The sequence below is a fragment of the Salmo salar genome, chromosome 15 (genome assembly GCF_965601325.2).
Source record: "Salmo salar chromosome 15, fSalSal1, whole genome shotgun sequence".
Lineage (NCBI taxonomy): Eukaryota > Metazoa > Chordata > Actinopteri > Salmoniformes > Salmonidae > Salmo > Salmo salar.
Window position 1 is genome coordinate 93,730,308 of NC_138305.1, and position 144,179 is coordinate 93,874,486.

General features: G+C 43.9%; 2 protein-coding genes and 1 pseudogene across 2 annotated transcripts in view; all 3 read left to right on the forward strand.

Annotated features, from left to right (window-relative positions):
• plxna2 (plexin A2) overlaps positions 1-11,691 on the forward strand; it is a 455,628-nt gene extending 443,937 nt beyond the window's left edge. Inside the window, 3 exon segments of the mRNA XM_082962164.1 lie at positions 1-104; positions 2,175-2,325; positions 7,011-11,691. The exon segment at positions 1-104 is cut by the window's left edge and continues 109 nt beyond it. Of these exon segments, the coding sequence (XP_082818290.1) occupies positions 1-104; positions 2,175-2,325; positions 7,011-7,106 (351 nt within the window). The 3' untranslated portion in view covers positions 7,107-11,691.
• Positions 11,692-55,008: 43,317 nt separating this feature from the next.
• Positions 55,009-97,513, forward strand: LOC106572541 (uncharacterized). Its single transcript, XM_014146792.3, has 9 exons — positions 55,009-55,275; positions 75,107-75,226; positions 80,679-80,798; positions 81,631-81,851; positions 83,191-83,271; positions 85,482-85,590; positions 85,738-85,790; positions 94,789-94,941; positions 95,447-97,513. The coding sequence occupies exons 1-9, from the start codon at positions 55,194-55,196 to the stop codon at positions 95,627-95,629; spliced, it is 1,122 nt and encodes a 373-aa protein (XP_014002267.2). The 5' UTR covers positions 55,009-55,193; the 3' UTR covers positions 95,630-97,513.
• Positions 91,721-93,629, forward strand: LOC106572542 (RAB7A-interacting MON1-CCZ1 complex subunit 1 pseudogene; annotated as a pseudogene).
• Positions 97,514-144,179: the final 46,666 nt, after the last annotated feature.

Here is a 144,179-nt window from a genome sequence, read left to right on the forward strand (position 1 = left end):
ATGGACTCCTGCTCCACCTCAGAGCACCGCCTGGGCAAGGACTCACCCTCCAACAAGCTGCTGTATGCTAAAGACATCCCCAACTACAAGAGCTGGGTAGAAAGGTAAGAGTGAGACACAATATACACATGGTCATTTCCATGTAAAATAACCCATGAGCACCAGCATGTGGAGTTTATAGGAGCATATTCAATTGGGTGTCAAATGAAAGCTGAAAGTCTTTGTTTTCCATCCTAAAAATGTGGAATTAGCAAAGGCTTTGATTTCTGGTCAGACTGACGGAAAAGGGGTCTTAGAAAACATCTACCAGAAAAAGTTTTAAAACGTGTTAGAAATACATTCACGGTATCAAAGGCAGCAGATAGGTCTAGAAGGATGAGAGCAGAGGAGAGAGAGTTAGCTTTAGCAGTGCGGAGAGCCTCCGTGACACAGAGAAGAGCAGTCTCAGTTGAATGCCCAGTCTTGAAACCTGACTGATTAGGATCAAGAAGGTCATTCTGAGAGAGATAGCAAGAGAGCTGGCCAAGCACGGCGCGTTCAAGAGTTTTGGAGAGAAAGGAAAGAAGGGATACTGGCCTGTAGTTGTTGACATCGGAGGGATCGAGTGTAGGTTTTTTCAGAAGGGGTGCAACTCTCGCTCTCTTGAAGACGGAAGGGACGTAGCCAGCGGTCAAGGATGCGTTGATGAGCGAGGTGAGGTAGGGGAGAAGGTCTCCGGAAATGGTCTGGAGAAGAGAGGAGGGGATAGGGTCAAGTGGGCAGGTTGTTGGGCGGCCGGCCGTCACAAGACGCGAGATTTCATCTGGAGAGAGAGGGGAGAAAGAGGTCAAAGCACAGGGTAGGGCAGTGTGAGCAGGACCAGCAGTGTCGTTTGACTTAGCAAACGAGGATCGGATGTCGTCAACCTTCTTTTCAAAATGGTTGACGAAGTCATCCGCAGAGAGGGAGGAGGGGGGGGGGAGGGGGAGGAGGATTCAGGAGGGAGGAGAAGGTAGCAAAGAGCTTCCTAGGGTTAGAGGCAGATGCTTGGAGTTTAGAGTGGTAGAAAGTGGCTTTAGCAGCAGAGACAGAAGAGGAAAATGTAGAGAGGAGGGAGTGAAAGGATGCCAGGTCCGCAGGGAGGCGAGTTTTCCTCCATTTCCCGCTCGGCTGCCCGGAGCCCTGTTCTGTGAGCTCGCAGTGAGTCGTCGAGCCACGGAGCAGGAGGGGAGGACCGAGCCGGCCTGGAGGATAGGGGACAGAGGAAATCAAAGGATGCAGAGAGGGAGGAGAGGAGGGTTGAGGAGGCAGAATCAGGAGATAGGTTGGAGAAGGTTTGAGCAGAGGGAAGAGATGATAGGATGGAAGAGGAGAGAGTAGCGGGAGAGAGAGAGCGAAGGTTGGGACGGCGCAATACCATCCGAGTAGGGGGAGAGTGGGGTCTTGTTTGGGGGCAGAGCTCATTAAAATAATAGCAAGTGTGTAGAATAATACCCAAATATGCAAAGGAGGATATTACATATCTATCCATACCTTTGTGTACCTACAGTATTTAGGATACATCACCATGAATAAAATCCATAATTATACATTTCTGTGTACAGATCAGATCAAGTTGAAATTCCTTTACCACAATTATGTTACCGAGTGTAAATCCACTTCAATAACCAAAATAGATGTTTTCAAAGTCAGCGAGTCATGTCATAGATGACACCCCATTCTTTCTGCAGACATCGTGAATCATTATTCGGAGCAGATATTTAACAGAGTTTTTCGAAAACGTGGACGCAGAAAGCTGAAGGAGATTTTGTTTCTGTTACTAAACTTTGCACCTGCACAGTTCTTACAGTAAATGTGTTTTTGTAAAAGTCTAAATTGTTAAAATTAGTCCTTGTGCATAGAGTTTTGTATTTGTTGAACTTTGAAATAAAAGGTTTTTGTTTGGCATACATTTTAAGTCTGAGCACGATTCTGTTACCGTGGAATTGCCCACATACAATTCTATATCCTTGTTTTATTACCGCTCACACAAACTGTTTTGGTCCTGGATACACTTGCATTATATTAAGTATTATATATGTACTAGTAAAATGTGACTAATATGTAGAAAATGAGGCTCAACTTTCCAGGAAAGCATTGTGGTATAGAATATGTGCATGTTGATAGTGAGTGTCGCCCCCTGTGTGTGCCTCCAGGTACTACGCCGACATTCACCGTCTGCCAGCCATCAGTGACCAGGACATGAATGCATACCTGGCAGAGCAGGCCAGGCTCCACTCCACAGAGTTTAACATGCTCAGTGCTCTCAACGAGATCTACTCCTACGTCTCCAAATACAGTGAGGAGGTGAGTCCTGACACGCACATATAGACACACACACTGCAGTGATGGCCATTCTAATAGGCTAGGCTACAATCCTATTAACCCTCCTCTTCACTCAAGGCTAGTTAAAGGTCATTCCTAACTCATTTAGAGTGTCTAGAACTTTCAGAAAGGCCAGGTTTCTCTGATCCGATGCTATTCTTAAAAATAACCATACTTCCCCACATCACATAACCCATCCTAAGTGCCATATGTCCCGGGCCAGTGAGAGCTGTAGCAGACCTGGCTGTGGGTGTATGATATGTGGAGGAGCGACAGGAACAGAAACTGTACAAGCAGCTCAGCATGCCGCCCCATCCCCTGAGTGGTGTGAAGGAACACAGCCCTGTTCTCTCCCTCTCTCTGTGGCTCTCTGGAGCAGAATCAAGATGTGACAGACCATTTGTCTCAGATCACAGGAAGAGTGAAGAGGGGGGTTGAGGGGAAGAGAGGGGAGAGATGGAGAGACAGACAGAGAATGAGGGAGGGCAAAGTGAAAAAGAAAGGGAGGAGAGAGAGAGAAAGAGAAAGATTGAGGAGGAGAGAGAGAGAGAATGATTAGGGGAGGAGGAGAGAGAGAGAAAGAGAGAAGGATGGAAAAGTGCGACAAAGAAGAGACGGAGAGAGGCGAAACAATGTGGAGAAAGAGAAGGAGAGAGAAGACAGAAAGACAGAGGGGAGAGAGAGAAGGAGAGAGAGGGGGAGAAAGAGGAGAGAGAAAGAGAAAGGTTTCTGTAATGGAGACGTTCTGGCTTTAATGTCAGCAGCTCCTCTGGGAGCCATTAGTCTGACCTTTATATTAGACCACATTCACAAGAATTAGGAGCCCACTCTCTCTTCTCTTTCACTTTCTTTTATTTTTATCTCTCTCTCTTCCACTCTCTCTGTATCTTTCTCTTCTATCTCCTCTTTCCTTCCTGCCCTAAGAGCTTGAAGCTGCTGTAGCTAGAACTAGGGCTCACTTTAACTCTCTCTCTTTAAACCTCTCATAGACCACCTCTTTAACTCTCTCTCTTTAAACCTCTCATAGACCACCTCTTTAACTCTCTCTCTTTAAACCTCTCATAGACTACCTCTTTAACTCTCTCTCTTTAAACCTCTCATAGACCACCTCTTTAACTCTCTCTCTTTAAACCTCTCATAGACTACCTCTTTAACTCTCTCTCTTTAAACCTCTCATAGACCACCTCTTTAACTCTCTCTCTTTAAACCTCTCATAGACCACCTCTTTAACTCTCTCTCTTTAAACCTCTCATAGACCACCTCTTTAACTCTCTCTCTTTAAACCTCTCATAGACCACCTCTTTAACTCTCTCTCTTTAAACCTCTCATAGACCACCTCTTTAGCGCTCTCTCTTTAAACCTCTCATAGACCACCTCTTTAACTCTCTATTTTAACCTCTCATAGACCACCTCTTTTATTGCCACTCTCTATCCTGCACTTTCTTCTCGCTTTGTCTCTTCTTTTACCTCATGCTCCTTCCCCACTCTAACTTTCTTTCTCACACACACACACACACACACACACACACACACACACACACACACACACACACACACACACACACACACACACACACACACACACACACACACACACACACACACACACACACACACACACACACACACACACACACACTTATCCCCTCTCTCTGTGTCTCCTTTCCCTGTCTCCTGAGTGCTTATGCCCTTATCTGTAGCTGTCGGGGTTGTTTGTTCCTTGCCTGACTCCTTGTGCGGCCCCTCTATGAACGGGCTAGAGCAATACTAAATGGATTAGGGAGATGGTAGACAGAGGGAGGGAGCTGCACCTGCATACAGCACAGCAGATTAATAACAGAGTGGTATGAGGAGGAGGAGAGGCTCCGCTGGGCTCTGCTCTGCTTGCCTCGAAGAGCACTTAGGCAGATGAGAGTGAGACAACAGTCAGGGAGTCTACTATGGGACAGATTGCTGGAGCTATGTACAGACTGCCAACAGACCCTAAGAGAAACTAGTCTTCGTTAATGTCCCCACAGTGTGTTTAGCACAATGCCTACAATGCTTAGTTATGGCAACACTGTTTATTCCTGGGAGGCATATCAAGCTTTTTCAGCCCTTATTCTTGTTCAATGAACCACTGTTCACATAGAATACATTTCTGTCATATAGAAAAAGGAGAGATTTGTTGCATTAGCATTGATCCATACCTTTGATCGATGTCACTGTGTGGCATGTGGCCCACACCTGTGATCTTATTGGGTATTATTTCTCCTGTTTGATACAAGCACATGAAAAAGCCCCCCCAGCCACCGCGATGCCACGCTGATATACATACAGCATGACGTGACTGTGTGACACTGCAGACAGCAGAGAGGAGACCCTGTCGGATTCCCCTTTGAACAAGACTTGACAAATGCCACGTTTACGGAGAGAGAAAAACATAAGATGAAACCGAGAAAGGGCATTATACAAGTTGGATTCCTCGGTTTTGTGTTACCATCTCCAACAGAGACAATGTTATATTCATTAAATAAAAAGCACACATGATCCCACCCATCCAACAGACAGTGAAGTCTGGACCTTTTGCGTGCTGACTGGCAAAGACCAGAGTCATAAACTCAGCAAAAAAATGAAATGTCCCCTTTTCAGGACCCTGTCTTTCAAATATAATTCGTAAAAATCCAAATAACTTCACAGATCTTCATTGTAAAGGTTTTAAACACTATTTCCCATGCTTGTTAAACAATTAATGAACATGCACCTTTGGAACGGTCGTTAAAACTCTAACAGCTTACAGACGGTAGACAATTAAGGTCAGAGTTATGAAAACTTAGGACACTAAAGGAGGCCTTTCTACTGACTCTGAAAAACACCAAAAAAAAGATGCCCAGGGTCCCTGCTCATCTGCGTGAACGTTCCTTAGGCATGCTGCAAGGAGGCATGAGGATTGCAGATGTGGCCAAGGCAATAAATTGCAATGTCCGTACTGTGAGATGCCTAAGACAGTGCTACAGGGAGACAGGACGGACAACTGATCATCATAGCAGTTTAAGACCATATGTAACACCTGCACAGGATCGGTTCATCCGAACATCACACCTGTGGGACAACAACTGCCCGAGATACACCAGGAGCGCACAATCCCTCCATCAGTGCTCAGACTGTCCGCAATAGGCTGAGAGAGGCTGGACTGAGGGCTTGTAGGCCTGTTGTAAGGCAGGTCCTCACCAGACATCACCGGCAACAACATCGCCTATGGGCACAAACCCACCGTCACTGGACCAGACAGGACTGGCAAAAAGTGCTCTTCACTGACGAGTCGTGGTTTTGTCTCACCAGGGGTGATGGTTGGATTCGCGTTTATCGTCGAAGGAATGAGCGTTACACCAAGGCCTGTACTCTGGAGCGGGATCGATCGAGATGGAGGTGGAGGGTCTTTCGTGGTCTGGGGCGGTGTGTCACAGCATCATCGGACTGAGCTTGTTGTCATTGCAGGCGATCTCAACGCTGTGCGTTACAGGGAAGACATCCTCCTCCCTCATGTGGTACTGTAACGGCTGTCGGGAGAGAGAGTAGACCAGGATGCAGCAGAGGATGTGTTCATCATTTGAATTTTAATAGAACAACGTGAACACTATACAAAAAAACAAGAAAACTGACAGCCAAAACAGTCCTGTCAGGTGCAAACACTAACAGAAACAATTACCCACAAAACCCAAAGGAAAAACATGCTCCTTATGTGTGACTCCCAATCAGCAACAATGAGCTTCAGCTGTGCCTGATTGGGAGCCACACACGGCCCAAAACAAAGAAATACAAAAACATAGAAAAAGGAACATAGAACGCCCACCCAATGTAACACCCTGGCCTAACCAAAATAAAGAACAAAAACCCCTCTCTATGGCCAGGGCGTTACAGGTACCCTTCCTGCAGGCTCATCCTGACATGACCCTCCAGCATGACAATGCCACCAGCCATACTGCTTGTTCTGTGCGTGATGTCCTGCAAGACAGGAATGTCAGTGTTCTGTCATGGCCAACAAAGAGCCCGGATCTCAATCCCATTGAGCATGTCTGGGACCTGTTGGATCGGAGGGTGAGGGCTAGGGCCATTCCCCCCAGAAATGTCCGGGAACTTGCAGGTGCCTTGGTGGAAGAGTGGGGTAACATCTCACAGCAAGAACTGGCAAATCTGGTCCAGTCCATGAGGAGGAGATGCACTGCAGTACTTAATGCAGCTGGTGGCCATACCAGATACTGACTTACTTTTGACCCCCCCTTTGTTCAGGGACACATTATTCATTATCTATTAGTCACATGTCTGTGGAACTTGTTCAGTTTATGTCTCAGTTGTTTAATCTTGTTATGTTCATACAAATATTTACACATGCTAAGTTTGCTGAAAATAAACGCAGTTGACAGTGAGAGGACATAAACATTTTTGCTGAGTGAATACTTTAATGTCATTCCTTAACATTCAGTCAACATTGTCTATGTTGTACAGATGTAATTGAGCATTACATGAGCATACTCTAAGCCACCAGCAATTGTCTATACGTTCTATTTGAAATAGTCTTGCAAACTATTTGCATATGAAGGGTCTTTGCAATTGATGGAGTCCCTGCATGTGGCTTCCGGGTTAGAGTGACACTAAATCATGTTGTTGTCCTGTCTCTAACCCCCCAGATCACCATGGCCCTGGAGCAGGACGAGCAGGCTAAGAAACAGCGTCTGGCCTACAAGGTGGAGCAGCTCATCTCAGCCATGTCCCTGGAGAGCTGAGACAGACCACGGGATTAGACGACTGGACCGGCCCGGGATGTCCATCAGCCACCCAACAAACAGTCCCGATACTCACCGTGTGATGGACAACTAACCACCACGGACCTGGGACATTTTTAAATCCACAAACAAAGAGTTTTGTTTTTATCTTATTTTCCTCTCATGCCATATTGCCACCACCTGGCTAAAAGACGCCATCGTCTCTGGAAACATGGATGGTGATGATGAAGATGTAAGGTGGGACGACCACACCACAGACCTCCATAAAGGCTACATGGCATATTTCTTTCCAAAGGATATTATTTTTGTGTTGTGTGTGTATAGCCCTGAAGGAGAGATTTGTTGAGAGACAGAACAAACCGAGGGGAGATCTTATAGTCAGATACACTCTCTGTCTGCTCAACTCACATCAGAGACACTGAAAGAAGACGGAGAAGAGAGATGGAGGATAAAGACTTCTCATGTTTGATTCCAGAGATATTGTTCCTGAGTTTTGCTTCCAAATGTTTATTTTTGTATGTGTACATTTTGATTTTATTGGTTGCAGTTGAGCCATCTTCCTCTTGATACATACATGGACATTGTTGTACTGTACAAAGTCAAAGGTTGTGTTATAACACATGTTATAGGGTGGTGTAGCCATCAGAAAGACATGGTTCTATGTCATGTCTTGTCCTGCTCTCTGTTCTCCTCAGACAGTATTACCGTTCATTATCAACATGATACTCGAGACCAAGTGGACAGAACCCAGCTCTGACTGTAACCCATCAGCCCTGTACAGAAACCAACCAAATGCATCCTCATCATACGAGAGCGAACGGAACTCATAACAAACTTCCTCTGGAGGGGTCAAAGTTCAACCAGCATGCTTATCAACCCCAAACCCCTTTACCCTGTGTGATAAGAGAAAATACACAGGTCCACAGAGTGTGTTGGGTATAAGGACAAAACAACAACCAGCACCATACTGGTTTGTATAAGACCCTCCTCAGCAGTAACTTCATCTGTATGTACTGTAGGTTCTGTTTCATACATGTCAATGTATGTGAATGTACAAAAGCAGATGTGGATTTTTCTTTCTCGTTTGGGTTTGTTTTCTAAACAAAATGGAGTTAGTTGAACAGAACACTATAATGTCTAAATAGATGGCCAACTGAACATGTACTGAAAATTCATCCGTCCTAGTCCTTTGCCCCCTCACAATGTTTTACCTGTTACCAAATCTCTATCTTTATCATAGGAGGGTGTGTACTATGCCGTCTGTATTTTAGGCATCTTTGCCGTGGCTACGCTGCCCTTAACATACAAATACCATAATATACTGGAGACTAGATTCTAGAGGCCTGCCAAGATGGGGACTGAGGCCGTCCGGCCGGTGGCAGCAATAGTGAAAATACTCCCTAATATAACCATCGTTTGTATCGCTTTTGGGGATCGGATCAAGTGTGTGTGTAAAACTTGCATGCATCATATCACATGTCAGAAGAAGTGTTTTCAAGGTCTATCTTTGTTTTTTAAGTGCCAATGGATCAGGCTAGCTGGAGATGGCCAGCAGCTAAATGTTAGCAGACGTTAGTTTTCTACCCAACTACTGCACCAACAACAATGTCTTTCTAAAAGATAGTAAGAAGAAGCCTGTGTGGGTCTAGTTTGAGTAAGTGCCAAAAGATCCTGTCGTTTTAAATGATTCACTGATGTGTCCAAATCGATGAATGCTTTACAGAGGGAGCCAGCCGGGCCCTCAGACTGAAGTAGAGAGGTGGTCATGTAACTGGAAGCTTGTGAACAGGCAGCAGGTACGGAGGAAGGTACTGTAGTAGGGTCAGGAGAGACACAACGCCGTATAATAGTTACTTGCCCTTTTTTGTTTTTGGCAAGAAGAAAATATCTCAACTGCAAGCATGGACAAAAGAGGATATAAACATCAGACATAATGCATGTTACATTACCAGGTAGATCTTTGGTAAGATTGGATTGTCCTGTACCAAACTTAACCCATTCATGAAAGGATATATAGACTGGCTTCCAGTGAGGAATAAGAGGGAACCTTACATGTACTCGTCATAGCTGGATGACCATATACTGTAGATTCACTCTGCTGGATTAGTGACCACCACCATTCTGTTTTCTCCAGACTTTGATGTTTGCTCATTGTTTACATCAAGTACTTGAAACTAGGTAGTATTAAAGGTGTACAGTATAATTACATTATTTATGGATGGAGAAAATATAACACCAATGTTGATGGATGAAAGGTGCTTATTATTTTCTCTGCTGCCTTAAAACTCCAAATGAACCAACCATAAAACCCCTGAGTTCTCCTGATTCTTCTTCACCACTTCAACATTAATCTACAGCCTCTGGTGGCTCCATTTTGTTGAATTTGACACTGTACTTTTGACAAGGTACCTGGGCTGCCACGCTGTGTAAAGAAGTGAAGAGGGTATGACCTGGTTCTGTACAGCAAGGTGGGCGGTGATTCAGTCATCTCGCCAGAGCTGTTTGAAGAGTAGAGCTCAGTCAGAAATGAGAAAGAGAAACACCTTTATTTTCTTTCTACTTTTTCTCCCCAATTGGTAGTTACAGTCTTGCCCGATCGCTGCAACTCCCGTACGGACTCAGGAGAGTCACCGGTCGAGAGCCATGCATCCTCCGAAACACAATCCTGCCAAGCCGCACTGCTTCTTGACACACTGCTCACTTAACCTGGAAGCCAACTGCACCAATGTGTCGGAGGAAACACCATACAACTGGCGACCGTGTCAGCGTGCACTGCACCCGGTCTGCCACAGGAGTGGCTAGTGAGCGATAGGACAAGGACATCCCAGCCGGCCAAACCGTCCCCTAACCCGGATGACGCTGGGCCATTTGTGCGCCGCCTCATGGGTCTCCCGGACATGGCCGGCTGCGACACAGCCCGGGATCGAACCCGGATCTGTAGTGACGCCTCAAGCACTACCGATGCAGTGCCTTAGACCGCTGCGCCACTCGGGAGGCCCTGAGAAACCCCTTTAGCTCTGGTTTCCTGCTATGAAGCAGTGATCGGAAGTGTAGTTGTGTGATCAGGAGATAGATGAAAAAACACATCAAAACTGGTAAAGAGAAATGCAGGGAGACCACATGATTGGCATGGTATTAATATCTCCAGCCAAGGGGGGTGGATGGGTATAGGGAGAGAGGGGGGGATGTCTGTTGGCCCCCTGGTAAGCAGTAACTACTCCTGCTCAACACAAATACTGTGTCTATAGGTGCACTCTAAATATAGACACAGACACTCATGCTCAAATGTACCTTGTATATTGTTACGCTATATTCTCCATAGTAGTAACAGATTAAAGGCCCAAGGCAGACGTTTTTATCTCAATATCAAATCATTTCTGGGTAACAATTAAGTACCTTACTTTCAATCAAAATGGTCAAAAACAAAACAAAATAGCTTCTCAGCAAGAGCAATTTCTCAAGCAAAATTCCATCCCACCAAAACAGGCTGAAATTTCAGGTTGTCTTTTCAAACAGCTCTTACACTAAAAGGGTATTATCATATTTTTCACGATTTAACAGTATTATTCCACCTCATGTTTTTGACTGCACTGGGCCTTTAAAAGAAAAAGTGGGATTTGACTTGAACAAAGTTTGCTTTTCTCTTGAGGGATCTTTATTTAATGTTCTGTTTTTGCTTCACTGTTCTTAAAATGATAAATCCAACCTTGTCTTTTGGTCGGCATGCCATAACACCAATAGAAAATACATTTCTCACATTGTATTATTCCTTAATTAAGTCTTAACTCACATCTGTCTGCGTCTGACGTTTTGTGAAAGAGATTTTTATAGTTTTTTTTCATACTATACACTTTTGTATTTCTTAGGAGATGATTACATTCAATAAGAAATTAAAAGGTACATTTTTTATAATTATGTTTGTTTGACATTCTGCAGCGCAGAATTTAATTTCACAGCCAGTTAATGGTCTCTGAGGCATGTTGCAGTTGATACACGTTGGCGATAGAATATTATTAAACGGCGACTTAATTTCCACTACAGAAGACATGAGACCTAATTGAAGAAGATTGTGCACTTTTCTGCTCTTGGCGCTGTAGGTGATGTAGTGATGGGTTTACTGGTATGTTTCATTACTCACAGAAAAACAAGAATTATTCACCTTTTTTCTTTTCTCACGATGTCAGTCGGAGGAATTGAACATCAGATTAGTAATATTCTCTTCATGTCGAAAATATCACGGAATATGAAATGAATATCCTTCTTCCATTCGAAACACAACACAATGTACACAACCCTTTGTAGACACTGGAGTTCTGTAATATAATCAATACAAATGATGATGATGATAATAATAATGGCTGTCCTTTTTGTTTTATAAAAGTGTTGTGAAAATTGTAAGAAAGTTAAAAGTATTTAAAGAAATTGTTCTTGTGTTTTTTAATTTGCTTTGGTTTTGTTATCATAATATATTATTGTGTACCTATTGTAAATATGAAGCACACCTATTTTGCAAGCCAAGGATTCACTTTGTACTGTTGTTATATATAAATAAACTTTGCTGGTTAAAAAACACATAGAGCTGAAATACACTGCCTTGTCTGATTGACACGAGAAGAAACAAACTGCATCTGAGAATCAGATGCTACAGTACGACAGATACAGGCAGTCAGAAGTGGGAGATATTAGGGCTGGGAATTGCCAGGGACCTCACAATACGATATTATCATGATATGTAGGTGCCGATACGATATGTATTGTGATTCCCATGATTCTATATGTATTGGCCCTGTACATCACTGGGACAAGCGTCCTGCCATTTAGGACCTATATACTAGGCGGTGTCAGAGGAAGGCCCAAAAAATTGTCAAAGACTCTAGCCACCCTAGTCATAGACTGTTCTCTCTGCTACCGCACGGCAAACGGTACCGAAACACCAAGTCTAGGTCCAAAAGGCTCTATACCAGCTTCTACCCCCAAGCCATAAGACTGCTGAACAATGAATAAAATGGCCACCCGGACTATTTACATTGACACCCCCCCCCTCTTTGTTTTTACACTGCTGCTACTCGCTGTCTATTATATATGCATAGTCACTTTACTTCTACCTACATGTACAAATTACCTCAACTAACCTATACTCCCGCACATTGACTCGGTACCGGTACCCCCTATATATAGCCTCGTTATTTATTTTTTTACTATAGTTCATTTAGTAAATATTTTGTTAACTCTATTTCTTGAACTGCATTGCTGGTTAAGGGCTTGTAAGTAAGAATTTCACGGTAAGGTTGTTGTATTCGGCGCATGTGACAAATAATATTTGATTTGATTGCAATTCGATACTGTGATTTTATTGCGATATGATGTTTCAATATTTTATGTTGCTAACTATTTTTCTGCTGGAGAGAGACAAGAGAGAGAGCATGAGAAAATTAGTTTTGATCAGTCATGGAAATAAAAGTACTGAAAACATGTTGGCCACTATTTACAAAGAAGATGGAGAACAAGCTATAGGATAAAAAATACTGGAGTTCTTGCAGACAACCGACTAGTGATAGGTAATACAGTAGCTAAAAAAATCCACATCACAAGGTGACATCATGAATATTATATTTTTGATCTCAGGGTTTATTCTGGATCAAAAAGGGGCTTAGGTGGTGGGCGTGGCAGGGGGCCTAGCTGTGGAGCGCAGTCTGCCTGTTGGCTTGGCTGAATTTCAGAGAGCATAGAGATTTTTGCATTTCTAAGACAATTTCCTGCTATGCTACACACTTCTCCATGGAGCTGAGAGAAATATTTGCAGTTTTAAAGTTAATTTCCTGCAATTCTATATATTTTGCCATGCAGCTGAGTGAAAATTATGCAGTTTTAAAACCTGTTGGGGATCTTATCCCGATATCGGGATTCATTGTCAAGAGACCATGGCGGGAAATTCAAAAACTGCAAGAATCTAATAATTTCAATTTCTCAAACAATCAACTATTTCTCACAATTTGAAAGATAAACATCTCCTAAATCCAACCACATTGTCCGATTTCAAAGAGGCTTTACGGCGAAAGCATAAAGTTAGGTTATGTTAGGAGAGTACATTGAAAATAGCTGTGTGTAATGTTTTGTCAATTCAAAGACAGGCGTCATCATAAGCGGATAACCAGCTAGAATTATGCACCAACCTTTGACAATCTTCCTCAGATGACACTCCTAAGACATTATGTTACACAATACATGCATTTTTTGTTCCATCAAGTTCATATTTATATCCAAAAACAGCATTTTACCGAAGCGGTGAAAATCAGATTTTTTTTTTCTCTCAAATGCTTCCGGTGAACAACGTTACAAATCACAAAATTACTATTCGATAACATTGGTAAATTATATTATTGTCATTCAAATATTCATAGTTTAACATTTCGTAAATGCTACTGCAATGCCAGATTTCAAAATAACTTTACTGGGAAATCACAATTTGCAATAAACCGGGTGCTGTGCTAAGAACAATAGGCTAGGCTATACAGGTTAGCACCATCTTGTAACCATGTAATATCAAAATTACTATTGTCAATATTCCCTTACCTTTGATTATCTTCATCCATTGGCACTTCCAGAAATCCCAGGTCCACTACAAATGTGGTTTCTTTTGACAAAGTTCATAATTGATGTCCAAATAACTCCAAGTTGTTCCATGTTGTTAGCGCTTCGGTAGGCTACTAAAAAGTAGCGCGGGGGGGAGTCACGGCGAAAAGTTAAAAAAATAATCTATTTACATTGTTCAAACATGTCAAACGTTGTCATTTTTAACGTGAAACATCAGTAATGTTTCAACCCGACCTCTCCTGTGTCTTGAAAAACGTCTTTGAAAAATGTATCGCATCACATGATTGCGCAGGTGCAGCCAATAATGAAGTGACGACATCCCAGGGAGGTCAACTTCTCTTCCTTGCCATCCGGTCTCTGTTCATCATAGACGCTTCAAACAACTTTATAAAGATCGTTGACATCTAGTGGAAGCCGTAGGAGTTGCGAAATGAATCCTTTCTCACTATGGTATCTATAAAACAATGACACTAAATAGTACAGTCACAAAATGCAAAATTTTTTTGATCTATTTTTCACAGGTTTTTGCCTGCAATATGAGTTTTGTTATACTTACAGACACCATTCAAACTGTTTTAGAAAATTCAGAGTGTTTTCTATCCGAATGTGTTAATAATATGCATATCCTAGCTTCTGAGTTGGTGTAGGAGGCAGTTAAAAATGGGCACATATTTTTTTCAAAATTTCGCAATACTGCCCCCGAGCCCCAACAGGTTTTAAAGCAAATTTCCTACGATTCTACATACAGTGCCTTCAGAAAATATTCATACTTTTTGACTTATTCCACATTTTGTTGTGTTAAAGCCTGAATTCAAAATGGATTAAAAACAATTTTTCTTACCCATTTACATACAATACCCTATAACAACAAAGTGAAAACATGTTTTTAGAAATGTTTGTAAATTTATTGAAAATGAAATACAGAAGTATCTCCTTTACATAAGTATTCACACCTCTGCGTCACCTTTGGCAGCGATTACAGCTGTGAGTCTTTCTGGGTGAGTCTTTGCACACTTGCATTGTACAACATTTGCACATTATTCTTTTTAAAATTCTTCAAGCGGTCAAGTTGGTTGTTGATCATTGCTAGACAGCCATTTTCAAGTCTTGCCATCGATTTTCAAGCTGATTTAAGTAAAATCTGTAACTAGGCCACTCAGGAACATTCAATGTTGTCTTGGTAAGCAACTCCTGTCTATATTTGGCCGTGTATTTTAGGTTATTGTCCTGCTGAAAGGTTAATTTATCCCCCTGTGTCAGTTGGAAAGCAGCCTGAACCAGGTTTTCCTCTAGGATTTTGCCCGTGCTTAGCACTATTCCATTGCTTTTTATTTTAAAAACTCTGTAGTCCTTGCCGATGACAAGCATACCCATAATAACATGATGCAGCCACCACCATGCTTGAAAATATGAAGAGTGGTACTCAGTGATGTGGTGTTTGGATTTTCCCCAAACATGACGCTTTCTATTCAGGAGATAATTTGGTCCCACATGTTTTCTGAGGCAAAAATTTGAATGCAAATTTATATTTTTATTTTGTGTTATAATTTTCAATGTTGGACATGAAAGACTAAAAATACCACGGTAAAAACAACAGGGAATCAGCTCCAAGTGATTTTGATTTAAAACAATATTTTCCAAAGTATTCGTACGTAATCTAGCCGCAATATTAAATCTGATCTACCCCCTCATTAAAACTCCTTTTTCAACCACTCCACAGATTTCTTGTTAATTAACTATAGTTTTGGCAAGTCGGTTAGGACTTCTACTTTGTGCATGACACAAGTAATTCAAGTGGGTCAGAAGTTTCCATACACTAAGTTGACTGTGCCTTTAAACAGTTTGGAAAATTCCAGAAAATGATGTCATGGCTTTAGAAGCTTCTGATAGGCTAATTGACATCATTTGAGTCAATTGGAGGTGTACCTGAGGATGTATTTCAAGGCCTACCTTCAAACTCAGTGCCTCTTTGCTTGACATCATGGTTAAATGAAAATAAATCAGCCAAGACCTCAGAAAATATTTATAGACCTCCACAAGTCTGGTTCATCCTTGGGAGCAATTTCCAAACGTCTGAAGGTACCACGTTCATCTGTGCAAACAATAGTACGCAAGTATTACCACCATGGGACCATGCGGCTGTCATATCACTCAGGAAGGAGACGCTCTCACCTAGAGATGAATGTACTTTGGTGCGAAAAGTGCAAATCAATCCCAGAACAACAGCAAAGGACCTTGTGAAGATGCTGGAGGAAACAGGTACACAAGTATCAATATCCACAGTAAAACGAGTCCTATATCGACATAACCTGAAAGGCCGCTCAGCAAGGAAGAAGCCACTGCTACAAAACCACCATAAAAAAGCCAGACTACGGTTTGCAACTGCACATGGGGACAAAGAGCGTACTTTTTGAAGAAATGTCCTCTTGTCTGATGAACAAAAATAGAACTGTTTGGCCGTAATGACCATCATTATGTTTGGAGGTAAAAGAGGGAGGCTTGCAAGCCGAAGAACACCATCCCAAACGTGAAGCACGGGGGTGGAAGCATCATGTTGTGGGGGTGCTTTGCTGCAGGAGGGACTGGTGCAGTTCACAAAATAGATGGCATCATGAGGTAGGAAAATTATGTGGATATATTGAAGCAACATCTCAAGACATCTGTCAGGAAGTTAAAGCTTGGTCGCAAATGGGTCTTCCAAATGGACAATGACCCCAAGCATACTTCCAATGTTGTGGCAAAATGGCTTAAGGACAACAAAGTTAAGGTATTGGAGTGGCCATCACATAGCCGTGACCGCAATCCTATAGAAAATTTGTGGGCAGAACTGAAAAAGCATGTGCGAGCAAGGAGGCCTACAAACCTGACTCTGTTACACCAGCTCTGTCAGGAGGAATGGGCCAAAATTCACCCAACTTATTGTGGGAAGCTTGTGGAAGGCTATCCAAAATGTTTGACCCAAGTTAAACAATTTAACCTGTTAGGGCTAGGGGGCAGTATTGACACGGCTGGATAAAAAACGTACCCGATTTAATCTGGTTACTACTCCTGCCCAGTAACTAGAATATGCATAGAATTATTGGCTTTGGATAGAAAACACTCCAAAGTTTCTAAAACTGTTTGAATGGTGTCTGTGAGTATAACAGAACTCATATGGCAGGTCAAAACCTGAGAGATTCCTTTACAGGAAGTGGCCTGTCTGACCATTTATTGTCTTTCTTTGACATCTCATTCCATTACAAAGGATCTCTGCGGTAACGTGACACTTCCCACGGCTCCAATAGGCTCTCAGAGCCCGGGAAAAACCTGAATGTCGTCATTCCAGCCCCAGGCTGAAACACATTATCGCCTTTCTCACGTGGCCGATCAAGGGACTGTGGGCTTAGGCGCGTGCACTGGCCGCCCCCGTCTTTGTGTTTTTTCCTCTGTTTACCGAAAAGGAGATTCCCGGTCGGAATATTATCGCTTTTTTTACGAGATAAATTGCATAAAAATTTATTTTAAACAGCGGTTGACATGCTTTGAAGTATGGTAATGGAATATTTAGACATTTTTTGTCACGAATTGCGCCATGCGCACGACCCTGATTTACCATTTCGGATAGTTTCTGGAACGCACGAACAAAACGCCGCTATTTGGATATAACGATGGATTATTTGGGACCAAACCAACATTTGTTATTGAAGTAGAAGTCCTGGGAGTGCATTCTGACGAAGACAACAAAGGTAATAACATTTTTGTTATAGTAAATCTGATTTTGGTGAAGGCTAAACTTGCCGGGTGTCTAAATAGCTAGCCCGTGATGGCTGGGCTATGTACTTAGAATATTGCAAAATGTGCTTTCACCAAAAAGCTATTTTAAAATCGGACATATCGAGTGCATAGAGGAGGTCTGTATCTATAATTCTTAAAATAATTGTTATGCTTTTTGTGAACGTTTATCGTGAGTAATTTAGTAAATTGTTAGTAAATTCCCCGGAAGTTTGCGGGGGTATGCTAGTTCTGAACGTCACATGCTAATGTAAAAAGCTGTTTTTTGATATAAATATGAACTTGATTGAACAAAACATGCATGTATTGTATAACATAATGTCCTAGGGTTGTCATCTGATGAAGATCATCAAAGGTTAGTGCTGCATTTAGCTGTCTTCTGGGTTTTTGTGACATTATATGCTAGCTTGAAAAATGGGTGTCTGATTATTTCTGGCTGGGTACTCTGCTGACATAATCTAATGTTTTGCTTTCGTTGTAAAGCCTTTTTGAAATCGGACAGTGTGGTTAGATTAATGAGAGTCTTGTCTTTAAATAGCTGTAAAATAGTAATATGTTTGAGAAATTGAAGTAATAGGATTTTTAAGGTATTTGAAAATTGCGCCACTGGATTACACTGGCTGTTACGTAGGTGGGACGATTACGTCCCGCCTAGCCCATAAAGGCAATGCTACAAACTACTAAATTGAGTGTATGTAAACTTCTGACCCACTGGGAATGTGATGAATGAAATAAAAGCTGAAATAAATCATTCTCTCAACTATTATTCTGACATTTCACATTCTTAAAATAAAGTGGTGATCCTAAATGACCTAAGACAGGGAATTTTTACTAGGATTAAATGTCAGGAAGTGTGAAAAACTGAGTTTAAATGTATTTGGTTAAGGTGTATGTAAACCTCCGACTTCAACTGTATATATATATATATATATATATATATATAAACTCAGAAAAAAAAGAAACGTCCTCTCACTGTCAACTGCTTTTATTTTCAGCAAACATAACATGTGTAAAAAATTGTATGAACATAACAAGATTCAACAACTGAGACATAAACTGAACAAGTTCCACAGACGTGACTAACAGAAATGTAATAATGTGCCCCCGAACAAAGGGGGGTCAAAAATGGTCAAAATCAAAAGTAACAGTCAGTATCTGGTGTGGCCACCAGCTGCATTATGTACTGCAGTGCATCTCCTCCTCATGGACTGCACCAGATTTGCCAGTTCTTGCTGTGAGATGTTACCCCACTCTTCCACCAAGGCACCTGCAAGTTCCCGGACATTTCTGGGGGGAATGGCCCTAACCCTCACCCTCTGATCCAACAGGTCCCAGACGTGCTCAGTGGGTTTTGAGATCCGGGCTCTTCGCTGGCCATGGAAGATCACTGACATTCCTGTCTTGCAGGAAATCACACACAGAACCATCAATATGGCTGATGGCATTGTCATGCTGGAGGGTCATGTCAGGATGAGCCTGCAGGAAGGGTACCACATGAGGGAGGTCGTCTTCCCTGTAACGCACAGCGTTGAGATTGCCTGCAATGACAACAAGCTCAGTCCGATGATGCTGTGACACACCACCCCAGACCATGATGGACCCTTCACCTCCATCGATCCCGCTCCAGAGTACAGGCCTTGGTGTAACGCTCATTCCTTCAATGATAAACGCGAATCTGACCATCACCCCTGGTGAGACAAAACCACCACTCGTCAGTGAAGAGCACTTTTTGCCAGTCCTGTCTAATCCAGCGACGGTGGGTTTGTGCCCATAGGTGACGTTGTTGTCGGTGATGTCTGGTGAGGACCTGCCTTTCAACAGGCCTACAAGCCCTCAGTCCAGCCTCGCTCAGCCTATTGTGGACAGTCTGAGCACTGATGGAGGGATTGTGCATTCCTGGTGTAACTCGGGCAGTTGTTGTTGCCGTCCTGTACATGTCCCGCAGGTGTGATGTTCGGATGTACCGATCCTGTGCAGGTGTTGTTACATGTGGTCTGAAACTTGCTATGTCGATCAGTTGTCCGTCCTGTCTCCCTGTAGCGCTGTCTTAGGCGTCTCACAGTACGGACATTGCCATTTATTGTCCTGGCCACATCTGCAGCATGCTTAAGGCACGTTCACACAGATGAGCAGGGACCCTGACCATCTTTCTTTAGGTGTTTTTCAGAGTCAGTAGAAAGGCCTCTTTAGTGTCCTACGTTTTCATAACTCTGACCTCAATTGCCTACCGTCTGTAAGCTGTTAGTGTCTTAACAACCATTCTACAGGTGCAAGTTCATTAATTGTTTATGGTTCATTGAACAAGCATTGGAAATAGTGTTTAAACCCATTACAATGAAGATCTGTTATTTGGATTTTTACAAATTATCTTTTAAAGACAGGGTCCTGAAAAATGGACATTTCTTTTTTTGCTGAGTTTATATATATGTTTGGATTTAGGAGACACAAAAAAAAATGCTTAGGTGGCCCGTCTAGGGATTTCAACAGCAGAAATATCCTTGATAATGATGCCAAACATTGGTGAAATTCTTGGCTGGACAGTTGAAGTAGCTACTGTGGTAGATTTCTATAGTAGCCACTCCACTATGAGCCCTTGGCCCAAGCTAGCTGACCCTGCATCAGCCATTAGCCATCAGTCACAGGGACCAAAGAGCTGCTATCTCATTCATCCCTTTTAGCTCAGGTTAATCCGTGGATGCAATCTAAACCCTGCCCACAATGGACACTCACACTGTGGCTAGCCACTTAGCTGCTAACAAGATAACCCATCAATGAACACTTACATCGTGGTTAGACTCTAACAAGATAACCCATGCCTCTATTATGTGGAAGTGCAACCATTTGTCTTCTTCAGGCAGCAACATTATCTCAGGCTGCACAATCCTCCACACCATCGAGGCGGGAAGAATCACATTAGAATGGTAATAGATGCCCCCCCCGGGGACACCCGTTGAGGGCTAGTCTAAGGCTGAGGTTGACTACGCTGCTCCAGTTTAACCCATCACCAATACTAGTGAATAAATCCCTCCAACCCACATGGTTGGAGGTTAGTGTGTCTAATGTATGATTAACAGGCTAGGCAGATGGTCAGAATAACCCAGTACATGTGTGTCTAATGTATGATTAACAGGCTAGGCAGATGGTCATAATAACCCAGTACATGTGTGTCTAATGTATGATTAACAGGCTAGGCAGATGGTCATAATAACCCAGTACATGTGTGTCTAATGTATGATTAACAGGCTGGGCAGATGGTCATAATAACCCAGTACATGAAGTCCACAAGATCCTGATGATCCTTCATCAATATTCAGCCAGATGGTAACTGGACAGATAGGCTCGTCAGCTGGTGATGGCTGGATATTCATATTTAAAAGCAGGATTTCTTACACTTTCTATAGGTATTTCACTCATTTTGCACATTTCATTTTCTGATTGCAAAAGATTAGAAACAATGCATCTCAATCACATTAGATGAAATCTTCCCCCAGATGCAATCCTGTGGTTTGGTCCCTAACAGTTAGAGATATGGATCCAGGTAATAGGCTCTGATCTGGCTCTGTGTGACTGAGAGCATTGGCTGAAGGTGAGGTGTCAGTGTCGGAAGCTCTTGGCTGATCCTCAGACACACTTTATCTCTCATACCCCATCACAATATCCACCAGATCCAAGCCACCCAGCCCTAAACTTATCCCCATTCCCCAGAGCATGGGCTATTCCTGTATTTTCTTCAGGGGAGGGACCTAGACATACTGTATCCCCCATACCCCAGCCAAAACCCCAACCTCTGTCCTCCATCACCACGGCGGCCACCCTTGCCCCAGTCTTATTCCCCATCCCCAGTTCCCTATCCCCCAGCCCCTGGGCCACCCCTATTCCTGCCTCCAGTATTTACTTCAGGGGAGGGATAATCCCTGCTGTGCTGTAATCCTGTACTGCTGAGACCAATTCAAACCCATATGGGACTTAATGCCCTGTAATGCCTTTACAAGGATGATGCATAAAGCTGACATTCCATTCGTTCTGGGTGGGATTCCCTGCTAGGCAAATTCTGAAATAATTAATGTAAGTTGGTAGAAGAGGTAGGTTAGGTTATTTCAACCCGATTTTTGATGCATGGGATATTAACTTCAATATGAAACAAAACCAGCCCCTTCTACTCTCTGTACTTTTTTTAGCTATTGTCATACAACTTTGGATTTTTATTGTTCCTTTTGTTGGGGTTACAATGCCTTGGCATCCAAATTCAGGGTTGCCTTGGAGCATTGTGGCATGGTGTACCTATCACCTGTCACCTGCCTGCCACCTATCCTTTCAAAACCAGAGGGCACAGTGCCCGTACACGATGTGTTGTTGATAATTGTATATTCCACTGACACTCAGAATTACTGCTGAAAGTTTGGTGCATGACAGAAAACCGAACAGCTAAGATGAAGTTTCCTGTGTGTATTCCATGGCTCTCAGTTAAAAGCACTCAGATCAATGAGGGCTTTTTGAAAGTGGATCTGGCCTGTTTCACTTTGCATAAGACTCCTCCTGCTGCAATGTCGATGGCAATCAACTCTCACTATCAGTCAGAATGGAGGATAGGTCCCTGGGACCTTTAGGAAGAATTTGTTAGAGAAGAAAAGAAGGCTCTTCCTCATGAAGCTCCTCTCTCACCTGTCACAGGGATGGAGGAGGAGAGAATGGGAAAAGTGGAGTGACAGACTTGGAGAGAAAAGGACAAATTGAGAGGAGAGGAAAGAGGGAGGCAAAGATGGAGTGAGTGGAGTGAAAGGAAAAAAAATGTCATGGAGATGAAGAGATAATGATTTGGAAAGTCAGAGGAAGTGCCGGAAGAGAGAAAAAAGGCAGCAAGGAGGAAGAGAGAGTGAGGGAGAGAGAGAGAGTGTGAAGGAGAGAGATAATCCAGGTGTCATCAATTGTTGGCACAGGGTCACAGGGAGGGATAATCCATGGTTTTCTTCTGAGCTGTCTTGTATTGTTCACGACCGTAATCTAGCCTGGGCTAAAGCAAGGAAATCGTGTTCTGAGGCTGATTGGCTTGTTTTTAGGCAGTTACAAAACAAGTGTTCTTTTCTTCTTAGAAAGGCCAAGTCTAAATATTTTATGTCTGTTACCACTGATAACCTGAATGACCCTAGAAAGTTTTGGAAGGCTATTAAGTCTATGTCTGGTAACAGTAACGTTACTGAATTACCGTCATGTGTTTTGAAGGTCTCTGTTGCTGTATATGACAAAACCGAAATGCTGAATTGTTTCAATGAGAATTTTTGTATCATCTGGTAGGCTGTTTGATTCAGTGTCCTCTGTCTCTGTACAACCTTGTGTGGATGAACCAGTGAGAGCTGGTCAAACTTTTAGCTTTTTGCCATTCTCAGTGCAGGTGGTACATAAAGCCCTGAAATCCTTAGATCAGAGAAAGCCTGCAGGTCCTGATCTTTTGGATCCCTGCTTTTTAAATCTGGCAGCGGATTTCATAGCTGAACCACTTACATATCTGTTCAATCTAACCCTGGAATGTAATGAAATTCCTAAGATCTGGAAATCAGCATTTGTCCTGCCACTTTTAAAAGGGGGAGATCCAACTATTTTAAATAATTATAGGCCAATCTCAAAGCTGTCTCCCCTGGTGAAAATACTTGAAACCCTTGTGAGTGAACAGCTAAAATTGTTTTTATTTACTAACTCTATTTTATCAATGTACCAATCAGGTTTCAGGAAGAAGCATAGCACAATTACAGCAGCCATGAAGGTTTTAAATTATATCACTGAAGCTCTTGACAAAAAACAGCATTATCTCTCTAAGGCTTTTGATACAGTTGATCATGCTATACTAAGGCAGAGATTGTCGAGTGTAGGTCTTTCAGAGCATGCAGTTGCATGGTTTGTTAACTATCTGTCTGATAGAACTCAGTGCACTAAATTTGATGGGCTTATGTCTGTTAAATTGTCTGTCTTTAATGGTGTGCCCCAAGTCTCTGTACTTGGTCCTCTCTTATTCACTATTTATATAAATAATTTAGACAAAAATGTCCAAAATGCACAACTTCATTTTTATGCTGATGATACTGTTATTTACTGTTGTGCCTCGTCTCTTACAAAAACTTTCCAGAACTTGCAAACTGCTTTTTATACTGTTCAACATACCTTGTGTCAATTGAAGCTTATCCTCAATACTGACAAAACTAAACTAATGGTGTTTTCTAAAGCAAGAAATAGACCTCTGAACCTTTCACCTATTACTACCTGTCAGGGCAAGGAGATTGAGGTTGTAACCTCATATAAATATCTTGGAATTTTGATTGATGATGGCCTCTCTTTTAAAATGCATATTCAACAACTTACAAAAAAATTGAAGCTGAAATTGGGATTTTATTTTAGGAATAAGGCCTGTTTTTCTTTTGAAGCCAGAAGGAGGCTAGTATCAGCTACATTTATGCCTTTACTAGACTATGGGGACATTTGATATATGAATGCTTCCGCTCAGTATTTGAGATCAATTGACCCCCTTTACCATGGCACTTTGAGATTTATTTTAAACTGCAAAACCCTTACGCACCACTGCACTTTGTATACCAGGGTTGGCTGGCCTTCTCTAGTCACTTGTAGGCTCAGTCACTGGTATACCGTAATTTCCGGACTATTAAGCGCACCTGAATATAAGCCGCACCCACTGAATAAAAAAAAAAAAAGTTATTCCGAACATAAATAAGCCGCACATGTCTATAAGCTGCAGGTGCATACCGGTACATTGAAACAAATGAACTTTACACAGGCTTTAACAAAACACGGCTTGTAACAAAAATAAATAGGCTTTAACGAAACACGGCTTGTAACAAAATTAAATAGGTTTTAACGAAACACGGCTTGTAACAAAAAATAAAAAATTAGCAGTAAGCTTTAGTTGTCTTTTTGCACTGAGTCAATTCCTCACACTGCTGTTTCCAACGTCTTATCATCGACTCATTAAGACCAAGCTCCCGTGCAGCAGCTCTATTTCCTTTTCCAACAGCCAGATCAATCGCCTTCAACTTGAAAGCTGCGTCATATGCATTTCTCCGTGTCTTTGCCATGATGAGGGTGACAAAATGACCACCGTAATCAGAATGATGGGAAATTTGAGAGCGCTCGATTTAATCTAAACAGTAAACAAAAAAGTTGTTTGACCTTAACCCGTTCGGCAATTTCATTGGTCTAATGAAAGCTTCATGCTGCCAAAAAACTGAGCACGTCACAGAATGTGTTTTTTTGGATAAAAAAAAAATTGAAAGCGGGAAAAATCCATATATTAGCCGCGTCATTGTTTAAGCCGCGATGTTCAAAGCGTGGGAAAAAAGTTGCGGCTTATAGTCCGGAATTTACGGTACTTTTATTTACAAAGCCATTTTGGGTTTACTACCTTTTTTTATTTTGTCATTTTTATTGTTCAGAAATGTGGTGGGTACTCTCTTCGTTTGCTGGACTTTATCCTGCTAACTGTTCCAAATGTCCGAACTGAATTTGGTAAAAGGGCTTTTATGTACTCTGCGCCATCGTCTTGGAATGCCTTACAAAATACTTTTAAACTGGAAGAACTTGTCCCAATTGGTATTTTTAAATCACTGATGAATGATCTTGAGACTGATTCCCTGACCTGTCAATGTTTTTAATTTGCTGTTTTTGATTTTGTTATATTCTTTGTTAATTCTATGGTTTTTACTAGATTACTTGTAGTTTTTCATGTTGTTTGTCTGTAATTTCTGTAATGACTTGGTGCTGCCTATCTTTGCCAGGACACTCTTGAAAAAGATTTTAAATCTCAAATGAGCCCTTCCTGGTTAAATAAAGATTAAATAAAAAAATACAATATTTATAGTATTGTGTCTAGTTGATGTCTACCACTCTCAGTGTGCTCTCCAGCCCTCTCGCCTCCCTCTCATAATTTCTACGGTTACTCTCCTGGCTGGTAATAAAGATAATCACCTTAGATTTCCTTCATGCCTCATTTCTCCCGCTGACCTGTCGCTACAATACAGAAAGGTTCTAGTCTAGCCTGTCTCTCTCTGATTCTGATTCTCCACAGCCAGGCCTTATCAGTATACTGCATGGCAGGCCAGGTGAGGGCCACGCCATATACAAACACCAGAAGAGACCGTTTAGTCAGAGTCTCAGCGAGACGGTACGCGATTGGCCTCGGATTAGCCTGGATCGTTTGATGTGGTCATGATGATATTATGTGGGTGAGACACAGGCCAGATGAGATCTGGTACTATGATGGGCAAGCAGCTGGTGTGTAGTTAGTCCCCAGGCTGGGGGAATATAGGGACACTGGAGGAGGTTTGAGGTTATTTAAACTTTAAATGGTTGCCAGTTGGAACACTAAACCTCCCATAAAGAAGAACGCAACAGGGCCTGCTGAAGGCTCTCCAACAGTTCTGTCAAAGGACTTTTGACTCATTTGACATTTTGAGTTGCTCTCACAGAGCTAGGCCTGGTGATTTTAAGTGTCACTAAAAGCCCTTGTTTTGCCCAGAAACCCTTTGTGTTGTCTTCTTGCCTATTCATGGTCCTGGTGTCTCCGTGGTCAACCCCAGGTTATACAACAATGCAGGTAAGTGTTCTAGAGCTATGGACAGGTTTTCTATCTTGTCCACACTCACAATTCCTCTCCGTCCCTATATGAGCCCTACATGTCCTATGCCCATAGATGTAGCTCTTTTTCACTCCTTCCTTCACCATTTGCTTTCAAGCCTTTATTTCAATCATTATCACTATTTGCTAAAGACAGTCTGTTGCCCCCCCCCCCCATATACTGTTCAAAGCAAGCCATCTGTTACATAAAATGTGAAGAATACATCTAAACTCACCCCTCTTTTTCTCTTTATCGCCCTCATTCTCTCTCTCTCTCTCTCTCTCTTCCTCTTCCCTCACTCTTTATTTTCCTTGTTCCCTCTATCCTTTCTCACTGTGCTCCCTTGGATCCATTGTCCAGAGAGAGAGAGAGTGAACGTGCCTGGGGTAGCAAGGGCTCGCTTTCGGCACACTTCTTTGAGAATTATTAAAGGCTGAGGAGTTTCTGTAAAATGAATATTTTATGTAGAGGAACGGAGTGGAGCACTCTTAACTCTCCTTTCCCCCAAGCCCAGAACAATTCTTCAGAGGGGTTGAGGTGAGACGTCACACCCCCTTACCTCCACCCTCACCACCACTACAAAACTACAAACACCCATCCATACCTTTTTAGTCAAGGGTAGAATTACATTCTCCACACATACGAAGAGATGTGCTTCTATGAATGTATACTGTACATTACACATTGATACATACATGTACTGATCCAGTTCTTCTAGTTCAACTGCTTTGAGAGCAGGTTTAGGTTGTAACTTTCTTTTCTCTCACACATACACTTTCTCTTCTTCCCTCTCCAGTTCTTTGTTCACTACCACCATGAGTACATTATATGTTGTCTGTGTCAAGAATATTGATGTGTTTCTAACTCTAAGCCATGATGCTCTGATTCTAGGATATAATACTTATAAATATAAATATATCATCTAAAACTGCCTGATGTTCTATGTTTGTGTTGAGTGACTGGTTGGAGAGAGCATGGAAGAGCTTCGGACAGGACTTTTGATTCATAGAATGGCCACAAGAGTACAGTATTGAGCAGGTCAGAAATGTCTCTGCTTTCTATCAACTGCAGTTTACTTTCAGAAACCTAGTCTTACAGTGTCATCTTGTGGCTAACTCAATAATAGCCCCTATTTGTAGTCAAATTCACTAATGTATCACATAATATGTTCTGGGTGGCAAAGCCTGAATGCAATGAAACCAAACCACACAGTAAAACAAAGTATGCTCATGTCACGGTTGTATTGAATGGTTGTCACGGTCAACCTCAGCCTCATGTCATAGTTTTATAGCTCATTAGAACATAGCACATAAGGAGTCTGCAGTGCAGATCATCTAAAGTTAATCCAACATGGGACTGCTTAGACGGCTGACTGACTATACAGTATGACTTACTTCATTGTAGAGAAAGGGCTCTAAAGATGTATCCATCCAGCAGTATGATATAATCAGAGCCATCTGGGTTCTGCTTAATGAATTTATCCCACAAGCCTGATCTGAGCTAAGAACGTGAGAGGAACCAACATGTTCCTCAACGAGGACTTCTCTGAAGCTGTGTGCCAGAGGCGGAAAGAACTTATCCCAGCTATGAAAGCTGCCAGAGAGCATGGGAACATTGCTTACATCAGCTGAGACAGGGTGATTGTCCACCCTCCCTCCCAAAAGCCTGAGAGGAATGAGAGAGCCAAGCCTAAGGGTCAGTAGCTTCAGTACAATATCACTCACACACAAAATGTTTTACACACACATTTATTGATCTCCGATAAAATAAGGAAAGGCCTAAGAATAGCCCATATTAATATGTAGCCTTAGAAACAAGGTTCATGAAATCAATAAGTTGCTAACATCGGATTAAATTCATATACTGGCCATCTCTGAAACACACTTAGATAATTCCTTTGATGCAGCAGTAGCAATGCAGGGATATAACATCTACAGAAAAGACAAGAATGCCTATGGGGGAGGTGTTGCTGTATATGTTCAGAGCCATATTCCTGTAAAACTAAGAGAGGATCTCATGTCAAATGTTGTTGAAGTGTTGTGGTCGCAAGTTCACCAGCCTCTTCCAAATCCTCTTCTTTTGGGGTGGTGCTATAGACCACCAAGTGCTATTGTAACACAGTATTTTGATAATATGTGTGCAATGCTTGATAATATGTGTGACATTAACAGAGGTCTATTTTCTGGGTGACCTGAACATTGATTGGTCAGCAACTACTGTAGCTGTCCTCTCAAGAGGGCGCTTCTAACTGTAATATCACCCAGCTTATCACTCAACCAACTATAGTGCATATCAATAGTGTTGGATCTGTGACATCCACTCTTCACTAAGGCTGCAGAGCTTTGCTCGAAAGCAATATCAGTTTCCATTGGCTGTAGTGACCTTAACATTGTGTCAATAATAAGGAAAACCAAAGTGCCAACATTTGGCCCTAGTGTAATTTCTAAGAGATCATACAAAATATTTTCTCAGGACTTTTGTTGAAGATGTAAAAAAATGTAGGTTGGTCTGATGTGTATGAGGAAGTGAATCTAGATGCAGCACTGGAAGAATTTATAAAACTATTCATGCCAATTGTTGACAAGCATGCACCTGTTTAAGAAACTAAACTGTGAGAACTGTTAGAGCCCTCTGGATTAATGCTGTTTTACATCATGTGCCCTCGCATGGTTGGAGAGGTATTTATCCAATAGAATAGAAAGTGTTCTTCAATTGAAACTTCTCTAACATCAGAAATATACAGTGCGGTGTACCTCAGGGCAGTTGCATTGGGCTGTTACTCTCTATTTTTACAAATGATTTGCCACTGGTCTTACACAAAGCTAGAATGACTATGTATGCAGATGATTCCTCACTCTACATAAGGAGTTGCAGTCAGTACCAGAATGGGTGATTAATAATAACCTGATTTTAAGTACATCTTAAACTAAAAGCATTGTATTTGGTTCAAAACATTCTCTATGACCTAAACCTCCACTGGCTTTCCAGAGGGTGGTGTGGTCAGCCCAGTGCATCACTAGGGGCACACTGCCTGCCCTCCATGACATCTACAGCACCCGGTGTCACAGGAAGGCCAAGAAGATCATCAAGGACCTCAGCCACCTGAGCCAAGACTGTTCACCCTGCTACCATCTAGAAGCCAGAGACAGTACACATGCATCAAAGCTGGGATTGAGAACTGAAAAACATCATCTCTCTCCAGGCCATCAGACTGTTAAATAGTTACCACTAGCCGGCCTCCGCCCAGTACCCTGCCCTGCACCTTGAACAAAAATATAAACGCACACTGAACAAAAATATAAACGCGACATTCGTTATATATTTTTGTTCAATATATATTTATCTATTTGATTTAGAATTTTAAGACCCCTTGAAGTCTCCCCCCAAAATATATAAAAATAAAAATAAAAAAATTGGCCTTACTGCTATTAGCTCATACAAATGCATTGAATAACAGATTCACTACATGGAACAACAGATAGTCCCAAAAACAATCTAAAGGAAGTTTGTTCTGAAGTGTCTGTATTATATCCAAGAGTTATAAGAAAGATCAGGAAACATATATTTTTTTTGACATGTATTTAACCACTTAATTTTGGCACTTAACAGTCTCCATATATACTTCAATACATTTTTTCAACTGATACCGGGGGACCTTCAGACAAATCTTATGAGGCCTGTAGGCCTGATGTCCTAGAGCAAAACAGCAGATGTACTTGTTCGTGAGAGTCTCACCATTCCACAGAGGGTTCATTTAAAAGTGTGTACACAAACTGTTTCGACGCTACAGACAGAAGTTGGCAAAAATCGGCTGTACCGAGTCCCAAGACGCTTGTGGGGGTTGTAGAGCAAAAAGGAGAAGTCTCATAATCGTTTGTAGGACAAAATGTTGGGACACTACAGACGATTTTGTGAGAAGACCGATTTTCGGGATGTCTCATGGTCTGACAAACATCGCTCTGTCACCTTTCACCGCAGATGAGGATGTGCGTCATTGACGGATGCGGTGGATTGACACACATCCAATGTAAAAATGTTTTAAAAACTTAGCTTAAACAAACATTTTTTATGTGGATGTTATTATGCTAATTAACTTTCCACGGGGGTCCGATCATCGACATGCATCATGTTTGCAACAAGACACTAAAGTAATACTGCAAAACACTTGGCAAAGAAATGAACTTGCTGTCCTGAATATAAAGTGTTACGTTTGGGGCAAATCCAATACAACATTACTGAATACCACTTTCCATATTTTCAAGCATAGTGGTGGCTGCATCATGTTATGGGTATGCTTGTAATCGTTAAGGACTGGGGAGTTTTTCAGGATAAAAAATAAATAGAATGGAGCTAAGCACAGGCAAAATCCTAGAGGAGAACCTGGTTAAGTATGCTTTATACTAGACACTGGGAGATGAAATCACTTTTTTAGCAGGACAATAACCTAAAACACAAGGCCAAATCTACACTGGAGTTGCTTACCAAGCAGACGGTCAATGCTCCTGAGTGGCTGAGTTACAGTTTTGACTTAAATCTACTTGAAAAGTGATGGCAAAACCTGAAAATGTTTGTCTTGCAAGGATCAACAACCAATTTGACAAAGCTTGAAGAAATCGGAAAATATTTATGGGCAAATGTTGCACAATAAATTAGTAAACATTTCTAAAGACATGTTTTCACTTTGTCATTATAGGGTATTGTGTGTAGATGGGTCATGGATAAAAAAAAAAAAAATATTGAATCCATTTAGATTTCCGGCTGTAAAACAACAAAATGTGGAATAAGTCAAGGGGTATGACTACTTTCTGAAGGCTCTATACAGTGCAATCGGAAAGTATTCAGACACCTTGACTTTTTCCACATTTTCTGACGTTACAGCCTTATTCTAAAATTGATTAAAGAAAAAAATATTAATCTACACACAATACCCCATAATGACAAAGCCGTGTTTTTTAAACAATTTTGCAAACATAAAATAAATAAATGAAAAGTATTCAGACCCTTAGCTATGAGACTAGATATTGAGCTCAGGTGCATCATGTTTCCATTGATGATCCTTGAGATGTTTCTACAACTTGATTGGAGTCCACCTGTGGTAAATTCAATTGAATGGACATGATTTGGAAAGGACACGTCTGTCTATATAAGGTCCCACAGTTGACAGTGCATGTAACAGCAAAAACCAAGCCATGAGTTCACCTCATGTTTCAGCATCATTAGCACTACCCCATGTCGCAAGGATCTGTACAGAATTCCTGGAAGCTGAAAATGTCCCAGTTCTTCCATGGCCTGCATACTCACCAGACATGCCACCCATTGAGCATGTTTGGGACGCTCTGGATTGACGTGTACGACAGCGTGTCCCAGTTCCCGCCAATATCCTGCAACTTCGCACAGCCATTGAAAAGGAGTGGGACAATATTCCACAGGCCACAATCAACAGCCCAATAAACTCTATGCAAAGGAGATGTGTTGTGCTGCATGAGGCAAATGGTGGTCACAGCAGATACTGACTGGTTTTCTGATCCACGCCCCTACCTTTTTAAGGTATCTGTGACCAACAGATTTATATCTGAATTCCCAGTCATGCGAGCCTAATTAATTAATTTAGATTGACTGACTGATTTTCTTATATGAACTGTAACTCAGATAAAATCTTTGAAATTGTTGCATGTTACGTTATATTTTTGTTCAGTATAGTTTGGATGTAGTGAACTACTTTTTCAAAGTAACTATATTTTTGTTAAAGCGGGCGGCAATCAGCATTTGAAATAATAAAGCATTTTCCCAGCCCGTTTCGGTAAAGAGCTGCGGGATGGTGCTGTGAAATGTAACCACTCTGAAATTCATAGACAGCGCTATGGATGCAATGACTGACCATCCATGATATTAAAATGATAGTTTTAACCATGTTTTGAGGGTATATAGTGTTTGTTTACATTTACTTTGTTTACAAAACTTTGTCGTAAAACAAGCCTATATTTTGAGTTATGTACGGGGTACAACCGTTGAACTAAGCTCATGAGGCATTTACAAGTTATATTCTTAAATAATCAAAAGGTACATATGATTAATTTAAAAGTCCCAAAATGTATGTAACAACTGCAGATGGCCCCTTTTTAAGGGTAGCTTTAGTATAGATTAACTTCTTCCCGTGTTAAGTAATTGGTAGCTTGTTAAACTATATTTTCAGTGGCTTCCCCAACACTGGTGAGCACATACACATGTTCAGATCACATACGCATCTGTTCATGTCTCTATCTTTCTCTTGTTCTCTGCTTCCTGTTCTCCTTAGTCTATAGACTACTGTGAAACCCAGAGCCTCTCCAACCCTACACATAAATCACTGCCAATTAGTGGTTGTTATGGACCTCTCCCTTCCTCTTTCTCTCTCCCCTGGCTCTGGACTACCGGGGGAGGGAGAGAGGGAACGAGGGAAATCAAATAACATTTTATTTGTCACATGCGCCGAATACACTTTTTTGGTTACTACATGATTCCATGTGTGTTATTTCATAGTTTTGATGTCTTCACTATTATTAATAAGTGTGCCCAAACTTTTGACTGGTACTATATATATATACTATATATGGTACTATATATATATAGTACCAGTCAAAAGTTTGTGTATATATATACTGCTCAAAAAAATAAAGGGAACACTTAAACAACACAATGTAACTCCAAGTCAATCACACTTCTGTGAAATCAAACTGTCCACTTAGGAAGCAACACTGATTGACAATACATTTCACATGCTGTTGTGCAAATGGAATAGACAACAGGTGGAAATTATAGGCAATTAGCAAGACACCCCCAATAAAGGAGTGGTTCTGCAGGTGGTAACCACAGACCACTTCTCAGTTCCTATGCTTCCTGGCTGATGTTTTGGTCACTTCTGAATGCTGGCGGTGCTCTCACTCTTGTGGTAGCATGAGACGGAGTCTACAACCCACACAAGTGGCTCAGGTAGTGCAGCTCATCCTTGATGGCACATCAATGCGAGCTGTGGCAGAAAGGTTTGCTGTGTCTGTCAGCGTAGTGTCCAGAGCATGGAGGCGCTACCAGGAGACAGGCCAGTACATCAGGAGACGTGGAGGAGGCCGTAGGAGGGCAACAACCCAGCAGCAGGACCGCTACCTCCGCCTTTGTGCAAGGAGGAGCAGGAGGAGCACTGCCAGAGCCCTGCAAAATGACCTCCAGCAGGCCACAAATGTGCATGTGTCTGCTCAAACGGTCAGAAACAGACTCCATGAGGGTGGTATGAGGGCCCGACGTCCACAGGTGGGGGTTGTGCTTACAGCCCAACACCGTGCAGGACGTTTGGCATTTGCCAGAGAACACCAAGATTGGCAAATTCGCCACTGGCGCCCTGTGCTCTTCACAGATGAAAGCAGGTTCACACTGAGCATGTGACAGACGTGACAGAGTCTGGAGACGCCATGGAGAACGTTCTGCTGCCTGCAACATCCTCCAGAATGACCGGTTTGGCGGTGGGTCAGTCATGGTGTGGGGTGGCATTTCTTTGGGGGGTCGCACAGCCCTCCATGTGCTCGCCAGAGGTAGCCTGACTGCCATTAGGTACCGAGATGAGATCCTCAGACCCCTTGTGAGACCATATGCTGGTGCAGTTGGCCCTGGGTTCCTCCTAATGCAAGACAATGCTAGACCTCATGTGGCTGGAGTGTGTCAGCAGTTCCTGCAAGAGGAAGGCATTGATGCTATGGACTGGCCCGCCCGTTCCCCAGACCTGAATCCAATTGAGCACATCTGGGACATCATGTCTCGCTCCATCCACCAACACCACGTTGCACCACAGACTGTCCAGGAGTTGGCGGATGCTTTAGTCCAGGTCTGGGAGGAGATCCCTCAGGAGACCATCTGCCACCTCGTCAGGAGCATGCCCAGGCGTTGTAGGGAGGTCATACAGGCACGTGGAGGCCACACACACTACTGAGCCTCATTTTGACTTGTTTTAAGGACATTACATCAAAGTTGGATCAGCCTGTAGTGTGGTTTTCCACTTTCATTTTGAGTGTGACTCCAAATCCAGGCCTCCATGGGTTGATAAATTGGATTTCCATTGATTATTTTTGTGTGATTTTGTTGTCAGCACATTCAACTATGTAAAGAAAAAAGTATTTAATAAGATGATTTAATTCATTCAGATCTAGGATGTGTTATTTTAGTGTTCCCTTTATTTTTTTGAGCAGTGTATATTGCCTTTAAACAGTTTGGAAAATTCCAGAAAATTATGTCATGGCTTTAGAAGCTTCTGATAGGCTAATTGACATCATTTCAGTCAATTGGAGGTGTACCTGAGGATGTATTTCAAAGCCTACCTTCACACCCAGTGCCTCTTTGCTTGACATCATGGGAAAATCAAAAGAAATCAGCCAAGACCTCAGAAAAGATTTATAGACCTCCACAAGTCAGGTTCATCCTTGGGAGCAATTTCCAAATGTCTGAAGGTACCACGTTCATCTGTACAAACAATAGTACGCAAGTATTAACACCACGGGACCACGCAGCTGTAATATCATATAGGAAGGAGACGCTCTCACCTAGTGATGAATGTACTTTGGTTTGAAAAGTGCAAATCAATCCCAGAACAACAGCAAAGAACCTTGTGAAGATGCTGGAGGAAACAGGTAAAAATGTATCTATATCCACAGTAAAACGAGTCCTATATCGACATAACCTGAAAGGCCGCTCAGCAAGGAAGAAGCCACTGCTCCAAAACCACCATAAAAAAGCCAGACTACGGTTTGCAACTGCACATGGGGACAAAGAGCGTACTTTTTGGAGAAATGTCCTCTTGTCTGATGAAACAAAAATAGAACTGTTTGTCCATAATGACCGTCGTTATGTTTGGAGGAAAAAGGGGGAGGTTTTCAAGCCGAAGAACACCATCCCAAACGTGAAGCACGGGGTGGCAACATCATGTTGTGGGGGTGCTTTGCTGCAGGAGGGACTGGTGCAATTCACAAAATAGATGGCATCATGAGGAAGGAATATTATGTGGTGTGGCAAGCCTCTTCAAGGTTAGGAGCGTTTGTAACAAATTAAGTGGGAAACTGTCACCAAAATCACTCCAGAATGAGAGTTCTTTCAAACAGGACAGTACCTGTGTGTTTGTTTCTCCGTCCTGGTCCACCCAGGCCGCAGGCAAGGTCAAGGAGAGCAGGGTTCGGTACACAAATCGGGTTCTCGGTAGGTCCAGGTCCAAACGCTAACAGGTAAGTCCAAAACAGTCCAGCTCATACACAGTAAATCCAGCCAATATTGATTGTCTCTTTCTCTATGGTTCACAGATCTTTCCAGCCCTCTCTCTCTCTTCCTGGTTTGTCTGGACCCTTTATCTGTGGGTCGGCTCCACCTTCTGAGGGTTCCCCTTGCTCCTGGGAATTGTCGTTTTGGCAGTCGGCCATTTTGTGATCTGTAGTTCTGATCGGGGTGGCCATTTTAGTGATCGGGCAGAGCCCGTTTATTAGTTCTGCTCTCACATAGCTACCATTTATCACTCAACCCCCTTCTTTGTCACAGTGGATATATTGAAGCAACATCTCAAGACATCAGTCAGGAAGTTAAAGCTTGGTCGCAAATGGGTCTTCCAAATGAACAATGACCCCAGGCACACTTCCAAAATTGTGGTAAAATGGCTTAAGGACAAGAAAGTCAAGCTATTGGAGTGGCCATCACAAAGCCCTGACCTGAATCCTATAGAAAATGTGTGGGCAGAACTGAAAAAACGTGTGGGAGCAAGGAGGCCTACCCACCTGACTCAGTTACACCAGCTCTGTCAGGAGGAATGGGCCAAAATTCACCCAACTTATTGTGGGAAGCTTGTGGAAGGCTACCTGAAATGTTTGACCGAAGTTAAACAATTAAAGGCAACACTGCCAAAAACTATTTGAGTGTATGTAAACTTCTGACCTACTGGGAATGTGATGAAAGAAATAAAGCTGAAATAAATCATTCTCTCTACTATTATTCAGACATTTCACATTCTTAAAATAAAGTGGTGATCCTAACTGACCTAAGACACGGAATTTTGACTAGGATTAAATGTCAGGAATTGTGAAGAACTGAGTTTAAATGTATTTGGCTAAGGTGTATGTAAACTTCCGACTTCAACTGTATCTGTATAAAGTAAGAATTGTTGTGGACTAGACTGACCCCAGGCATGACGTAAACTTCCGACTTCAACTGAATATAACTCAGCAAGAAAATAAACGTCCTCTCCCTGTCAACTGCATTTATTTTCAGCGAACTTAGGGCGGCAGGTAGCCTAGTGGTTAGAGCATTGGGCCATTAACCGAAAGGTTGCTAGAGAAAATCCTTGAGCTGAACAAGGCAGTTAACCCATTGTTCCTAGGCCGTCATTGTAAATAAGAATTTGTTCTTAACTGACTTGCCTAGTTAAATAAAGGTTATAACAAAAATTCTAAAATGGATTAAATTGTGTTTTTTTTCTCGTCAATGTAATGACAAAGCAAAAACAAGTTTAGAAATTCTTACAAATGTATTAAAAAAACTGAAATCTCACATTTATTCAGACCCTTTACTCAGTAAAAGCCCCTTTGGCAGCGATTACAGCCTCGAGTCTTCTTGGGTATGACGCTACAAGCTTGGCACACCTGTATTCGGGGAGTTTCTCCCATTCTTCTCTGCAGATCCTCTCAAGCTCTGTCAGGTTGGATGGGGAGCGTCGCTGCACAGCTATTTTCAGGTCTCTCCAGAGATGTTTGATCGGGTTCAAGTCCGGGCTCTGTGTCACGTTCCTCGTATTCTCCCTCATCGGAAGATATGTCGAAATCACTCGATGACCAATACGCAGCAGGTTGACTGTTCCACATCATATTTATTTTCGATGGAAACGACAAAACAAAATAAACACTCAGAGGAGAAAGGTGACAGTTTCACAGGTGAAACGAAACACAGTGCAAAATTACAATTACCCACAAAAATCAAACAAACACACCCCACTATATGGGACTCTCAATCAAAGGCAGATAGACAACACCTGCCTTCAACTGAGAGTCCCAACCCCAATTAACCAAACAAACATACACTCACTAAACTCCACATAGAAATACCTAACCTAGAACCTACCCCAACACTCACAACCCCACTATACCATAACCAAACATAACTGCCACGTCCTGACCAAATATAATACAAAAAAACCTAAGTATATGGTCAGGACGTGACATTACCCCCCCCTAAAGGTGCATACACTGAATGCACAAAACCAACAGAAAAAAAAAAAAAAAAAAAAAAAAAAAAAAACAACACACAATTAACCTCCTAACTAAAGGGAGGGAAGGGAGGGTGGCTGCCGTCAACGACGGCACAGTGCTACACCCCCCCTCCCCAACCCACCTCTATTGGAGGTGGCTCCGGTTCTGGCCTACTGTCCAACAGACCGTAGACAGACCTGTTGGGCTTAGGACAGTAGGCAGACTTCTTTGGTTCTGGTTCGTGGGCCGACTCCGTCGGTCCCAGGCTGTAAGCAGACTCCTTCGGTTCTGGGTTGTAGGCAGAATCATCACAGTCATAGTTAATCAACTTTATTTTAGAATTGTGACCAGACTCACCCGGTTCTGGGTCACAGGCAGCTCCCCTCAGTCCCGGGTCGCAAGAGGTTGTCGGATACTCTGGTCCGCACCCCGGTGTCGGATCCTCTGGGCCGCACCCCGGTGTCGGATCCTCCGACGGCCCTGACCCAGGATTCACCAGGCTGGGGAGACATGATGGATGCCTGGCCCTGGGCACAGGCACAGGACTCACCAGGCTGGGGAGACCCACTGAAGGCCTGGTCCTGGGAGGTGGCACAGGATGAACCAGGATGGGGAGACCCACTGGAGGCCTGGTCCGAGGAGGTGGCACAGGACGGACCAGGATGGGGAGACCCACTGGAGGCCTGGTCCTGGGAGGTGGCACAGGATGAACCAGGATGGGGAGACCCACTGAAGGCCTGGTCCTGGGAGGTGGCACAGGACTCACCAGGCTGGGGAGACCCACTGAAGGCCTGGTCCTGGGAGGTGGCACAGGATGAACCAGGATGGGGAGACCCACTGGAGGCCTGGTCCGAGGAGGTGGCACAGGACGGACCAGGATGGGGAGACCCACTGGAGGCCTGGTCCTGGGAGGTGGCACAGGATGAACCAGGATGGGGAGACCCACTGAAGGCCTGGTCCTGGGAGGTGGCACAGGATGAACCAGGATGGGGAGACCCACTGGAGGCCTGGTCCGAGGAGGAGGCACAGGATAAACCGGGCTGTGGGGGAGCACTGGAGTTCTGGTACGGACACTCTTTACCCACACTCCAGGCTGAATGCCCACTTTGGCCCGGCACGGGCGGAGAGCAGGCATTGGGCGAACTGGACCCTCCCAGCGCTCTGGAGACACAGTGCGCAACGCCGGCGCAGGATAACCTGGACCGAGGAGGCGCACTGGAGACCAGACGCGCTGAGCTGGCACCATCCGCCCTGGCTCGATGCCTGCACTCGCATGGCACTTGCGGGGGGCTGGTATGTAGCGCACCGGGCTTTGAACGTGCACTGGGGACACCGTGCGCTCCACAGCATAACACGGTGTCTTACCAGTACCACGCTGCTTCCGGTAAGCACGGGGAGTTGGCTTAGGTCTACCACCTGACTCCGCCAATCTCCCCGTGTGCCCCCCCCAAAAAAAATTGTGGGGCTGCCTCCCGTGTCCGTTGCGCTCCCTCTCCTCATACCAGCGCCTCTCAGCTCTCGCCGCCTCGATCTCCCACTGTGGGCGGCGATAATCCCCAGCTTGAGTCCATGGTCCTTTCCCGTCCAGGATTTCCTCCCAAGTCCATGACTCCAGATAGCCTTTCTCCTGGTGCCTCTCCTTGTGCTGCTCCTTCCTCTGCTGCTTGGTCCGTTGTCGGTGGGTAATTCTGTCACGTTCCTCGTATTCTCCCTCATCGGAAGATATGTCGAAATCACTCGATGACCAATACGCAGCAGGTTGACTGTTCCACATCATATTTATTTTCGATGGAAACGACAAAACAAAATAAACACTCAGAGGAGAAAGGTGACAGTTTCACAGGTGAAACGAAACACAGTGCAAAATTACAATTACCCACAAAAATCAAACAAACACACCCCACTATATGGGACTCTCAATCAAAGGCAGATAGACAACACCTGCCTTCAACTGAGAGTCCCAACCCCAATTAACCAAACAAACATACACTCACTAAACTCCACATAGAAATACCTAACCTAGAACCTACCCCAACACTCACAACCCCACTATACCATAACCAAACATAACTGCCACGTCCTGACCAAATATAATACAAAAAAACCTAAGTATATGGTCAGGACGTGACACTCTGGCTGGGCCACTCAAGGACATTCAGAGACTTGTCCCAAAGCGACTACTGCGTTGTCTTGGCTGTGTGCTTAGGGTCGTTGTCCTGTTGGAAGGTGAACCTACGCCCCAGTCTGAGGTCTTGAGCGCTCTGGAGCAGGTTTTTGTCAAGGATCTCTCTGTACTTTGCCACTCTACCATAAAGGCCATATTGGTGGAGTGCTGCAGAGATGGTTGTCTTTCTGGAAGGTTTTCCCATCTCCATAGAGGAACTCTGGAGCTCTGTCAGGCACTTCTCACCCTGATTGCTCAGTTTGCCAGGTGGCCAGCTCTAGGAAGAGTCTTGGTGGTTCCAGACTTCTTCCATTTAAGAATGATGGAGTCCACTTTGTTCTTGGGAACCTTTAATGCTGCAGAAATGTTTTGGTACCCTTCCCCAGATCTGTGCCTCTACAAAATCCTGTCTCGGAGCTCAACGGACAATTCCTTCGACCTCATGGCTTGGTTTTTGCTGTGACATGCACTGTCAACTGTGGGACCTTATATAGACCGACATGTGCCTTTCCAAATCATGTCCAATCAATTGAATTTACCACAGGTGGACTCCAATCAAGTTGTAGAAACATCTCAAGGATGATCAATGGAAACAAGATGCTCCTGAGCTCAATATCGAGTCTCATAGCAAAAGGTCTGAATACTTATGTAAATAAGGTATCTGTTTTTATTTATTTTTTCAATTTGCATTTGAAAAATTGACTAAAAACCTGTTTTTGCTTTGTGATTATGGGTATTGTGTGTAGATTAATGAGGAGGGAAAAACTATTTAATCCATTTTAGAATATGGCTGTTATGTAACAAAATGTGGAAAAAGGGAAAGGGTCTGAATGCTTTCCGAATGCACTATATACATATTGATATATAATGAGTGGAGGTGAGGGTGAGGTCAAAAACAATGATGCAGTCAAACTCACACTGAGGCTACAATCTGCCAACTTTCTATTGTAGAAGCAATTGAGCGCACTCAGAGTTCCTAGTAGTAGCAATGTTTGCATGTTATCTAAGTTGTTGTGCTTGCTTTTCCAATTTTAAGATGGCTTGTTTTTTTTGTGTTGTGCTTCATCAAATTAAGCTGGTTATGGGTGTAACACTGTGTGTGTGTGTGTGTGTGTGTGTGTGTGTGTGTGTGTGTGTGTGTGTGTGTGTGTGTGTGTGTGTGTGTGTGTGTGTGTGTGTGTGTGTGTGTGTGCAGGTTATGGGTGTAACACTGTGTGTGTGTGTGTGTGTGTGTGTGTGTGGTGCAGGTTATGGGTGTAACACTGTGTGTGTGTGTGTGTGTGTGTGTGTGTGTGCAGGTTATGGGTGTAACACTGTGTGTGTGTGTGTGTGTGTGTGTGTGTGTGTGTGTGGTGCAGGTTATGGGTGTAACACTGTGTGTGTGTGTGTGTGTGTGTGTGTGTGTGTGTGTGTGTGTGTGTGTGTGTGTGTGTGTGTGTGTGTGTGTGTGTGTGTGTGTGTGTGTGTGTGTGTGTGTGCAGGTTATGGGTGTAACACTGTGTGTGTGTGTGTGTGTGTGTGTGTGTGTGTGTGTGTGTGTGTGTGTGTGTGTGTGGTGCAGGTTATGGGTGTAACACTGTGTGTTTGGTGTTGGCGGGGTTCTCTGGGTTGGTTTTATGAACAATAGGAGGATGCTCTCTCCTGAGAGCAGTTTTTTTTAAAGAGGAACAGCTGTAAGGAGTGAAGTGGATAAGGCTTAGAGAGGGAGAGAGAAGCTCACCTCTTGTAATCGAAAATGTTATCTACGTAATCCTCCAAAGTAATTATTTATCATGAGGGCCATAAACAATAACTAGTCATGCTGCATGCTCAAAGAAAGGTTAACATCTCACCTTCCTGGTAAAAATAGTTATACATATCTGAGGTGTAGTCACTTTTGAGGACACAAGCCAAGTACACAGTACAAATATGATAAAAATATGAAAATGTGAAATATTTTATGATGAATTTCCTATTCAACAAAGCTGCATGAGTAAGGCTTGAAATGACTAACAAAAATGTCACCTTAACTGTAAAATACGTATTTGTATATTTAGTGTTAGAGTAATTGTGCATAATTTCTAAAGGTCTCTCTTGATCAAAACATCTGCCCCCATCGCTGTGAACATCTCACAGAGCTCTAGCTTGGCTTCCAGAACTTATGAACTCTCCTTTCATCTCATATTAATCTTGTCCACCTATGACAAACAGAAAAATCTATTCATTATTTTAGATTACTGGTTATAAATCGATCTCTGAATATGCTAAAGGAATGAAACCACTCTCTCCTGCTGTGTTATGGTGTAAGGATGCTTGGCATTGTTAGTGGATGTGACATACGGTTCAGCCAGGAGTTAATGGACAGTCGGCAGAGTGAATTAAATGGTAGGAGGGACATCCCAGCTTCAAGTGGTGTCAGATTTAACATCCTGCTTCACACAAGCAGAGGAGACATACTCCTGTGTCCGTGAAGAATCAGGTCTACTGCTCAATGCATGCCATTTCGACCTATGGTTTACAGATATCGATTTATAAGCGAAAATGTTGTTCGGTACCGGTACAAAAACCATGCTTCACATCTAAGAGGTGGAGGGAGGAGGATAAAGAATGAAGTCAAATTGGCTCTAGTCCTTCATGTTTTGGAAAGTCCATTACAGACGACTCCAAATCAATAAAACATGCTGGTCATGCATGTCAGAACGGAATGGATGCAGATTGAGGGAAAAAATTACTTGGACTATATTGCAACTTATTGACGGGCTCCATGTCAAGTGGCCAACACTGTATGTTTGGACTACCATAATAATAAAGGTAACCTGCTTGTTAAGAATACATTTAGATGTTTACATTAAAAGGCAGTGCTGCCCTCCAAGAACATGATGCAATACCATGGTTGTTGCGTTGGTGAGGGCTACATTGTGTTTCCTTCCTTCCTGTTTGCCTCCGTCTTGCCTGACAGTCTGTTTCCCTCTGGTGTTGTCCGTAGTCTTCCCTCTGTGCCAGGAGTAGCATCAGGCCTGGGCAGGACCAGGGTTCCCTCATGCCTCCTCACCAGGCTCACTAGGGACAGGGCTGATTCAGGACTCTCCATTGGCCATCTGGATTGAATGGAGCCTCTCCACTGGCCAGTTTTTTTGCATGGGTCGTCTCAATCTACCGCATCCTCCTATGTCGGCCTTCCGCATCTGCGGTCTTCTCATAAAAACTTATGTAGCGTCCAAATGGTTTGACATACTAAGAAAGGGGAGACTCTCTTTCGATTTTCGATGATGTTCTCCGTTTTGCTCTACGACACCTACAAGCCCCAATCTGTACATATTTTTGGGGGATACCTACAGAGGTCCTAAGAATAGCAGGAAACAGGAAGGATGGGAGGTCAGCAGGATGATTGCGGGAGAGAAATACGAGAGAAGGAGAGAGAGGAGGAACGGGGGTTTATCTGGAGGTCTCTCTAGTGTTTCCTCCTCTGGCAGCATGCCTGAGTACCCACTGATGATCCTGCCTTGGAAAACAGTCCCCTCGCTCTCTGTCACATCCTGCTACTCTCTCAAGCTGCTCGTTTCTCAGGCCAGGTCACACCCTGACTCTATTCCCGGTCTCTCCTCACCATTTCCCACTTCCAGGAATTCTGAGTCGGAATTCCATTCTAACAATCCTGGAAGCTGGAAAGTTGCCCTTCCTTTTTGGAGGTCTCCTGATTGCTCAAGGGGAAATGAATTACAAATTAGTGTTGCTGTTGAATTCCACTTAATATCGAGAGGTGTGATACCTTATTTTTTCATCTTCACAATCTGTAATTTAGACATCTGGAAATAAAATGTTCTTATTTTCTTCAGCCACAGCAGCAAGATACAGTATTTAGAGGAAGAACAAGGAAACCCCCATGGTTTTTCATTATGACTTGGGTGTCACGACTTCTGACGAAGTCGATGCCCCTCCTTGTTCGGGTGGTGCTCGGCGGTCAACGTCACCGGTCTTCTAGCCATCATTGATCCATTTTTCATTTTCCATTGGTTTTGTCTTGTCTTCCTACACACCTGGTTCCAATCCCATTCATTACATGTTGTGTATTTAACCCTCTGTTTCCCCTCATGTCCTTGTCAGAGATTGTTTGTTGTTATGTGCTCGTGTATTTTGTATTGGTGCTCAACGGGTTATTTTACCCATGTTATTTTTATGTACGTTGGTTTTTGGAGTTTGTTTTATCTTTATTAAAATACTCCAGTTACACCAAGTTGGTTTCTCCTGCGCCTGACTTCCCTGCCACCTACACACACAACAATGACAGAATCTCTGACTAAAATTATGAAGTCAGCAGGAGAAGATACCCCGGACATGGAGGTGGAGGAGCGCGTCCAGGAGCATGCGAAGAAGCTTCACCATCTGTGCGCCGCCATGGATCGCGTTGTCCAGAATATGGACCGGTGGGAGAGACAGGGAGTTCTTTCAGCACCTCCACCAGCCCAACCGGGGTCTATACTGAGCACCCCTTTTCAACCTGAACCCGGTGGAATCCGTCTATCCATGCCTCATGGGTACGACTGAAGTACTGCCAGTTGCCAGGGTTTCCTCCTCCAATTAGACCTTTATCTGGCCACGGTCCACTCAGTTCCATCAGACCGTGAGAAGAGTTTTGCCCTCGTCTCGTGCCTCACCGGGAGAGCCCTGGAATGGGCCAGCGCTGTGTGTGGAGGAGGAGAAGCGCGCGGTTGGACCTTTATGAGGAGTTCACCTGCCGTTTTTGGGCAGCCTTCGACCACCCACCCGAGGGCAGAGCGGTGGGTGAGCGCCTCTACCATCTGAGGCAGGAGATGAGGAGCGTCCAGGATTTTGCCCTGGAGTTCAGGACCCTGGCAGCCGGTGCGTGATGGAATCACAGGGCCCTGATCGACCATTACCGCTGCAGTCTGCGTGAGGACGTCCGTCGGGAGCTGGCCTGCAGAGACACCACCCTCACCTTCGACCAGCTGGTGGATCTGTCCATCCAGCTGGACAACTTGCTGGCTGCTCGCGGACGTCCAGATCGGGGTCTGGTGGTTCCATCCTCCCGCACCCCCTCTCCTATACCCATGGAGCTGGGAGAGAGGGTGCACAGGGAGACCAAAGGGGGTTCCCGCTCGTGCACCATCTGTGACCGCAGAGGTCACACTGCTGGTCGGTGCCGGGTAGGTTCTTCTGGGAATCGAGGTAGCAGGCAGGGTGCTCTGGAGCCATCCCAGGTGAGTAGGCACCATTCTCATCCAGAGCCCTCTGTTGCCCATATATTTGTGTCTGTCACTTTTCCTGATTTTTTTCCCCCGTGTTCCCAGCATAAGGCGCTAGTAGATTCAGGCGCGTCTGGGAATTTTATTCATCAAGCATTTGCTCATAGCTTAGGGATCCCCATTGTACCCGTGGATGTGCCTTTCCCCGTTCACACCTTAGATAGTCGACCATTAGGGTCAGGGTTAATCAGGGAGGCCATAGCTCCTTTGAGTATGGTGACGCAAGGGGGTAGCAAGGAAAAAAAATGTATTTTCCTTATTGACACTCCTGCGTATCCCGTGGTGCTGGGTCTATCTTGGTTAACTTGTCATAACCCCACTTTTTCTTGGCCACAGAGGGCTCTCACGGGGTGTTCGCGAGAGTGCTCAGGTAGTTGTGTAGGGGTTTCCGTTGGTGCTACTACGGTGGAAAGTCCAGACCAGGTCTCCACCGTGCGCATTCCCCCCGAATATGCCGATTTGGCTCTCGCCTTCTGTAAAAAGAAGGCGACTCAATTACCACCCCATCAACAAGGGGATTGTGCGATAAATCTCATGGTAGACGCTGCACTTCCCAGGAGTCACGTGTATCCCCTGTCGCAAGTGGAGACGGTGGCTATGGAGACATATGTCTCCAAATCCCTGCGTCAGGGGTACATTCGGTCCTCCATTTCACCCGTCTCCTCGAGTTTCTTTTTTGTGAAGAAGAGGGATGGAGGTCTGCGCCCGTGCATTGATTATCGAGGTCTCAATAAAATCACTGTGGGGTACAGTTACCCGCTACCTCTGATCACCACGGCGATTGAGTTAATGCACGGGGCGCGCTTCTTCACCAAACTGGATCTCAGGAGTGCGTACAACCTGGTGCGTATCTGAGAGGGAGACGAGTGGAAGACAGCATTTAGTACCACCTCAGGGCATTATGAGTACCTCGTCATGCCATACAGGTTGAAGAATGCTCCATCAGTCTTCCAATCCTTTGTAGACGAGATTTTCAGGGACCTGCACGGGCAGGGTGTAGTGGTGTATATCGATGACATTCTGATATACTCCGCTACACGTGCCGAGCATGTGTCCCTGGTGCGCAGAGTGCTTGGTCGCTTGTTGGAGCATGACTTGTATGTCAAGGCTGAGAAATGCCTGTTCTTTCAACAGTCCGTCTCCTTCTTAGGGTATCGCCTATCCACGTCAGGAGTGGAGATGGAAAGTGACTGCATTGCAGCCATGCGTAGTTGACAAACTCCCACCATGGTGAAGGAAGTGCAGCGATTTTTAGGGTTTGCCAATTACTACTGGAGGTTTATCCGGGGTTTTGGTCAGGTAGCTGCTCCCATTACCTCACTGCTGAAGGGGGGACCGGTGCGCTTGCAGTGGTCGGCTGGGGCGGACAGGGCTTTTAGGCAACTGAAGGCTCTGTTTACCTCAGTTCCTGTTTTGGCTAATCAGGATCCCTCTTTGGTGTTCATAGTGGAGGTGGACGCGTCTGAGGCTGGGATAGGAGCTGTGCTCTCTCAGCGCTCGGGTACGCCACCTAAGCTCTGCCCCTGTGCCTTCTTCTCTATGAAGCTCAGCCCGGTGGAGCGAAACTATGACGTGGGGGACCGGGAGCTGTTGGCTGTCGTCAAGGCTTTGAAGGCCTGGCGACATTGGCTTGAGGGGGCGTCACGTGCAGAGCCCGTTCCACCTCAGTGTCCAGCTGGGCGTCTGTACGTTATGTCTGCTGTCCACGACCGATTGATCTACTGGGCTCACACATCACCCTCCTCTGGTCATCCTGGGATCGGTCGGACGATGCGCTGTCTTAGTGGGAAGTACTGGTGGCCCAGTTTAGCTAAGGACGTGAGGGTTTATGTTTCCTCCTGCTCAGTGTGCGCCCAGTGCAAGGCTCCTAGACACCTACCCAGAGGTAAGTTACAAGCCTTACCCGTTCCACAACGGCCGTGGTCGCACTTGTCGGTGGATTTCCTAACCGATCTTCCACCTTCACAAGGTAACACCACGATCCTGGTCGTTGTGGATCGTTTTTCTAAGTCCTGTCGTCTCCTCCCTTTGCCCGGTCTCCCTACGGCCCTACAGACTGCGAAGGTTCTGTTTACACATGTCTTCTGGCACTACGGGGTGCCTGAGGATATAGTGTCTGATCGGGGCCCCCAGTTTTCGTCAAGGGTCTGGAAGGCGTTCATGGAACGTCTGGGGGTCACGGTCAGCCTTACCTCAGGTTTTCACCCTGAGAGTAACGGGCAGGTGGAGAGAGTTAACCAGGATGTGGGTAGGTTTCTGAGGTCTTATTGCCAGGACCGGCCGGGGGAGTGGGCAGCGTTCGTGCCCTGGGCAGAGATGGCCCAGAACTCGCTCCGCCACTCCGCCACTCCTCCACTAACCTCTCTCCCTTTCGGTCTGTGTTGGGGTATCAGCCGGTTCTGGCCCCTTGGCATCAGAGTCAGACCGAGGCTCCTGCGGTGGACGACTGGTTCCGGCGCGCGGAGGAAACCTGGGACACCGCTCACGTCCACCTTCAGCGCATCATACGGCTCCAGAAAGTTGGCGCAGACCGTCACCGCAGTGAGGCCCTGGGTCTGGCTCTCAACCCGAAACCTGCCCCTCTGCCTGCCCTGCCGGAAGCTGGGTCCGCGGTTTGTGGGGTTGTTTAAAGTCCTGAGGAGAGTGAACGAGGTATGTTATAGGTTAAAGCTTCCCCCCCATTACCGCATTAACCCCTCGTTCCATGTGTCCCTCCTCAGGCCGGTGGTAGCTGGCCCGCTCCAGGAGGCAGAGGTGCGGGAGTTTCCTCCGCCCCCACTGGACATTGAGGGGGCCCCGGCGTACTCCGTTCGATCCATCCTGGATTCGAGACGTCGGGTGAGGGGCCTTCAGTACCTCGTGGACTGGGAGGGGTACGGTCCGGAGGAGAGATGCTGGGTTCTGGTGGAGGATGTGTTAGATCCTTCCCTGCTACGAGAGTTCCATCATCTCCATCCGGATCGCCCTGCACCTCGTCCTTCGGGTCGTCCCCCAAGGACGGTGTCGATGCGCAGCTGGAGCCACACGTCGGAGGGGGGGGGGGGGGGGGGGGGGGTACTGTCACGACTTCTGCCGAAGTCGATGCCCCTCCTTGTTCGGGTGGTGCTCGGCAGTCGACGTCACCGGTCTTCTAGCCATCATTGATCCATTTTTCATTTTCCACTGGTTTTGTCTTGTCTTCCTACACACCTGGTTCCAATCCCATTCATTACATGTTGTGTATTTAACCCTCTGTTTCCCCTCATGTCCCTGTCAGAGATTGTTTGTTGTTATGTGCTCGTGTATTTTGTATTGGTGCGCAACGGGTTATTTTACCCATGTTATTTTTTATGTACGTTGGTTTTTGGAGTTTGTTTTATCTTTATTAAAATACTCCAGTTACACCAAGTTGGTTTCTCCTGCGCCTGACTTCCCTGCCACCTACACACACGACAATGACATTGGGACTGCAGTCCAACAGTGCAATGTGGTGGTCATTGGTCAGTGAACGAGAAACCCAGCCACAGTATTCTGCCAGAGATAGTCCTACTGCAGTTCAACATGGCTGCCTGCTCCTTCAGACAGGAGGTTAAAACACTGTCCAACCACAGGGAAAAAAACACCAAAGGGTAAATACGGCCTTAACCAGGACTATTACACGAACCAGCAGGCCTACTACACAGATCAGCAGGACTATTACACGGACCAGCATGGCTATTACACGGACCAGCAGGGCTATTACACGGACCAGCAGGGCTATTACACGGACCAGCAGGGCTATTACACGGACCAGCAGGCCTACTACACGGACCAGCAGGGCTATTACACGGACCAGCAGGCCTACTACACGGACCAGCAGGGCTATTACACGGACCAGCAGGGCTATTACACGGACCAGCAGGGCTATTACACGGACCAGCAGGGCTATTACACGGACTAGCAGGACTATTACACGGACCAGCAGGACTATTACATGGACCAGCAGGGCTATTATAAGGACTCAAATCAATCAAATCAAAGTTTGTCACGTGCGCCGAATACAACAGGTGTAGACCTTACAGTGATATGCTTACTTACAGCCTCTAACCATAAACCGGCTCCACGCTTCAGTTCACCAGTGCGTGTTCTCAGTCCTGTCTGGCCCGTTCCTGTTCCCCGCACCAAGCCCACGGTGCGTGTCCACAGTCCTGCCCGGCCCGTCCCTGCTCCCCGCACCAAGCCATGTGAAGCGGAGTTGCGCGCTGTGTCGCCAGTGCGCCCGCACAGCCCGGTGCATCCGGTGGACATGCCCAGCACATGCCGTGCTAGGATGGGCATCCAGCCAGGACGAGTGGCTAAACCGGCTCCACGCTTCAGTTCACCAGTGCGTGTTCACAGTCCTGTCTGGCCCGTCCCTGCTCCCCGCACCAAGCCCACGGTGCGTGTCCCCAGTCCGGCCCGGCCCGTTCCTGCTCCCCGCACCAAGCCAGTGGTGCGTGTTCCCAGTCCGGCCCGGCTGTCCCTGCTCCCCGCACCAGGACAGTGGTGCGTGTCCCCAGTCCGGCTCGGCCCGTTCCTGCTCCCCGCACCAAGCCAGTGGTGCGTGTTCCCAGTCCGGCCCGGCCCGTCCCTGCTCCCCGCACCAAGTCAGTGGTGCGTGTCCCCAGTCCGGCCCGGCCCGTTCCTGCTCCCCGCACCAAGCCAGTGGTGCGTGTCCCCAGTCCGGCCCGGCCCGTTCCTGCTCCCCGCACCAAGCCAGTGGTGCGTGTTCCCAGTCCGGCCCGGCCCGTCCCTGCTCCCCGCACCAAGTCAGTGGTGTGTGTCCCCAGTCCGGCCCGTTCCTGCTCCCCGCACCAAGCCAGTGGTGCGTGTCCCCAGTCCGGCCCGGCCCGTTCCTGCTCCCCGCACCAAGCCAGTGGTGCGTGTTCCCAGTCCGGCCCGGCCCGTCCCTGCTCCCCGCACCAAGTCAGCGGTGCGTGTCCCCAGTCCGGCCCGGCCCGTTCCTGCTCCCCGCACCAAGCCAGTTGTGCGTGTTCCCAGTCCGGCCCGGCCCGTCCCTGCTCCTCGCACCAAGTCAGTGGTGCGTGTCCCCAGTCCGGCCCGGCCCGTTCCTGCTCCCCGCACCAAGCCAGTGGTGCGTGTTCCCAGTCCGGCCCGGCCCGTCCCTGCTCCCCCATCCCTGTCCTGTCCGGCCCATCCCTGTTCCCCGCACCAAGCCCACGGTGCGTGTCCCCAGTCCGGCCCGGCCCGTTCCTGCTCCCCGCACCAAGCCAGTGGTGCGTGTTCCCAGTCCGGCCCGGCCCGTTCCTGCTGCCCGCACCAAGCCAGTGGTGCGTGTTCCCAGTCCGGCACGGCCCGTGTCCGGTCCACCGGTGCCCAATCGTTTTGGTCCGCTTCCTTGTCACCTGACGACGATCGTTACAAGCACCCGATGTCACAGGAAGGCCGAAAAGATAATCGAGGGCAACAACCACCCGAGCCACTGCCTGTTCACCCCGCTACCATCCAGAAGGCGAGGTCAGTACAGATGCATCAAAGCTGGGACCGAGAGACTGAAAAATAGCTTCTATCTCAAGGCCATCAGACTGTTAAAACAGCCATCACTAACACAGAGAGGCTGCTGCCTACATACAGACTTGAAATCATTGGCCACTTTAATAAATGGATCACTAGTCACTTTAATAATGCAACTTTAATAATGTTTACATATCTTGCATTACTCATCTCATATGTATATGCTGTATTTCATACCATCTATATCAAGATACAACTCCATGTCTCTTTTTAAACAGAGTAGTTCAGTGTTTGGAAATTGGAAACCATAACAGAACATACTTACAAAACTACATAGACAAGTCACCCTGCCAAGAGAGGAACACAGAGATGTCATTATCTAATCTACACAGAAATTGGAAGCAGTTATCTGGAAATCTGGTGGGATACTGAGTGTAGAAGATCTGCTAAACAGATTATCCATTGAAGTCTCTGATCAAGTCTAGTATCCAAGGTAGGATGTCTAGTATCCAGTCCTATCAGTAGTCCTCCACCTCACTAGGGCAGTAGCCTAGTACAGATAAATCCCCATAACCCTTTGCCCCTCTCAGCAGCCGCACTTAAACTAGCCACAAGTTCAGTGATGAGTGCTCCTGGCTGGGGGAAGGGTCGTGTGTGTATTATGTGTGTGTGTGCCTGCTCGGGTGTGTTTGTGTGTGCTCGGGAGTGTGTTCGTTTACACGTGTGGGATCTTAATATGATCAGCATTGTCGGAACAAAATAATCCTGCAGCAACAGGATTTTAACATTTTAGTCCATAATGTTGCTTGATCGGTGGTTAGGCTATTGGCTGGACAAAGTAGGCTACATGAAACGCGCAATACTGTTAAAATAACCGTGTGTTAGTGCAGGTTTTCATTTGAATTTATGTAAATCATGAAGCTCATCGGCATTTCTTGCAGCGTAGGAATATTCTTGGCAGCAAAAAAGTGATTAAATGAAGATCCAACATCTGTATGTGTGCTCGGGAGTGAGCTTGTGTGCGACTCAGTCTGGTCAGCATTAGAAAGTTAAGGATGCACAACCCTCCCCACCCCTACCATGCATTGCCATTTCCAGATAATGAGAGAGGGTCCGTGGAGGGGTGGGGTGGGGTTCAGGGGGACTTGAAGAGGGGGTTCGTAAAGGGATCAGATTACCAAATCCCAGTCAGTCCCAAAAGAAAGGGAACATGCACAGGGACTTGATTCAGCCCCATCTGGTCCGATTGTTTGACAAGCAATTTTGCAGGCAATCCCCAAGAAAACACCAGTGTGGCTGCACTGCTTCCAGATGTGTCCTGCCTTTCTCTCTGCTAGGCTGGTGCACATCTATGTGTGAACACCCAGCAACAACAGCACATTTACAAAAAGAGAGAGAGAGAGAAAACACAGCACAACTGCTGGATCCCAATCGTTGCTGGGATCGAGTGTGAGATTGCAAAACAGCATGCATGTGTGAATAGGGTGATTTCAGTGAGTGTATGGCATGTGTGTGTATAGGGATTTATTTGGGATTATAATGATGACAGAACTATGCGAGTTTGTATTTTGAATTTTGTGGTCGCACATTCAGATTTGTGGTTGCAAGTACGATTCGCAAATGTGTCATTTAATTTCACAAGCTTGTATCATGATGTGTGATAGATTTAACAACGGTCGCAAACTTGTAACTTGACATTTGAATACATTCAATACGATTTGCAAGCATGAGTTCTTTTCAGAATTATTGCAAGTCCATTTACAACTATGTACAGGGATTCCTTAACTAAAAGCTTTGTGATTATGCTGCGGGATTTAGAGGTAATTTGTGGTTCGGTATGGTACCCTGCGTCACCAGTTTATTGCTCCAGACCAGTGCAAGGGGGAGTTTGAGCACTGATTAAGCTTTTGGGTCCCAAGGCGCTACTGTGTCTCTAACTGACAATGAATGGGTGACATAAACCAAACAGAAACTGATAATTGTGCACGACTTCAGTATTACTTACTAAAACTGTTGTGACACTAAGGTTTTTATTCTAAGAGAAACTTAGACTACAGTTAGGGTGTGGAAATGTTAGGATTATTTTGTACTGTAGTACTGTAGCCTACTCTCAACCGGTCACGTTGTACAATGCCATGAGGTGACTGTGGGCTTTTGGTTGTTCTCCCTCTAAAAACAGAAATAAATCATTCTAAATAACAAACTGGATTTATTTACAAATTAGTAACAATGTCTCACCCCATGTTCAAGAAAGGCCTTTTATTATTATTATTATATAATTCATTTAGAATTATATAAAAGCCCCTTAGATATTCTCACAGATATATTATTAACCCTGTTTTTCACAAGCATAGCAGGCTGTGAATTCTGCAAACAACGTCATGGCTCCCGAGTGGCGCAGTGGTCTAAGCCACTGCATCTCAATACAAGAGGCATCCCTACAGTCTCTGTTTCAAATCCAGGCTGTATTACATTTGACCGTAATTGGGAGTCCCATAGAGTGGTGCACAATTGGCCCAGCGTCATCTGGGTTAGGGGAGGGTTTGGCTGGCTGGGATGTACTTGTCCAAAAAATAGGCATGGTGGGCTAATGGTTTCCCTCCCTCTAAAAACAGAAATACATATTTTGGCCTTTATAAATATTATTTTGGCCTTGATTCAGATTACAATCGCTGACTTCTTTTGTTTTTTTACAACATAATCTCCAAAATATCGTTATACAGTATATGGCCTACCCGCTGTGGTCAACTATTTCAGCACCGTTTCACACTGTGCTGAGACAAGCAGGGAGAAACGAAAATGTTCAATTATATTCCATGATATTCTTAAGATATATGTGTTGACTGAATATAAGCAAGTGATGTCTGCTAAATAATCAAGTTGATGGCACTGTCATATAGCCTCGTCACCTACATAAAGCTGAGTGACTCACTCATTCATGGCTTTGGGTCAAAATAAGTACCAACATTCTTTCTGATAGTCTTTAAAAGGATAGGTGTCCCACTAGAGGGACATCTTCCGGTGAAACTGGAGGGCGCACAATTCAAATAAACAATCATAAATATTATTCATTTTTAACATTTATGTACATATGTCTTATCTCGGCTGAAAGCTTAAATTCTTGTTAATCTAACAGCACTGTCCGATTTACAGTAGCTATTACAGCGAAAACATGCCATGCGATTGTTTGAGGATGGCGCCCCATATCAAAATATTTTTCCACCGGCACAGGTTTCATACATTCACATATAACGATTAAATATTCACTTATTTTTTTTAAATCTTCCTCTGATTTTTCATCCAACGGGTCCCAGCTATAACATGTAGTGTTGTTTTGTTAGATAAAATAGTTGAGTTGGCGCCATCGATTTGAGTAATCCACTTGTTCAACTTGCAGAGAAAGGAATCCGAAAATCTACCCCTAAACTTTGTTTCAACAAGTCAAAATATGTTTCTATTTACTCCTCAGATACCCTAAAATGTAATCAAACTATAATATTTATTTTGGAAAGAAGTATGTTCAATAGGAAACCGATTTTAGCAGGTGCGTAATGTCTTCATGGTATTTCTGATATTTCTTATTCGTTTTGAAGTTACAATCCTGAAACCTTGAACATAGACTGCTGACACACTGTGGAAGCCATAGGAATTACATCCAGGGAGCTAATTTTCAATATGACCTTTCTCTTGCATTTCTAAGAGGATGGTCTCTCTCAAAAAACATTTCAGGTTGCTTTTTCTTTGTATTTTCTCCTACCATATCTATTATGTTATATTCTCCTACATTATTTTAACATTTCTACAAACTTCAAAGTGTTTTCTTTCCAATTGTAAGATCAGTGCAACAAAAAAACACACAGAATAGTATAATTGGTCAGTAGTCCGTAAAATGGCAGCTATACATCCCAGTGGCATCAAGTGTGAGCAGCTGTGTGTGTCTGTGCGTGTGAGCAGAATACCTGGTATGTGTGTGTGTGTGTGTGTGTGTGTGTGTGTGTGTGTGTGTGTGTGTGTGTGTGTGTGTGTGTGTGTGTGTGTGTGTGTGTGTGTGTGTGTGTGTGTGTGTGTGTGTGTGTGTGTGTGTGTGTGTGTGTGTGTGTGAGGGGGGGTCCAGTGGATGACTCATCCCAGTATAATTCTGACTCACCAGTCCAGGGACACACTAAAGCCCAGGCACAGCACAGCACAGCAATGTGCGTGACGCCATGCACTTTTACAGGCCTCTCAGCTGTGCAGCACAATATGAAGCAGGTAGGCAGATGAGAGCAGGGGGAGCACTTCTTGTTTACCAGGGGCATCTTCAAAGCAGAACCTCTCTCAGCCTATCAGACGAGCCAGAGCCAGCAGGCTGCCTGGGACTGGTATGTCTCAATTAGGTACTCAGGGGGACAGCGAGTCATGGTTGGGGTCAACTCCAAATATACAGCTGTGGTGCTAGTTCACTTGTGGTATCGTAAAGCCTGATGTGAATTTACTTCGTTTTCAACAAATGTGTACTAATGATGTATGCCTCAGACAGACAGATGGCTTGATATGCAAGTCACACCAGCATTATATTACCATTGCACTCACACAAACTTACTACAGTATGCCCTGCTCCCTCACTGACTCGGGTTCTTACACGCGCTCTTTCTTACGCACACAAACGAGGAGGACCAAAGAGGGGTTAAATCCAACCAGTGAGAAAAGGGGTGTGGAGAAAGAAGGAAGGAGTGGGAGAGAGAGGGTGCGAGAGAGGGGAAGAGAGAGGGCGAGAGAGAGGGGGGGGGGGGGGAGGGCAAAGGAGAGGGGCCATATAAAACCAGCGGAACACAAGCCACGCTTTATCCTGCCAGTCTGTCACGCTCTGCGAGCATTCACAGGAAACACACACAGACTCCCCCAGCGCTCAAACACTCACTTACTTAGCTCTCTCTTTCTCTCTCACACACTCCTACAGGGAAACACACTCAGACACCGGCTGCACTCACAAAGGACTGGAGGATGGCTGTGTCCATGAGAAGAATGAATGGGTCCTGGCGAGGGTTGACTCTAGCCCTGGTTCTCTGTGCTCTGTTCCTACACAGTGAGTAGTACATCTCTTTACACCTCTCTACCTCATGGCTCAGAAGTTATCTGTGTCTTATGTGCTCAATCTTCAACTATGGATAACTCTAGTAAGCTAACTCTAAGCATGGTACCTCAATAAACCTAAGCCTGATTGACCCAGGTATAGATGACCCAGGTATAGCAAGCCCTGGGAGTATGAGCATGTGCAACATGCTGTGCAACATGAATTCCTAACTTCAACTTTCCCCCGAGAGGTGAACATGCCAATAAAATGTTCCATAATGTAGTTTCAATTATCTTAAATTACATATGGCTTTTTCACATGTGAGTTTTGTTATACTTTTGTTATTATGGTGTGACATGAGGCAACTATGAGCTTTTAGGAGTTTAGGGCTGGTAAAAAGTTGTGGATGTGGCTAGCCGACACAAAGGGGAAAGTTGCCATTAAAAATAATGATGGACTACATCCTGAGAAGAGTGTGTGTGTGTGTGTAAGCATACACTTTGCAGGGATGGAGAGCCCACTCCTTCTAAAACATGCTCTGCTCATTTCAGATGTAGGTCCATCAGGCAGCTTTTACTCAGATTAAATCTTTTTAAATTGGGGAAATATACTTCTGGAAGTTCAATTTGATCTTCGCAGTGTGTTTGGGGGCTTTTCATCTGTGTTTCTAGAAGTTTAATAGGAGAAGGAAGTTCATCCTGTGTTTGTTTCCTGCTTCTCCTGTGGAGCTGCATCCTGTTTATACTATAGCCAGCAGGATGGGTGGGAAGAAGGAATGGATGTGCATGACAGAGAGATATGGGAAAGTGACTCAGCAGGGAGTAAAATGACATTCACAAGATGACGCCCCTTAGGTGGTGGAAACTGTCATGCTGTGTGTGTGGTGGTATTTCTGTTTATACGTGTACCTCTCTTTTCCTCATGTTGGGAAGGTGTGAGTGGAAGCTTCAGCAGTCAGATCCAAACCTCACTCTTAAGTCTGTTAATATAGATAATTGCCTGGTGATGTTATGGTTTGAAAATGAGACTGGTGGGACTGGTGTTGGTTCGGTCTGCGTGATGACTTCTCCAGAACTCCATAGTGGCTCATCTGGGCACTGGGACAGTAAAACATAAGCTCTTTGGCACAGTGTAAACTGGGGGAACACTATGCCAGACTAACCAGAAGGATGGAAATAAACAGTGAAGTTACTCTAAAGTAACTTGGGTGAAAGTGCATTCCTATTATTTGGGGGAATACAATCCTTGTCTCTCCTCACACCACATCCTTTACATGTCCGAGAATTTTAAAGAAATAAGTTAAATAACAGGTACAACAACAACAAAAAAAGACACAGCACAGTCATTAATGGTGGTGTGAACCATAAAGTCTCAATGAATATGGACACACAGCTCGGCACAGTGAAGACCAACACAAAGAGGCAAGATAGCTCCATCATGTGTTAGTTGATTGGACATCTGAATACCAGTAGTGGGAGTGAGATGGGTTCTGTGCGAATGGACATCAGACTGTGTTCAGTTCAAGGAGAGAGGCATGCCATTACCAATGGGGAGAGGTCCTGTATGATAAGATTGTGCCCTTGATGTCTCCATGGTTTGACTCCGTAACGTTCTCTTTAACAGACAACATTTCCGGCCAACATAAACAAGTGCAGAATATTGGCCCTCTTTTTTTCTCATGGCTCTCAGCTATTGACTAGCATTCCATCAGTCCCAAGTCAGGATGGTTAACGTGGACTCACGTCATCCAGAGGAGGGTGTGGGGCTTTTTACGTAACAGTCTGGCAGATGACTGTGTTATGTCAGAGGGAGCAGGGTGTTGGGTGCGTGTCCTGTCCACGTGGGCTTATAGTCACGGTCCAAAGACCATGAGACCAAATCATTACAGCTGGATTACAGTTAAATGGCAGTTGCCTCAGTGGTTTTGTAAAAATAAAGTTGAAATCATTGTGTTTGTCAGTGTCAATCTGGCTACAGGGTTTGACAAGAAAACTTCTCACTCCCCTTTGTCCATTCTATGGCCTCGCACTCTGGACTACATCAACACACTCCACAAGTAACTGTTCTGTTCAACAGAACATCTTCATTTGGGCTTTGGCTTCTATCAACCCTATTCCAAAGAAAACTTATTAAAAAAGGCAACAAAACCAAGGATAAGAACAATCACAATTGCCCAGAATGATTACCCTTCTAAGGCAATGAACCAGACAAATACAAAAGACTGCAGACTCTAGTAACCATATTTACCCAACTAAACAGTCTTAATGAATTACAGACAGTGTGTTACCATTCAAATCATCCTCTCCTCATTATGCTGTTTCTAGCAATCTTTATGTTCCATGATCCCCTGGCACCCTGGTGCAGTTTTATAGCTTTTGGGGCTTTAACAAGGGTGCGTCCTAAATGACACCCTATATAGTGCACTACTTTTGACCATGGCCAATATGGAGTTAGTGAAAAGTAGTGGACTATATAGGGAATAGGGTGCCATTGGGATTCAAACAAGGAGCAACAACCCTCTCCTCCTAGTTCTCTTTGATTTCAACACACCACAGCAACCTTGGACAGGGAGCAGAAACACTTGGGAGCTTGTAGACAACAGTCTTCCACACTCAAGTCATGCAGAGTTAAACTAATGAACAACCGTGAAATGAGGGGAAATTTCAAAAGATCGACATGGAGTATGTGCGTCATCACCAATGCTTGTTACATGAGCTCAGGCAGTGATGAAAGCTTATCGCAAACTTACTTAGCTCATGTTTGGAAGATCCCAGGTCATGGTAATGTCACAGACTGTCAGCATATAAGACCACAGCAGGTTTACAATAACAGTAAGTATATGACAAGTATACGTCGTCGAAGGCAAGACATGCTTGTCAGAAGGCAGAGTGAGGCATGCCTCTTTATGGTGGTGTGTACAATTTAGCCTGAGGAATAAAGGGTATTTTAATGAGGCTTGGCTGAGGCCCTTTCACTGCTAGAGTAATTGCTCCTTGTAATTAATGTTCAGCTAGAAATGCTTTGGTCGTTGGGGCCCTTCTTTATGCTGCTGGCTAATTGAAAACATAACATTACATCCTGTTCCTGCTTTGGATGGCACTGGGACTTTCTGTTCTCATGGCAGTTTGAGGGAGAGAGAGTGAGGCAACAGCAAGGACCCTGGTGTCTGGGAAGGTCTCCTCTATGAGGGGAAATCAGGGAGTTTAACCAGGCAGTGTGTCTTTTACTGTTCCCACCATCTTTCTGCTTTTCCTTCTTCCCTCCTTAATCCAAACCGTTGTATAAAGCTAGCCATTGGAGGGGAACTATACATTAACATATACTCTAACACAACCTCTCCCCTTTCACTCCCTACTCTGATGTCAAAAAGCTGTTGGAAGCCATCCAGCAACATCTGCACTCAGCAACAGTAACAGCCCAGGCAGCTTTGGTTCTGACAGTGGGAGCTGTGAGGCAAAGAACAAGCCTGTAAGAGCAGCTGGTATTTGGGCTGCGTCCCAAATGACACCCTATTCCCAATATAGTGTTCTAGGCTACTTTGACTGGAGTCCTTGGTAAAAAGCAATGCAGTATGTAGGGAATAGGATGTCATTTTGGATCGCAGCCTTGGTATTGAGGAACGAGGCCTGGCCTATCCTTCAGTAATGAGATGGACGGTCTATTTAGGAAACTGAGGTTTTATGTTACGGAGGGGCTGCCTGTCCAAATTTAGATGACAGCGTTGTTAGCGCTGAAGAAATACCAGAGCCATGTTTCAGACCATTTTTCAAACCCACAACAAAGCCTCATCCACGTTTCTTCTCTTTGCTCTCGAGTGGATTTCAATAGCCGTGTAGAGTGTAGAGATGTATAGCCAGCAGAGGTGGAAATCGAGTGGCAGTTACAGTATACTGTAATATGCCTGTGGCATTATGAACCATTAGCTTTTGACTGGTGGCTCTCTCTCTCCGTGTCATTGTGTGGTGATTGGTGAACCTGCTGTGTGTGTCTCTGTGGGAGGCCTGCTGACTGTTCTGGGTATTATTGATGGGCCCGGTCTCCTCAGCTCTGAGGCTTAGTGAGGTCACAGTGTGCCAAGTGATGTAAGAGCCATTTCCTGTCCAAGGACAATGTTCCAACGTCTGTCGCTAATTCAAAGAAAAGTCACCCTGTTCGTGTTTTGTTTAAAAACAACCATCCTGACCATCCTGGTTTCAGAAGCATAAATAGTTATCACCTTATTTTCATGTAGACAGAGAGTGGGACCCGGTGACTGTTCCAATGCAGGTTTTTTCCAGATTGTGGTTTGGTGTTTGGACTGGCCGTCTAGTCACAGGAGAGGAAAAACTGTAAGCTGTATTTGGTTACCAGGGAAACTTTTTTTTCTGGCCAGTGCTTCATGCAGGGCAGGCTGGTGTGGCTGTCTAGTAGCTACAGGCTGGCAGAACAGAACGGGGTGCCCACATTGTTCGACTATAAGCTACATGGACACCTAATGGAAGGTGTCCCAGTACAGAGGGGCTCAGTTGACTTGCTGACTAGTAGGAATGGGATCCCTGTCCAGCCTCCCTGTACATTCCTCTGGCCGCAGGCATTCTCTGGAGGCTCTGCAAGCCTGGAGGAATTCCACCCTGGCCTGGGTCTGAGGTGACAGTCTAGCCAAGGAGAATCAGGGAAGTCAGGGTTCTACTACTGACATCTGGAAGTGGGAGAGTTAGAGACTGGGGCTGGGAGGGATGCAGCAGGCAGGTGGTAACAGCCAAGGTGCTGTCTCTGTGGCTTGGGTGGGGAGGCGAGCCCAGGCTATAGGCTGAGCCTGAGGCCTGTCTGTCTCTGAGTGGCTGCATGACGTCAAAGGACCTCCTGATCATCTCCCTAAAACTAGGCAGGGCCAGGGAGACGGACAATGGTTCCCCAGGGAGACTGACATCAGCTGGGCTAGACCCCACCCTGTTGGAGGCCCCTAGGACCCAACCCTGCTACAGGCCACATCTCCAGCCCTCCCCAGAGAAGAACCAGGCCCTAATTAGAGGTTAGAGAGGTCATGCAACAGGACCTTCGTTGCTTGCTCTTTGTCTGCCCCTTTAATTCTGTGTAGAGATGTTTGTTTTGGTTCAGTCTCTGTTCTCCTGCATCCCTTACACTGGGAAAATAGGAAGTGTCAGAGATGGCTATCACAATGGTAAAAGGTTGTAGAAGGAAGTGCAGAAGTAAAAAGGAGGACACAGGGACACAGCGAGTAAGTGAGAATAAAGACGTCTTCACAATAAATTATCAAAAACGTCACAATATTTACATTTTAGACTCTCTTATACCAAGAGTGAGCATCTAGAAAAGCCCAGTAAATCAGGGTTAAATGGTCTGTAATTAAGGCATTGTTGAAAGCAGAAAGATGTTGTGCGGAGTAAACATGATGCCACACAGCTTGTTGATCTTTCCACACAACATTGCTCCTGGTTGGGCTAGGCTGGGGAGTCAGCTGAGTTCTGGCCCCCTAAGCCAGATCGGTTACAGCAGCCAAATGGCAAAAGTCACATCCTCCTTAGACCCTCCTGGGGATATGGAGACACACACTGGTTCATTTTCTAGTGCTGCACTGGAGCATGAATTGCATGTTCCACTGTTCTCCATGACCTCTTCCATTAGGTGAGCTTTTCAAGATGTCTCTATGTTTCCGTTGGTCCTGCTGTGATCACACAGAGGTTTTACTCAGAGCTGAGCTGTCATTACCTGGCCTGGTTCCTGTCACATGTCTACTCTCTCTCTCTCTGTGTGTGTGTGTGTGTGTGTGTGTGTGTGTGTGTGTGTGTGTGTGTGTGTGTGTGTGTGTGTGTGTGTGTGTGTGGTGTGTGTGTGTGTGTGTGTGTGTGTGTGTGTGTGTGTGTGCGTGTGTGTTCCCAGTGGACTTAGGTAACTGGCTTCCCTGTTCCTGCGCCACAGCTAGCCTCACTACACTACTCTGCCACGTGTTGACGCAGTGCGAAGCAAACAAATTATCATCTGGCCATTTTTCCCTTCTGCACCCATACAAATCTGGCAACCACATTTTATGCATTTCTTTATGGAGACCCGAGCTGCTCATGAGCACAATGAGACAATCTGTTCCGTTGGTGCCATGATGACATCAGTGAGAGGCCAGGAAACGCTCTCCACAGGGCTGGATGGGGCTGTGGAGAGGACGGACCTGGACCCTGTCCTGAAAGGAGCTGGACACACGCACGCACACTCTGCACAAACACAGAACCACGTCCAAAGTCTTAAACTTGCACTGTTAGAATCTGTCCTCAAGTTCATCAAGTAAAAAGAGAACGGCTTGCCTGTATTTACTGATTCTTTGGTTGAAGTTCCACTAATAGTTTACTTGTCTGTGTACCCAGCCTGGTCTCATAGACTAGACGTAATATAGTAAACATAAATCCGGGATACAAATTAGTATGATATGTTACGTTTGGTATGGTGGGCGTATAACGCAAACGTCTAGCAACCCAAAGGTGCAAGTTTAAATCTCATCACGGACAACTTAAGCATTTTAGGTCATTAGTAACTTTTCAACAACTCATTACTTTTTAGCTACTTTGCAACTACTTAGCATGTTAGATAACCTTTCCCCTAACCCTTTTAGCTAACCCTTCCGTAACTCCTAACCTTAACCCTGACCCCTAACCCTAAATCCTAGCATAAGTTAGCTAGCTAGAATTCGTAACATATCATATGTTTTGCAAATTTGTAACTTATAGTACGTTTTGCAAATTCGTAACATATTGTACGTTTTGCAAATTCATAATAGTAAGAATTATAATTTGTAACATATCATATGAAATGGGTTATGAACATCCACAAATTAATACTTTCAGTACCATACGAAATGTAACATCATACTAAATGGAATGTCACGGATTTACATACAGAATAACATAAAATGTTCTGAGACCAACTTGGTGTACTGCTGTGCATATGTGTAATGAAATGAAACGTGAAAAGAGCAGCCATCAACAATAATGGGCTAATAGATTAATGTGTATAACTCTCTCCAGTCCAGACACAATCCTCCTGGCTCGCTCAGTGTGTGTGGGTTAGACAAGGGCCCCTCTCTCTCTGATGAGCTAGAGGGACCAAAGGGAGGTTGCCTGGCTGGTTGGGAAGCAAAACCAACTGTGGGATCTGGCTTTCATTCAAACATTAACACATGTAAATGAATGATAAGAGACACTTCCCCTCCCACCTCCTGCTTATAATCTCTCTCCCTCCATTCCCTCACTCCTCCATGGTTGGTTTCCTATGGCAACATGGCCAATACAGAAAACTGCTCTCACCACAGTGTCGTGTCAGCTCCAACAGGGGAGTTACAGTGTCAGCTCCAACAGGGGAGTTACGGTGTCAGCTCCAACAGGGGAGTTACGGTGTCAGCTCCAACAGGGGAGTTACAGTGTCAGCTCCAACAGGGGAGTTACAGTGTCAGCTCCAACAGGGGAGTTACAGTGTCAGCTCCAACAGGGGAGTTACAGTGTCAGCTCCAACGGGGGAGTTACAGTGTCAGCTCCAACAGGGGAGTTACAGTGTCAGCTCCAACGGGGGAGTTACAGTGTCAGCTCCAACAGGGGAGTTACAGTGTCAGCTCCAACAGGGGAGTTACGGTGTCAGCTCCAACAGGGGAGTTACAGTGTCAGCTCCAACAGGGGAGTTACAGTGTCAGCTCCAACAGGGGAGTTACAGTGTCAGCTCCAACAGGGGAGTTACAGTGTCAGCTCCAACAGGGGAGTTACAGTGTCAGCTCCAACAGGGGAGTTACAGTGTCAGCTCCAACAGGGGAGTTACAGTGTCAGCTCCAACAGGGGAGTTACAGTGTCAGCTCCAACAGGGGAGTTACAGTGTCAGCTCCAACAGGGGAGTTAGTGTCAGCTCCAACAGGGGAGTTACAGTGTCAGCTCCAACAGGGGAGTTACAGTGTCAGCTCCAACAGGGGAGTTACAGTGTCAGCTCCAACAGGGGAGTTACAGTGTCAGCTCCAACAGGGGAGTTACAGTGTCAGCTCCAACGGGGGAGTTACAGTGTCAGTTCCAACGGGGGAGTTACAGTGTCAGCTCCAACAGGGGAGTTAGTGTCAGCTCCAACAGGGGAGTTACAGTGTCAGCTCCAACAGGGGAGTTAGTGTCAGCTCCAACAGGGGAGTTACAGTGTCAGCTCCAACAGGGGAGTTACAGTGTCAGCTCCAACGGGGGAGTTACAGTGTCAGCTCCAACAGGGGAGTTACAGTGTCAGCTCCAACAGGGGAGTTACAGTGTCAGCTCCAACGGGGGAGTTACAGTGTCAGCTCCAACAGGGGAGTTACAGTGTCAGCTCCAACAGGGGAGTTACGGTGTCAGCTCCAACAGGGGAGTTACAGTGTCAGCTCCAACGGGGGAGTTACAGTGTCAGCTCCAACAGGGGAGTTACAGTGTCAGCTCCAACAGGGGAGTTACAGTGTCAGTTCCAACAGGGGAGTTACAGTGTCAGTTCCAACAGGGGAGTTACAGTGTCAGCTCCAACAGGGGAGTTACAGTGTCAGCTCCAACAGGGGAGTTACAGTGTCAGCTCCAACAGGGGAGTTACAGTGTCAGCTCCAACAGGGGAGTTACAGTGTCAGCTCCAACAGGGGAGATTCAGTGTCGTCAGCTCCAACGGGGGAGTTACAGTGTCAGCTCCAACAGGGGAGATTCAGTGTCGTCAGCTCCAACAGGGGAGTTAGTGTCAGCTCCAACAGGGGAGATTCAGTGTCAGCTCCAACAGGGGTGTTTTAGAGGAGAAAAGCCTATGTGGTTATGAAGGTACCTACATTTTCAGGTAATTGCATTCATAGCTAGAGTGGTAGCTCATCGTTAGGATGACCTGAGATTTATAAAGAATATTTACTCCTTGTGACCTTCCTGGAACTCTTGATTTAAAAATGACTGTTTACAGTCGTGAAATACATAACATACGTCCAGGAATAGCACTTATTTATGGATGTGTAGATACTTGATATATGTACAGTGTGACTTTCTATAGTATGTCAAGTCAGTGACCTCACCCAGGGAAAATACCCAGCTCCCCTCAGAAAATATAACCATGAAGTCAACCATCTCCTCTCCATACATCAACCCAACAGAATTACCCACAGACCAACACATCTCTGTAGCGTGTCAGTTAGGTCTGTGGCTGTCCCACAGAGATCCTGTTAAATCACTATTCTATATAGATTCTATATGTCATTCTATGGGTTGTCCTCTCATTTGGTCATAGAACATTATTACTTACTATGGTATCATGTGCTGTTGATGGGTCCAACGACAGCCAGGCTACAGAAGCAGCGTTTCAGCTGTCACGCACTACCAGGCCCGTCACATCCCATCCACACTGCAGCCCATGATTTAGTGGTCTACGGCGGCCGTGCCTCCCCACCACACTGTGATACAGGCTAAAACACCCAGAGTAGCATTGGCTGGTGAAGACTTATACAGGGTAGGAGCTGTATTTGACTGGTGCCCAGCCTCCATGCTCCAAAGCACCCAAAACACTCCTGCAGGAAAGAAGCCACTGTGTGGAGTATGGGCGTGTGTATGGGCTGAAAGCAGGCTGGTGTGGTGGCCTGACATGGTAGTGTAGTGAGGGATAACAGAGGGGATTGGCTTGGCTGGGGAAGTAGTTGAGATTTCTCACTCAGCTCTCTCGCTCTGTGTGTGTGTGAGTGTATGTAGTGTACTGTGTGTGAGTGTATGTAGTGTACTGTGTGTGTGTGTGTGTGTGTGTGTGTGTGTGTGTGTGTGTGTGTGTGTGTGTGTGTGTGTGTGGGTGTGGGTGTGTGGGTGTAAAGCATCACATAAAGTGTAAACCACTGTCATGCTGCCCAGGCTAGGGGTGATGCTATGCAGAGGTAGGCCAGGTTGGATGTGTGTGTAAACAGGGGAACACATTAATAGCATGATTTATACCTTCAGAGCTAAAAAGTCTCACGCCATAAACAGCTTTTCCACTCCAATCATCACTGGCCAAGGAAGCACTCTACTGTATAACCTGCTGGAGTACAGAGAGAGAGGTCCAACAATCAGAAAAGAGACATTCTGTAAGCATCTTATTGCAAGACTATACATTTGTATTTTGTTAGTGCATTCCAGGGTTATTTTGTTAGTGCATTCAAGGACATGTGTACAGTACAGTATGCTTGCAGACATGAAAATAAGTTTTAACATCTTGAACATGTGAGTGTTAGTAAGAAGGTATCAACATGAGAAGGCCTACATATGAGGTGAGCGATGGGGTAGGGCGGTTTGATTGCTAGATCTTGGAAGTTTAGCTGTGCATTCTTATTCACAATTACTGTATCAATAAACGTGTCATCTCAGGGCCAAAGGGAGTTAGCTAGGGTCTTTTAATAACACTTAAACGTTGAGGAACTATGCCCAGCTAAGCCAATTAAAATATATGACTTGCTCTACATAATGTCCAATGCCTTGGTTGGTGCTGCCACTTGCTGTCTAGATAAAGTGCACTGCAGGAGGGAAGTGTAGCACATTTTACAGGACTTAGTGTGCAGCTCTGGAGACACACTATCATGGTGGCCACTTGGCAGCTATGAATCATTGGAAATATTGAGGTAACGCTTCAAACTCGTTAATAATGCTTGCTAGCTAACATCCATACAAAGACTTTGGCTGTGCGTTAATCCTTAAAAAGAGGTTGGCTAACATCCTCTCATCTGTGGTTGGCAGTATGTTCAAATTTAAAATGCATCATCACAATAGAAGAAAAAGGAAGTTAACATCCACTAGAATGTGTGGATGGTTTGTGGTGATTTGATAAATAATGTGTTGTGGATGTGCTCATGAGCGTTGTGACTTTGCTGTAGCGTTGGGAAGATAATTGTTCCAGTTATAGGGCTTTACAAACCACATTTGTTTCCACATCAGGCAGTGTTTAAACCATAGAAATAGAATAAATAGAAAGGGCGTCACCATTCAAGTCAATGATGGCATAATGGGTGGGCTGGCAGCCATTTTAAGTAAAAGTGGAAGTAAAAGCAGTGTACCCTTTAATCTGTGCTGTGATTTGTTGAGTCAACTGACATTACAAAAAAATACATTCCATTGCATGAGCCACATCAGTTAACATCATTTGAATGAACATTCTACATTACCATGGCAATCCAGCATAGTCCCAGTCAGTTTTAGATATTATAAACTGGGTGGTTTGAGCCCTGAATGCTGATTGGCTGACAGCCATGGTATATCCAATCCAAGATGGCGTAGCAGTCAGACGTCTTTGTCCTTCGTCTTGTCGTGTCCGATGTGTATATATATATATATATATATATGTATATATATATATATATATATATATATATATATATATATATATATATATATATATATATATATATTTACATATTTTCTTTGCATACCTTTTTATATATATTTTTTCTAAAAACTCAACCTCAAAACACTCTCCTGCAACACGCCTCACCAATTTAAAAAAAAAAGTATTATTTACCTCAAATCTGAAATCCACAACAGAAGCTAGCCAGAGGTTAGCCAGAGGTTGGCCAGTTCACTGGCTAACGTTGGAGTTCAGCTAGCCACGGTTGGCGGTCATCAGCTATCCCTTAGCTCGAAAAGCTATCGCCAGCTATCGCCAGTTTTGTACTCAGACCAGAGCATACCGGACCAATTTTCTCTCCATATCCCCGGATTTCTACCGCAGGCTCTGGACATTTACACCTGGATCTTGCAGCTAGCTAGCTGCTACCCGAGTGACTATTGGCTAACGTCGGTCCCGGAGCTAACATCAATTATTCCGGAGCTAACCAGCTGAAGAGTTCCATCAGCCACTCCTGGGCAACAATCACCTATCCGGACCCGTTTTACTGCCAATGCTGAGCCCCATCGGGCCTTCACGACTGGACTACCGACGTTATCTGCCCGAGGGTGTTATCCAACTGGCCCCTCCATCGCGACGTAACCTGAACGCCCATCTGCGGCCCGCTAATTGTTAGCTGTCTTATCGGCTGCTATCTGAATAGCTCTATCCGACAATTTTCTTGGGCCACTATAACTATAACTATTTTGCCAATGGGACTGGTCCCCCCTACTACACGGAACCCCACTAATCTACAGACGGAAACGCACGAGGTGGCTAAAAGCAGACCTCCCTCCATCTTCTGCCAGCTTGCTACCTATGGCCCGGCTAGCTGTCTGAATCTCACGGGACCCTTATGATCACTCAGCTAAGCTTGCCTCTCCTTAATGTCAATATGCCTTGACCATTGCTGTTCTGGTTAGTGTTTATTGGCTTATTTCACTGTAGAGCCTCTAGCCCTGCTCATTATACCTTATCCAACCTTTCAGTTCCACCACCCACACATGCTATGACATCTTCTGGTTTCAATGATGTTTCTAGAGACAATATCTCTCTCATCATCACTCAATGCCTAGGTTTACCTCCACTGTATTCACATCCTACCATACCTTTGTCTGTACATTATACCTTGAAGCTAATTTATCGCCCCCAGAAACCTGCTCCTTTTACTCTCTATTCTGGTCGTCATAGACGACCAATTCTTATAGCTTTTAGCCGAACCCTTATCATATCCCTCCTCTGTTCCTCTGGTGATGTAGAGGTGAATCCAGGCCCTGCAGTACCTAGCTCCACTCCTACTCCCCAGGCGCTCTCTTTTGATAATTTCTGTAACCGTAATAGCCTTGGTTTCATGCATGTTAACATTAGAAGCCTCCTCCCTAAGTTTGTTTTATTCACTGCTTTAGCACACTCTGCCAACCCGGACGTCCTAGCCGTGTCTGAATCCTGGCTTAGGAAGTCCACCAAAAACTCTGAAATCTTCATCCCTAACTACAACATTTTCAGACAAGATAGTACGGCCAAAGGGGGCAGGGTTGCAATCTACTGCAGAGATAGCCTGCAGAGTTCTGTTCTACTATCCAGGTCTGTACTCAAACAATTTGAACTTTTAAAAATCCATCTCTCTAAAAACAAGTCTCTCACCGTTGCCGCCTGCTATAGACTACCCTCTGCCCCCAGCTGTGCTCTGGACACCATATGTGAACTGATTGCCCCCCATCTATCTTCAGAGCTCGTGCTGCTAGGTGACCTAAACTGGGACATGCTTAACACCCCAGCCATCCTACAATCTAAGCTTGATGCCCTCAATCTCACACAAATTATCAATGAACCTACCAGGTACCACCCCAAAGCCGTAAACACGGGCACCCTCATAGATATCATCCTAACCAACTTGCCCTCTAAATACACCTCTGCTGTTTTCAACCAAGATCTCAGCGATCACTGCCTCATTGCCTGCATCCGTAATGGGTCAGCGGTCAAATGACCTCCACTCATCACTGTCAAACGCTCCCTGAAACATTTCAGCGAGCAAGCCTTTCTAATCGACCTGGCCCGAGGATCCTGGAAGGATATTGACCTCATCCCATCAGTAGATGATGCCTGGTTATTTTTTTTCAATGCCTTCCTCACCATCTTAAATAAGCATCCCCCATTCAAGAAATGTAGAACCAGGAACAGATATAGCCCTTGGTTCTCTCCAGACCTGACTGCCCTTAACCAACACAAAAACATCCCATGGCGTTCTGCATTAGCATCGAACAGCCCCCGTGATATGCAACTTTTCAGGGAAGTTAGAAACCAATATACACAGGCCGTTAGAAAAGCCAAGGCTAGCTTTTTCAAGCAGAAATTTGCTTCCTGCAACACAAACACAAAAAAGGTCTGGGACACTGTAAAGTCCATGGAGAATAAGAACACCTTCTCCCAGCTGCCCACTGCAATTAGGATAGGAAACTCTGTCACCACCGATAAATCCACTATAATTGAGAATTTCAATAAGCATTTTTCTACGGCTGGCCATGCTTTCCACCTGGCTACCCCTACCGCGGTCAACAGCACTACACCCCCCACAGCTACTCACCCAAGCCTTCCCCATTTCTCCTTCTCACAAATCCAGTCAGCTGATGTTCTGAAAGAGCTGCAAAATCTGGACCCCTACAAATGAGCCGGGCTAGACAATCTGGACCCTTTCTTTCTAAAATGATCTGCCGAAATTGTTGCAACCCCTATTACTAGCCTGTTCAACCTCTATTTCGTGTCGTCTGAGATTCCAAAAGATTGGAAAGCAGCTGCTGTCATCCCCCTCTTCAAAGGAGGGGACACTTGACCCAAACTGCTACAGACCTATATCTATCCTACCCTGCCTTTCTAAGGTCTTCAAAAGCCAAGTCAACAAATAGATTACCGACCATTTGGAATCCCACCGCACCTTCTCCGCTATGCAATCTGGCTTCAGAGCTGGTCATGGGTGCACCTCAGCCACGCTCAAGGTCCTAAACGATATCGTAACCGCCATCAATAAGAAACAATACTGTGCTGTCGTATTCATTGACCTGGCCAAGGCTTTCGACTCTGTCAATCACCACATCCTCATCGGCAGACTCAATAGCCTTGGTTTCTCAAATGATTGCCTCGCCTGGTTCACCAACTACTTCTCTGATAGAGTTCAGTGTGTCAAATCGGATGGCCTGTTGTCCGGGCCTCTGGTATTCTCTATGGGGGTGCCACAGGGTTCAATTCTTGGGCCAACTCTTTTCTCTGTATACATCAATGATGTCGCTCTTGCTGCTGGTGAGTCTCTGATCCACCTCTACGCAGACGACACCATTCTGTATACTTCTGGCCCTTCTTTGGACATTGTGTTAACAACCCTCCAGACGAGCTTCAATGCCATACAATTCTCCTTCCGTGGCCTCCAACTGCTCTTAAATACAAGTAAAACTAAATGCATGCTCTTCAACCGATCGCTGCCCGCACCTGCCCGCCCATCCAGCATCACTACTCTGGACGGTTCTTACTTAGAATATGTGGACAACTACAAATACCTAGGTGTCTGGTTAGACTGTAAGCTCTCCTTCCAGACTCACATCAAACATCTCCAATCCAAAGTTAAATCTAGAATTGGCTTCCTATTTCGCAACAAAGCATCCTTCACTCATGCTGCCAAACATACCCTCGTAAAACTGACCATCCTACCGATCCTCGACTTCGGCGATGTCATTTACAAAATTTCCTCCAACACCCTACTCAATAAAATGGATGCAGTCTATCACAGTGCCATCCGTTTTGTCACCAAAGCCCCATATACTACCCACCACTGCGACCTGTACGCTCTCGTTGGCTGGCCCTCGCTTCATACTCGTCGCCAAACCCACTGGCTCCAGGTCATCTACAAGACCCTGCTAGGTAAAGTCCCCCCTTATCTCAGCTCACTGGTCACCATAGCAGCACCCACCTGTAGCACACGTTCCAGCAGGTATAGCTCTCTGGTCACCCCCCAAAGCCAATTCCTCCTTTGGCCGTCTCTCCTTCCAGTTCTCTGCTGCCAATGACTGGAACGAATTACAAAAATCTCTGAAACTGGAAACACTTATCTCCCTCACTAGCTTTAAGCACCAGCTGTCAGAGCAGCTCACAGATCACTGCACCTGTACATAGCCCATCTATAATTTAGCCCAAACAACTACCTCTTCCCCTACTGTATTTATTTATTTAGCTCCTTTGCACCCCATTATTTCTATTTCTACTTTGCACTTTCTTCCACTACAAATCTACCATTCCTGTGTTTTACTTGCTATATTGTATTTACTTTGCCACCATGGCCTTTTTTTTGTCTTTACCTGCCTTATCTCACCTAATTTGCTCACATTGTATATAGACTTATATTTCTACTGTATTATTGACGGTATGTGTGTTTTACTCCATGTGTAACTCTGTGTTGTTGTATGTGTCGAACTGCTTTGCTTTATCTTGGCCAGGTCGCAATTGTAAATGAGAACTTGTTCTTGACTTGCCTACCTGGTTAAATAAAGGTGAAATAAAAAAATAAAAAAATATCAGACCGTATACCATGGGTATGACAGAATATTTATTTTTACTGCTCTAATTACATTGGTAACCAGTTTATAATAGCAATAAGGCACCTTGAGGGTTTGTGGTATATGACCAATATACTACAGCTAAGGGTTGTGTCCAGGCACTCTGCGATGCGTTTTGCATAAGAACAGCCCTTAGTCGTGGTTTATTGGCCATATACCACAACCCCTAGTGCCTTATTGCTTAATTATACCATTGCGTTGTTGAATACTCGTTTCCGATTGGCTTGAAGGGCATTCTAAAGCATGCAATATTTCCCTAATTGCTTAATTGTAATTCAATGGCTATGAAGTTCATTCTTACATGTTCTATTTTTAAGCTGCTTTTGAAAGCAAAAGTCGAATTGAAAACATTATTGTCATTGTTGAATTCAATTTTCATAATAGCAAGCTAGGATAATACTTTGGCAAGCAAGTCTGTTTGGTTACCAAGGCAACTGCTGTAGCTATCTAGATCATAAACTTGCTAGCTACTTCAGTGAATGTCGTCACATTTCTATCTGCAAATAATTAATCATTAATTTTAAAGCCGTGGTATAAAAAAGTATAATCAATGAGGGGCGGTGCGTTCTCTGGGAAATAATGCACAACGTGGAAGGTGTATTCCACAACGCTTTAGCGGAGTGGAACTAACCTCTCATGGAACGCATTTGCGGCGAAAACAACCTGTTGTTACCTAGGTACACCGTTGGTTCACAGCAAAAACGTAATCTTTTTCGAACGCAATTCTCACCTGTGTATTTTAGTCAACTACATTTTAAGAAAAGTACAACATGTCTAAAGATTACTTTTCAACATTGCCTTCTGCCAATAGTTTTCACTACTTAGAAAATTGTAATGTTGTAAGGCATCCCTCATGTCCCTTTCCATGGCGGCGCTATCAGCCACATGAGTGAGTGCTAGCTAGCTACCGACCGGAACAATATAAGCTAGCCAAAACCAACAAACGAACGTTAAATACAGCTACAAGTAGTGAGTGGATTGAACATTACAGTGCTCATTTAGACCCCTCGACTTTTTTCACATTTTGTTATGTTACAGCTTTATTCTAAAATATTATATCGTTTTTTTTTTGTAATTAACACACAATACCCTATAATAACAAAGCAAAAACAGATTTTTAGAAATGTTTTATAAAATAAAAAAGCAAACATCACATTTATATAGGTATTCAGACCTTATAGTTAGTACATTGTTGAAGCACCTTTGGCAGGGATGACAGTACTGAGTCTAAGGTATAATGCTAAAAGCTTGGCACACCTGTATTTAGGGAGTTTCTCCCATTCTTCTCTGCAGATCCTCTCAAGCTCTGTCTGGTTGGATGGGTGTTGCAGCAATTGAATTTACCACAGGTGGACTCCAAACAAGTTGTAGAAACATCTCAAGGATAATCAATGGAAACAGGATGCATCTGAGCTCAATTTCAAGTCTCATAGCAAAGTGTCTGAATACTTATGTAATACTTAAGGTATTTCTGCTTTTATTATTTTATAAATTTGCAACAGTTTCTAAACCTGTTTTTACTTTGTCATAGGGTATTCTGTGTAGATTGATGAGGAAAATATTTAATTTCATACATTTTACAATAAGGCTGTAACGTAACAACATTTGGAAAAAGTCAAGGGCTCTGAATACTTTCCGAATCCACTGTATATCCTAACATGACCTTGTTGGGTAAGGACTGACTTAAAAAGATTGACAGTGACTCCTCTGTTTCACCACGCTCACCATCAGGTCTGCGTCGCACCAAACGTTGGGCATTACAAACACCAAGACACTTCAATTGCTCCACCTCCACACTTAACGCTACCCCATGAATCACTCCTTTCAATGGTGCCCTGTTCCTATGAGCAAAGCAAGAAACAGATCTTGACCCAAGTTGTGTGACACGGAGCGCCTGCTCCCTCTGGTTAGAAGAAACACAAACAAATATCACAGGTCCAGTACAGGTTACCTTCCCTGATTCAACTGCACCCAACTTCTTTCTCAACCACCCTGAAACCACAAATGGATCCGCCAAAAGACAAGGATCCACTTTCTCCAAAAATGTCACTCCTGGATTAAACGTATCTTTATCATAACCATGCCCATCAATGCAAGGCTCGTGCAACGAGCTCCTCACAACACCTTCTACCCCTTCCGCTTCACCTCCAGAACTCGAACTGGCGTCCGGTTCACTCTGTTTCAACTTGACACCAATCTACCTGGACATACCCTCTCCCTTGTTATTGCTAGCTTCAACATATTCAAACCTCTGCCTCCCTCAGTCTTTTCAACCTTCCCTCTCTTTCCCTCCAATCTTCCTCCCTTAACCAATTACCCGATCAATTACCCGATATTTGCATGAGTCGGGTGACTCCTGCAAATGATCAACTTTCCAAGCCCAAATCTTTTTTTAGCCTCTTTGAGAGACATGTTAAGCCCTGTACTCCACGTTCAAATGATCAACATTTTCAGGGCTCTTTTGTGATTTCTGTATAACAAAAAACGATGTTGGGTTTTTACCACTTGGGGTTAATTGGAAAGAATGTTTGTTTTCCCCAACTTCTGGGCGTGGTCGAGGGGAATTCCTTATTATTACGTGAATATCAACTCTTGAGTATCAGTTGATAGAACATTCCAAAATATCATGGAAATTGATTGCATAACATTGTTTTGGCACCTTTTAGGGTTGTGACCATATAAGTATCTGAATACTACATGACATAGGAGTTTACATCTTTCAGCCAGTGCACAGAAAATAGTGGTTATGTTCATGTACTGCACCATATCTCAGTAAACCTGCTTTGACAACTTGTACACCCTGAGATAAACACAGTAGTGAGACAATGAGTCATTGTAGCTGTATTAGAGAAAAGGATCCCATCAGTCTTTGTGTCAGTGTAACTAGATAACCCAGATGAGGGGTATTAACGCTTGTGTAGCAGGGCCAGTCCTAGCCTGCATTCTGGAGCCTTGGTGATAATGAGTTTGGACTCAGGGAATACTGGGCTCTAGAATGCCAGCTCATACACTGTAGCACATCTGCCCAACCAGTTATCTTTGAAAATGTCCACTCTGGCCCCAATAGCAAGTGAAGATCCAAAATAGCAAGTGTAGACTCCAATAACAACATCAAAACATAATACATATATACCATTGACCCCATTAACTCACATGGATAAAAATGTTCTTACAGTTTCACTTGACTTTATCAACATCTAGTCTTCCGTTGCACTACCTGCAGGGCTACCTGATCTGACTTTAGAAATGTGATCTTTCCCGGAGGATTGGTGTAGATTCAGGGGTCGTGACTTTGGAGAGCGGGGTTTATTTGCACAGGCTGTGGAGTGGGCAGTACCACACACTTCAGCCATTAATTATCTAGGGTGACTGAGAAAACAGGCCGAATTGGTTCATCGTCAGGGTGTGGGGGGTGGCTGGGGCACAGGGTGTCGGTCATAGGGGCCAGGTAGTGTTAACCTGTCCTCCACCCCCGAACCACATTTACACAAACACACCACCCATGCGCAAAAACTCATCCCACAGATTAGCCTTCTGCATACCTACAGCCGGGCTATAACAGTAATTTACCATAGGCGCTTTTTAGAATATTGTTTGTAGAGAGTGCAGAGCTACGGTCTGAAAGGGGAGGAATACTAAATAAAGTTTGAGCGCTCCCTACAGTGGAAGGGTTAGTACAATTCTGTCACTAGCCTATGTGAAGCAAAACCAGTCTTGCATTGTCCGTTTCATTGGTTGTTTGACATGCTTTACAATCATTACAGGACATAAAGGCCTTGCACTAACGTTGCAAGGTAAGGTTGCACTAAGGATGCGAGGTAAGGTTGCATTAAGCTCTGAACAGTGGGACAGTATCAGGTCTACTGTATTGATTCATTTTTGTTTCTCTCTCTCAGATGGAGTTCAAGGAGATGACCCCACTGATCCCTCTGCTGCACCTGATACGGACATCACAGATACACCCAGCTCTGATACAGCAGTACTCAAAGATGCAACCTACAACCCTACAGTCACAAGTAAGACATTAATAACATCCCTGTCCAAAGTCCAGATCAAAGCTGAAGTCAGTAGTTATGATATGGAGGATCAGGAGATGACAGCAGGTCATCATGATTTGAGATTGGCTGTAATTACACAATTACAATTAGTACATTACATGGCAACTGAATGTAAGGTACTGTATAACAGTAATACCTTTTCATTAGCCGTCGGTCACTTATCTATAAGTGAATTACATCACACCCATTCATAACATTTATAACACCAGCAGACCTATAGTGCTCACTTCAAACTATGACACTGCTCCGATGGTTTTGGAGTCCCAACCCTCACTAACGACACCCAAAGTACTGATAGTCCTTTTCATTTTTCTTCTTCCTTTTCTCTCTAGTTTTTAAAATGTCATTCTGAACTATATACTAATTATGTTGATAAACTGTTGATGAAACCGAACACGACCCACCCCCAACAACAATCTTCCTCCCAAATTAACTTTAATACACTTGACCATATATTTGGTCACTTTCCTTTCACAACTGTTCAGTCTGTATTATTAAGTTGTCCTGTCTGCCTGTCTAGTCTGTTATTATTATGCTGTCCAGTCTACCTGTCCAGTCTGTTATTATTATGTTGTCCTGTCTGTCTATCAAGTCTGTAATTATTATGCTGCCCTGTCTGCCTGTCCAGTCTGATATTATGTTGTCCTGTGTGCCTGTCCAGTCTGTTATTGTTATGTTGTCTTGTCTGCCTGTCCAGTCTGTTATTATTAGATTGTCTTGTCTGCATGTCCGGTCTGTTATTATCATGTTGTCCTTTCTGCCTGTCCAGTCTGTTATTATCATGTTGTCCTGTCTGCCTGTCCAGTCTGTTATTATCATGTTGTCCTGTCTGCCTGTCCAGTCTGTTATTATCATGTTGTCCTGTCTGCCTGTCCAGTCTGTTATTATCATGTTGTCCTGTCTGCCTGTCCAGTCTGTTATTGTTATGTTGTCCTGTCTGCCTGTCCAGTCTGTTATTATCATGTTGTCCTGTCTGCCTGTCCAGTCTGTTATTATCATGTTGTCCTGTCTGCCTGTCCAGTCTGTTATTATCATGTTGTCCTGTCTGCCTGTCCAGTCTGTTATTATCATGTTGTCCTGTCTGCCTGTCCAGTCTGTTATTGTTATGTTGTCCTGTCTGCCTGTCCAGTCTGTTATTATCATGTTGTCCTGTCTGCCTGCTCGTCTCTACCAGTACCTGTTGAATGTTTGTCTTGTTTGTTTGTTTTCTTCTTCACTTCTATTGGCATACATCAGGTGACTGGGTTAGGATAGGGTGGGGTGGGATTGGGAGGATTCATGAAGGGGACTGGGTAGCCTATCCAGAGCGGCTTCACTTGTGTATAAAATATGTTTTCAATGCAATCTGCGTCGTAGAATACACCTTCCACGTCATACATTATTTTTCAGAGAACGCATAGCCCCTCCTTGATTATCAATACGAACGTTGTGGCCCTGCCCGCTTGTGGCGAAAACAACCTGTTGTTACCTAGGTACACCGTTGGTTCACAGAAAAAACGTAATCTTTTTCGAATGCAATTCTCACCGGTGTATTTTAGTCAACTACATTTTAAGAAAAGTACAACATGTCTAAAGATTACTTTTCAACATTGCCTTCTCCCAATAGTTTTCACTACTTAGAGAAATGTAATATTGTAGGGCCTCCCTCATGTCCCTTTCCATGACGGCGCTATCAGCCATATGAGTGAGTGCTAGCTAGCTACCGACCGGAACAATATAAGCTAGCCAAAACCAACAAACGAACGTTAAATACAGCTACAAGTAGTGAGTGGATTGAACATTACAGTGCTCATTTAGACCCCTCGACTTTTTTCACATTTTGTTATGTTACAGCTTTATTCTAAAAGATTAGATCGTTTTTCTGATATTTTAATATCTGATCACTTAGTCTTCTGATTAATTAATTATTCTTTACCTCACGTTAGTCTCATTCCAAACGTCGTAAATTGTTGGTTATCTACACAAACCCAGTCTTCACTATGAGTCATCCATAAATCAATTGTCTTAAAATCATTTATTTACTAACTAAGTACTCACAGAAATGCATCACACAAACAAACAAAGTAGATATGGTTACAAAGAAATGATAGGGGGATGTGCCCTAGTGGGCTAAACTGGCATGGTGGCTTGTTAGACAAAAGGGGAGTGGGGGTCAGCTGAGAAGACACTACAGAGTTGATAATTATAACAATTGAAATGCTAACCCTTTGCACATGAACGCTCACTCATTCGGGAATAATTGCAATCAATATATATATTTACGCTCAGTGTGTCGTCGGGATCTCTGTTGAAAAGTTTGTTTCTGTTGGAGAGTTTATCCGCCCTCTCTCTCTCTCTCTGTCGGTTAGAATAGATAGTTCAGAGTGACATTAATTCATGTCGTTATAGAATAGATGTTTCGGCGGGTGTCAGTCTTCGCATTCAATGATACCGAATTCCTAGCTGCAGACTAGTAACTAATATCAAAGACTTGTTCTTATTCTGTCGGTATCAATAGTCTAAGAGTTTAACCACGTGGGATGGTTAAAAGATTCAGCAATCTACTTAAACCTTATTTTCCTCTATGATAGAGGTACTGGTCTGGTCTCAACCCTTAGCCCTCTCATAATTGAGGTAAACTCGGTCTGGTGATAGAAAACCCAGGTGGGGGTTTTATTCAGAACATAGAAAAGGGCTGTCTCATGACGCCAGGTCCTGTCTGTGCCCCTGGGGGCGTGCCAATGACTTAGTGAAACTTTAAACAGAAATACAATTATCTCACATTAACATCATTACATAACATCATATCATTTCACAAATAGTATCATCCTTACTCATTCATTTTATACAACAATTAGATGTAAGCCTCATAACTGAGGCTATTGTATAAACAGCGTTATGGTAATGTGGACGAATTGTCTCTCATGAGTCTCACAAAATTGTACCAAACGGACCAGTTCGTAGGTGGATTCTTCACCGATCTTTTATACATTCTCCAAAACATAAATATTGTTTGGACCTCCAGTTCTGTGAGGTGGAAGAAATTCCTTTGTTCTCTCTATGAAACTCACTCTCTCTATACTGTCTGGCCCTGAGGCAGGATTCTCCTCCAGGAATTTATGACCTCTCTGACCACAGCAGCCTGAGTGTAACAGAGAGAGAGGTAGGGGGATGGTGCAGAGGGAGGGGGGAATAGTGCTCACTGTACCCAAAGAGGGCAACGTCATGACATCACCAACAAACTAGAATTGTCCAAACACACCAAGACAGTCGTGAAGAGGGCACGACAAAGCCTATTCCCCCTCAGGAAACTAAAAAGATTTGGCATGGGTCCTCAGATCCTCAAAAGGTTCTACAGCTGCAACATCAAGAGCATCCTGACTGGAATACCTGGGATAGGATAAAGTAATCCTTCTAACCCCCCCCTTAAAAGATTTAGATGCACTATTGTAAAGTGGTTGTTCCACTGGATATTATAGGTGAATGCACCAATTTGTAAGTCGCTCTGGATAAGAGCGTCTGCTAAATGACTAAAATGTAAATGTAAATGTAAATGGTTGCATCACTGCCTGGTACGGCAATTGCTCGGTCTCCGACCGCAAAGCACTACAGAGGGTAGTGCGTACGGCCCAGTACATCACTTGGGCTAAGCAGCCTGCCATCCAGGACCTCTACACCAGGCGGTGTCAGAGGAAGGCCCTAAAAATTGTTAAAGACCCCAGCCACCCCAGTCATAGACTGTTCTCTCTACTACCGCATGGCAAGCGGCACTGGAGTGCCAAGTCTAGGACAAAAAGGCTTCTAAAACGTTTTTACCCCCGAGCCATAAGACTCCTGAACAGGTAATCAAAGGGCTACCCGGACTATTTGCATTGTGTGCCCCCCCAACCCCTCTTTTACACTGCTGCTACTCTCTGTTTATCATATATGCATAGTCACTAACTATGCATTCATGTACATACTACCTCAATTGACCCGACTAACCAGTGCCCCCGCACATTGGCTGACCGGGCTATCTGCATTGTTTCCCGCCACCCACCAACCCCTCTTTTACGCTACTGCTACTCTCTGTTTATCATATATGCATAGTTACTTTAAACATATCTACATGTACATACTACCTCAATCAGTCTGACTAACCGGTGCCTGTATATAGCCTCGCTACTGTTATTTTTCACTGTCTTTTTACTGTTGTTTTTATTTCTTTACCTACCTATTGTTCACCTAATACCTTTTTTGCACTGTTGGTTAGAGCCTGTAAGTAAGCATTTCACTGTAAGGTCTACACCTGTTGTATTCAGCGCATGTGACAAATAAACTTTCATTTGATTTGAACTTGACACCAATCTTCCTGGACATACCCTCTCCCTTGTTATTGCTAGCTTCAACATATTCAAACCTCTGCCTCCCTCAGTCTTTTCAACCTTCCCTCTCCTTCCCTCCAATCTTCCTCCCTTAATCAATTACCCGATCAATTACCCGACTCCTACAAATATTCAACTTTCCAAGCCCAAATCTTTTTTTAGCCTCTTTGAGAGACATGTTAAGCCCTGTACTCCACGTTCAAATGATCAACATTTTCAGGGCTCTTCTCGCAGGTTCTATTTCCCTATGTGGGAGCATTAGGAACCGTAGGTCAGGATTTTTAACCTGGTTACATGTACGTTGAACAACACAGCAGCTTATCGGCATGTTTTGTGATTTCTGTATAACAAAAAACAATGTTGGGTTTTTACCACTGGGGGTCAATGGGAAAGAATGTTTGTTTTCCCCAACTTCTGGGCGTGGTCGAGGGGAATTCCTTATTATTACGTGAATATCAACTCTTGAGTATCAGTTGATAGAACATTCCAAAATACCATGGAAATTATTGCATAACGATACCAGGCAGCCATTCCGAGTGTACCCATGAGTTACCCCAATCAAATTGCCAGGGTCAGAGTTTCCAAGCACGTTGGAGCAGGGTGTCGGTCATAGGGGCCAGGCAGTGTTAACCTGACCTCCACCCCTGAACCACAGTTACACAAACACACCACCCACATGCCAAAACTCATCCCACAGATTAGCCTTCTGGATACCTACAGCCGGGCTATAACAGTAATTTACCATCGGCGCTTTTTAGAATATTGTTTATAGAGAGTGCAGAGCTACTGTCTGAAAGAGAGGAATACTAAATAAAGTTTGAGCGCTCCCTACAGTGGAAGGGTTAGTACAATTCTGTCACTAGCCTATGTGAAGCAAAACCAGTCTTGCATTGTCCGTTTCATTGGTTGTTTGACATGCTTTACAATCATTACAGGACATAAAGGCCTTGCACTAACGTTGCAAGGTAAGGTTGCACTAAGGATGCGAGGTAAGGTTGCATTAAGCTCTGAACAGTGGGACAGTATCAGGTCTACTGTATTGATTCATTTTTGTTTCTCTCTCTCAGATGGAGTTCAAGGAGATGACCCCACTGATCCCTCTGCTGCACCTGATACGGACATCACAGATACACCCAGCTCTGATACAGCAGTACTCAAAGATGCAACCTACAACCCTACAGTCACAAGTAAGACATTAATAACATCCCTGTCCAAAGTCCAGATTATTATTACTAAGTTGTCCTGTCTGCCTGTCTAGTCTGTTATTATTATGCTGTCCTGTCTACCTGTCCAGTCTGTTATTATTATGTTGTGCTGTCTGCCTGTCCAGTCTGTTATTATTATGTTGTGGTGTCTGTCCAGTCTGTTATTATTATGTTGTCCTGTCTGTCCAGTCTGTTATTATTATGTTGTCCTGTCTGCCTGTCCAGTCTGTTACTGTTATGTTGTCCTGTCTGCCTGTCCAGTCTGTTATTATCATGTTGTCCTGTCTGCCTGTCCAGTCTGTTATTATTATGTTGTCCTGTCTGCCTGTCCAGTCTGTTATTATCATGTTGTCCTGTCTGCCTGTCCAGTCTGTTATTATTATGTTGTCCTGTCTGCCTGTCCAGTCTGTTATTATCATGTTGTCCTGTCTGCCTGTCCAGTCTGTTATTGTTATGTTGTCCTGTCTGCCTGTCCAGTCTGTTATTATCATGTTGTCCTGTCTGCCTGTCCAGTCTGTTATTATCATGTTGTCCTGTCTGCCTGTCCAGTCTGTTATTATCATGTTGTCCTGTCTACCTGCTCGTCTCTACCAGTACCTGTTGAATGTTTGTCTTGTTTGTTTGTTTTCTTCTTCACTTCTATTGACATACATCAGGTGACTGGGTTAGGATAGGGTGGGGTGGGATTGGGAGGATTCATGAAGGGGACTGGGTAGCCTATTCGGAGCGGCTTCACTTGTGTATAAAATATGTTTTCAATGTAAACATTTCTTTTATGGTATTTATGCCACCGCAATCCCTCAATCCCCTGTAGACGACACGGCCACTACCGTCACCGACGCCACAGCTTACGACACTACTGGGAACAGTGCTCCTGGATCAGACCAGGACACTGCCTTCTCCTCCATGGTGCCAAACAGTGACCCCTTAGCAGTAGGTGAATCTTCTGGAACCACGGCTGGACCTGGTGTAGACACACAGGGCACTGAAGCAACTGATGCACTGGTTGTACCCAAGACACAGGTTCTTGTGAATGTGAGTAATACCTAACTAATGGGGAATGCCTACAATATATTTAGATGCTGTGTCATAATGAAATTCTGAAAGACAGTTCAGGACAATGATGTATATAAACCCTGAATTGCTGATGCTATGTATTGGCCAATGAGAGGCTTTGAAGCCACTGGTCAGCCATATTGGCACTCCTCTCAGAAAAAGCATTCCTTCATAGGAAGGAATGGAATTCTACAGTATTTCAATTAAATGTTTCAAGTGCAAAATTACATTTATTTAAGTATTTTGTTGTTGTAGTGGGGACCGTAACATTAGAACTTTCAAAAAATTATACTTTGAGAAAAATGTTATATATTTAAATTGTTTATGTTTATCTCACATAATATCATTTAAAAGTATGCATTAAGGTGTCTGTAATATAATAAACGTGTCAAAAACAAATTTCTATAGCTTCCAAAATATGTTTTTACAACGGTGGGGGAGTTCCAAGATGGAGGCACGATGGATTCAAAACAGTGCACCCTGTTAGTCATCTAGTATATACACTGAGTGTATAAAACATTAGGAACACCTGCTCTTTCCATGACATAGACTATCTAGGTGTTAACTTCAATCAGTGTAGGTGAAGGGGTAAAGACATGTTAAAGAAGGATTTTCAAACCTTGAGACGGATTGTCTATGTGTGCCATTGAGGGTCAATGGGCAAGACAAAATATTTAAGTGCCTTTCAACAGGGTATGGTAGTAGGTTCTAGACGCACCGTTTGAGTGTCAAGAACTGCAACACTGCTGTTTTCTTTAACGCTCAACAGTTTCCTGTAAGGGGCGGTTCTGGGGGGGGGGGGGGGGGGCAGGGGGGGGCCAGTGCCCCTGTGACAAAATTTTTGGACCCCCTTGTGGCCCCCCTAAATGCCACAAATAATTTTTACATAACACATTTTTGCTATCGTTCTTTTTTTACACCCGTTATTAGACAGTGGCAACGCGGAACACTAATGATTATGAACATGGTCTTTTGCCTGCTAATGCCTGCAATGCAGTGAAGAAAAGGATATGACAACTATAGCATCTAATGTAACTGGCCCCTCTAACAGTACTCCTGGCCCCAGCTTGGCCCCCCCAGTTGAAATGGTCTAGAACCGCCACTGTTTCCTGTGTGTGTCAAGAATGGTCCGCCACCCAAAGGACATCCAGCCAACTTGACACAACTGTAGGACAGCAAATTAACTTTGAATTCCCCATATCATAACTCAATGTAGAGGGAATGTAGCAGATTGTGATTGACTGGAGAGACAAACTTACAGAATCTGATGATGTCAACACTTGAGTGAAAGCTTTATGCAGTCTCTGTGTTTCTGCAGCCCAATGTTGAGTGTGTGGACAAGGAGGCAGTGAAGGACAAGGATGCAGTCAAGGTGGAGCTTTCTTCAGAAACCAGCTGTGTGAGTAGCAACATGTTTTACTGTCATTATGAAATGTTTCCTTATGGACTTCTCCCATACCATATTAGCCTGTGTGCTCTACCACCCCACCTAGTTCTCGTCTATCATAAAACAGAACAATACAGTCTAAGCCGCATACAAGGGTATCTCTGGTACAGTTGCCCTCTGGTACAGTTGCCTCTACCACGGTGTGTATTGTACTACATTCTGTTTCCAACCACAGCCCTTACAGAGCTATCAGCCTGTACCAGCCAACTGCCTGGGAGACGAACAGACATACATGAGGCCTCTTACCCTTCAGCCCTGGTGCCACGTTTCATATACCCTGGCCCTTATCTGGCTCCCAGCGCCTTGGCATCGGAGGAAGTCTCTGTCTCATTCCACTTAATATGTTTAAGATGAATATGTTCCAAATAGCTCGTTGGAAATATGGGGCCTGATAAAGGCAGATCTGTTCTCAGACATTCTTTAGCCGTTCTAAATCATCCGTCCGTCTGTCGTCACAGAAGACAAACGGGGAGGAGGACAACCTTTCCTCCCTGGGCGTCTCTGTGTGCTCCAGTGGCCAAAGGTCAATGGAAGAACAGCAGGGTGTGTAGAGTGGAACTGGTGTAGTGGAACCTTCGGTGTGAGATGGAATGAAACACCATGGTAGTGTTGACTGATGACATGATAATTCCATGAAGACATGTACCCATGTACAAAAACAAACACCTTATCATAACAATAAGGGATTGACGTGTGGGTCTAGCCTGCTAATCCTAGCATGATTCAACCAGAGAAATTGGCCTGGGGACCAGGTCTGAAACAAGTGGAAAAAGATAAGCGTTCACAGAGAGTGGGTGAGCTGCTGGGAAAGCCTTGATAAGACAAGAGTAATGTCTATCTATCACCTTCTATCCACGGAGCCGTTCCCATGAACCGAGATCCACTCCAAAGTAGTGGAAAATCTCTTAATGAGAAAAGTCCTGGAATGTGTTCTCTAAAAAACATCCCTGTAAATTCCCATGAGAAACGCTGTCCCCTTTTCTGAGGTTTCAGTCAAAACTATAAATGGCAGCAGCTAATAATAACACAATTACTATAAAGAACACACACACCAGTCTCACTCAAGGCCTTAGATGTCAATCACAAACGGCAATCTCGTAGAGCCCATTTCAATCTAAATGAAAATAAATAGAAATGCAGACATCGTGTTGTGGTTGCCAATAGTGAGGCTGAGGTCATCCCTGAGAGAGGCCCACTGTGACGAACGTTAGAGATCCTGAGCATAGCTTTAATGAGTTACTGGTTAAGCAGGGAGAGGGGGGGGGGGGGGGGGCAGGGGGGAACAGGAGGCAGAGAGAAGAAGACGAGAGGGAGACAGGATACTAAACACGGATTAGCTTAGTACTGTAGGGTAGAATTCATTGGGAGTAGTAGGGATGGGGAGCTGATGTGGGATGTGCAGGGTTCCTTCCTTCCTACCCATAGGATAGCTCAGCGTTATGGGGAGACCAGGCTGTAGCTGTAGATGTGGAACTCCTGACTGAGGATGCTGTGTTTGCACATAGCGGCCTATGGGGAAGAGAAGCGCTGTCTGGATCGCATTACACAGAGTGGGGAGGAAGAGCTCCCATCCCAAGATCCTTGTGCAATGTGATGATATTATAGTTCAAGACCAAGGTGGGAGAGAGAGAGAGATGGGGTGTGGTCGACGAGCTGTTTTCCATTCGACGCTATCCATCTTCCATTACGCAAACACAAAGGCATATGGCGTGGTGAACACACTGACTCACACACTCAGCTGGACAGATTCACACGCACACCCACACAGCATTTAACACTGCAAGTCTACTGTGAAGCATCTGAGAGGCATTAGCTCTACAGAGGAAGGGAGAGAACGCTGAGAAAGAGAGCAGAGTGTATGTTTGTAGACGGCTCAAACCATGACCGTCATTGTGTGTTTGGTGTGGTGACGTTAAGATGAGGATAGACATCCTCCCTGCTTAGGAGAACCACAGCAGTCGGCGCAGCCCAGTCCCTTTGGGTCACTGGAACAGGGCGTGCCAAAATACTCTGTGGACCTCTGGCTTTCTGTGAGAATAAACAGATTAGATATCAGTGTCATCAACAAGGTGATGTGGTTTTAACACATAAATCATTGTGTTCATAGTTGAGAGTTGAGCATAACAATATATGATCGTTAAACTGACATGCTTTTCCCATAGTTGGAGACCAAGAGAATCTTGGAGGATTCAGCCTGGTGCACAGGGGACTGCAACCTTCAAGTGTTCCAGGAAGAGAACTCTAACACATTGGTTTTGACACGCGCTGATGGTAGGTTTCATAATAATGATAATCATAACAATATGTTTCAGTAATGAGTTTCTTTGAACGCTATAGTATTCTAATCTAGACAATCTGAATATTTCACTGAATTACCAAGAAGGTATCTTTCTAACTCCCATTGGTCTCTCCTTACAGGTGGTGTCAAAGAATTGTCAGAGAGCCTGGTCAGTGAAGGCATCAAGGGCCAGGTATGTCCACTTCAACACACTCATACATATGGGAGCAGAAAACTAGGACTATTTTCTTCTTATTCCCTGTCACTTTTAACAACTGTAGCTACTGAATAGTCATCATCCCCATAGCGATAGATGGAAGGGAAAATGTATTGATTCACATGCTATCTTTTATGTACAGAACTCTAAATGGACTGCGACACAGGTACCATGATAGTTTTATAAGAGAGAGATATGGACAATGTAGGGAACCAACCAGGCAGTGGAATGCTATGCAGGGCCCCACTTACAAATCACAATCTGGATTAATATAAATAACAGGCTTGGCATAAAGCCGGGTAGTGAACTAACCATGACGTGAACAGTCCCCAGGCACCAGAGTGAGGAATCCAGAGCGATCCTATTATATTACTAGAGGGGCTATGTCATAAACCCTAAAAGTTCCATAATGGGGACAAAATGGCAGCCATCTTGGTCAGGGAGAAATCCAAAACCAGTCTAATTGGAATTAATGGCAGTAGAGGCATAGGTGATGCAACTTATGCAGGAAAATAAAAGTAGGCATGTGATGCATTGGCAATTGTTATGGAATTATAGTCAACCTAAAATATTGTAATTTATTTATAAATACGGTTTATATGGGTTTTATATACATTTTATGTATAAATAGCCTCTAAAATGTATGTAAAAGACCAGAAATGTCTCAGATTATCTTTCTTTTAAAGCTGTGAGTGCTATTATATGATACAATATCAGTACTTGTTGCATTAACAACTTGTATACGTCTTATCATCAACTAATTTTAGCCAGTGTGTGACTGTGGCTTGACTGCATTGTTTGAATGGAATGTTTTCATGTTGTAAGTTCATTTGAAAAATGTACGGAATCATTCCTCTAAAACTGTCTGGCTAGCTGGCTAACACGCATATAGTGCAGATAAATTCTTCACATTCATTGTTTTACATAATATCTTATCACAGCACTGGCAAACCATGATTGACCAACTCCCTGACCAAAATGGCTGATCTTTGCACCATCATAAGAAGGTTCATGTCCATTCTAGTATTCTAATTCCTAATTCTATAGAGGAATCTCCCATAGCTTCCCAGCGTCCCCTCCATAGATACAGCCAGTGTGGCATGGCTTAACCCCTAGTAATGAAATCCTATAGGATTCCAATTTTAAAGATCCAAAAGAAAATCCTATCAGATTTTGGAACCAGTCCCATTGGACTCCTATATGATTCTATCCTAGAGGATAAAATCCTGTAGGATATGTTCCAAAATGTGATAGGGTTATCTATTGGATTTTTAAAATTGTAATCCTATATCAGGCATTCTCTCAACCAGCTTCATGAGGAATGATTTTCCAACAGTCTTGAAGGAGTTCCCACATATGCTTGTTGGCTGCTTTTCCTTAACTCTGTGGTCCAACTCATTCCAAACCATTTCAATTGGGTTGAGGTCAGGTTATTGTGGAGGCCAGGTCATCTGATGCAGCACTCCATCACTCTCCTTGGTCAAATAGCCCTTACACAGCCTGGAGGTGTGTTTTGGGTCTTTGTCCTGTTGAAAAACAAATGATAGTCCTACTAAGTGCAAACTAGATGGGATGGTGTATTGCTGCAGAATGCTGTGGTAGCCATGCTGGTTAAGTGTGCCTTGAATTCTAAATAAATCACTGACAGTGTCACCAGCAAAGCACCCCCACACCATCACACCTCCTCCTCCATGCTTCACAGTGGGAACCACAGATGCGGAGATCATCTGTTCGCTTCCTCTGCGTCTCACAAAGACACGGCGGTTGGAACCAAAAATCTCAGATTTGGACTCATCAGACCAAAGGACAGATTTCCACCGGTCTAATGTCCATTGCTCATGTTTCATGGCCCAAGCAAGTCACTTCTTCTTATTGGTGTCCTTTAGTAGTGGTTTCTTTGCAGCAATTTGAGCATGAAGGCCTGATTCACGCAGTCTCCTCTGAACAGTTGATGTTGAGATGTGTTTGTTACTTGAACTCTGTGAAGCATAGGTAGCTCTGGGTCTTCCTTTCCTGTGGCGGTACTCATGATAGCCAGTTTCAGCATCGCGCTTGATGGTTTTTGCAACTGCACTTGAAGAAACTTTCAAAGATTCCAGATTGACTGACCTTCATGTGTTAAACTAATGATGGACTGTTGTTTCTCTTTGCTTATTTGAGCTGTTATTGCCATAATATGGACTTGGTCTTTTACCAAATAGGTCTATCTTCTGTATACCACCACTACTATGTCACAACACAACTGATCAGCTCAAAAGCATTAAGAAGGAAAGAAAATCCACAAATTAACTTTTAACAAGGCACACCTGTTAATTGAAATGCATTCCAGGTGACAACCTCATGAAGCTGGTTGAGAGAATGCATGATTACATGATTCCATATGTGTTATTTCATTGTTTTGATGTCCACTATTATTCTACATTGTATAAAATAGTAAAAATAAAGAAAAACCCTTGAATGAGTAGGTGTGTCCAAACTTTTGCCTGGTAGTGTAAGCAGGCAAAGAGATAGAGATTGTGCTCTGGAGAGGCACTGTTCCTTTACAGTTAACTGGTCTTTAATCTTGATTGAAGTTTACCATAAATGTTTAGGTTTCTGTGCCATATTTAGCTGTGAGATTGTCCAATAAAGCTACATAAGATTATTTGTGCTAATTTCCTGTACATGAACAACCTTATATTTTGGCCACATTGAATTGATGGTAATTACACATCCTTTTTACCTTAGATTAGTGCTATTAGTGTCAACGTTTATAGTAATCACAATGACACAAAATCGATTGCTTAAAAAAGATCAATATCATTGGTTTTGTACCGTTGATTCTGTCATAGGTGCCGGTGGTTTCAGGAATTACACTGTTATTTTCAAACTCAAATGGCAGGGAACATTTGGGTGCTCTGTGTATAAAAGCCTCACAGCAATACATGGATTTGAGAGTCAAATTATCACTCAAATAACAGGCAACGTGTCACTGTTGATATCCTATGGCGGATCGTGATTCATTGAAGTTAAATAACAAAGCAAAAAAACAACAAAAAAACACTTCCATCCAACATTCTAGAATTTAAATGACAGCAAATTCTCTTCTAACCAGTGATATACAAATTATTCTCAGATTCAAACCAGATACACTGTGGCCTTTTGAATAGTGTTAGTTTAAAGAGCGCGTACAAGTTTCTGCTCCGCTCTATTGATTTCAAAGTGATATCAATATGAGTGATTAACAAATTGACAAAGTGTTGCATTTCTCTTTTCGTTTTGGCGACCCCCAAATCAAAATGCATCACTCCAAAATGTAGCTGGTTGTCTTCAGCCGGTTTTCCTTTAACAAGTAATGCAAACAATATTTCCATGTGGTTTTTGAGTTGTGCTAGTTTCAACAGCGCATACAACTTGATTTCCCCCTTATCAATATGAGTGATTAATTGCCACTTGTCAAAACAACAAGGGTTTTGGTGCATATGCAGTTTATAAGATGCTCGTAAATATCACGCCCTGACCATATGGGCTCTCTATGGTGACTAGGGGGGTGTTCTAGTCTTTTTATTTCTATGTTGGTGCTCTTAGTATGGTTCCCAATTAGAGGCAGCTGATGTTCGTTGTCTCTAATTGGGGATCATACTTAAAGGTTCCCTGTTCCCACCTGCTTTGTGGGATATTGTTTGTGTATGTGCTTGTTGCACCACGTAAGTCACGTTTCGTTGTTTGTTTTATTGTTTTGTTGGAAGTTTCACCGTGAAATAAAATGTGGAACTCAAATCACGCTGCGCCTTGGTCTGTCTCTCATCACGAACGTGACAGAATATCCCACCAAAAGAGGACCAAGCAGCGTATTCATGAGGTAAAGGAGTTTTGGACATGGGAGGATGTCATGAGTGGATGCGACACCCTTCCTTGGCGGGAGTCGCAGAGGACTCAGGAAGGACAGCAACGACGCCGGGGACCGCGGCCACAGAAACCCCAAGATTCTTTGGGGGGGGGGCACAAGGGGTGGCCAACTGAGCAGGGGGAAGTGCCAGAGCCCGCCTGGGAGTCGATGGAACAGTGTGAGGAAGGATACCGGAGAATGGGGTTAGCTAAGAGTATGCGGCAACACAGGCGTTTGGAGGAGTGTGACATAAGTCCGGTGAAACCTGTGCCGGCTTCACGCATCTGGCCTCCAGTTCACCTCCCCAGTCCAGTACGTCCTGTGCCAGATCCCCACACTCGTCCTAAAGAGCCAGAGACCGTCAGGGAGGCAATGGAGAAGTTGGGGGAGACAGAGATGAAAGAGATGTTGGTCAAGTGTGTTCTGCACAACATTAGACCTGAAGATCCTGTCAGCAGTATGGTGCGTCATTGGCCAGTTCTCCGCACCCTCCCGGAAGTGCGTGTCACCAGTCCGGTGACACCTGTGCCGGCTCCACGCACCAGGCCTCCAGTGCGCCTACGCAGTTCGGTACGTCCTGTGCCAGCTCCCCGCACTCGCCCTGAAGTGCGTGTCACCAGTCCGGTGCCACCTGTGCCGGCTCCACGCACTAGGCCTCCAGTGCGCCTCCCCAGCCCGGTACGTCCTGTGCCAGGTCCCCGCACTCACCCTGAAGTTCGTGTCACCAGTCCTGTGCCGGCTCCACGCACCAGGCCTCCAGTGCGCCTCCCCAGTCCGGTACGTCCTGTGCCTGCTCCCCGCACTCGCCCTGAAGTGCGTGTCACCAGTCCGGTGCCACCTGTGCCGGCTCCACGCACTAGGCCTCCAGTGCGCCTCCCCAGCCCGGTACGTCCTGTGCCAGCTCCCCGCACTCACCCTGAAGTTCGTGTCACCAGTCCTGTGCCGGCTCCATGCACCAGGCCTCCAGTGCGCCTCCCCAGTCTGGTACGTCCTGTGCCTGCTCCCCGCACTCGCCCTGAAGTGCGTGTCACCAGTCCGGTGCCACCTGTGCCAGCTCCAAGCACCAGGCCTCCAGTGCGCCTCCCCAGCCTGGTGCCACCTGTGCCGGCTCCACGTACCGGGCCTCCAGTGTGCCCACCCAGCCCGGTACGTCCTGTGCCGGCTCCACGCACTAGGCCTCCTGTGCGCCTCTACAGCCCGGAACCTCCAGCGACGGTTTACAGTCCAAAGCTTCCAGCGACGGTTCACAGTCCAGAGCTAGCTTCCAGCGACGGTTCACAGTCCAGAGCTTCCAGCGATGGTTCACAGTCCAGAGCTTCCAGCAATGGTTCCAGTCCAGAGCTTCCAGTGACGGTCAACGGCCCGGAGCCTCCAGTGACGGTCAACAGCCCGGAGCCTCCAGTGACGGTCAACGGTCCGGAGCTTCCAGTGACGGTCCACGGCCCGGAGCTTCCTGCGTCGGTGCCATGGCCAGAGCCTTCTTCTGCGCCGGTGCCCAGTCCAGGCACGGCGTCCAGTCCCACTCCAAGGCCAGAGCCTTCCTCTGCACCGGTGCCCAGTCCAGGCACGGTGTCCAGTCCCGCTCCATGGCCAGAGCCTTCCTCTGCGCCGGTGCCCAGTCCAGGCACGGTGTCCAGTCCCTCTCCATGGTCGGAGCCTTCCTCTGCGCCAGTGCCCAGTAAAGGCATGGCGTCCAGTCCCGCTCCAAGGCCGGAGCCTTCTTCTTCACCGGTGCCCAGTCCATGCACGGTGTCCAGTCCCGCTCCATGGCCGGACTCTTCCTCTGCGCCGGTGCCCAGTCCAGACACGGCATCCAGTACCGCTCCAAGGCCGGAGCCTTCCTCTGCGCCGATGCCCAGTCCAGGCATGGCGTTCAGCCGGGCGCCATGGTCGGATCCGGGATCTGGGCGGGGGCTACGACCCGCCCTGGAGCTTTGTGGGATATTGTTTGTGTATGTGCTTGTTGCACCACGTAAGTCACGTTTCGTTGTTTGTTTTATTGTTTTGTTGGAAGTTTCACCGTGAAATAAAATGTGGAACTCAAATCACACTGCGCCCAGGTCCGTCTCTCATCACGAACGTGACCGTAAAAAACAATATAAGCAATATGATTACTTTTGCGGCACATGTATGTGTAGGTTGTACATTTAGGTTTTCAATATATCAAACTGTTTATTGATTTGGACACTTCAAAGCGCTCTTTTGACACTGGGCTATTTATTAAAAGTTATTGTCAACAGGAAGCAGGAACAGCATCATTTTCAACTTGTGTTTTAGGCATATAAATTAACTTTCATCATTCATTTTCAATAGTATTCTACTTAATTAGGTAAAAACTGCAGAATGACTCCAAAAACGTGAAGTGATTTATTTATTTTGATGATCTACCAGAAATCATGGAAACGGGGTTGACTTGCCTATAATAAGGCACATATATTTAGCAATAACAAACAAGAAAAACATGTATCATCTGCTATAACAATACAGTGCCTCAAAAACAACATACAAATGGCTACAACTTAGCTAGCTAGTCAACTGACAGGCAAAATGTAGCTAAAAGTAGTTTCTTAGCTAGCATAAAAACAAGTGTATAAAATGCTGTACAATGTCGAAAATATGACACAAGGAAACAAATGCTGTACTTATTCTGTGCATTCACGCAAAGGTAAGGATTAAACGGTTAGAGATATAATGTTAACTGAGATTCTCTGCCCATACATACACAGGTGACTAGCTGAACTTGGGAGTCAGGCTAATTAACACTGTGAGTGCGTGATAGCTGTGACGTCATCAGTCACTCTTAAAGATGCACTATGCAGAAATCGCGGTTTTAGTCATGGCCGACGACTGCAGAAGACAGGCGTTCGAACTGGAGAGAAGGATTTTTGAGTTGGACAATAAGTGCGCCAGCCTCAGAACCGAGAAACAAGATGATGACTATTTACAGAATGCTTCTTCGATACAGACAAGGGGGGAGAGTAACAGTCTGCCTAAACTGCTTCAGGATTACACTCATTCTATGAGGAAAACAAGCTGGTGGACCAGGAGTTCCCGGAGGACTGCTCACCCTTTAAGATCCAACAGCTGCTGCAGGACCTCACAGAGCCAGAGGTGCTGGCCGGGAGACTGGTTCCGGCCCAAGAGGTGCAGTCAGTGCTGGGGATAGAGGTGTTAGAGTGCCTCTACTGGAGACGTGGAGCACTGATTTACATGTACTGCCACACACTCCACCAACGCAAGCAGTGGATCAAGAAGAACAAAGCCATTTTCCTCAAGTGTCTTCAGGAGGGCATACGTTACCTGATGAGGATGCTGCATGTGAGAAACTCCGTGAAGCTCAACGATGGGGTGGTGTTTCACAACTCTGCTACCGCCAACTTCCTGGCTGAAGGCATCTTCAAGACACCCACCTGCTGACGATGATGTACATAGGGGAGATGTGTTTCTGGGCAGTGAAGTACGAGGACTGCAGCGTGGATTCCACGGAACGCAAAGAGGACTGGCTTCACTTCCGGGACACTGGGATGCAGATCCTGCACAAATACGTGCTAGTCTGTGACGCCCCTCTTCAAGGCCAGGGCTGGAACACAGAGAATGCCAAGGAAATCCTAAGTATCTTACAGGGAACCAGGGAGGGCTATCGGTGCAAGTTTCCCTTAGGCACTGATCTAGGATCAGATGATCAAACCCCAAATTGTAATGCTGCATTAAGGGAGGAAGAATGGATCAGTGCCTAAGGGAAATGATGGATCAGTTTCTAGGGTCAACTTCTTTCCATTCTGAAAGGCTCCGGCTGACTGGGGGGGGTGAAGTTTGGGGCAAGGGTAGGTGAAGAATGAAGGGCTAGGGTAGGGAGGGATGTTAATGAAATGTGAGTCTCCCCGTCTCCTGCAAGAAGCACGTATCTTCCAGTTTTCAGACTGTTGGTTGGGCATGTGTTTTGCTCTGAGAATGTGGTAGAATAATAATTATATAAAAATAAGAATATTAACAAAATACATTGAAAAAATAAATGTTATATATATATATATATATATATGCAGAAATTGCTCAGCCATTTCCTGGTTGCTAAAATTCTAATAGTTCGCCTAATTTCAGTTTGTGACAAAACAAGCAAATGTAGTGTAGAGAATCAGTTCAGTAGAATGTCGTTTACTCTACTGGACTGTATTGTATATTTTTTATTTGAAACATTTATTTGCTGCATTTGTCATTGGCTTGCAAGTAAGGTCGCACATTTGCTAAGCCGTACTTGAAAACAGCCCATGTCTTCATAGTTGACACATTCCTGAATTAACAATTAGTTAGCTAGTTTAGCTGTTTAGCTGAGGACGAGATCGGCTAACCTTGGCTAGCAAGCAGGCAAACAAACCGACAAACAGATGAGCAAGCATGTAAACAATCTGATACATCATCTTACCTTCTATGTCGTGAATGTTATTTTTCTTGTACTGCTTTTGGCACCCTGACGTCTTCATCTGTCCATTTTTCAATACTTATACTAACTTATCGGTGGCACATTTCGCAAGTGTATGGTCCATCTATACACCATCGTTTAGGGACAACAACTTCCAGATTTTTTCTATGCTTTTGTTTATGTCGAAATCCAATATGGCTGCCAGCTGAGCCTATTGTCTTTTATAGGTGTTCCGTGTGTGTCTTTGCGTATAAAACTCTATAAGATATGTCCTAACAATTTTTTTAAACTGGTGTCACTATGATCCCACTGGGCACAGACATCAGTTCAAGTCTATTTTTGATTTACATTTGGTTGAGCCAACTGGCGTGAAATCAACAAAAAAATTCACCATGACATTGGATTTAGTTTAAAATTGGGATAAAAAAACAATCCCTTACATTGACTTTTTGTAAAACCAATCATTTTTCCATGTTGAGTCAACGGCACCACATAGGGAAAAAAATGCTTTAATGATGTGGAAACAAGATTTAATCAACCACGTTTTGCCCAGTGGGATATGGCTCCGTCTATTACCAAAGATCTCTCTCTATCTCTGTCTGTCTGTTTCTCTCTCACTGTGTGTGTGTGTGTGTGTGTGTGTGTGTGTGTGTGTGTGTGTGTGTGTGTGTGTGTGTGTGTGTGTGTAGCTGGGTGTAGTGGAGGCAGCTCCTCAGTGGGGAACACACACTCCCATTGTGCTGGTGCCCCTGCTCATTACTGGCCTGCTGCTGGCTGCTGCCATCATCGGATGCTACTATATGAAGAACAACCGTGGACACAATGCCAAGGGCATGAGGCTGGTCAGTTCACCTTCTATCTCTTACTACACTGGCTGATACCCCAAAAAACGACTTGTTTCTGGTTGATTCTACCTCTAGGCCTCTAGGTGTATTACTCTAGAGCTATTAGCATGTTTTCTAGATCTCATTTGTGTATGACTTTAGCTTGTAATTCATTGGTTGTATACTACTTTATTATACATTTTAGCACCACTGGTTAACCTTGAACATAAGCCAACTGTGCCGTGGAGCAATGTAATGAGATGAGGAGTGTGTGTTTGGTGTGTGTGTGTCTGTGTACGTGTGTGCATGTATGCATACAAATGTTTCATCTCCTGGTCAAAAAGCTACAGCTACTTTTCTCTAAGACCAGTCAGTAGTGATGTCACATGATAAAGGCCCTCCACCGGGTATGTGCCTCAGAGTAACAAAGACAGTGCTGCTAGTGGAGGAAAGACATCATGTTTGTTTATCATTGACGAGCAGCTTGTTGATGTTGACTGTGTGTGTTTGTGTATGTGTGCAGGCTGAGGAGGCGTACCCAGTTGATGAGGAGAACCACGGAAACACCCTGGTGTCTGTTGCCCCTCTCAACCCCCCTGAGATCCTGGAGAAGCCTGCTAACGGGGACTCCCAAGAGGCCGCCAAGACCCAGCCCCCTCCCACCAACGGCCACTCCACCACCAAGACGGCAGACACAGAGCTGTGAAGACCCCTGAGAACACCTGGAAAAGAATGGATCAGATCCCACACCCCTCCTCCAACACCAACCCTTCCTCCCCAGAACACCCCAGAGACCCCATCCTACCATGGACATTAGGGACTAGAACTACCCCTCTTAACCCTCACATAAACACTCCTTCAGACTCTCTGTGTGCCCCACTTCGACTACATGCCTCAACAATTCAAATAGAGGGACAATCCCATGGTAAAGTAGCCATAAGAATACAATGAACAGGTGTTGATGATGATGTGAATGATGATGATGCCGAGGGCTGTGTCCCTGTCCCTGGGTTGCTGACGTCATACAGGGCTGGAGACTGGGCCAGGGTTAGTACTGGGTTGTGGGGAGGGAGTGTTGTCAATCACCAGTGGCTCTAAGACTGCAGCTTGGGTCACATCAACCATGTGGTCATTTTCAATGCCCAGGAGGGGCCCTGCCTGCACATGTCATCAGGTTTTAAGCTTCCTTCCATAAATCCTTTAACCATAAATTGAAGCACTGCATCACTACCACTCAAATTGGTCCTCAGTTGATCATAAAAAGGAGAAAATAAAATAACACATTCTTGAATCTGTTTACAAACTTATCAGAGTGGAAGCTGAGCTAGTTTGGTTGTGTTTGTGTTATTGTGTTCTGTGTGTGCGTGTAAGGAGTGTTGCTGTGTGTGTAAAAGCAGTGTGTGTTTGTGCTTGTTTTCTGTGTGTACAGGCGGATGTGTGTTGGCATGTGAGTGTCTTTGTGTCCGTGCGAGAATGTACATGTGTGTCAGCAAAAAAATTTAGAATACAATTTATTAAAATAAGCAGACAAGGTGATTGCTTGGGGAGATAGGTCCCCAGTAGTGACCTGGAGAGGGGTCTTCTTTTGGTGCTTAATGTCATTGTATCAATCTGTAGGAGACGAAGCAGGAAGGAATTCTCCCCTTCATTACTGCAAGCTAAACCCAGATAAGCCAATGGCCTGACAGAAGTTAGAAAAACTAGATCCACACAGTGTCACAATGGTGACTGCTGAAAACCATACCAGACTTATGTGTATAAGGTCTGGGACACAGTGTCGTGTATATAAAGAGGTCAGGTGTGCCAGTCCTTTTAAATAAGTCAGTATTATTCTCTTTTTAATACATTTGTAACAGTATATAATTAGACACTTAATACATACAGTATTCTACGGAACAATGTTATATAATATGATGTTTCTGTTTGTTTTTCTGTATTCACACTTGCTTTGTTCTAAGCCAAAGAAATCCTTTTCACCAGCTTGCCATGTGGAGATACTGTATATTGTATAGGGAGGAGGAGTGATCATATGGACAAACTACTTGCTGCTTTTTGTGACATCAAGGTAGTGTTTGGGTCTCTTTTAGTGTGTGTTATACATGCTGTTAGCCTAGTTGCCCTAATATATGTCGTTCAAAGCTTGGCAATACTACATTTTTGCAGAATGGCATTCTTAACAACCCAACCCAATCTATTGTTAAAGTACACTGTATACACAGCAGGGTGACTTCTTGTTTACAAATATCTACAAGCAGAGAGTCGCTCCGCTGGGTATGATGAAGTCATATTGCTGACCTTTTAAATCAGGAACTAAGGGGAATGTCACAATTTGCATTATACATAACATTACAACACTATGTTTATTTTTAATAAATTCAGCAAAACAGTGAGTACTGCTGGGTATCTAACTGGAAGAAACTGCCGTTTTCGAGAACATTTCAGCGCATAAGTGTTACCTTGCTTTCAGTTCTATTTTTAATTAATTTTCTGTATTTTTTTACATTCCAGAATGACTGTTTTAATTCTACTAGCATCCTAAAGTTCACGATAAGAATACATTTGGAAAATAAAATACATTTTTAATAAATCATGACATTTTCATCTAATTTCCTGTGTAAACAAAAGTTGTAGCCCTCTCAATAACTTAATTAGATACTTCTCTCTTTACTTCACTCAGTCCTATCTGCTGTGATGGAGGGAAGATATACAGGCAAGGTTTTGGCTCGCGGGAAATGTGTTAAAGCTCAACTGCGAACACGCACGCACACACACACAAACACACACACCATGGTATCCCATGCAGCCCATAAGGTCACACAGCTGGTTTGCATAAGCAGTAGTTATGACATCACTTCACACAGTTTTGTCTTTCAGTGTTTGGGTGGGGCAAAGAAAACATCCCTCACACAGCTGTCTCTGTGTTGATCAGTACTGATCATGTTTTGTGATATCCAAGTGCCAGACGGGTTAAGATGTGATAGAGAAACGAACAAGTTTATAATTTGCACTCTCTTTATAGACAATTTGTTAGATGAGAGTGCAAAGTATTTCTCAGACAATCGTGAAATCTGCACGCCCAAGCTATATTCAGCCCTTATTTTTGAATCTGACTTTTTCTGTCACTTCATCTAGTAGACGGTTGGATAGCTGCCACCATCTCTGTATAATCACAAGACACCCATGTGACCACACAGCCCCATCCAAAAGGAAAATATTAACCCAAGGCCATTAATTAAATCTGCAATATTAATGTGCCCTCAGACAAAGAGCCACAATGTGTCCCAGAGGCTAGACTAGAGCGACGTCATGCCTGGGGTCAGTCTAGTCCACAACAATTCTTACTTTATACAGATGCAGTTCAAGTCGGAAGTTTACATACACCTTAGCCAAATACATTTAAACTCAGTTCTTCACAATTCCTGACATTTAATCCTAGTAAAAATTCCCTGTCTTAGGTCAGTAAGGATCACCACTTTATTTTAAGAATGTGAAATATCAGAATAATAGTAGAGAGAATTATTTATTTCAGCTTTTATTTCTTTCATCACATTCCCAGTGGGTCAGAAGTTTACATACACTCAATTAGTATTTGGTAGCATTGCCTTTAAATTGTTTAACTTGGGTCAAACGTTTCGTGTAGCCTTCCACAAGCCTCCCACAATAAGTTGGGTGAATTTTGGCCCATTCCTCCTGACAGAGCTGGTGTAACTGAAACAGGTTTCTAGGCCTCCTTGCTCGCACACGCTTTTTCAGTTCTGCCCACAAATGTTCTATAGGATTGAGGTCAGGGCTTTGTGATGGCCACTCCAATACCTTGTCCTTAAGCCATTTTGCCACAACTTTGGAAGTATGCTTGGGGTCATTTTCCATTTGGAAGACCCATTTGCGACCAAGCTTTAACTTCCTGACTGATGTCTTGAGATGTTGCTTCAATATATCCCCATAATTTTCCTACCTCATGATGCCATCTATTTTGTGAAGTGCACCAGTCCCTCCTGCAGCAAAGCACCCCTACAAAATGATGCTGCCACCACCGTGCTTCACGGTTGGGATGGTGTTCTTCAGCTTGCAGGCCTCCCCATTTTTCCTCCAAACATAACGATGGGCATTATGGCCAAACAATTCTATTTTTGTTTCATCAGACCAGATGACATTTCTACAAAAAGTACAATCTTTGTCCCCATGTGCAGTTGCAAACCGTAGTCTGGCTTTTTTATGCCGGTTTTGGAGCAGTGGCTTCTTCCTTGCTGAGCGGCCTTTCAGGTTATGTCGATATAGGACTCGTTTTACTGTGGATATAGATACTTTTGTACCTGTTTCCTCCTGTTTCCTTCCTCTTCACAAGGTCCTTTGCTGTTGTTCTGGGATTGATTTGCACTTTCGCACCAAGGTACGTTCATCTCTAGGAGACAGAACGCGTCTCCTTCCTGAGCGGTACGTCGGTGTAACGGGTTTCGTCGGAAGGAGTGGACCAAAGCGCAGCATGGTAAGTGTTCATGATTTTTATTATCAAAAAACACTCAAACAAAATAACGTAAGGGAAAAACGAAAGCGCACAGTTCTGTCAGGTACAGGTACAGAATAACAAAACAGAAAACAACTACCCACAAACACAGGTGGGAAAAGGCTGCCTAAGTATGATTCCCAATCAGAGACAACGATAGACAGCTGCCTCTGATTGGGAACCCTACTCGGCCAACACAAAGAAATAGATAACATAGAATGCCCACCCCACATCACACCCTGACCTAACCAAAAGAGAAATAAAACGGCTCTCTAAGGTCAGGGCGTGACAGACGGCTGCATGGTCCCATGGTGTTTATACTTGCGTACTATTGTTTGTACAGATGAACGTGGTACCTTCAGGTGTTTGGAAATTGCTCCCAAGGATGAACCAAACGTGTGGAGGTCTACAATTTTTTTTCTGAGGTCTTGGCGGATTTCTTTTGATTTTCCCATGATGTCAAGCAAAGAGGCACTGAGTTTGAAGGTATGCCTTGAAATACATCCACAGGTACACCTCCAATTGACTCAAATGATGTCAATTAGCCTATCAGAAGCTTCTAAAGCCATGATATCATTTTCTGGAATTTTCCAAGCTGTTTAAAGGCAAAGTCAACTTAGTGTATGTAAACTTCTGACCCACTGGAAGTGTGCTACAGTGAATTATAAGTGAAATAATCTGTCTGTATACAATTGTTGGAAAAATGACTTGTGTCATGCACAAAGTAGATGTTCGTACCGACTTGCCAAAACTATAATTTGTTAACAAGAAATGTGTGTAGGCCAGCGACACAATATCTAAATGTAATTCATTTTCAATTGTCAAGGGGTGTGAATACTTTCTAAAGTGTAAAAAAATATATGGTTGTGTTTGTATGATTAAATGCTGTTCAAATGTCCTATGAATTAAATTAAAATGGCATGTGTGTCTATATCACCTAATAGTGGGACTACAATACAATCCTCAAATGCAAATTTCCATTAAATCTGGAGAGAAACATGATGGGGATGTATTCCAATCTGCTTTCTTATGCTCCACATTTGCATGCTGAGAATGTTGTGTTGACATTAGTTAAAACTTAAGTATAACATTTTCTAAATGTGATTGAAAGGTTATGAGGACCTCCAAGACAGGGTAAATGTACACTACCATTCAAAAGTTTGGGGTCACTAAGAATTTTTTTTTTGTCCATTAAAATAAAATCAAATTGATCAGAAATACAATGTAGATATTGTTAATGTTGGAAATGACTATTGTAGCTTGAAAGGGCTGATTTTCTTATGGAATATCTACATAGGCGTACAGAGGCCCATTATCAGCAACCATCCCTCTTATGTTCCAATGGCACGTTGTGTTAGCTAATCCAAGTTTATCATTTTAAAAGGCTAATTGATCATTACAAAACCCTTTTGCAATTATGTTAGCACAGCAAAAACCTGTTGTCCTATTAAAGAAGCAATAAAACTGGGCTTCTTTAGACTAGTTGAGTATCTGGAGCATCAGCATTTGTGGGTTCGATTACAGGTTCAAAATGGCCAGAAACAAATAACTTTCTCTGAAATTCATCAGTCTATTCTTTTTCTCAGAAATGAAGGCTATTCCATGCGAGAAATTGCCAAGAAACTGAAGATCTGGTACAACTCTGTGTACTACTCCCTTCACAGAACAGCACAAACTGGCTCTAACGAGAATAGAATGAGGAGTGGGAGGCCCCGGTGCACAACTGAGCAAGAGGACAAGTACATTAGAGTGTCTACTTTGAGAAACAGACGCCTCACAAGTCCTCAACAGCTTCGTTAAATAGTATTCGCAAAACACCAGTCTCAACGTCAACAGTGAAGAGGCGACTCCTAGATGCTGGCCTTCTAGGCAGAGTTGCAAAGAAAAAGCCATATCTCAGACTGGCCAATAAAAAGAAAAGATTAAGATGGGCAAAAGAACACAGACACTGGACAGAGGAAGATTGGAAAAAAGTGTTATGGACAGACGAATCTAAGTTTGAGGTGTTCGGATCACAAAGAAGAACATTCGTGAGACGCAGAAAAAATGGAAAGATGCTGGAGGAGTGCTTGACGCCATCTGTCAAGCATGGTGGAGGCAATGTGATGGTCTGGGTGTGCTTTGTTGGTGGTAAAGTGGGAGATTTGTACAGGGTAAAAGTGATCTTGAAGAAGGAAGGCTATCCCTCCATTTTGCAACGCCATGCCATACCCTGTGGACGGCGCTTAATTGGAGCCAATTTCCTCCTACAACAGGACAATGACCCAAAGCACAGCTCCAAACTACGCAATAACTATTTAGGGAAGAAGCAATCAGCTGGTATTCTGTCTATAATGGAGTGGCCAGCACAGTCACAAGGATCTCAACCCTATTGAGCTGTTGTGGGAGCAGCTTGACCGTATGGTACGTAAGAAGTGCCCATCAAGCCAGTCCAACATGTGGGAGGTGCTTCAGGAAGCATGGGATGAAATCTCTTCAGATTACCTCAACAAATTGGCAACTAGAATGCCAAAGGTCTGCAAGGCTGTAATTGCTGCAAATTGAGGATTCTTTGACGAAAGCAAAGTTTGAAGGACACAATTATTATTTCAATTAAAAATCATTATTTATAAACTTGTCAACGTCTTGACTATATTTCCTATTAATTTTGCAACTCATTTCATGTATGTTTTCATGGAAAACAAGGACATTTCTAAGTGACCCCGAACTTTTGAACGGTAGTGTATATTGCGTGAACATCAACGGACTATTATATTAAACCTAAAACAAATATGCTATGAATTTTATAAAAATTGCCTTATTTGGAAATTGTGGAACATTATGCAACATTGTGGGAATGTTCTGTGCAACCTTCGTGAATATCACAAAATGTTCTTGCAACATTAAGGGAATGTCCTGTGCAACGTAAACATTGTATGAATGTCATCATATATGGTGTTTTGGTAACCTATCTCTTGCAATGTATCCACACAGTTCCCAAAACCTAATTACATGTTCTGGGAACCTTTGAAAATTCAGAAAGGCTGTTCTGTCAACATTCTTGTAACATCAAAGGAATGTTTTTAGCACCCTGATAGAAACATTATCTGAATGTCAGCACAACTGGACAGCTTTAGTGTTTTGGGAACCTCTCTCTTTTAATATCACCACAATGTTCCCACAAGCTAAAGAAACATTCTGGGAACCTTTAAAGAACAGACTAAATGTGTTCTGGGAACATTCTTGTAACATCAGGTGAACGTTTTTTGCACCCTGAAAGAAACATTGTACAATCATCAGCATGACTGGACAGTTGTAGTGTTGTGGGAACTTTCACAGAACAAATTTTGTTTTTCTGGAAAGCATTACTAGTACATTGTGTTATTACATTACCTGGAAACCTAATGAGAACTTTTGGGGAATGTTCTGTGGTGGTTGTTACACGTGTACTGCACTGAATTGTAATGAATGTTAGGAGAAGATTCCAAGGATATTTCATTTAAAATATTTTTTGAATGTTTTTGGGATATTATCATCCTAACTTTAGATACAACCCTAACTAGAACTTAATGGGAATCTTAGCTAATGTTCTTGGAATGTTCCCAGGTTCCTTGATTAACAGTATATGACAGTAGAAAAGCAGTATTACAATCACAGTACACAGTAGAGCCATATCTTATTAGAATTAAAGTACTCTCAGGAACTGTAGTTTAAAGCATAGAGATACATTTTCAGTAAAAGGCATTAAATAAAAATGCATAAAAGCAGATAAACATTCTGTCTGTAAATCAGTCTCTGTACTGTTATCGTTTGTATCTTAAGTGAAAGAAATCTTGGCAGGAATATTGTCTTGTCTAGCTCCATATTGAGAAATCTCTGCATGATTTAACCGTTATTTCACCAGGACTTCTTTCTCTAGAGGTGAAACAGCCTTCGGGGAGACGCCATCTGTATTTAACAGGACAGATGTGTCTGGGTTGGGGTGGAGGTGGGGGGAGTATTTACTGTGAGGGAGGACCACTGGACCCCACCCATATTAGACAAATCCCAGGTGGGGTTGAGCCCCCAACAGCCCCTCCACCCTTCCATCCCTCCTTATCATCCCTCCATCTTTCCAACCCCCCCCCCCCCACCTGTAGACAAAACATACCCACACCCCCCACCCCTGGGGGGACAAAAGAAATCTCAGCTGGCTGTTTTCATGGAGGGCGGGTCTCCCTTGGTATAATCATAGCTGTGCGACACGTCATGTTTTTCCTCCTCCTGCCAAGACGCGCCCCTGATGTCCCATCTCCCCTCACTGATGGTAAGATAATATCAAGCAGGAATGGACGGAGGGAGAGAGGGAGGAGGGGAGAGGAGAGGAGGACAGGACCATAGCAGGTAAAACTGTCCCATAGAATTCCAGTGTCGCCAATACTTAATGGTAGAGAGACTTGTAATCCAAGCTGTTGAGTAAAAATGAGCTAAATCATTCCCTAATTCCACTGATATTTTTCTCAGGACTATGTAAGGTTATAGTAGTTACATACTACACACGGTCTAAGGAATAGTTTCTTAAAGAATAGACGGGTTGGTTGTTTAGCAACAAAACCGAGGCTTGCTCTACTTTAGGGCAAAAGAGACAGGGTTGGCTTAGACTGTTAACAACATGTCAACTATATTTGGTCTACAAATGTTTATTGAAAAGATGAATACATTTGCACAATGAGCACTTGTTGTCTCTCAAATACATCATTAGAGTTGTTGGTAAGCTAGATAGCACATTTTTGCCATATTAGCATGTCTTGTTTTAGGTATTTTGACTGCCATATCAGTTAAAATACCTAAAACAAGACATGGTATCAATAACAAGATACAACGAGCTGAAACAAACCATCTACGATTCCCCACATGGCAGATTATTTTCATTGTTGACAGCTATATGACCGTTCAGAATCATAACAAGGCGCGCCTTCCGTCAACATCGATGCCGTTGCATAATTTTTGTGACGTTGTCAGCCAACCCGTCTATTGTGTGGCAGCACAATGACGTATCATCGTTCAATACTCACCACTAGTCCCTGAAGGTGGAGTCATGGAAGTAGCAAAAAATGAATGAAAAGAGTTTTAGATAACACTGCTTAAAGCTTATCTCAGCATCAAACCCGTCTTCATGTAACAGGCCTCTTGCGTTACATTTTGGCCATCCATGCTCAGGAGTTTCCCATTATTAAGAAATGGACCAAGGAATGTTTACCAACTTCCTGTTTCCCTTGGACTGTGTTCGCTGTTGGCCTGCTGATGTTAACTCAGGGTTGATCTCTCTGCAGGGTAGACCTAACATCCGGCCTGACATAGCAGGGCAGGATAACCTCTGACAAGAACACTTTCCACAGCTACAGATCAGATGTCCATTTAGTGTCTGTCTGAGAATCTCCCCTGGTACCCAGCATGGAAATGGGAAAGGGAGTTTTCAGCTATGAGTTGATGGAAAAGGTAACATTTTTGGATAGTTGTAATGTAGTTCAATGGATAAGATACAGTGCATTCGGAAAACAGGTTTTTAGACATTTTAGCAAATTAAAAAAAGAAATAAAACAGAAATAACTTATTTACATAAGTATTCAGACCCTTTGCTATGAGACTCCAAATTGAGTTCAGGTGCATCCTGTTTCCATTGATCATCATTGAGATGTTTCTACAACTTGATTGATAAATTAAATTGATTGGACATGATTTGGAAAGGCACACACCAATGTATATAAGGTCCTACAGTTGACAGTGCATGTCAGAGCAAAAACCAAGCCATGAGGTCGAAGGAATTGTCCGTAGAGCTCTGAGACAGGATTGTGTCGAGGCACAGATCTGGGGAAGGGTGCGAAAAACATTCTGCAGCATTGAAGGTCCCCAAGAAAACAGTGGCCTCCATCATACTTAAATGGAAGAAGTTTGGAACCACCAAGACTCTTCCTAGAGCTGGCCGCCCGCTCAAGCTTCAGGACAAGTCTCTGAATGTCCTTGAGTGGTCCAGCCAGAGCCCGGACTTGAACCCATCGAACATCTCTGGAGAGACCTGAAAATATCTGTGCAGCGACGCTCCCCATCCAACCTGACAGAGCTTGAGAGGATCTGCAGAGAAGAATGGGAGAAACTCCCCAAATACAGGTATGCCAAGCTTGTAGCGTCATACCCAAGAAGACTCAAGGCTGTAATTGCTGCCAAAGGTGCTTCAACAAAGTTCTGAGTAAAGGGTCTGAATACTTATGTAAATGTGATATTTCAGTTTATTTATTTTTTATAAATTAGCAAACATTTCTAAAAAACTGTTTTTGCTTTGTCATTATATGGTATTGTGTTTAGATTGATGAGGATGAAAAACTATTTAATACATTTTAGAATAAGGCTGTAACCTAACAAAATGTGGAAAAAGTCAAGGGGTCTGAATACTTTCCGAAGGCACTGTATCTATTGTGAGCATCTGGCATGATGCATTTAGTTTGGCGAATATTTACTATGTCACATCTGCAGTAATGTTTCTATTGGATATATAATGTGTGTATGTGTGAGGGTGTGTGTGTGTGTGTGTGTGTGTGTGTGTGTGTGTGTGTGTGTGTGTGTGTGTGTGTGTGTGTGTGTGTGTGTGTGTGTGTGTGTGTGTGTGTGTGTGTGTGTGTGTGTGTGTGTGTGTGTGTGTGTATTTATGTGCGAGCACATGGGTGCCTGTTTGTGGTTTTAATGCAATCCACTGTATGTGAATGATGTACATCGGGACATTCCAGCCCTGTTACAGCGGTCAAATGGTGTGAATGTGAGATTGGTAGCTACAGTGTCTCCCTCTATTGGCCCATTTCAGAAACCCTCTCAGGTTTGGATCAAGGCATGCTCCACCACTAGAATCTTCTTGCAAAAACAAGCTGTAAAGCTAGACACTCTTCCATATTAACTGTCCAATGTTTGGTGGGTGGGTGCAGGAGTGGAGGTGGGGGGGTTGAGCTGGACACATTGATCCCCACTAAAGGTTAACCATGTCGGGGTTCTGGTCTGATTAATACTGTATATATCAGGCATCATGATATCACGGCGTGTACAGTATAATCATCAGACATCTACAGTATTTGCTGCAGTTATTTTGTCCTTAGTGACTTTCCAGTTGTGATGTATGCCTACTTTATTCAAGATCTACTTCACCCCCCTCTGAAATGAAAACTTGATATGCTTTTCTCATTTTAATGGAACACTGATACAAGTATTCCTACAGCTCTATGCTGATTTAGATTCATATTGTAGCCCATTGCAGTAAAACTCTGTGCCAATTTGTAATGGTATTTCCTAAAAAAGAAAGGCTCTGTCAAAATGATAGTCTAGCAAACTAACATAGCCTGTATTGTGTTTCTGGTGAAAGATCTCTTTTCTAATCTGTTGTTTTCTCCGCCCTCCAGACTGTAACTACAGATCTGCTGAAACAAACTGAGGGTATGAGAGGTTGCTTTCCCAGGAGTAGACAGAGTGAGAATACAGAATACAGCCACCAAGTTCTAGAATGATTTCCCTGACTCTGCAGATATTCCGCCTTCACTTCAGCAGCCATTGTTCTGCCTCATTGACTTCATGCTTGGCCGATTGGCTTTCTGTCCTACGTCTCATTGTTTGCCCCTTCCTACTGGGCAAAAACTGGTTGAATCAACGTTGTTTCCACATAATTTCAATCCACATTTTTTTATGTGATTACGTTGAATCAATGTGAAAAACTGATTGGATTTGCAAAAGGTCATCAACGAAAGGGAATTTTGTATTTTTTGTCGCCCAATTTTTCACCTAAATCCCAATGACATGGCAAAAGGATTTGCATATTGGTCCACTTTTTCTGACAGCGACTTCAACATATCTTCTGACGAAGAGATTTGTGACAGAACTACCCACCACAACAGGACCAAGCAGCGGAGAAAGGAGCGGCACGATGAATATATGGACTATGGGGAGAGATGGACTTGGGAGGAGATTCTGGACGGGGCTGGACCTTGGCATCAGGCTGGGGAATACCGTCGCCCACGGGAGGAGATCGAGGAAGCGAAGGCTGAGAGGCGGCGTTATTAAGCCATGAACGTGCTGACGAGGAAGCCAGAGAGGCACCCCCAATAATTTTTTTGGGGGGGGGCACATGGGTAGTTTGGCTAGGCCTAGGAAGAGCCATAAGCCAGCTACCTGTGAGAGTATGGAGGAGCGTATGAGGTGGAGAGCGCCGTGTTTCGCTGAGGTGCGCACTATCTCGCCCATACGCACGCACAGTCTGGTGCGCGCCATTCCAGCCCCTCGCAGATGCCGTGCTAGAGTGGGCATCCAGCCTGGTAGGAGGATGCCTGCGCAGCGCGTCTGGTCGCCAGTACACCTCCTAGGACCAGGCTACCCTACGCCCGCTCTACGTACGGCAACCATCAGGCCCCTGCACAGCCCAGTTCGCCCTATACCAGCACCCCGCTTGTACAGGGCTGCTAGTTCCATCCAGCCAGGATGGGTTGTGCAGGCGGTGAGTTCTAGGCCACCTGTGCGCCTCCATGGCCCAGTCTTTCCGGTTCCTGCCTCTCGTGCTAACCCGGAAGTGGGTACCTCCAGTCCGGCACGACCAGTACCAGCAACCCGGACCAAGCTTCCCATGAGCCAGCCTAGTCCTATTCGGCCTGTTCCCGCTCCTCGCACTAGCCCTGAGGTGCGTGTTCCCAGACTGGCACATCCAGTACCAGCACCACGCATCAGGCTTCCAGTGCACCAGCCCAGTCCAACTCGGCCTGTTCCCGCTCCCCGCACTAGCCCTGAGGTGCATATCTCCAGACTGGCACATCCAGTATCAGTACCACGCATCAGGCTTCCAGTGCGTCAGCCCAGCCTCAAGAGCCCGGCACCAGTGTGCAGTCCAGAGAATCCGGCATCAGTGTGCAGTCCAGAGTATCCGGCACCAGTGTGCAGTCCAGAGTATCCGGCAACAGTGTTTAGTCCGGAACTGAGAGAGACTGCCGGCGACCCGGAACCGAGGGAGACTGCCGGCGACCCGGAACCGAGGGAGACTGCCAGCGACCCGGAACCGAGGGAGTCTGCCTGTGACCCGGAACCGAGGGAGCCTGCCTGTGACCCGGAACCGAGGGAGCCTGCCTGCGACCCTGAACCGAAGGGGTCTGCCTGTGACACGGAAGCGAGGGGGTCGGCCTGCGACCCGGGACTAAGGGAATCTGCCTGTGACCCAGAACCGGGTGAGTCTTTCTACGATCCGAAAATAAAAAGGATTAACTGTGTATCGAATGAGTCTGCCTACAGTGTGGAAAGGAAGAGGTCTGCCTACAGCCCGAAACGGAGCAAGTCTGTCTGCAGTCTGGAGGGCAGTAGGCCTGAGCCGGAGCCACCTCCAGTTTAGGTGGGTTGGGGAGGGGGGGTGTAGCACAGGTGCCGTCGTTGACGTCCTGACCAGTATAGAGGATTATTTGTATTATTTGGTCAGGGCATGGCAGAGGTATGTTTGTTTTGTATGGTGTTTTTTTTTGTGTATAGCTTAGTTTAGCTTGTGTTATTTATGTGTTCCGGGGTTTTGTGGTGTATGTTGTAGTATGAGTAGTTTCTAGGTTAAGTTTTCTAGGTGCAGATTTGGGTGCTGGACTCTCAATTGGAGGCAGGTGTTTCTAGTTGCCTCTGATTGGGAGTCCTATAAGTAGGTGTGTGTTTTGTTTGTCACTTGTGGGTAGTTGTATGTTAGCACTGCTTTTGTTTAGCCTGCTACACTGTTCCTGTCGTGAGTTTTGTTTATTGTTTTTAAAATAAATGATGATGAGCACGCAATCCGCTGCATATTGGTCCACTTTTTCCGACAGCGACTTCAACATATCTTCTGACGAAGAGATTTGTGACATCCAAACTTCTTCCATTTAAGTATGATGGAGGCCACTGTGTTCTTGGGGACCTTTTTTTGGTACCCTTGCCCAGATCTGTGCCTCGACACAATCTTGTCTCGGATTGCACAACTGTGGGACCTTATGTAGACAGATGTGTGCCTTTCTAAATCATGTCCAATCAATTGAATTTACCACAGATGGACCCCAATCAAGTTGTAGAAACATCTCAAGGATGATCATTGGAAACAGGATGCACCTGAGCTCAATTTCGAGTCTCAAAGTCTCATAGCAAAGGGTCTGAATAAATAAGGTATTTCTCTCTTTCAAAGAACCTGTTTTCACTTTCTCATTTTGGGTAGATTATTGAGTAAATGTTTTTATTGAATCTATTTCAGAATAAGGCTGTAACATAACAAAATGTGGAAAAAGTCAAGGGGTCTGAATACTTTCCAAAGGCACTGTATATCCACTCCCCATGAGATCCATCATAAGGGAGGAGCCACATAAACAAAGATTCAAGTCTGGGTCCACAGTGACTGGTCTGAGTACACGAGGGAATGACCTGACACACCCACCCCAACCCAGGCCAAACACTGTCCTATCCTATCCACTCTCTCTCACACACACACATGCACACACACACCTTATCCCCAGCCAAACGCTGTCCTCTCCTCTCCTATCAATCACTGCATACTCATTCTCTGAGAAATCTTGTGACACAGCTGGCCCAGGGTGCAACATTTAATTTGTTCATGTGTAAAATGTGATACTAGTGGCTGTTAGTTTTATTAGTAACACAGGAAGAGCTTTGACACAAGGATCCTTCTCTCCACATACCATAGGAGGCCACGCGGAGGGGCGGAGCGGCCGGACACACACTTTAACTAAAAATCTCCTCTGGTATATTAACATTCTCATAGTACTCCTCTGGTATAACTATATTAACATTCTCATAGTACTCCTCTGGTATAACTATATTAACATTCTCATAGTACTCCTCTGGTATAACTATATTAACATTCTCATAGTACTCCTCTGGTATAACTATATTAACATTCTCATAGTACTCCTCTGGTATAACTATATTAACATTCTCATAGTACTCCTCTGGTATAACTATATTAACATTCTCATAGTACTCCTCTGGTATAACTATATTAACATTCTCATAGTACTCCTCTGGTATAACTATATTAACATTCTCATAGTACTCCTCTGGTATAACTATATTAACATTCTCATAGTACTCCTCTGGTATAACTATATTAACATTCTCATAGTACTCCTCTGGTATAACTATATTAACATTCTCATAGTACTCCTCTGGTATAACTATATTAACATTCTCATAGTACTCCTCTGGTATAACTATATTAACATTCTCATAGTACTCCTCTGGTATAACTATATTAACATTCTCATAGTACTCCTCTGGTATAACTATATTAACATTCTCATAGTACTCCTCTGGTATAACTATATTAACATTCTCATAGTACTCTGGTACTTCAGGCTGCAGTACAAAAAGCTTGACTTTAACTAAAAGGTGTATAATAAAGATGAATTATGCAGAAATAAACTTAAGATGTGAGGAATTGCAAGTGACTAATTTGGGCTGTGTAATTTTTTGATAGGCGTTAGAGGATGTTTTATTTGCATTAGATACCCAAGTGACTAGTGTTGGATGCACAAGTGATAAAACATCTCTTTCACACAAAGCAGAAGTCCTCTGATGTCATTGAACTAAAATCTATGAGGAAGCTCTCAGTTAAAGCAGCACATCTGTTGTGAGAAACAAAAAACAATCTGGAAAACATTATCTCTTTCTTTCCACTGTGTTGCAATGTTATACTCAACCAAGTTAATTTCCTTTGGCCCTGCTACGCCTTGCAGTCCATGATACACTGTCTAATACAACAGACCTTAATTTATCGCCACATTTGTTGTAATGCAACCTATATGATGTCCATTGCTTTGATCTCATATGCACAGTCCAATGTGTATTGTGCCTTACTTGCTCTAAGGAAATGTGGATAACTTTAAAACTACTTTAGCCTAATATTGACAATTTTTTTATGCGGTATATTCTTAGAAACCACCTTCACCACAATCAAGTAAAACTGTGAAAAACTGAATCAGTGAATCAGTATAGACCTAAATCTAAAAAAAAATATAGAACACAGGGAGACTATGAACAGCACTGTTCTCTGTTCCACAGCGGGTAGAGCTTCCTTCAACGCAGACTTTCTGTCATTGGGTTAGTACGCCCCCTTCTGTACTAATGACCATTCTACAGTTTTGGAAGGGTATAAATATGTTGTTATTGTAAAGGGAAACTGAACGAAAGTTTATTTCAGTTGTCTAATGGCCTGTTTTCCTTATTAGTTCATTTTAGTCTATGGACAGGTAGACCTATTGTTTTATAGGGCAGTAGGCCTAGGCCTAGGATACTCTACTCTAATTGCACTTCAAAATCTTTGAAAAACATGGCGTGAGTATTACATTTTAACGTGACAATTCCAAATGTTTGTAAATATGCGTCAAAAGCATGTGATTCCGACAACGCAGTATTACGTTTTTGCACAGCGGCCAATCCAAAAGCGGGGGTGTGTGAGAGGGCGTGGTTTGAATGTGGCGCTCTGGAAAATTCGATGGATTATCAGGTTAAAAGGAAACGTCGTTAAATAAATGATCAAGGGACCAATGCCAGGAATACTATTCTAGTAGTGTCGCACTTTATTGTCCAGAATGTTCGCAGGACATGCTACTGAGGAGATGGGCCATAGGTGAGTCCTTTCTGCCCAAGAGGTGGGATAGGGCTTGGATCATCACACACCACCATTGCTTCAGTCTACTGTCACTGTCAACATCCCAGGATATAACAGGTGAAATTGTACATATATAATCAGGAAATACTTTAGGTTGCGCAATCGAAAATATTTGTGTAACTTTTCAAACGGCTTCAGGCAGTTCATGTTTCTGATATTGTATTAATGTTAATAGAAGATCCTCAGTGTTGCCGTGTAGGATATGGGGCTATGGGGTTATAATACAGTTGTTATGAATTTTCTTACACTATGAATCATCTTAAAGTGCCACCCCAATAGGCTAATGCATAAAATGTATAATCCCTAGTAAAAGTGAGTGTATTACCAGAGAATAGGGCATCACATTGAAGGCAAGGTGATGGGGAGGGTACCATAAGAGTAAAAAGGATGCGGCGGATGAGAGAGGGCTTGACACTGTAAAAGGAGGATGTTGCGCAGTTCTATTTACCTGCGTGTCTGTCTCTCTGTGCGTATTTTATGATGCTGAGTGCGGAGTGGCATGGCAAGTTTTGTTATATATTTTTGATTAAGGTACATTTACAAGGATGTTATTATACTATTGGTAGTTTATATGTAATGTCATTTATAGGATATACAGACATAAATTAGTGTTGATATTAATAATGTCATCCTCTAAATAAAATACGTAATTCTGCTATCTTTGACTAAGCTAATGTTTACCCAAGTAGGCCTTTTGATGGATTACATGATCATTGAAAGTAGGATGAGATGCGCACTTTTTATTTCTGATGTAAACAAACCACCAAACCATTACACTTTCTGGACGCTGGGTGTCGCTGTTTTGCCGTTTAGATAAACATACATAATCCTTCATTTTCAGTACTGAATGTGGACAATGGACGTTATCGTCTCATCGATGTATATGTGATCTTCCCACCTGAAATTATTTTACCTTTACATGAAAAAAAGAGATCGATAGGGGGTGCTTAATACAAGTGGGTAAAGGAAATGCGTTTCCTGCATATCCCACTCCCCCCAAGACACCATCAGAGAGTAACCCTGGTGCAAGTAGGTTTAAGTGCCTTGCTTAAACGCAAATTGACAGATTTTTGCAAATTGACAGATTTTTTTTCACCTAAATCAGCGCAGAGATTTAAATTAGCAACCTTTCAATTACTGGCGCGCTAACCGCTAGGCTACCTGCCGCGCTTGGCTAGGTCACCTGCCGCTTGACTAGTGAAACATTACAGCAGTACTCTAATTGGAGTTCAATAAAATGTGTGATATTTATTTTCCCTCCCCAGGTTATGTCCAGTCAGGTTTATGAGGCTGGCTGGCACCATGTGGGAAAGAATGACCAGGGCTCTCTTGATTTCAAGGCCTTCAAACCTCAACAGTAAAAAGTGACTGCAGTGGATGGTAATCTTATTATCTCAGTTATACAGAGATCTCTTTAATTGTGTGTATGTAGGAGGGTTCAATTAATTACTTTTATTGAACTCAGGATCTGAGTCAAGATTCAATGGATTAAAATAATGACTTTGATAATATACTATAAAAACACAGCTATGGAAACAAGGGGAGAATCAGAAAAATAACAAACTTGACCTTATGTCTCTCAGCACCAAATGTTTAATCTTTAATTAACTAGGCAAGTTAGTTAAGAAAAAAATATTATTTACAATGACGGCCTACCCCGGCCAAACCCTAACCCGGACGACACTGGGCCAATTGTGCGCCGCCCTATGGGACTCCCAATCACGGCCGTTTGTGATACAACCTGGAATCAGTGCCTTAGACTGCTGTGCCATACGGGAGCCCAAGTAACATAACTATGTAGGTCTAGGCTAGATCATCAATCTACTCATATTGTCATTGGATGTATGGGGAGTATGTGTTTACTGTGCAAGAATGTACACGCCTGGAGCAGCATAGGCTATGTCCTGATATGAAGTGGTGGACAAAGTTTGTTGGATACGTTTTCATCCATGTACCTTTACATTTCTTATTTTTCAGTAGAACAAAGGTGAAACATTGATGGGGCCAAAATAAGGTGAGTAGTATACACAACACCTAACAAAAAGAACACCTATGATATTAATATAAACATTTCTAAGAGTGCCACAAACTGCTGAGCCATATGATGTTAGATTTCAGGGATGGATGGCGAAGGCTTCTTCCCATACAGCCACAACAACAGCAGTGAGCAGGCATACAGACCAGACCAGGGCACACACCTTGTCAGAGAGGGAGATTAGAGTTTAGGAAGTGGAGCAGGACATTGAGATGACATGGCTAAATTCAACGCAGTGCCCAGTGAATGATGGGTATAAATCGCTGACAGGAAGGACTCCAGCTCCAGGTTGCATGCATCTTTAGTGACTGCATGTCGCTGAAAGCACTGTCATCACAACACTGCACATCACTGGAAGCACTGTCAAGGCAACACTGCACATCATCGTCAATATAACACAAATCTTTTCTTGATACAGTGACTAGTTTAAATTGTGCGTCATGCTTACTGGGCGTTCATTGCACACAAATTGCCACCAGCTGTCTATGATGCAAATATGGGATGGCCTGTATAGGATTTGCCTTATATATTAGTATTACAATAAAGAAATAGGAATATTCATGTGTTACAGGCATTGCCACATTAAATGAATCTTCCATGACAATTTATTGAGATTATAGTTCTTACTGCACTACACTCACTGCATGTGTATTGCATTGATTTGATCTTGGTGCAGGTAGTACATTATATACCAGTAGCAGGGGGAGGAACCTGAACCTGGCTTCAACCATCCCACTGGTAAACCCTCACACCATTGGCCTCCTGCTTCTGTTCCAAGTGTTACGTTGTGCTGTGTTGTTTAGTCTGGGGATCTACTGACTGAGAGGAGACCAGATCTCTGATCAGTACTCCTGCATGTACCATGTCTCCTCAGAGAACACATTAGCCTAGACTGTACCATGGTAAATAATAGTTTTAAACTTGTAAAAACTGACTTCTTCCGGACAGAATACATCCTGTAGATTCAGACTTACTCGTCGACCAATCTTTTGTTGTCTCATGGGTTTAATAATCAACACATACAACTCCCATGATGCTCTGCGGCATAACCCCAATACAACTTAATACACAACACCATGTTTCCTCAGAGAACACATGCTTTGATCAGACCGATCCCTTACATCACCTTGCTACTGGCGGAGAGAAAGAGGCAGCACGGAGAGAAAGCTAATTCTTTACCAATAGTCTCCTTCCCTGCCCACCCTGGTAAGCTGAACCCAAAGAGTGAATGCTGAAGTGAACGCTCTCTCTGTCTCTTTCCATCTCTTTCTCTCTTTCTTTCAGTCTCTCTGAACCTGTGTCAATGCAACATACTTTATGTCCTACAATGTAATTATCATGTTATTACTGTATCATCTTCCTCCAAGCAATTTGATTCCAAGGTTGCTTATTTAATGCATACATCAGCCCAGTTGTGTTGGAGTGGTTCTGCTCAAACGTGAAGGAAATCAACTTACTTTACACTATGCTGTCTCTAAGACAAAGTTTCCATTTACAGCCCAGGTATTGAAAGTATGTTTGTAATTACATTTACATCTTACATTTTAGTCATTTAGCAGACGCTCTTATCCAGAGCAACTTACAGTAGGGAATGCATACATTTCATAAATGTTTTCTCCGTACTGGTCCCCCGTGGGAATCGAACCCACAACCCTGGCGTTGTAAACACCATGCTCTACCAATTGAGCACTGTAGACAGACATGATGGGATTTGCCTTGTGGTGTGTAGCTAAACCTAATGACGGTTCTCCAGCCCTGCCTATGTCTGGTGCTAAGTGGTTGTAATGCTACAGCCATAGCTAACACCAGCACCAGCACACACAGACACAGACACAGACTCACACACATACACTATCATGACACAAGGCGAGACCCAGATGCAGACACAGGAGGCAGATGGTTGGAGTCTTACAATATTTATTAATCCAATAGGGGAAGGCAAGAAGGCAAGAGAATGGTGGTGGACAGGCAAAAGGGTCAAAACAGTTCAGAGTCCAAAAGGTACCGAAGGGCAGGCAGAATCAAGGTCAGGCCAGGCAGCAGGGAAAGAAGCCCAGAGTCAGGCAGGGGTCAAATCTAGGACTAGCAAAAAGAGAATAGCAAAAGGAGTACGGGAAAAACACACTGGTTGACTTGACTAACATACAAGACAAACTGGCACAGAGAGACAGGAAACACAGGGATAAATACACTGGGGGAAACAAGTGACACCTGGGGGGGTGGAGGCAATAATGAGGACAGGTGAAACTGATCAGGGTGTGACACACACACTCCTCACAATAACAGAGTGCGACCTTCACCACAGGCGAAATTGGACAATGATTACAGAGCTTTCTTTAAAAGGTACATTTTGTACAGCACTGATTGTTCCATGGATGCAGTAGGTCTGTTTTGAGTATTTAGTGTGCTGGCCCACTCTCATCTCCTATAAACAAGATGTTTCTGTATGTAAGAGGCTTATGTGACTCTCTGGTTTGGTTTTTCTCTTCCTTCTGGTGTTCCTTCCATGGGCTCATTGCTTGGCACCCAGCTTGGAGCATCATGAAACAGTATATAGTGGATCATGATGGAATCACAAGTTCATTCTTATGATGTTGTGTTATAAAAATCACAACTATCTTGTTGTTTTATCTTTCTTCAGAACCTCTTCCGAGTACTGTTTGGAATTGTCAAGGGCTGGATAAGGTATGTGGACTCTATTAAACCCAATATATCTTGAAATTCACTCTCTGTGAATTATTAACTGAAGCAAAACAGACTATTTTGAGACATCTACATAACCCTTGTAAAGGTACTCTACATCCCAGACTTGATATGTCAGACATACAGTTGAAGTCGGAAGTTAACATACACCTTAGCCAAATGCATTTAAACTCAGTTATTCACAAATCCTTACATTTAATCCTAGTAAAAATGCCCTGTCTTAGGTCAGTTAGGATCACCACTTTATTTTAAGAATGTGAAATGTCAGAATAAAAGTAGAGAGTGATTTATTTCAGCTTTTATTTCTTTCAACACATTCCCAGTGGGTCAGAAGTTTACATACACTCAGTTAGTATTTGATAGCATTGCCTTTAAATTGTGGAACTTGGGTCAAACGTTTCGGGTAACCTTCCACAAGCTTCCCACAATAAGTTGGGTGAATTTTGGCCCATTCCTCCTGACAGAGCTGGTGTAACTGAGTCAGGTTTGTAGGCCTCCTTGCTCGCACATGCTTTTTACATTTACATTTACGTCATTTAGCAGATGCTCTTATCCAGAGCGACTTACAAATTGGTGCATTCACCTTATGATATCCAGTGGAACAATCACTTTACAACAGTACATCTATATCTCTTTTTTTGGGGGGGGTTAGAAGGATTACTTTATCCTATCCCAGGTATTCCTTATAGAGGTGGGGTTTCAGGTGTCTCCGGAAGGTGGTGATTGACTCCGCTGTCCTGGCGTCGTGAGGGAGCTTGTTCCACCATTGGGGTGCCAGAGCAGCGAACAGTTTTGACTGGGCTGAGCGGGAACTGTGCTTCCGCAGAGGTAGGGAGGCGAGCAGGCCAGAGGTGGATGAACGCAGTGCCCTTCTTTGGGTGTAGGGACTGATCAGAGCCTGAAGGTACGGAGGTGCCGTTCCCCTCACAGCTCCGTAGGCAAGCACCATGGTCTTGTAGCAGATGCGAGCTTCAACTGGAAGCCAGTGGAGTGTGTGGAGGAGCGGAATGACGTGAGAGAACTTGGGAAGATTGAACACCAGACGGGCTGCGGCGTTCTGGATGAGTTGTAGGGGTTTAACCTCTTGGGGCTAGGTGGGACGCTAGCGTGCCACCCGTGGTGCACTCCATCAACAGCAGGTGCATTTCAAGAGCGGCAAATTTGAATCCAAATAAATGTCAAAATTCAAATTTTTCAAAAATACAACTATTTTACACCATTTGAAAGATAAACATCTCCTTAATCTAACCACGTTTTACGATTTCAAAAAGGTTTTACGGCGAAAGCATAAATTTAGAGTATGTTAGGACAGTACATTTACAAGAGTTGTGTAAATGTTTTGTCAAGTCAAAGACAGGGTCACCAAAACCATAAAACCAGCTAAAATGATGCACTAACCTTTTACAATCTCCATCAGATGACACTCCTAGGACATTATGTTAGACAATGCATGCATTTTTAGTTCTATCAAGTTCATATTTATATCCAAAAACAGCGTTTTACTATGGCATTGATGTTGAGGAAATCGTTTCCCTCCAATAACCGGCAGTCAAGTCAGCGTAACAAATTAAATAATTAAAATTAGAAAACATTGGTAAAATATTATATTGTCATTTAAAGAATTATAGATTTACATCTCTTGAACGCAATCAACTTGCCAGATTTAAAAATAACCTTACTGGGAAATCACACTTTGCAATAATCTGAGCACTGCGCCCAGAAAAATACGCGTTGCGATACAGACTAGACGTCATGTTGGGGAGATCTAAAATCGAAAATACTATGTAAATAATCCATTACCTTTGATTCTCTTCATCAGATGTCACTTCCAGGTATCACAGGTCCATAACGAATGTAGTTTTGTTCAAAAAAGCTCATCATTTATGTCCAAAAATCTCCGTCTCGTTAGCACATGATGTAAGCCAGCCGGACTTCTCGTCATGAACGAGGGGAAAAAATATATTTCCGTTCGTTCAAACATGTCAAACGTTGTATAGCATAAATCATTAGGGCCTTTTTTAACCAGAACATGAATAATATTCAAGGTGGACGAATGCATACTCTTTTATAACGTATTGGAACGAGGGTACCCAACATGAACTCGCGCGCCAGGTGTCTAATGGGACATCATCGTTCCATGGCTCTTGTTCGGTCAGATCTCCCTCCAGAAGACTCAAAACACTTTGTAAAGGCTGGTGACATCTAGTGGAAGCAATAGGAAGTGCCAAAATATTCCTAAACCCCTGTGTTTTTCAATGGGATAGGTTTAAAGTCAATACAACACATCAGGTATCCACTTCCTGTCAGAAAATGTCTCAGGGTTTTGCCTGCCAAATGAGTTCTGTTATACTCACAGACACCATTCAAACAGTTTTGGAAACTTTAGAGTGTTTTCTATCCATATATAATAAGTATATGCATATTCTAGTTACTGGGTAGGATTAGTAACCAGATTAAATCGGGTACATTTTTTTTATCCAGACGTGCAAATGCTGCCCCCTAGACCCAACAGGTTAATGGCACAGGCAGGGAGCCCCGCCAACAGCGAGTTGCCGTAATCCAGACGGGAGATGACAAGTACCTGGATTAGGACCTGCGCCGCTTCCTGTGTAAGGCAGGGTCGTACTCTGCGAATGTTGTAGAGCATGAACCTACAGGATCGGGTCACCGCCTTGATGTTAGCGGAGAACGACAGGGTGTTGTCCAGGGTCACGCCAAGGCTCTTAACACTCTGGGAGGAGGACACAATGGAGTTGTCAACCGTGATGGCGAGATCATGGAATGGGCAGTCCTTCCCCGGGAGGAAGAGCAGCTCCGTCTTGCCGAGGTTCAGCTTGAGGTGGTGATCCGTCATCCACGCTGATATGTCTGCCAGACATGCAGAGATGCGATTCTCCACCTGGTTATCAGAAGAGGGAAAGGAGAAGATTCATTGTGTGTCGTCTGCGTAGCAATGATAGGAGAGACCATGTGAGGATTTGACAGAGCCAAGTGACTTGGTGTATAGCGAGAATAGGAGAGGGCCTAGAACTGAGCCCTGGGGGACACCAGTGGTGAGAGCACGTGGTGCGGAGACGGATTTTCGCCACGCCACCTGGTAGGAGCAACCTGTCAGGTAGGACGCAAGCCAAGAGTGAGCCGCACCGGAGATGCCCAACTCGGAGAGGGTGGAGAGGAGGATCTGATGGTTCACAGTATCAAAGGCAGTATCAAAGGCAGCAGATAGGTCTAGAAGGATGAGAGCAGAGGAGAGAGAGTTAGCTTTAGCAGTGCGGAGAGCCTCCGTGACACAGAGAAGAGCAGTCTCAGTTGAATGACCAGTCTTGAAACATGCCCACAAATTTTCTATAGGATTGAGGTCAGGGCTTTGTGATGGCCACTCCAATACCTTGACTTTGTTGTCCTTAAGCCATTTTGCCACAACTTTGGAAGTATGCTTGGGGTTACTGTCCATTTGGAAGACCCATTTGCAACCAAGCTTTAACTTCCTGACTGATGTCTTGATGTTGCTTCAATATATCCCCATAATTTTCCTTTCTCATGATGCCATCTATTTTGTGAAGTGCACCAGTCCCTCCTGCAGCAAAGCACCCGCACAACATGATGCTGCCACCCCCGTGCTTCACGGCTGGGATGGTGTTCTTCGGCTTGCAAGCCTCCCCCTTTTTCCTCTAAACATAACGATGGTCATTATGGCCAAACAGTTCTATTTTTGTTTCATCAGTCTAGAGGACATTTCTCCAAAAAGTACAATCTTTGTCCCCATGTGCAGTTGCAAACCGTAGTCGGGCTTTTTTATGGTGGTTTTGGAGCAGTGGCTTCTTCCTTGCTGAGCGGCCTTTCAGGTTATGTCGATGTAAAACTCGTTTTATGTGGATATAGATACTTTTGTACCAGTTTCCTCCAGCATCTTCACAAGGTCCTTTGCTGTTGTTCTGGGAATGATTTGCACTTTTCGCACCAAAGTACGTTCATCTCTAGGAGACAGAACGCGTCTCCTTCCTGAGCGGTATTGTAACGCGGGTCGTCTAATGGGGACCAAGACGCGGCGTGTGACGTGCTCATGTTCACTTTATTAACTCAAACACACAAAATAACAAAATGACCGTAAACAGTCCCATCAGGTGCAACATACACAAAACAGGAAACAACCACCCACAAAACACTGGAAAAAACACCCCTACTAAATAGGACCTTCAATTAGAGGCAACTAGGAACAGCTGCCTCCAATTGAAGGTCAACCCAAGAAACTTAAACATAGAAATAGACATACTAGAATAAACATAGAAATATACTAACATAGAACATAAACCAAAAACCCCGAAACACATAAAACAAACACCCCCTGCCACGCCCTGACCAAACTACAATAACAAATAACCCCATTTAATGGTCAGGACGTGACAGTACCCCCCAAAGGTGCAGACCCCGTATGCACCTAAAAAAAACACAAAATAAACCCCAAATAAAGGGAGGGAAGGGAGGGTGGCCACCGTCACCGATGGTTCTTCCGTGCTACACCCCCCCTTCCTAAACCTCCCCCCACGGAGATGGCTCTGGCGCCGGGCTTAATCCCCACTCTAACCTGTCCACCCCCGCTGAAGGCTCAGGGCTGTAGCCCACCGCTGAAGGCTCTGGGCTGAGGAGCGACTCTGGGAGCGCCGGACTGGCGGGCGACTCGGGCGGTTCCGGACTGTGGGCCGTCTCTGTCGGTTCCGGACTGTCGCCGGAAGCTCTAGACGGGGCACTGTCGCCGGAAGTTCTAGACGGGGACTGCTCACTGAAAGCCTGATGCGTGGGACTGGCTTTGGAGGCGCCAGACTAGTGACACGCACCACATGGCTAGTGCGAGAAGCAGCAACAGGACGTACTGGACTGGGCAGGCGCACTAAAGGCCTGGTGCGTGGGGTTGGCTTAGGAGGCGCCAGCCTAGTAACACGCACCTCAGGGCTAGTGCGAGGAGCAGGACATACTGGACTGTGGAAGCTTACCGGAGAGAGAGTGCGAGAAGCAGGCACATGCTCGACACAATAAGCACGGGGAGTTTGCTCAGGGCTTACCCCTGGCCCAGCCAAACCACCTGTGTGCCCCCAAAATAATTTATTGGGGCTGCCTCTCGTTCTTCCCTGGTAGGCTCCGATATCGTTCAATAACTTGCCCCCAAGTCCAGTTTCTCCTCTCCATCCACTCCAATACCGACCAGGTGTCCATCTCTGCCCGGGCACGCCGCTTGATCCAGTCATGGTGGGTGGTTCTGTAACGCGGGTCGTCTAATGGGGACCAAGACACAACACAGCGTGTGACGTGCTCATATTCACTTTATTAACTCAAACACACAAAACAACAAAACGACCGTAAACAGTCCCGTCAGGTGCAACATACACAGAACAGGAAACAACCACCCACAAAACACAGGAAAAAACACCCCTACTAAATAGGACCTTCAATTAGAGGCAACGAGAAACAGCTGCCTCCAATTGAAGGTCAACCCAAGAAACTTAAACATAGAAATAGACATACTAGAATAAACATAGAAATATACTAACATAGAACATAAACCAAAAACCCAGAACCACATAAAACAAACACCCCCCTGCCACGCCCTGACCAAACTACAATAACAAATAACCCCCTTTACTGGTCAGGACGTGACAGGTATGACGGCTGCGTGGTCCCATGGTGTTTATACTTGCGTACTATTGTTTGTACAGATGAACGTGGTGCCTTCAGACATTTGGAAATTGCTCCCAAGGATGAACCAGACTTGTGGAGGTCTACAATTATTTTTCTGAGGTCTTTGCTGATTTCTTTAGATTTTCTCATCATGTCAAGCAAAGAGGCACTGAGTTTGAAGGTAGGCCTTGAAATACATCCACAGGTACACCTCCAATTGACTAAAATGATGTCAATTAGCCTAACAGAAGCTTCTAAAGCCATGAGATTTTCCAAGCTGTTTAAAGGCACAGTCAACTTAGTGTATGTAAACTTCTGACCTACTGGAATTGTGATACAGTGAAATAATCTGTCTGTTAGCAAAATTACTTGTGTCATGCACAAAGTAGATGTCCTATCCGACTTGCCAAAACTATAGTTTGTTAACAAGAAATTTGTGGAGTGGTTGAAAAACACGTTTTAATGACTCCAACCTAAGTGTATGTAAACTTCCGACTTCAGCTGTACATTATTTCATACTGTAAATGTAATCAATCAGTCAATGTATTTGTTAATCATCTAATCCAGTAATTGTATGCATATGATACAATTTCTAATAGATTATTCTTTTACAGAGATTAACTGTTTTCACAATGTTGACATGTTTTCATGTTGGTTTGTAAAAGAGAGGTAGGTGCTACAGTGAGACTTGTAACACTCCTTATCTTATCCAGGGCTGTACTGTGGGCAGCCTCAGAACATAACAGGAAATGCATGATGAAATAGTGACTACATGACCAAAAGTATGTGGACACCTGCTTGTCGAACATCTCATACCAAAATCATGGGCATTAATATGGAGTTGGTCCACCCCTTTGCTGCTTTAACAGCCTCCACTCTCCTGGGAAGGCTTTCCACTAGATGTTGGAACATTAGTGAGGTCGGTCACTGGTTGGGCGATTAGGCCTGGCTCGCAGTCGGTGTTCCAATTCATCCCAAAGGTGTTCGATAGGGTTGAGGTCAGGGCTCTGTGCAGGCCAGCCAAGTTCTTCCACACCGATCGCAACACACCATTTTTGTATGGGCCTTGATTTGTGCACAGGGGCATTGTCATGCTGAAACAGGAAAGGGCCTTCCCCAAACTGTTGCCACAAAGTTGGAAGCACAGAATCGTGTAGAATGTCATTGTATGCTGAAGCGTTAAGATTTCCCTTCACTGGAACTAAGGGGCCTAGCCCGAACCGTAAAAAACGGTTCCAGACCATTATTCTTCCTCCACCAAGCTTTACAGTTGGCACTATGCATTCGGGGCAGGAAGTGTTCTCCTGGCATTTGCCAATCCCAAATTTGTCTGTCGGACTGCCAGATGGTGAAGCGGGATTCATCACTCCAGAAAATGCGTTTCCACTGCTCCAGACGTCCACTTCACAATAACAGCACTTACAGTTGACCGGGGCAGCTCTAGCAGTGCAGAAATTTGATGAACTGACTAGTTGGAAAGGTGGCATGCTATGACGGTGCCATGTTGAAAGTCACTGAGCTCCTCAGTAAGGCCATTCTACTGCCAATGTTTGACTATGGAGATTGCACGGTTGTATGCTCAATTTTATACACCTGTTAGCAACGGGTGTGGATGAAATAGCCGAATCCACTAATTTGAAGGGGTGTCCACATACTTTTGTATATATAGTGTAGTCATATACATTTGACATTCTCTGGTGCCATCGTTGTCATCACACAGAATCATCTCTGCAAAATGCTATAGACTTGCACAGAAAATGTAGGGTTGATGTTTATTCCTAAAGACTGAAGAATGAAAAAGATATAGAATCAGATACACAATATAGAAATAGAATCACATAGAAGTCCTATTTCTGTGGATACAAATAGATTGCCTGGCTACAATCCATATGGATTCCCTTTTATACAACACCAGACAATGAATTCCAGTCCAGCCCCTAGCCAGGAAATGTTTAAAAAGACAAGTAGTTATGTAACTGACACAACCCTCTGGATGATGTGCCTTTAAGACTAGTGGCTAGTCAGGTGACCAAGGAGACCTTCAGCTCAGCTCACAGCCAGGCAGAGAGTGAGAGAGAAACCTGAGGAAAGACCGATGATAGAGGAGAGGAAGAGAGAGACAGAAAAGAGGGAGCAAGACCCAATTAAATGGCGACACAGGATCCGTCACGGTCAGAGAGAAAGGGGTGTACAGAATGGGAAGTGGCAAACTGGTAGCAAGGTCCCTTTAACTGCAGCCCTGTGCTCAGCTGTCTCTGTGGCTGCCAGCAGTGTGTTGGTGGGTCAAGTTCTTTAAGAAGCTGCTGCATGTGTTTTGTGTATAGCCACAACAGTGGCAGCTGAGAAAGCCCAGAGAATTAGTGCTGCGTCATACCACACTCTATTTATATTTCTCGATCGATCGTGAGACGTTGTGGTAATCTCTTTCTGTGTGTGGTCTGATCTGTTGGCGTATATCTGTATCAGTGCAAACTAGCTGAAAATAGAGAGTGTGTATACGCGTGTTTGAGTCAGGCAAGGAGAAAGGGAAGGAGGCAGTCAGAGAGAAATTTTGGATTAGTTGCTACGTCACTTTTTCATGTCGGGGGGGGGGGGGGGGGGAATCTAAGATAACAGAAGCCCAGAGTCATCCGGTTTTCTACCTGAGAGTTGGATGCAATGGTTACGGCGAGAACCTCTGTCTCTTCGGCCTCATCCGTAGAGCTTATTACCAGCTTCTCCCTCAGCCTCTACATCTGTATAATAGTTCATCTGGAATCGCAGAGAAGACTTCCAACATGGATGCTGAAGATGAGACACAGTTAGTTTGTGTGGGTGTTTTGATTGGCATTGATTATGAGGTCGGAGTAGAGGGTGGGAAGGGGTTAACAAAAGAACGTTCCGGAAGGTTCTTATTATCGAGACGAAGCGCATTGGGGAGCGTATTCTAGGAATTATCGAGGTAATCGAATATTGCTATTATATGGTTACATATATACCAGTAAGTTATTACATAAATCATTATGTAGATATATGTATATATATCTATGTGTGTGTGTGTAATACGTGTTGTCTGCCCTTATATAAAACCGCATAGTAACAGGTATGGAGGTATGGATCTAGTTCGACTGTAATATAATGTCATCATAGGATACCTTTTCTCCCATAGTACCTGCTATTGCGTATATGGTCCAAACCAGGCAATAACGTTTGTTGATATTGCTACGCAGCATATTTGTCTGTTGTTACTTGTTATGATTAACTCTTCAAAGGGTCGAAGGCAGGAAGGAGGATGAGAGTGAACCCGGATCGAGTAAACCAGGGATCAACCTGGGCTTATTTTGTTAATAGGGAAGCCAACAGGAGACCTATTTGGAGCCTTTATCTTGTAGCAGACCAGTATTATCATGGGATTTGTTTTCTGTCTCTAGGGCGGCTGTCTGGGGTTTAGTGGAAACCCTCCCTGAGACATTGTTTCTGCGTAGTTAGAACAGACTGAAACAGTAGGGGTGTTGTTTCTGTGTAGTTAGTACAGACTGAAACAGAGGGGGTGTTGTTTCTGCGTAGTTAGAACAGACTGAAACAGAGGGGGTGTTGTTTCTGTGTAGTTAGAACAGACAGAAACAGAGGGGGTGTTGTTTCTGTGTAGTTAGAACAGACTGAAACAGAGGGGGTGTTGTTTCTGCGTAGTTAGTACAGACTGAAACAGAGGGGGTGTTGTTTCTGTGTAGTTAGAACAGACTGAAACAGAGGGGGTGTTGTTTCTGCGTAGTTAGACCAGACTGAAACAGAGGGGGGTGTTGTTTCTGCGTAGTTAGACCAGACTGAAACAGAGGGGGTGTTGTTTCTGCGCAGTTAGAACAGACTGAATCAGAGGGGGTGTTGTTTCTGCGCAGTTAGAACAGACTGAAACAGAGGTGGTGTTGTTTCTGCGTAGTTAGAACAGACAGAAACAGAGGGGGTGTTGTTTCTGCGTAGTTAGAACAGACTGAAACAGAGGTGGTGTTGTTGCTGCGTAGTTAGTACAGACTGAAACAGAGGGGGTGTTGTTTCTGCGTAGTTAGAACAGACTGAAACAGTAGGGGGTGTTGTTTCTGCGTAGTTAGTACAGACTGAAACAGAGGGGGTGTTGTTTCTGCGTAGTTAGAACAGACTGAAACAGAGGGGGTGTTGTTTCTGCGTAGTTAGAACAGACAGAAACAGAGGGGGTGTTGTTTCTGCGTAGTTAGAACAGACTGAAACAGAGGGGTTGTTGTTTCTGCGTAGTTAGAACAGACTGAAACAGAGGGGGTGTTGTTTCTGCGTAGTTAGAACAGACAGAAACAGAGGAGGTGTTGTTTCTGCGTAGTTAGAACAGACTGAAACAGTAGGGGGTGTTGTTTCTGCGTAGTTAGAACAGACTGAAACAGAGATTGTGACGCAGTCATCTACTGAGCTGTACTTCTATGACAGAATGGCTCATGACTGCCCTGTGTTATTCTCTCCCTCTCTCGCTGGCTCTCTCTTTCTCTCCCTCTTGTTCTCTTTCTTTCTCTCATTCCTGTTTTCTCTCTCTCTCTCTCTCTCTCTCTCTCGTTCTTGTTCTCTATCTCTGGATGGGAGGGAGCAGCAAATGGGGTTTAAATGTCATGGCTCGAGTTCAGAAAGAGAGAGGAACAGAGAGGGAGAAGTTGTTTACCTTGCTTTCTTGGGGACTGCACTGGCAGCTCTCCAGTTCATATGCACTAGACTTCCTAAAGCTGCTGCATCACAGGCCTGAGTACCAGAGCTGGCCTTCCGTTGGGTGGGAGGACCTCCCCAGACTCTGCTGGCAGCACAATGCTATTGGACGAGCAGATGGGAGCAGGTGGTGGACAGCTTCTGACTGGTGGAGAAGTAGTGTTATTGTGCAGTACGTTTTTTTTTATGTTGTATGCGTTCTATAGGGGTACTAATAAAATGTGTACAGTAACAGTACATGGTTTTGTTTTACATTGTTCCTTATCTACAGTAATATAAGCTGTATGTACTGTATATTACAATGGATTATATTGTTGTTAGTCCTTTGCTGAAAGGAGCGGAAACATGAGCCCTGTAGGTAAACACGAGTGTGTATCTGTTTACTAAGCTCCAGTAATGTCTTGTGTAATGTGTTCTCATAGTCTTGATTGGTTTGCGTGTACTACGTCATGTTGACATTGATCAGCCCCTGTCTTTTTCCTGTTATGCTGGGGGCCAAACACAGTCCACTTCCTGTTCTGTCTGGACTCTGTACCAATCGCCTCTCCTCATTTTCCCAGAGTGAAGTCTATACTTACTTAGTGTTTGATTTGGTTGCTCTACTATGGTTGTGGTCCGTGAGATGGGGAGCAACCGAGGGTTCTCTGAACTGGCATTCTGTGATGTCACAAACCTGCCACATTGCCACTTTCCAAAGTGATGCAAGAACGACTGTGTTTGTCAAGGGTCTGCATTGCATCCACAACTGCTGCAGTCGGCGCCTCTCTCTCCGTCTCAGAAACACACACACACACACACACAAACACACACTCGCATTCACAAGACACATAAAAGAAACACATACTGAGTTGGGCTTGCGCAAACTGCAAATCTTTGAGGTTGAGGGATCCACAGCTCACCTGGGGTCACCCCATGGGGGGGTCATTTCTTATGAATGAGGATGCAACAAGAAAGCCTTTTCCTGACAGTGTGTGGTGGGGACACACACAGCATGTCATTAGATGGGCACAGGGAGAGAAGACCCATACCTCAGTGTTTGAGTGTATCGTTTCACTTCCTTTTCTCACTAGTAGGCCGTCGTGAAATAGCTTTTTTAATAGATATCTATGAGCATTTTGCCATGGTGGATATGATTTTATCCTGAATGGGTGAATGTTTCTAATCTCAATTAATATTCACGTCAGGGTGTAAAAAAATATAAACCCAACATGCAACAATTTGAACGATTTTACTGAGTTACAGTTCATATAAGGAAATCAGTCAATTGAAATACATTTATTTGGCCCTAATCTAGGGATTTCACATGACTGGGAATACAGATATGCATCTGTTAGTCACAGATACCTTTAAAAAAAAAAAGGCAGGGGAGTGGATCAGAAAACCAGTCGGTATCTGGTGTGACCACCATTTGCCTCATGCTGTGCGACACATTTCCTTCACATAGAGTTGATCTGGCTGTTGATTGTGGCCGGGCTGTGGCATAATGTCCCACTCCTCTTCAATGGCTGTGCTGAAGTTTCTGGATATTGGGGGAAAGGGGGATACCTAGTCAGTTGTACAACTGAATGCCTTCAACTGAAATGTGTCTTCCGCATTTAACCCAACCCCTTAGAAACAGAGAGGTGCGGGGGGCTGTCTTAATCGACGCCCACGTCTGGCGAGAACTGGTACATGCTGTCGTACATGTTGATCCAGAGCATCCCAAAGTATACATACCATGGAAGAACTGGGACGTTTTCAGCTTCCAGGAATTGTGTACAGACCCTTGAGACATGGGGCCATGCATTATCATGCTGAAACATGAGGTGATGGCGGCTGATGAATGGCATGACAATGGGCCTGAAGATCTCATACGGTATCTCTGAACATTCAAATTAACATCAATAAAAGGCATTTGTGTTCGTAGTTCGTAGCTTATGCCTGCACATAGCATAACCCCACCGCCACCATGGGGCATTCTGTTCACAACGTTGACATCAGCAAACCACTCGTCCACACAACGCCATACACGCCACACCGTCTGCCATCTGCCCGGTACAGTTGAAACCGGGATTCATCCGTGAAGAGCAAACTTCTCCAGCGTGCCGGTGGCCATCAAAGGTGAGCATTTGCCCACTGAAGTCGGTTACGACGCCGAAACTGCAGTCAGGTCAAGACCCTGGTGAGGATGACGGTAACTGACAGAAATTCTTCGCTTGTGCAAATCTACAGTTTCATCAGCTGTCCGGGTGACTGGTCTCAGACGATCCCACAGTTGAAGAAGCGGATTGTGGTCCTTAGCTGGTGTGGTTACATGTGGTATGTGGTCGTAAGGCCGGTTGGACGTACTGCCAAATTCTCTAAAACGACATTGAAGGTGGCTTATGCTAGAGAAATAAACATACAATTATCTGGCAACAGCTCTGGTGGGCATTCTTGCATTCAGCATGCCAATTGCACACTCCCTTCTGTTGTGTGACAAAAACGCACATTTTTTAAAGTGGTCTTTTATTGTCCCCAGTACAAGGTGCACCTGTGTAATGATCATGCTGTTTAATTAGCATCTTGTCTTGGCAAAGGAGAAATGCTCACTAACAGGGATGTAAACAAATTTGTACACAACATTTGAGAGAAATACGTTTTTTTGTGCATATGGAACATTTCTGGGATCTTTTATTTAAGCTCATGAAAGATGGGACCAACACTTTACATGTTGCATTTCTATTTTTGTTCAGTATAATATTACTCTTTCGCATGAAACTCCCAGGCTGTTTTGATGGGGCTATTTATTTAACCAGGCAAGTCGGTTAAGAACAAATTCTTATTTACAATGACGGCCAAACCCGGACGACGCTGGGCCAATTGTGCGCTGCCCTATGGGACTCCCAATCACGGCCGGTTGTGATACAGCCTGGATTCGAACCAGGGTGTCTGTGGTGACGCCTCTAGCACTGAGATGTAGTGCCTTAGACCGCTGCACCACTCGGGAGCCCTATAATAGTCTCTATAGAGATTAGGATCACCATAGTGTGATCACATTTGTTTAGGTTATATAAGCTGGCTTATCCATAGGTTAATTTCCTTTTGATGGTGGTTTTTTTTCAGGGTGAACTGGTTAGATTGATTAGTTTTTGAACATGTATTGAAGCAAATATTCTCATGGAAATCCAAGTAAAATCCAAATTCTCCAGTCAAGGGGTGTATTCTATCTGTGTAGCTGAAGCGTTACAGATTGTTCGATAGAAATGTAAAAGTCATTTCCCATTGAGCCAACATATGCAGCGTTTACCATGAATGCAGTCTCTCCTGACACGGGAACATTGCCTTTAAATTTCAATCATGCTGTAATACTTCTGCCATACGGATTGAATAGAGCCCCAAGTCCATTTAGGCAGGCCAAAGCTGTCTGTGTTGTTTTGGATGCACATGGAAAGGCTCCTGTACCTTTAAATATTTTATAAAGATTACACAACAGGTCTAGGGAACACAGGCAACAAACAACCCAAAAAATAAATCTGCCTGTCACGAATCCCACCGAAGGTGGCTCCCCTCCTGCTCGGGCGGCGCTCAGCGGTCGTCGTCGCCGGCCTACTAGCCGCCGCTGATTCCTTTTCTGTTTGTAATGTCTTATTGGTTGCACCTGTTCCTTATTGAGTGTCTTGATTTGTGTTTATTTAAACCTGCTTAGCCCGCCCAGGTTTGTGCAGGATTATTTTCTGTCAGTGTGCTTTTTTTGGATGTGCTGGCTATTCGCCGTGATTTATCTTTCCGGACTGTGTGCCCGTTGTTACTGGGTTGGTCATTTTGTTCACGCGCCTGTTGTGTTGGCGTTGACCGTTTTTGTACCAGGAAAAATAAATTCATTATTTCCTTACCTTTGCTCTCTGCGCCTGACTCCTACCACCACTCCTAGCAATTCGTGACACTGCCTGCCAGGGTAGGGTTGAAGGTTTAGTCAAGGAGGAACCAGACACCTACACACACAGCCCTACTGATCAGAGTCCGACCTGTCATGGTGGCAAATGAAAATAAACACAGAATTCCCACTGACTCACTAGCTAATGCCTGGAAACATTGTCCAGTCTGTCTGTAGGTCAGGCTGATATGGGCTCTAGGGTCTTTGTTCTTCATATCATTGTGGAAATCAAAGTAAATATGCATTTGAAATAGTAAAAAAAGAACGGGGAGGGAATATTTTGGCAGTAGTGTTTGTGGGCATTGTTGAAGAGAGGGAAAATGAAAACAGATAAAGATGGGGGCAGAGGAAGGAGGGGGAACTGTGTAGCTGGATAAGGCAGCAGTTCATTTACCTGCGAAGGAGAGAATAATGAGAGAGAACAGAGAACAAGAGAAAGACACTGAATTACATAGAGGGTAGAAGGGGATTTTGGGAGAGGGGTTGGGCAGTTTTGTATTTCGCCTAGCTAATCATTTGGCAATACTGTAAGGGTTGTGAGTTGGCCACTACCTATCACCACACACGAACGGTGTGCCTACGTCATGGCTCTCTCCCTGACAGAATCTACCTGCCACTTCCTTGGTTTTCTCCATTATGGCGGTAGTAGAGAGCTGTGAGTGTGAATACCACACCACTGTGAGTCAAAATGAAGGGGACCGAAGTCAAAAGCCCAGCCAGCATCTGTCTCTGTGTTTTCAGGGCTGCAGGTGAGACTGTAGATTAAAAAGATGTTAAGCGGTGTGTGATGTTGAATGTTGCGCCACTCCAAGCTGTCTCGTTTGGATCAAGTGTCAGGTTTGCTAGGAGAAGGGAGTAGGTGTGGTTTCTATGGTTTTACATGTCTTTCTCTCTCTCACTCTGTCTCTCATGTGGTAATAATGGAAGTACTATCTTGCCTGATGCAGAGAACTAACTTAGTGAAAGATGTCCTCAGCAGGGGCTTTCCCTCCTTCCCGCTTCCTGTACTGTGCCATTATGCATTTCTTCTGGAGATTTTCAAGATGAACCCAAAAGCGCAGCTGACTCTGTACCACCCTGCTCTTGTCCAATGAAACCCCAGATAGAGCACTTGATACAACAGAGTATATCCTATATAGCGATTTTACAGTCGACTACCATTTCTCCAATGACAGACATCAATATAATGGAGGACTCTAGTTTGATAGATGTTACTCTCAATCCTTTTTCCTCTACTGCTCAGTGAGAGCATCCTGACAACCGTAATAAATGTTGTATTGCTCTATACAGAATGACGATGCATCACTGCATTACTTTACATTTGTACTTAACAGGGCAGCGATGCCTCTCAGATCATATTAAAGGCCACTATCTGAAGCTGTGATGGAAAATGGTAGGATGTTCTTCTGTCAGAGATTTACAAGATTAAAGTGCCCCAGGCATGCTCTCAATGCCTCTCCTATTCCCTATATAGTCCACTACTTTTGACCACAGCCCTATTGGCCCTGGCCATTTGGGACAAGACAGTCTGTGTCAGATCCTCCCGGTCCGGCCGGCCTGCCGGGGTGTTTGACTCAGCTAAGTGACTCCAGTGAAAAGGACCTGGCCTGGCAGTGTTCAGTTTCCACTGACTCTGACATGGCTGTCTGTTGTTGTCCTCCTCTCCTTTCGGGCATGTTGAAGCGTACAAGTGTGCCTCTCCTCCCTCCTAGCACAACTACCGTTTTAGATTTCAGAGGAGGGTAGGCTGATGGGAAAACAACCCAGGTTGTGGACGGAGACAGGGTTTCAGCAGGAGGCAGGTTGTGTCTTAATAAAAACCCAGGTTATGGACGGAGACAGGGTTTCAGCAGGAGGCAGGTTGTGTCTTAATAATAACCCAGGTTATGGACGGAGACAGGGTTTCAGCAGGAGGCAGGTTGTGTCTTAATAAAAACCCAGGTTATGGACGGAGACAGGGTTTCAGCAGGAGGCAGGTTGTGTCTTAATAAAAACCCAGGTTATGGACGGAGACAGGGTTTCAGCAGGAGGCAGGTTGTGTCTTAATAAAAACCCAGGTTATGGACGGAGACAGGGTTTCAGCAGGAGGCAGGTTGTGTCTTAATAAAAACCCAGGTTATGGACGGAGACAGGGTTTCAGCAGGAGGCAGGTTGTGTCTTAATAAAAACCCAGGTTATGGACGGAGACAGGGTTTCAGCAGGAGGCAGGTTGTATCTTAATAAAAAAAGGACTTGGGCCGGAGATACTTAGCACATTAAGATTTGACAGACATGGTTTGGTTGTACTTTACATTAGTCAAGTTTTTTTGTCATATGCACAGGATAAACATACACAGTACAATGAAATGTGTAATTGCAGGTTCACACTTGATAATGCAACATAAGAATAATAAAATAAATAATAAAATAAGCTCAATGGGATAAAAATTGAGTAATTTTCAGGAATATAAACACAGGGAAAGCACTCAAACAAATTGACAGTAGGATATTATATGTCCATATTTGCTGGGGAGGGGGAATGGGGAGCAAAGTGTTGAGTTGTTCAATAAGTGGACTTCATGTGACTTACAGCACAGGATAAAGTCGTACCCTACTATTACCATGTTATTACTCATTTATTATGTGCTGTAATGTAAAGTGCTAACAAATGTTTAGTGTGTATGAGAGGTATCAATCGTGTTAAATCAAACACGCCTGTAGGCTATATAAACAAAGAGAGCCTTACACTCTATATGTAAGCTCCCAGTCATTTATTGGGTGAACCTGGTTGGTGTTCAGGGTGAAGAAGGCACAGTGATGCCGAAATCACTGGGAGCTTACACACCGTTTACCCGCTGTTAGTCATCACCTCTACTAACTTTTTGGGGTGCGCGCCAGCTCATGCTTTTCACTAAATCAGACACACCTCCCAAGCTGTTTAGTAGCTTGACATCCTGCATACATTTGAATGGTATGTTGATGGCCTTGGTAAAATCAAATCCAAGTTTACATGGATGAACTCTGCAGGTTTCTCTGCTAGTTAACTGATTGACAAATTTTAAAATACCACTTCAACTCCAAAAAACATTTTGTGTGACAATTTTACTATGTGCAGCACATGACTACATTATACTATTAAGCTTTAACATGTATCCTAACACTTGCAATGATGAATGATTTTGTGAGCAAGATGAATACTAACCATTTCACATTTTGTTTTCTAATGTCCAGCAGGCTCGGCCCATTGCTAGTTTCATCAGTTAAGGTTGGTGTGACCTAACAATGCTCCTCTTAGAAGCTGGTTTCAGGTGGTGGCTTAGAGTGTAGTCATTATCTAGCACCATTTGAAATCAGTGTTCTTGGGGTGGGAAGTAGCTACGTCTTTCTGTGTGCCTCGGCCCATCAACACCCAACCAAACACCCCTGAATGACTGGACTTGAAAGATAAGCAGCGGAGTCAGAAAAAGATACTTCGTATTGAGAGGGGAAAATATTAAGGGCCATTGACTGTTTCCGTTAGTGGTGTAATGGTAAACAGTCAATGGCACTAGTCATCTGGGATGTCTCAGCAGAGGAGACAGACATACAGACACCTCCAGCTATTTGTCCTATCACCAAGGGTGACCGATTTCTTTTGGTGTTCAGAGTCTTGTTGTGTTTCTAGCACCATTTGAAATCGGTTACAATAAAGGACAAAGTCAACTGGACAGACGCAGGGGAAATGTCTGCATTGAGTGAATAACCTGTCTTCTGCGGGGCTCTTGCTGCATCCAGATGACGGGTTAAGTTTGTTTACAATGACCATGGAGTAACAGTCAAGCCTTCCAACTTGTCCTGTCTCGTTACTGTTCTCTCCACTGCCTATTAACCTCGGCACCCATGTTTTGGATCCCGTTGTCAAGAACTCCCTTAAAATGTTACTGTAAAACCTGTTTTACTAGTACTTGTGTTATTTTGTATATTCTGTAGTAATATAATCATTATAGTTTACTGCAATTGCTTTTAGTTTTGTTTCTGTTATTGTTTATTTGTTGTTTTGTATGATGACTTGGTGGGGTGGGTTGGAGGGATGGGTGGGCTGGGTGGGATGGGTGGGTTGGAGGGATGGGTGGGCTGGGTGGGGGGATGGGTGGGTGGGTTGGAGGGATGGGTGGGCTGGGTGGGGGGATGGGTGGGTGGGTTGGAGGGATGGGTGGGCTGGGTGGGATGGGTGGGTTGGAGGGATGGGTGGGCTGGAGGGATGGGTGGGCTGGGTGGGATGGGTGGGTTGGAGGGATGGGTGGGCTGGGTGGGGGGATGGGTGGGTTGGAGGGATGGGTGGGCTGGGTGGGATGGGTGGGCTGGAGGGATGGGTGGGTTGGAGGGATGGGTGGGCTGGGTGGGGGGATAAAGGACGGGGGGTGTTTGTCAATGTCTCTGTGTTCTAAAAACAGAATCTACAAATAAAGTATTGTGTAAAATAATGCACACTGAATCACATTACTTGAATGATTATGCAGTACATTACACACATATAGTAATGACGTGTTGAAACACTGTTGGTGTGTGTGGTCTACTCTAAATAAAATGTGATCATTATGGTATCAAAGGTATGTAATGAACATAAATACATCATTATAATACCATAGATCGGGTACACAAAATATATGTGACGATATTGATCAGACTGTCTTGGCAGTGTTCACGATTGATTTGTCATTTGCAGTTTAGTCCACCATGTGGCATGGCTGAGTCTTTCTCAGTGCCATTCTTATACTTCGGTTACCCAGAAGTAAAATTCTTGCGAAAGTTAGTCACTTCCTGTTTTCTGTCCACGACATTACCAGAGATACTGGATCTAATGACGTGATGCCTATGTATCTGCCCTAAGAATGGGATTCGTTGACCACGTGGGTAAATTGAGTATTTTATTTAATCTGTAGGCTACATATGAGTGTGTGAGTGAGTGGACCAGGATAACATTCCCTAATAACATCATCTCTCGTTTGGATGATTGTGATGATTTCCTCTCTCTCTCGCTCTCTCACACACGCACACACACACACACACACACACACACACACACAGCAAAACTGTGGTCAACGTGAACTGGGATGTGGACATGAAGCTAGGGTCAATGGTGGAAGAAGTACCAAATTGTCATACTTGACTAAAAGTAAAGAAACCTTTAATAGAAAACGACTCAAGTAAAAGTGAGTCACCCAGTAAAATACTACTAAAATCATGATGTCGGCGATCTTAAGGCCGGAAAGTCAGAGTTCTAGAAAGTTGTCCCTAATTTGTGTAACAATCTGCAGAGTTCACTGCAGTTACATGTGCTGGTGCCACTCAGGCAGTTGAAATTATTGATTGAGGACCTATGTAGTTGAATGTGATTGCTGTTATTAAATATGTTTATTTTGCTATTGTGTGCTGAATTATATTGTTTTATACACATATACAGTACCAGTCAAAAGTTTGGACACATCTACTCATTCAAGGGTTTTTATTTATTTTTACTATTTTATACATTATAGAATAATAGTGAGGACATCAAAACTTTGAAATAACACATATGGAATCATGTAGTAAGAAAAAAAGTGTTCAACAAATCAAACTATATTTTAGATTTTAGATTCTTCAAAGCAACCACCCTTTGCCTTGATGACAGCTTTGCACATTCTTGGCATTCTCTCAACCAGCTTCACCAGGAATGCTTTTCCAACAATCTTGAAGGAGTTCCCACATGTGCTGAGCACTTGTTGGCTGCCTTTCCTTTACTCTGCAGTCCAACTCATTACATTTACATTTAAGTCATTTAGCAGACGCTCTTATCCAGAGCGACTTACAAATTGGTGCATTCACCTTATGATATCCAGTGGAACAACCACTTTACAATAGTGCATTTAAATCTTTTAGGGGGGGGGGGGGGGGTTAGAAGGATTACTTTATCCTATCCTAGGTATTCCTTAAAGAGGTGGGGTTTCAGGTGTCTCCGGAAGGTGGCGATTGACTCCGCTGTCTTGGCGTCGTGAGGGAGCTTGTTCCACCATAGGGGTGCCAGAGCAGCGAACAGTTTTGACTGGGCTGAGCGGGAACTGTGCTTCCTCAGAGGTAGGGGGGCCAGCAGGCCAGAGGTCATCCCAAACCATGTCAATTTGGTTGAGGTCAGGTGATTGTGGAGGCCAGGTCATCTGATGCAGCACTCCATCACTCTCCTTTGTCAAATAGCCCTTACATAGCCTGGAGGTGTGTTTTGGGTCATTGTGCTATTGAAAAACAAATGATAGTCCCACTAAGCGCAAACCAGATGGGATTGCATATCGCTGCAGAATGCTTTGGTAGTTAAAGGGCCCAACTACAAATGCTGTTTATTTTTCACTTTCCATATGTGATATATTCTTTGTTGTATAGTCAAAGTTGTATAGTCAAAGTTCCTTTTTCGGGGCGAAGGCGGAGAATTGGAACTAGTGTGTGTGTGTGTGTGTGCGCGTTAGACAGCGGACTGACTGATCTACAAATCACTTTGTATCCTTACTCATTATTATTTGTTTATCAGTCAGTTTGCTCAGTCGGTGACCAATTGCTGCACAAAATGTATGTTCTTCAAAATTAAAAATGTTTAAAAAAAGCACCCCCACACTATCACAGCTCCTCCTCCATGCTTCACGGTGGGACCCACACATGCGGAGAGATCATCCGTTCACCTACTCTGCGTCTCACAGAGATATGGCGGTTGGAACCAAAAATCTAAAATTTGGATTCATCAGACCAAAGGACAGATTTCCACCCATCTAATGTCCATTGCTCGTGTTTCTTGGCCCAAGCAAGTCTCTTCTTATTATTGGTGTCCTTTAGTAGTGTTTTTTTGGTTGCAGCAATTCCACTATGAAGGCCTGATTCACGCAGTCTCCTCTGAACAGTTGATGTTGAGATGTGTCTGTTACTTGAACTCTGTGCAGCATTTATTTGGACTGCAAGTTCTGAGGCTGGTAACTCTAATGAACTTATCCTCTACAGCAGAGGTAACTCTGGGTCTTCCTTTCGTGTGGCAGTCCTCATGAGTGCCAGTTTATTATAGTGCTTGATGGTTTTTGCAACTGCACTTGAAGAAACGTTTAAAACTCTTGAAATTTTCTGCATTGACTGACCTTCCTGTCTTAAAGCAGGGGTAGGAAATTCCAGTCCTTGAGGGCCTGATTGGTGTCACAGCTAACACACCTGACTCCAATAATCACCTAATTATGATCTTCAGTTTAGAATGCAATTTCATTAATCAGCTGTGTTTGTTAGGGATGGAGAAAAAGTGTGACACCAATCAAGCCCTTGAGGACTGGAGTTGCCCACCCCTGTCTTAAAGTAATGATGGACTGTTGTTTCTCTTTGCTTATTTGAGCTGTTCTTGCCATAATATGGACTTGGTCTTTTACTAAATAGAGCTATCTTCTGTATACAAATCCTACCTTGTCACAACACAACTGATTAGCTCAAACGCATAAAGAAGGAAAGAAATTCCACAAATTAACAAGACACACCTTAATTGAAATGCATCCCAGGTGACTATCTCATGAAGCTGGTTGAGAGAATGCCAAGAGCGTGCAAAGCTGTCATCAAGGCAAAGGGTGGCTACTTTGAAGAATCTCAAATGTGAAATATATATTGATTTGTTTAACACATTTTGTGTTACTACATGATTCCATATGTGTTATTTCATAGTTCTGATGTATTCACTATTATTCTACAATGTAGTAAATAGTAAAATAAATAAAAACCCCAGAATGAGTAGGGGTGTCCAAACTTTTGACTGGTACTGTATGTGTATGTTTTATTATTTTGTTTTTATTGGCATTTATACAGGGCTCTCTTGTAAAAAATATTTTTAATCTCAATGTGACTCCCGGTTTAATTAAAGGTAAAATAAACAAACAGACTATGATGATGAGTCCTAAAATTGTCTCCTGTGATAAAACATATTGTGGAATGGTAGACTGCGTCCAAGGGTTTCAAAACAGAGGTTGCCACATGCACGTAAACAATATCACCTAAATCCAATACAGGGAGAAGTGTTTTTGGAATAATCTTTCTCCTATTTTCAATACAGGAATGATTTATTTCGATATAAAAAAACAATCTTGGAACTTCTTAGATTTTCTATATGCGTTACGAAGGACAACTTGTCATCAATCCAGACACCCAGGTACATATATTAAGAAACAAGCTCAATTTGGGCTCCATTTGTAGCGCAAATATGCAGGTCCTCGGGGTCAACATTTCATGACCTAGAGAATAGCATGAGCCTGGTTTTACTTGTATTCAACACTAATTTAAGATCTGTATGTGATTTCTGAATTGAATCAAAATCATGCTGAAGTTCACGAATGACCTGCTGCACAGAGGTGGCACAGGAATACTAAACTGTATCATCTGCATAGAGATGAATGTTACAAGTATTAACATGTCATAAATATACAAGTTGAACAATAATGTACCTAAAATCGAACCCTGAGGAACACCTTTTTGAATCTCAAGAAATTCAGATTTAACCCCATCTGTCAAGATGGCCTGAGTTCTGTTGCTAAGATAATTCTGAAACCATAAACATGCTGTATATCCCAGGCCTATTCTTGATAACTTCTTCAGCAAAACAGAATGATCAACAGTGTCCAACGCCTTTGACAGGTCAATAAACAAGGCAGCACAGCTCTTTTTAGCATCCAAGATCATTAACAACTAGCATTGTTGCTGTGGTAGTACTATGCCCAGGCCTAAACCCTGAATGGTTTATATTAAAAATACAATTATCAGATAAAAAGGAACAAAGTTGTACAGTACATTAACCAAGGATTCAACAATCTTAGCTAAACAAGATAGTCTTGAAATGGGGCGATAGTTGTCAAGATTATTTGTATTCCGACCCTTATGGAGTGGCAGCACATATGCGTATTTCCATGCTTTTGGAATACTTCCTGATAACAATGTTAAATAAAAATGTGGCCTACTGAGCCAGCAATAAAGTGAGCTTCACACTTAAGCAGACCAGGCTCCAAATGATCAGCTCTTGTCAACTTATTTTTGTTGTCTAATGTTAGCAAAGCATCCAGAACTTCTTCATCGTTGAATTTCCAAAAAGAAAACTCCTGACCAGCATTTTCAGTATCATTTAATAGATTTTCACCATCAACATCCAAACTACTCTTTTCAAGAGCTGGCTTTGAAATGGTGATTAAATGCATTAATGATATCAATTTTGTCAGTAATAGGGACAGAATCTAAATTCATTTATTGGGGGAGAAAAGAGGAGACACAACCCTTCAGTGACATAACAGCTTTCCAGAATTTAGCTGGGTTCTCTGTACATTCAGATAGTGTATTAACATAATAATCAGATTTTGCTAGTTTTAAACACAGATTTCTCAATCGTCTGAAGACTGCTAGTCTGGGCCCGAGTATGTGAATCTAGCTTTGGCCCAGGCAGCATCTCTGTTGTGTATGACTTCAGAGAGCTGAAGTCTGGACTGAACCAAGGGCAAGACCTATTTTTAATTGTTTGTTTTTTAAAGGGAGCATGTTTATCTACAATACAATTGAAAACATTTGAGAAGTGGTTCAGAGCCAACTCTGGGTCAAGTATAGATGCAAAACAATCAGTCACAAAAAAGGGCTATTCATTGAAATGTTTAAAATTCCTCTTGTTGATAAAAAGAGGTTTGGATCTAGGCATCCGTATATCCCTGACACATACAATGGGACTGTGGCCACTAATATCCAAAGCAAATACCCCACTCCCAGCATATTTCTCTGGAGTATTTGTAAATATGAGGTCAATCAAAGTCAATTTCTTAGGGTCCTTTAAGTTTAGATGATTAGGCTTTGTAATCAGCTGGGTCAAATTTAGATTAGTACAAAAATCCTTTAAACAGTCAGCATCCTGCGTTCCCCATGCAGCCTTTGATATTATTGACCATAACCAGTTGTTGAAAAAACGTGTATGTTATGGCTTTTCAACCTCTGCCATATCGTAGATTCCAGAACTATCTATCTAATAGAACTCAAAGGGTTTTCTTTAATTGAAGCTTCTCTAATGTCAAACATGTAAAGTGTGGTGTACCGCAGGGCAGCTCTCTAGGCCCTCTAGTGTTTTCTATTTTTATCAATGACCTGTCACTGGCATTTAAAAAAGCATGTGTGTCCATGTATGCTGATGATTCAACAATATACGCATCAGCAACCACAGCTAATGAAGTCAATGAAACCCTTAACAAAGAGTTGCAGTCTGTTTTGGAATGGGTGGCCAGAAATAAACTGGTCCTGAACATCTCTAAACTAAGAACATTGTATTTGGTACAAATCATTCCTTAAGTTCTAGACCTCAGCGGAATGTGTTACACCGGCTGTTGAACAAGTTGAGGAGATTAAATTACTTGCTCTTACCTTAGATTGTAAACTGTCATGGTCAAAACATATAGATTCAATGGTTGTATAGATGGGGAGAGGTCTGTCCATAATAAAGAGATGCTCTGCTTTTTTGACACCACAATCCAAAAAGCAAGTCCTGCAGCCTCTAGTTTTGTCTTGTCTTGATTATTGTCCAGTCGTGTGGTCGAGTGCTACTTAAGCTGCAGCTGGCCCAGAACAGAGTGGCACATCTTGCTCTTCATTGTAATCAGAGGGCTGATAATAATACTATGCATGCCAGTCTCTCTTGGTTAATAGTTGAGGAGAGACTGACTGCGTCACTTCTTTTTATAAGAAACAAGGTGTTGAAAATCCCAAATTGTTTGCATAGTCAACTTACACACAGCTCTGACACACACACTTACCCCACCAGACAAGCCACCAGGTGTCTTTTCGCAGTCCCCAAATCCAGAACAAATTCAAGAAAGCGTACGGTATTATATAGAGCCATTATTGCATGGAACTCCGTTCCATCTCACATTCCTCAAATGAACAGCAAACCTGGTTCAAGAAACAGATAAAGCAACACCTCACGGCACAACGCCTCTCCCCTATTTGACCTAGATAGTTTATGTGTATGCATTGATATGTAGGCCACATGTGCCTTTTTAAAAATGTATTTTTAATCTATGTAGTTCTGTCTTTGAGCTGTTCTTGTCTGTTAATGTTCTGTATTATGTCATGTTTCATGTTTTGTGTGGACCCCAGGAAGAGTAGCTGCTGCTTTTTCAGCTAATGGGATCCTAATAAAATACAAAAATACCAAATCTATAATTATTCTGTTTCATTATTCCTGGTATATACTACAGGTTATAATTGCAAAAAGAGCCCATAGAATGGGATGTTGCAATATTGAATTAGTCATATTTGATGTTTGGTGAATCTATGAATTATGTATGACCACAGGAGTCTTTTTTATAGAATATTTAGAAATGTATTTCATCACTCAAAATCTTGGCAAAGCATATTCTGTATTCTGTAAAATAATTGTACATTATTTCGATGATTCGGGTCATGAACATATGGACTTGAAATGAACAAGGGAGAGGGTAAACCTAGGCTAAGACTGGCATAAGCTTACAATAACTCTGTTGCAGTGGTCTTAGGTTGTCTCTGTATAGGCTATTCCCTCCCATCGCAACACTGCTTCCCAGTTGAAGAGCTTGCGATCTCCATGCAGCACCACAGCATCATGTGATTTTGGAAAACCACCCCTCAGCATCAGAAGATGCCCTTCTGGAGGCATGCAGCCATAGAGGCATTATACCCCAATGTAGGCCTATTTGCCTACTAGCCAAATAAAGTGCAGAGCATGCATGATGCCTGCAACTCATCATTCCAACATTTTTGAACATTTAATGAATCCTTCATTAAGTTCAGTCAGACAGTATGTCATCCATTCTGTCATTTGTCTGAGTTGCAATAGGAACTAAATCAAAGAGAAAAGAACAGTCTTATCCATTTGTTTATTGAAATCCACATGTATTCAAAATGATCTAAATTCTCCAAAGTTCTTTAGCCTATCACTTTAATAATTCAATGTTTTAATTTAGGCCTAATCCCCCACAAAAATAGACCTTCAACTTGTAGGCAGTGCAATTTAGGCTATCATTTTGGGTACTGGTGTCTTGCGGAATAATTTTAGAACTGTTTTTATTATATGCCTCCCCTTAAAAAGAGACCCTAGCTCACAGGCCTCTAAATATAGCCTCTAAATATTTTTTTTACAAAATAGTAGAAGCACATGCCGTGGCTGGTAGAGAAAACAGATCTGGCAATAAGAATAGGTTATAGATAGGCTTGACCATTTGGGACCCCTTGGCTATTTCGCTCAGGACAGGTTATAGCCAAGACGTAATCAATATTTTGTTTTGTCTCATTTATTTATATGGATATAGCATGATGGGGATGTGCAATGCAAATGCCTATAACAAGCCTACATACAGAGTGGAATTTGCAAATACAACAGTCAAAATGCCTAGTATAAAGGCTTACAGTCCGTGCTCCGAAATACTGGAAAAAGTGTGATTAATTAGTTTACATGATCACCACAGTAGCCCCACGTGGCTATAAAAATGTATTATGCAATTTTAAATAACACACAACAGCATTGCATATTTAGATAGCGTTATAGGCCTAGCCTAAACATATTTACTTTCTATTTTGCAGCTCAGGCGTTTATTCTAGACAAGGCTCTTCTGTGTCTTTATAGTATAATTCACAAACGTCATTTGCTGAAGGGCCAAGCCTATACTACGCCATCTACTAGTATAACGTTGTTATCGAATGCCGTTCTAAAACAAACTCTAGGCTTTTATTTTGGAAATGAAACCGTAAGCTGAAAAGCAACTCTAACGTCTGGCGTAGAGTTGCTTGATTGACTAGCTAATTTCGACTAGCTACGTTCGGTTCATGTTCTTTGCAGATACCACATTCCTGACAAAAGTTTGTATGTATTAAAAAGATCTGTAACCTGTGGAAGGCCAAAAGGTCTTACCTCAAACACGTCTCAACACTTGTATTTATCATGTTTCACGTGATTGACACTTCAAACCAAAGTTTATTTGCCAAGTGCGCCGAATACAACAGGTGTAGATGCTTACTTACAGGCTCTAACCAATAGTGCAAAAAAGGTATTAGGTGAACAATAGGTAAGTAAAGAAATAAAACA

What these genes read in the sequence shown, in the direction of transcription:
- LOC106572541 (XM_014146792.3), top strand. Translation starts at nt 55,194, where the DNA reads ATGGCTGTGTCCATGAGAAGAATGAATGGGTCCTGGCGAGGGTTGACT. An exon ending in CTACAACCCTACAGTCACAA is followed by an intron (nt 75,227 to 80,678) that starts GTAAGACATTAA and finishes TCTCTCTCTCAG; the next exon opens with ATGGAGTTCAAGGAGATGAC. An exon ending in GGTTTTGACACGCGCTGATG is followed by an intron (nt 85,591 to 85,737) that starts GTAGGTTTCATA and finishes CTCTCCTTACAG; the next exon opens with GTGGTGTCAAAGAATTGTCA.